Below are 113,618 nucleotides of genomic sequence, written 5' to 3'. Positions count from 1 at the left end.
ACTTGAGTTTATATACCCGTTTTGTTCTCCTTGTGTTTCTTTTCCAATTTGAAAGTTATTCTCCTCTCATTGTTTTCTTTTCCTTTTTAATTTCTTTTCATAATTGATTTTGCCAAAACAGGTGGTAAACATAAAAGTTGAGTACATAACTGGTCAATAAAACAAAGAGGAAGAACTACGTGTGGCTTGATTCATTGTTAAGGGTATGTAGGCAACCTATTACTAGGTGCAGCCGTGAGACCAAATGATTGAAAAGCTGTTCAGTTAAGTTATTTTGAAATCTATGTTAACGTATTTATGTTGCTCTAAAAGTTGGGATCAATTTAAGTTGGCGTAATGATTTATTTGATTTAAAGAGGCCTGATGCCATGTGGATTTGATGTTTGGTTGCATGAATTCTATTTTTATGCATGCTGAACAGTTGTGGATATTTAAATTGCTTTTGTACAAGTGAAAAAGTTTGGAAACGACAATTTATAGGGGAGACTCTATCGAATTTTCGGTAGAAATCAAAACCTAAGGAAGCTGTGGATTTTAGATGGGCAATTTGGTCAAGTGTGCTCGGCACCTGCCAGTGTCGGACAAAAACAGGGTTCGCGTGCATATTCCAAAATGAAATTTGGGTCGAGTTCTGTTAGGAGCCCAAATGTTTAATGTGTTCCATGACCCTAGATGGAGCCGTGGACAAGAAACACTTGGGGAGGACCCGTTGGTCACGTAACGGAACGTCTTTAATACTGACGGAATGAGTAATGTGAGATAGTTTTTAAAAGTGTAGGGGGTATTGCAGAGGTGGTAATCTGAGATAACTTTGAAAGCACATGGGGCATGTACATAAACAAGCAATTTAAAGGTGGCTATGATCCTTGTACTGAGAGTGTCCTTTTTTTTTTTTTTTTGCTTGTATGAGCAGATACATCGTTTCAGATTGCGATTCGATTGAAATTTATTACAATGCTATCCATTACACTGCAACACCAGATGATGCAACAGCCCTTGCCTTGAAAGTAGGTACTGGAATTGCAGCCAAACAGTTGTGAGAATTTTGTGAGAAATAAAAATTACCTTAACCAGGGTTTTATAATGGATCTTACATTATGTGTTACAATGTGATCATGCAGGTCTTAACCGAATTGTGGAAAATTTCTAGGACAGTACCCAGTGAATACCATTAACTCGAAAAAAATTGGATGTACCTGTGGTAGATCAATCCTTGATATACAACTACATAGCACTGATGAGGCTTGGATTCTTTGATGGTGACCCTAAATTGCTCCAGTTTGGAAAACTTGGTCCCTCTGATATGTGGAGCAACGATCACAAGAATTTGGCACTTGATGCTGCTAAGCATAGCATAGTTTTGCTAGACAAGAAAGGGAGCTCTTCCTTTGTCCTCCAAAAAAATCAAGAACTTGGCTATTGTTGGACCTAATGCAAATGCCACAGAAGTTATGATAAGCAACTATCATGGCATACCATGTAGCAATACAAGCACTTGTCCAGGGCTACAGAATTATGTCTCCACCGTGAAATATAAGCCTGGGTGTAACGGTGTGAAATGTGATGATGAGAGCCTTATTGGGGCAGCGGCTACCAGGGTTTTGAGAAAAGCTTGTAAACCAAGTTGTTAATGCAGAAAAAGGAACAGTCATTTTCGTTATTTTGTCAGATGGTCTAATTGATGTGTCTTTTGCCAAACATGTGAAAAATAGGAGGCATAGTTTGGGTAGGATATCCAGGTCAAGCTGGAGGAGATGCCATAGCTCAAGTCATATTTGGATGCTACAATCCAGGTTAATTTTTACACTCTTTAACCTCTTTATTGTTTCAATATGAGATTAGGCTTCACGAAATGGTAAAAAATTGTCTCAGGGTTATCAATTACTTCAACTGATCATAAGTGATAATTTCTTTTTTACCACCATGTGTAGCTGGAAGAACACCTTTTAGATGGTACCCTAAGGACTAGGCACAGCAAGTGCAAAAATGACAGACAATGAGAGGCAACACAAGCAGAAACTTCCCTGGAAGAACATACAGATTCTACACTGGCAAAACCATCTAAGATTTTGGTCATGGCCTAAGCTATTCAACATTCACCAAGTTCATAAGTCAGCACCTTCCACTGCGCTCATCCACTCAACTCCCATTTCCAGCCCACATGCTAACCTTCTTGTTTTCCACTCCACCGCTCAACCGGTTTCGGATCCTGCTTCTAGAGGCCTTTTTATTGACATGTCAAGAGTGCAGTGGCAGAAACTAAACTTTGATCTAGTTGTTGGGGGTGAAGAACAACGGGCCAAGGGACAGAGGCCACATGGTCTAGTGTTCTGGAAACCGACAAACTCAGGAAGGTTAGTTGGAGCACCAAACTTGCAGCTGTTGGATTTTCACATGGTGGAGGTGAAGAACAGGTAGACAAAGCTTGCAACAATGAGAGTGGATATGTGCAAGAGACTGAGCCTTGTTTGTGGATTAGAGAAGGAAACAGGAAGTTGGCCACTGGGAAGCACACAATTCTGGTTGGTTCTCCTAGTGAGGCCCAAGTAAAGCACATTCTCAATGTTAGGCTGGCAAGTACAGCAGAAGTGAGGGAGCCTTTTAACTTTATAATTAGCAACAACTAATTAGCTATTTGCTTGCAGCTAGTAAATAAGCAAATAACTATATGCACTAGGAAGAATTATATGATGGAGATTTATTATTTAAAGGGTGTAATGTTATTTTATTGTAAAAGCATCTATAATGTGAGGATAGGAAAAAAAAAAAAAAAGTAAATAAAAGGATTGGTATTTTCATCTCAGGACTTGAATTCTTCTAGAACATGTATAACAAAATTGACTGACAATCGTAGATGACCGTGGATCGCACAGTCAGTCTCGCACTCATAAACAACGTGCGTGTGTGAATGATTGATGCTGGCTAAATTCTTTACAATTGTACATGTCATGTTCGTGGCTAAGTAATCGATCAACATATTTGAAAGTCGGATATGCACTTAAAAAAATCTTGATTACTTGGTTTTAAGTTTCAACCACCCTTCAACCAGCTCACATTTTGGTCAAGCTTCTTGTTTGAGACCAATTCAAGATAATTCAATTCACATTAAGTGCTTGATAGTTGTGTATATTCAAATCAAATTAAGCTACCTTTTAGATGAGTTCATTAAATCTAAATACAACTAATGAACTAAATCCAAGTGCAACTAATGAACTAGCATGTTGTTTTTAGTAAGCTCACTGTTTGCTAGATATTATTACTGTTAAGATTATTTTAAACTAGGAGATAACAAAACACTGGAGCTAATAACAGTTTTTTTTTTTGGGTTGGGATAAGCAGCCAATAACAATTGTAAATAGTAATGGACAGGTCTGTTGTTTCGCCCTCTCGAAGGAATCTCTAATTCGTGATAAAAACTCAATTTCTTTTAATTCCATTGAGAAAACTACATGTTATTATTCTTAAGTAAATATGTTTTGAACAGTGCTTGACTAGTACGATACGCTTACTTGGAGTCATAAGTGATTTTTAAATGTTTTTTTTAAAGTCCAAGCCCGTTTGGTAAAACAGTTGAAAATAACTTTTGTCAAAGAATTACTGTGAGCCAAAACTATTAGAAAGCCCAATTGGTTTTGGACCATGCCAACCATGTGGAGTAATATTTAAAGAATTTTTATTTGTAATGATACTTTCACTTATATCCGAATTTCATTTTGATCATTAAACTTGTTTTTGGGTCAATTAGTCTTTCAATTCTTGTACGTGTCCTAGTTTAGTTATTTTATCAATTTTTCTATCTATTTAAAAAGTAAAACCCCCAAATTAGATACAATTATTCTCTAAGTACACACGAGAATTTGAGAACTAAAGTGACTCAAAAACAAATTACATAACCAAAATATAACTTGGTTATAAATTCAAGACCAGGTTAAATCCCATTGAATACCAACACTTTATCTTATCCATTAACTTACCCAAATAACAAAAAAAGAAAAAAAAAGAAAAGGGAAAATAATATAAATATCCTGACGGGAACACAATAATCATGTCGCACCAAAGAAATATTAATTTAATTGAGAATGACTGTCGAATCCGATTAGGAAAATAAATAAAAAATTGGAAAAGGGACAAAAGATCCAGAGGCCTTGAGAAATTTCCCACAAAACCTTCCCCAACAAACAAAAATTAAAGAGAGAGGAGAGAGAGGGTACCGGGTGACGTGGTAGATCCGTGTGGCCCAGCGCTAAGGAGAAGCAGAGCAAAGCAAAGCAAAATTACAGTGGAGGTCAGTTCATTATTTGATCTCTCATCTCTCTCTTGTGTGCGTGTGGTTTTTGAGACACTGTTTCACACAACAATTACACAAACACACAACCACAGACTCTGAGATTGAGAGAGAGAGAGAGAAGAGAGAGAATGGGAGAGTGCTGTCCTCCGATGGATCTGTTCAGGTCGGAGCCTATGCAGCTCGTCCAGATCATCATCCCCATCGAGTCTGCTCACCTCACTGTCTCTTATCTCGGCGACCTCGGCCTCCTCCAGTTCAAAGACGTACGTCCTCATTTCTCTCTCTCGTTCTGATTCTCAATTTTCTGTTTCAATTATGGTGGATTTTACGTTTTGGTTTGGTTTCTGTGCGGAGAACAAGAAAAAACCCTAGCTTGACACTGTTTGTGATTGGAATTCGCAATTGGATTTGATTTGTGGAAGTGTTTTTGTTTTATGAGATTTAGGGTTTCAGTTTTAGGTAATACGACGATTGAATTGTTTGATCATTAAGTGGTTTTGGATTCTTTAGCTTCTAATGGACTCAATTTCGGATTTGTGTGCAAAATGAAGAATTTGATCAGTTGATTGGTTACCATTTATGTGCATATCGATCAAGCTTTTGCTGCTGCTGTTGCCGAGACTATCACATACTTTAGATGTCACGAAAAAAGAAAATTGATTATCAAAGTATTTAGCTTTATGAGCACCTAATACATAATTATGGCATTCTCAGCTTTTAGTTCTCTTGGAAATTTATATAAGTACCAGGACAACTCGTACAGTTGTGACAGAACTAACAAACCAAAAGCAGCGGGTTGAAACTTGTGGTATTGTTCTGCTCACCAAGTGGCTCTCAATTGAGGGCTTTGATTGGTTCAATTTTAGTGGGTTGTTGACAATAGTTTAGATCTCTTTCATCTGAGCTATAGACAAAATATATGTATAAAAGAACAAACAAGTTTTTTTGCTAATTCCTTTACCAGAATGTACAATTTTCTATAAGTTTCAAGAACTGATGGTTAAGTGTAGAAAGTCCTGGTTTGGGTGGAGGAGTAAGAAGATGATGAGATACATAGCATCCTCAAATGAGGAAAAGATTTAGGGGTAAGCGGATAAGAAATATGAGGATTGCACAAGGGTTCACCTATTTTATAATCAAGAGAGGCTTTAATACTTTTTACTTGGTTTATGCATACAATTTTGTGAAGAACTAATATCTGAAATTCATCAATGTGAATTTCTAGGTGTTGCACATCTTGCTCTTATCATGAAGCACTATGCTAGCTTCATTATTCGTCTTTCTTAATCTAATAAATTGTTATGTTTCTTTCAGGATTTGTTTTTAAAGTTTTATCTGGAAACTAATGTTTTTGATGTCTCATTCTTCCAGCTCAATGCAGAGAAGAGCCCGTTTCAGAGGACTTATGCTGCCCAGGTGTGTTTCTGTCCCTTAGCTTACTGATAAACGACATTTTTATTTGCGTTGTGTATACCTTCAATTGTGTTGTCAGGGATATGATACTTCTCATTAAAAGAAAAAAAAAGTTCTCATCAAAATCGAGTAGTAAGAATTAGCAGGAAAAGGAGGGAAAATCTAAACTTTAAATTTCTTTCCAATAGTTTATGTTGTCTTAGAGTTTTTCAAAATAATCTTTGGAGCTGTACTTTATTATTAATTTTAATGTAAAGGCCTTCTTAGATTGCCAACATAAATAAATATTTGGTCTTTTGTAGAACTGTACTATTGTTACCTCCTCCTTTGGGATGATTGATATTCAAGACATTGAACGCTCTATTGTGTCCACTATGCTGGCCATTTGGAGATTAATTTCTGACCCATAGCATATCTTTTATAATATGAGTCAGGAACATGCCACTTTAACTGAAAATATTGACTACATATTAAGAAAGGGATGCACTCGGCTCAGTCAGCTATTTTACCTAAATTTGGCTTTATAAAATCAACATAGAGTTCAGGTGCATTTTTGGCTGTTCCCTCACCCCTTGGTGCTTAGATGAGAAGAGATCCTTTTGCATGTCTGCATGCTTATGAACTTGTAAAGGTTTTTCAACTATGCTCATTCTAATTGAATGGTCTTGTTGATGATCTTCTTTTGATATACACTTAATATTGAAGTGTGGTCAAGTTAGTTGTTCAAATGGTTAACCTCTCATATTGCCTATTTCTTTATATTCTTTAACATTTTTTGGCAACTTAGCTAGTTTTGCTAGTGAACTATTTTAGATTGTTGCGAACCTAAAAAGAGTCTTGTAACCTGCACTGCATATCCTATGTATAAGGTGGCCGGAAAATTTGTAATGCACTTTCTTCATAATTGTTGAAGTACCTAAAAATTATGTCTCCAATGACTTATTGATTGGTCATTTATTCATTTCCCTTTGTAGATTAAAAGATGTGCAGAGATGGCTCGCAAATTACGTTTCTTCAAGGACCAAATGTTAAAGGCAAATTTACCTTCTTCAAAGTCTAAAAGACAAGTTGATGTCAATGTGGACGACCTAGAGGTATAATAAGGTGTTTGGTGCCTAGCTAAAGATGCTTAATATTGCCTGTTCTAACGCTAATTTTGTGCATATGCTAGGTAAAACTTGGTGAATTTGAGGCAGAGCTGATTGAAATAAATTCAAACAGTGACAAGTTGCAGCGTTCATATAATGAACTGATAGAATATAAGCTTGTTATGGAAAAGGTGACAGTCCTTTTTGCTTGTTCAGCCCAAAAAATATCATTGCAACTCTATTACCATGCATCATGCATTATTAAGATATCAGAACATACTCTATCAACTAATGATGTGCTAAGTTTGGTGTTTATCTAATTTCATTAAGCTCTCAAGTGACTAAAAAAATATCTTCCTTTCAGGCTGGTGAGTTTTTTCACTCAGCTCAAAGCAGTGCCGCGTTGCAGCAAAGAGAAAATGAATCCCGTCATATTGGTGATGAATCTCTGGACACGCCTTTATTACTGGAGCAAGTACGGACTTCAATTTTGGTTTTATAGTATTAAGGTTAACCACAGTCTTCTGCTTTTACTTAGTTCAATTCTTTTCGTTTGGCTATTGTGAAGGAAGCATCAACTGATCCATCAAAGCAAGTTAAGTTGGGGTTTCTAACTGGACTTGTTCCTAGGGGAAAGTCTTTGGCATTTGAGAGGATTCTTTTTCGAGCTACTAGGGGTAATGTCTTTCTGAGGCAGGCTGTGGTTGAAAATCCTGTCACCGATCCTGTTTCAGGAGAGAAGGTATGGACACATCGTTTCCTGCATTTTTATGTTCTTGGTACGATGAAGGGAAGTTTTTATTGTTCTTTTGGTACCCTTTATTATTTATAATATAAGGACAAGAAGCCATCAAATCTGACTGACTAGCTTAGTGTAACAAAGTATACTATACAATCAACTCAACACCCGTACCCAATCAAGTTCACTTACAGTAAATGGCATATCCTCATTATGTTTAAACAAAAGAAGTCGTTTAGAGAGCTTAGGTATCTAAAAACCTCTACCTCTTCCACTCTGTCATAAAAACTTCTTCCTTTTCTTTTCAATCAAACAGTCCAAAGGATCTTGGGCTGGAAGAGTTGTGGGAGATAGTTAGATTTTGGTCCCCATTATGGGCATCTGTTTCAAATGAGTTTAAGGGGGTGTCTTTTTACTATTTTAGTAGATAGGAAGGCTGCTGTGAATTGCCAAGCCATGAGATTATTCATGTCAAATGTGTTGTAACTGTCTTATTCTGTATCTCTGATACAACAACTTGTCTACATTATTGGATTGTTTCAAATTAATAAAAGGTTTCTTTCTCCTCCCAAATAAATTCCAAAATGAAGCAAGAATTTCACACCACCAATGAGTAGTCACTTTCTTGGAAAATAGGAAAGGGTAGTCTTTCACTATTACCATTAAAACTGAATTCATTCATCTTATGCATTTGCTGTTACCTTCTGCATCTTTGCATAAGTCCTAGAGAGAGCTGTAGGTGGTGCTGACTTCTGCCAGTTCTGAGATGGGCACTCTGATATTTGAATGGGATTACAATTTTTTTGCTCGGTAATGACAATTTATCATCCTTGTTGCATTTCAGGCCATTCTAAATTTCTTATATTCCATATAATGGTCTCATCAACAAATATATTCCTTGTAGTGGGAAGTATGTCGATGTACATATACATAGTAAAAATCATTAGTTAGCAATGAAAATTGATAAAATGCAAACATTTATATATGAATACTGGATATATGGTTAGTTTATTGTATAATATGGCACTGTTATTTGTCCATCTGGTTTTTCTTTGTTATTGCACACTTTGTCTTTGACTGTTAATTATGATCTGCAGGTTGAGAAAAATGTTTTTGTGGTATTCTACTCTGGAGAAAGAGCAAAGAACAAAATTCTTAAAATATGTGAAGCTTTTGGAGCCAATCGTTACTCTTTTCCTGAGGATCTGGGTAGACAAGCTCAAATGATTACTGAGGTATGTACTATGGGTTCTCTTTGGATTATTTGGCCATGCTGATGCTTCCTTCATTCATATTACATTTCTATTGTTTTCATGTGTGCTCTCATCTTTTTCTTTGCGCTTTTTTTTTTTTTTCCAGCATGAAGTATGCCAGCATATTATTGTTTATACTTTAACTAATTAGTGATGTAGTTAGTTCATTAACTTCTATGACACCCATGCTTAGAAATCCAAGTTAGCCTTTTTGCAGTTGTTACCTGATCGATTAACACATGAAGAAGTTGCCTCCTGGGCCTTGATCAGCATAGGCGTTTTAGCAATTTTTTTTACTTCCAATTTTTATCCTACTCCTGACAATGATAATTATTGTAGGGTTTAAAATCATCGTTTAGAGCTTAGATTTTAAGGTTTAAACTCTCCGGTTTTGAGCTACACAAAAACCTGGTAGTTAAGACCTTCATATCTTCATTTGCCAACCATACATTTCAAATTCAGGTTTCAGGAAGAATTTCAGAGCTAAAGACTACCATAGATATCGGACTGTTGCACCAGGGAAGTTTGTTACAGACTATTGGGGAGCGTTTTGAGCATTGGAACCTTTTGGTAGGTTTGAATTATTGTACTGAATGAAATTTATTCATTATTTGTGCGGAGAATGTTTGCTATATTGCAAAATGTCAAGCTATTGACAATGTTTCTTTGTACTCATGAAGGTGAGGAAGGAGAAATCCATATACCATCATCTTAACATGCTTAGCCTTGATGTAACAAAAAAGTGTCTTGTGGCTGAGGGGTGGAGTCCTATTTTTGCATCAAAACAGGTATCCTTTACTTACAAAAAAATTCTCTGCAGTATGATGAGTCCTCTTTCACCCAGTTTGAATTAAAAGGTTTGAACTATGACATACAAACCAAATATGTTATTGATTTTCTTTGTTTGAATTGATTGTGCAGATCCAGGATGCATTGCAGCGGGCAGCGTTTGACTCCAACTCACAAGTTGGCGCTATTTTCCAGGTTTTGCACACACAGGAGGCACCACCTACCTATTTCCGCACAAACAAATTCACTTCTTCTTTTCAAGAAATTGTTGAGGCATATGGGTGAGTTCCGCTGCAATATCTTGCTATTCGGTGCTTCTTTATTGATAATTGCAAAGTTAAGATTCTAATTTTTTTCCCAAGGAAGGTAAATATAAGAAATTTAATGAGTTTATTTGTTAACCACTGTCATTCTGGACTTTCCCTAGTGAGGTGTGGGGCTATATACTGAAATTTTTTATCCACTTTATGTAGTTATTGTGATTGATTTACTCTGCCATCTCTAGTACTTCCTGGCCATTATCATGTGAGCTAGATAATAGCTTGTTTTTCGAGGTAATATGTGGTAACAATCAAAGATTATAGTGTCCCTGAATCATCTCCTGCTTTAATTCTTAATGTTCCATCTAATGTAGCAATTAACGAAGATGTTTGAAGTGCAACATTAGTGACTTTAGTAAGAAAGCAACCCCTACATTGCACTGATGAAAATTTTAGAATTTGAAAGCACAAATTGCAGTGTTATTTTATTGTTTCTGACAGAAATATACACAAGATTCCAATGTTATGTTTCAATGCCATTGCAGGGTAGCTAAGTATCAAGAAGCAAATCCTGCTGTATATACTATTGTGACATTCCCATTTCTTTTTGCTGTCATGTTTGGTGATTGGGGACATGGAATATGTTTGTTACTTGCGACACTATATTTAATAGGCAGGGAAAGGAAGCTTTCTAGTCAGGTATTATTTATATATGCTTTGTAATCACTTATGTTGACATGTCCAATCTCAACATTTATATTGTTTCATTATAGACCATCTACTTTATATCAAAGTGTATGATCAAAGATTGATGCATTCCCTACTGTCTTTTATGCTAGTCGGCTGTTCCATTTTTTTAGTTTAATAAAATACCAGTGAATTTTCTCCTATATTTTTAGATATTATTTAGATAATATTCTCATATCAAGAAAGATGTGAACCATTAACCATTGTAACACTGACTGTATGTTGCTTATTGCCCCAAGTAGTAACCAATATCTGAAGGTCTTTTATGTGCATAATTTTGTATTCTTAGCCCATTAGGTGGTAGTGACTTTGTTCACTTTAACCTATCTTGTTATGCTCTTCAATGCTTTTCTGATTGTTACCGACTCAAAACCTGTTGGGTAATTATAGCTTGCATGCAATAATCTTAATGAATGAGTTAGAAAACTTCGACCTTGGAAGATCCCAGTTTGTCTTTTTCTCCCCGCCCCCTTCCCCATCCTGTCAGGGTTTTGTGATTGTTTAATAAGTTGCACTACTGTGATAGAATGTGTCTTTTACTTCTATGATGTGAGGAGCAAGGCGGTGATCTTGGTTATACAAGATTTAGTTTGTCGACATTTGAACATCTGATATTGCATACGCGTGCTTTATGAATGAGTTTAAAAACTTGTGTGCAATAAGTTTAATGAATAAGTTAAAAAACTTGGACCTTAAAAAAATTGGAAGATCCCATTTTGCCTTTTCCTTCCCCTGCCCCTTCCCCATCCCGTCAGGGTATTGTGATTGTTTAATAAGTTGCACTACTGTGATAGAATTTGTCTTTTACCTCTATGATGTGAGGAGTAAGGCAGTGTTCTTGGTTATACAAGATTTTGTTTGTCGACATTTGAACATCTGATATTGTCTAACACACGTGCTTTATAGAAAGTTTCAATTTCATTAAGCCTGCAAATTCTGTCATTTTGCTTCTTCATGAGCATGTTTGCTCCGTGTAATTATCTTTTGAATTCATTTATTGTGATTACTTTCCTCTTTTCACTTTGTTATTTGAAATCCAAAGGACATGAGGAACATCTTCTTTTGGTTTGTAGGTTCTTAACATTTTTCCTTTCACATGCTAGTTATATCTAGGAAGCAATTTTTTGTTTTTTATTTTTCATGTTTGTCTAGATGTAAGAATCTAATTACATATATTTATGGTTTTACAGAAGCTTGGAGACATCATGGAGATGGCCTTTGGTGGCCGTTATGTTATTTTGTTGATGGCAATTTTCTCAATCTACACAGGTTTAATCTATAATGAGTTCTTCTCTGTCCCATTTGAACTGTTTGGCAGCTCAGCATATGCGTGCCGTGATCTTTCTTGCAGGTATATGCTAAAACTTTGGATATGCCTCTGCTGCCTTCATGTTTTGAATTGTTTGTAATAGTCAACTGAAATTCTTTTTATGCAGAGACGCTACTACAGCTGGCTTGATTAAGGTGCGTCCCACTTACCCATTTGGCCTGGATCCTGTATGGCATGGATCCCGCAGTGAGCTTCCATTTCTAAACTCATTGAAGATGAAAATGTCAATTCTTCTTGGGGTGGTCCAAATGAACCTTGGAATTATAATAAGTTTTTTCAACGCCAGGTTCTTTCGAAGTGGAGTTAACGTTTGGTAAGCTGTGCTATTCTTTGTTTTCTAATCGTTTTAGTAGAGCTGTCATTTTGACCACTAGAGGCAGCAGGTGCATACACTGTAAATGTGAATAATTTTCATATTTACTGTGATTACTTACCTCTAGAGTCACATCATTAGTTTCTTCTATAGCCTGCTTCTGACCTTGTGTATAACTGGTATTGATTCATATGTTGCATTGCCCAGGTTCCAGTTTATACCCCAGATTATATTTTTAAACAGTCTATTTGGCTACCTGTCCGTTCTCATTGTTATGAAGTGGTGGACTGGTTCAAAAGCTGATCTATACCATGTAATGATATACATGTTCCTAAGTCCTACAGACGAGCTAGGTGAAAACCAGCTTTTCAGTGGTCAGAGAACAGTTCAGGTAGCCCCTCTATCAGTTTTTTTTAATCTTATTTTTATTTCTCTTGTAAAAGTGAAAACATGTGAGTATTTCTTATATTTCATTTGTTCTTTTACCAGCTTGTGCTATTACTATTGGCTTTTGTTTCTGTACCATGGATGCTGTTTCCAAAGCCCTTTATATTGAAGAAGCAACATCAAGATGTATGTTTGTAGACATCCTTTCACTAAGTCCCTCAGTCATTTTGATCATCACTTTTTCCCCTTATTTATTTTCATCCACTGCTTCTGATGGTTGTGTTATTTCAGCGGCACCAAGGCCAATCCTACGCCCTACTTGAGAACACAGAAGAGAGCTTGCAAGTGAATTCAAACCATGATGCCCATGGTCATGGGGAGTTTGAATTTAGTGAAGTTTTCGTACATCAAATGATACACACAATAGAATTTGTACTTGGAGCAGTCTCAAATACAGCTTCATACCTTCGTCTATGGGCTCTAAGGTAGTTTCCAGGAACTTTAACTGTCATTCTTGGCTATTTTGGTGAACATTTTGATGTTCGCCTATATTCAGCCATCAGTGCACATGCATGCAGGTGTATGCTATGTATTTGTTTTTGTGTCTGCATATGCGAGCTCATGTCTGCATTTGTTATGTAGGTATGTGTGCTTGATACTGATTGATTTCGATGTGTGTTGGCATCCTATGTTGAGAAGTGTTGAAATCAAAAACAACTTTTTGGCATCAATAAGTTTAAAATTGAAGCAATAACAAAATTTTCATTAAATTGTAAATTGTTAACTTTGCATGTTTGTCTGTACAGTTCGCTTTGATGTGCTGCCGAATTGTTGAACTCTGTATGCATGTATTTGTTTTTGTTTTTTATTTATTTAAGAAAAGTCATCAACTATGGGTGTTAACTGGGACCTTCTTTTCCCACTTGGTGACATGACATTGGCTAGATCCCTCATTATATTAATTGGCCAATTTGTTACTTGGTTTCTACAAAAAGTAGTACATTCTTCTTTTTGCTGTTACAGATTAGGACATGGTCATGCATAATTTTTTTATTATATATTTGCGCAATAAAAGCTAATATTGTGTATTTGTCTTTTCTTTGAACTTTGTTCAGTCTTGCTCATTCAGAGTTGTCCAGTGTGTTCTATGACAAGGTTCTCCTGCTGGCTTGGGGGTACGTTTAATTCATTGATGATGCTGCTTTTGTTTAATTAGTCAGTCTTACTGGATATCTACGAAGGAAATTATAATTAACATATTGTTTTGTACATTGCACAGGTTCAACAACGTGATCATACTCATAGTGGGTATTATCGTCTTCATTTGCGCAACTGTCGGTGTTTTACTGCTGATGGAAACTCTCAGTGCTTTCCTTCATGCTTTGCGACTTCACTGGGTGGAATTCCAGAACAAGTTTTACGAGGGAGATGGTTACAAGTTCTATCCATTCTCATTCGCATTGCTTGACGACGAAGATGAGTGATGCCCTAAAATGAAGTCCTAGGCACTGTTTAAGCCGTGGAGTTGAGTGTGAATAGGTAAGAGCCCAAGTTGATTCTTTCATTTGGACAAGTAGAAGAAGGCAATTGTGTTGCACCTTGTATGGGGAGGGGGGAGTTATCAGTTGGTTTTCGAATTGAGCATCGCCCCTTTTAGCATGTTTATTTATTATTTGTCATTGGGAGGAATAAGCGAGTTTTTAGGGCCAGCATCATCTTAATATGTAGTGGCAATTGTGGCCGTGTGTAATAATGACGATATCTAATCATCTTTCTATTTATATAGTATTAAGGAAAACCAAAACTTCTAAAATTTACTACTCTCTGCCACAGTACGATTGCCAACTGAGCTTAAACATGCTTTTTGGTAACCTAGTTCTTGGCTAATATTAGATGTAATGTAGCTTCATTCAGAAAAGGAAGTGTACACCTTTAAGTGGAAGATGCGCTAAAAGGGATTTGCTGGAGGTGATGAAGGTTAAATTTTTTTGTGGGTCAGCTTGTACTGAGTTCAAAACTTCAAATTCCAAGTAAGTTAACACACTCTATAAGGCTGCCCGGGAAAAGAAAAATTTGCATGTGATAGGGATGGCATTGTTTTGCAATTTTCGGTCAATAACACAATGTTTTGCAATTTCTGGTCATTAACACAATGATACGTGGAAAAGTGGAATGTGCAATTTCCGGTCAATAACACAATGATACGTGGAGAAATGGAAAAGTTATTCTACGTGTTATTGCGTTTTTGACAATTATTCTTTCTTAGTTGAAGCAGTTTCTCTTTTCTATCAATATTATTATTCTGAGTCTTGTAGTGGCAAAAAACAAGCTTGTTCCTTTTTAATTTTTTCATGAAAGAAATAATAATTCCAAGGTAAGTGACTGGTACGGCTAAAGTAATTGGGAAATATTTCACACTGATTTATTTTTTTATTTTTTGGGTTGAGAAAAGCATTGGAAGCTTGAGACAACAGTTGGAACACCAGAGACACAAACAACGAACTTGAAGACTTGTAACATCAAATGACAAAAGCTTTTTCTGGGACTGAACTCTAGAAGTTGGAGATGACGAGCTGGATGACACCTAACAAATTACGACCATCCATATTATGGAGTGAATTTGTCGGGTACCCTCCAACCCTCACATACAACTTTTAAAATGAAGAATAATTCGGAATTTTGAGTTCAAATGTCGGATTTAAGATATTGGAGGAAACTAAACAAATTAGAAATTTTCCATTAATGAGGGGTTGATTTATTTGTTTAGCTCCTCCAATTCTCACATACGGCTTTTAAAAGAGCAATGGATATCTTTGGAGAGAGAAAATGTGGTACAAAAGATTCTGAAGGAAGGGAGCCATGGAGGTGTAAGGTTTTGGCCTTTGAAAGTTGTTGAAGAGCAAGCATGTATTTTATAAGGAAGTGCTCACATCTCAATAAGAGAAGAAGAACAAAGTTTCAGTCATGCACTTGTGTCTGAAAGCAAACTCTGCGTGCCCACAAGATCGACACAATTAGAATCTCGTGACAAGAGACCAAAATAAATAAATAAATATTTTATTTGTTACATTTGATGAAAGAAAAAACATCAAATTATGACTAAGGTCTATGTAGCTTGGGCGAAGATGCATTTTCCTCCATGTAGTTTCAACTGTCATGATTTAACTCAGATAAGTTATTAGTCGTTACAATTTAAAGAAAAAAAATTAATTTCATCAATTTTTTCAACATAATTAGCGTGCGTAAATTCCAATTTTTGGAGGTGTAAAAACACGAGGCACATGCCAATTTTAGAGGTGTAACCTAAAACATGTTCTGATTGAAACTCTAAAGCATGTTATTTTGAATCAATGCAGGCTTTGTGGAAGGTGTTGAAGGGTAACCACGTATTCATAACTTGTTAATTTTGCGCCCATGCAAAAGCATTGTTGAACTTGAAGGAAGGACCCTGTGCCAAAGTAATCAAAATCAAAAGCAATCATGCCCAAGTTAAAAGTCAGTATTGTAAGGTGCAACATTTCCTACTGGAATAGCAGATTTACAATTGATTATTAGTTCAAAACCTAATACACCAAGTATCTTTAAAAAAAATCCCTGTTGTTTAAGGTTTGCATTTCAACCTTTTATTATTGTCAATCTAACAAAACTTTTTAACTTTCTACTGTAATGAACAATTATTTTCAATATAAATGGAGCATTAGTTGGATTGGCCCAGATTTTTGGTGTGCTTTCAAATGGTCATGGATAGACTTGTAAAATGAGTTGAGTCGAGTCAGCCCGACCCTATAAGATTTTTTTAAATAGAAGATTTCATTCATAAGCCAAAATGGCATGAAAATAGTAGCCTCATTAAAATCGTCCCAAGAAAACTACATTGGACAAACCCTAGGATAGAAAAGAGTACCACAGATATCAATGACTAACAGGAGAGTCCGACTCATACCACAAAAGACCATTACTAGAACAGAAAGAAAACCAACTAAACAACAACACAGTAGACCCACATAAGAGAACCGCATCGCATCCCAACTGTAAAAAAAAAACCTCCTATGAGAAAACTCGTAGTCCTTTGACCAGCACACAAATTGCAAAACCCACAAAGTACAGAAACCTAGGAGAGCACACGGAGGAAGAACACAAAGACCCATGAGAAGTACCTCATCTCAACTCACTACATGACAAAGAAAGCCTCATATGACCAAGCATAGTTCTTCGGGCAACGTAGAGCAAAGACGACTTATAAAGGAGAAATAGAACAACGGAAAAGGACAATAACACAAACGCTAAAGCTGAAGAAAACTCCTCGGAAAAACGACCACACAAGCAAAACAACACTACCCACTTAACCTAAAGAAAGAGCATTCACCAGATGGCAAACCCATGAACACTCCAGATACACACTAAGAGGGACCCCTAGGAGACTCCACTAGAGCAGTCTCCTTGGCCTTATCGAACTAGCGCCACTACAGAGCGTTTAGGGTGACGCAATCCGCATCAGCCACCAATAGATCACCACATATAACCACTTCTTCTAGTTGCTTATGCTTCACACTAGTTTTACCCAGATACACTCCGTGAACCCTCCCCGCTTTTTGGGTCTGCTACGACTCTTCTTCGGTAAACCCTCAAAGAGCTGGATGATAGGCATGAGAACAAAAGGGTCAGAGAGATCAAGACTCACACAATCCCAAGAAATGTCCCTAGAGCCAGGAGATATAACGAATCCAAAAGGCGCTGCAAAGCTGTAAAGTAGAGAAATTCTCCAACAGGTGCAAGGGCGCTTGGGAATATACCTCCCTAGGGGAATCTCCATAGGAAAAGGACCCAAGTCCCGAACCAGGGAGCAAACTTCATCATCAGTGAGGCCAGTTTGTCGACGAAGAGAATCGAAAGCCTCAAACCTTGGTGACAACATGATAAAGTGGGAGGAGATGCAAAATCAGCAAACTCATCCCCATTACGAGAGTGAGAATGCCAAGAACGATCATTAGGGCTACCCTGATTACCCGAACCATCCAGTGAAAAATTACCATTGCCTTTGAAAGAAAGGGGAAAAGTCGAGGAACGGCGATCTAGAGAGCCAAATGGTTTACCCCACAAATTAGTAATACTTTCCCAAATTAGCAAAAACAGATGTCAATTGATCAGGCAAACACGGAGTGAGATGCCCATATTTTTTAGGGTTAATTATGTACATGCCCCCTATGCTTTCCAACTTATCTCAGATTACCACCTGTGTTTGCAAACGGCTCAAAGTACCCCCCAACATTTAAAAAACCGTCTCACGTTACCCTTTCCGTCAGTTTTTTTGAAGTTCCGCATTTACGAACGTTACTATTTAGGGCATGTTGAATAACAAAGGGGATGGGTTCTGTTTTGAAATTTTGGGGGATGAACGATAACGTTAAAACGGAACTTCAAAAAACCGATGAAAGGGTAGCGTGAGAAGGTTTTTAAACGTTGGGGTACTTTGAGCCGTTTGCAAACACATGTGGTAATCTAAGATAAGTTGGAAAGCACAGGGAGCATGTACATAATTAAGTCTATTTTTTAAGACACACCTGAGTAGAGTGACCAAGCCACCCACAAGCAAAGCAATAATCAGAAAGATACTCATTTGAATGCCACAATTTACTTTCGAACTTCCGGAAAAGTGACCAGTGTTCGACGGATAAGAGGTAAGGTAAGATTAAAAACAACTCTTTTATAGATAAGAAAATTTTAAAAAAACACAACTCTTATTTCTATAAATATTATTTATTAATAAACTGAATTAAATATCGGATTGGGGGTTTAAAATCATAGCCCAGGCCTTACCCTTTGCAAATTGGGCCGAGGCAAGCCCACCTATAGCCCTATAGGCCGAGTTCAAGTCCCCATTGTATCAATGTGTGTGAGTTTTTCCCCTCCCCATTCATAACTTTTGGCATTTTTTAATAAATATTTTCAATGATTATATGGGGTCTTGGAAATTAATCTCACTTTACAAATAAATCTTTAATAAGCAGACATGGACTTAGTTAAGTTTGCTAGAGCTAATGTGCTCTCCACTTTGCACCTGAGTTTCAATCCCCCTCCTTATAGTTTATATTAGATTAAAATAGAATATTGCTTATATAAAAAATAAAAATACAAAATCGTTGATAAATTTCTATAAGAATATATACAATGGAGATATTAAATATAAACTATCAAAATGATTGATGTGTTTATTTGAATTAAAATTTCAATTCCAATGGTATTCTATTATATAGTATGAGGCATGTGTGCTGCAACACTTTAAGAAAATAATCTAAAATATCTCTTCGTTATTTTTTTTTTAATCAAATAAAGTATCTCTTCTTAATTTCATGTTAAATGTCAAATCCATATATAATTGAGCCAAAGCCTATATGGAATATACCAGTTTCGTTCTCCTAGACTTTTGTGGTCTAAAGGATTTGTGGTCAACCACCCTTAAACTTTGTGATTCAAGCGAACGGGACTATGGTATATATATAATTAAAAATTAATCGGTGCAACAAGATTAACAACAAGAAGAACGAACAACCTCTATGAATTTCATTCCATTAAGATGAGAGATTGGTGAAATGTACAAAACATATTCCTTCAGCTCTAATTAGTCAAAAGATTAAGCACCAGGCCTTATAGAGGCAGTTGTAAACCCCCCCCTTCTTGTTTATTTATTTCTTTTGGTACTGAAGAGACAATATTATAGTATAATTTTATGTACTTTTCCCCTCTATGATTTTTTTCACTTCTCCAAATAGAAGGAACCTTTCCTTCATTCAAACTCAATCTTTCATACTACAGTCTTCATTTGACGTTCAAATAGCCTCTACATTATGTATTGATGTGTGCCACCCACACGTATATCAGCTCTTTGCTTTATTATATCTCATTTTTCAGTTTGCTCAGTTTTCAGCTCTTTGCTTTATTTAATCTGTTTTAAAAACAAAATGGAGTTGAACAAGTGTTTGATCATATAAGCACACCCCACCAAATCTTGGTGTCCAACCAACAAGAATTCTAGTTTAAAATAAACTTAGAATATTGCAAGTTTGAATCAAATAAAGAGAAAGTAATCTTAAAAAAGGTTTAGAGTAATTGTTCATTCAGGAAAGGTTTTGGGTTCGAGTCCTAACACTGAAGGTTTTGGGTTCGAGTCCTAACATCCGTATAGTATGTGTGAATTTAGTATATTATTGTCCATCTCGATAGAAAAGAGAAAAAGAAAAAGAGTTCTAGGCACAAAGTGGAAACTGCAATATGAGGGATGTGCAATGGGTTAATCAATTGCTTTTTTTTTTTTTTTTCTGTCATTAGAGACGTAGTTAATAGACATGTTTTCCTGTAAGTCGGACGAATAAAAAGCAAAGAAATCAGCAACAATTGGAGAAGAAGACGGCAAGCAGAAAAATATTAACACATCATTGAATTATTGTGATTGTTGAGATTAAACTAAATGCGAGTAAATGCACAAAACCTTTTAATATTTATAACTTAACTTAAAAACATTAGGGCCCGTCTGGTAACGTTTTCGGAGAATGTTTTCTGAGAGTATTTTCAGAGAATGAAAACAAGAAAATAAATTTGCATTTTCAGGAAATGAAAATGCGTCTGGTAAATTAATTAGAAAACATCTTTAGAAAACAAAAACAATGAAAACGTGTCTGGTAGTACAATTGTTTTTCAGGTTTATTTTTGCTAATTTTAGTTCTAATTTTTTTTTAATTATGATATTTTTATAGGCTAAAATTATTATAAACAATGAAAAAAAATTAAAGCACAAAAACTATCTTATCTCCTTTCTTTTTTCTTTCTTTTTTTCTTCTTTTTCTCCTTTTCTCTCTTTCCTCCTCTTTTCTTCTTTTGCTTCGCAAGTCCGGTTTTTTTTTTTTTTTTTTTCTTCATGTTTCCTTCTTTCTTCCCATTTTCTTCTTCTTTTCCTTCCCAGGCTGCACCCATTCTTCCTGCCTTCCGTGACATGAATCCCATACACCCACCCATCTCTCTCTCTCTCTCTCGTTCCACTAATTAATGGTTGTGGTGGTTTGATTGGGTGATTATGGTGGTTGAGCTGGGTATGCGGTGGTTCTTCTTCCTGTCTATGTTTTTCTTTTCTTTTCTTCTTCCTCTGTATTTTTTTTTCTTAGTTCTCATATTTGTGTTATTTTGGGTCGGAGAAGATGGGTGTTGTTCCCGTTGGTGGGTTTATCAGTTGTCAAGAGAAAGAGCTAGAGTTGTTTATGAGATACATTCTTGTGTTTTCAGAAAACACTGAAAACGAAATCACTGAAAACAACTTTTTTTCGTTTTCAACTTTTGTTCACAAAGTCAGATTTGTTTTCAGAAAACGTTTTGTGAGGGAAAACGGAAACGATGCACTGAACGTGTATTTGTGAAAAACAGGAAACAAAAACAGAAAACAGGCTCTAAAAACATTACCAAACGGGCCCTTAGTGTTTCAATGTTTCATTCATTCAATGACTGCTTTTTCAGAAGCAAAATATGCGTGGCACACTGAGCAGTTACGAAAGTGCAGGCAAAATCAACATGTAGCCAAGTCATGCCCAACGTACCAAAATGCATGACGCAAAAGACCCAGTAACAGAAAGAAATAAAACTAGAATCAATCTTGCTTTCAAGGTGCATCATTTCCTTGTGGTATTTTCCAACAAAATACAAAGAAACAAAAAAAGAAGAAAACATTTCCTTTTGGAATAGCAGCTTTACAATTTAAAAAGCATAACACACAAAATATCTTACAAGAAAACCCCAATTGACTGGTCATATAATTCATTCAGGTATATATATTTGCTATTTTTTTTTTCGAAAAATATAAAGAAAAGTAAAACTACCTGGGTTGGATTGATCCTTGAATAAATCCATCTTTCATTTAGCTGCCCTATAGTTATAATTTGGCAAGCAAATTAAATACCCATATATAAAGTCGGAAGAACTAGCATTAACAACACATAAAATAGGACATTTAAGATGTTCCGGCAAACCCCAAGAATTATCAAATACATGGGTGCTGCTATGTTTAGTTTTATGTTTTGTGCGGCTGACAGCTGACACTGTCAACAACAATTGGAGTTGCCCAAATAAATGTCTCCGAACTTGTATATACATTACACAGATATTCCAACTGCAATTATAAGTTGGGGTTGAAGCCTACTGTGGGTTGGTCTCAACGGATGCTGCAGCAACGGTTGAGACCATGGAGTCTACACCGCAGATATTCCGGCCCTTGCAGATTTTGTAGAATCCCTTCTCTCCCCAGTTCTCTCCCCATGAATTCTTTATGATCCAGTATGGCTTCTCCTTCATTCTGATGGGAGAATAGCCAGCCGCACCATAACCCACGAGCAACACCCCATGATCCAATCTCTTTGAGCAAATGTAGGGGCATGACACTCCACCGACATATGTTTGCATGAACACTGCGTTGATAGCCACTGCATTCGAACAATGTACTAGTTAATAACAGGCATTAACCACTACTGGAACTCATACCAGTACCCTATAATGCTCTTAAACCATAAAGCGAAGATGAGCAGAAAAATTAACATATCTTTACAAACAGAACAAGGCAAAGAACATAAATCACAAAATTAAATGCAAGTTACCTGCAAGAGGACCATTTTTCACAAGGTTTGCAGCAATTTGTTCTTCATCAAGGGAGACAACACTGAAATTGGCAACCTTTGCTGCAATTTTGCTTTTGTCAAATTTGCAGGTTCCACGATCAGTACCAGTGTATGGATATTCTTCTTCCTTCATTAGTCCACCAGCTTTGAGTGTGTACTCAAAGGCACTGTTCATGAGCCCGCCATTGCATCCAGCATCGCATGAACCGGCCTCCTCTGGATCACACTGCAAGTTTTTCAGAAGGAACGCATAAGAAATAGAAATTTAAGGAACTAACCTTATTCTAGGACATCACTGAATGAATGAAACAGTCAAACAAAACAATGGCAATCTGTTAATGGTGCTACTGTTAAAACACAAGCACCATTCATTATGTATTTCTATTAAGGATAAAGACACAAGCACCAATCAGACTGAACTGCTTCTGCATTATCAAGATAAACAATGGCAATAAAAACATTTCAGCAGCAAGAACACATTCTATTAAAAATCCTTCAACGCAACAAGCAGATAAATGACCATTTAACTTTTTACATCCAAATATAACTTCTTGCTACATCTCGTAATCATAGCTAAAACAAAACCAACTTTATTTGTCATTCACTAAATAAAACCAAAATAAAAAAACACACAGTTAATGTATTATCATGTCACCCCTGAACACTAATAAGGCAATAAGGCAAACAAAGCTAAAACAAAATCCAACTTTATTTTTCATTTACTAATTAAAACAAAAAAAACTAGTAGTTAAAGTATTATCATGTCACCCTGAACACCAATAAGGTAATAACCAAAACATATATAACATACAGCAGACACAACAATTACAATATACAGACATATTTCCTGCAAATTAGAAAACCCAACTCCGTGAACAATTATTACATCTCTACAATTTCTAACCTTTTCCATTCTCTTTGTGACATGTGTTGAGACTTAGGAACATGTAAAGACACCTTGACCCAAAAAAATGAACTTGAAAACACAGACACCGTCTCAGGTTTTGGTTTTTTTGGGGTGAAAATCTCAGGTTTTGGCTTAAATGCAATAAAAAAGTTGCAGTTCGTGACTTTCAGTACTGACAGAGACAAAGACAAGCAGAAAGAAGAAGCCAACTATTCATCATCCAGATTCCATGTGGGTCTCACATGGAGACCACAATCACAGATAATTTGAACAAGACAATTGTAAGAAATATTCTGACAAAAAAAATACCCTAGTGTATTCGCCAATTAAAATCAAACAATCAACCAATAGAAATCCGAATTTTCTTCATAAACAGAAGCACCAAATAATAATTCTTAAATTTTTTTAAAAAAAGTCAAACCTCGTGATCACAATCCACAAGCTGCTGCTCGCTGAGGCTCACAAGCTCTCCAGTCGCCAGAAAGTGGGCACCTTCCAAAGCTCCTGTAGTACTGAAACTCCAGCACGACCCGCACGAGCCCTAATTTCACAAAAACCCAAATAACCCAATAAATAAACAAATAAATTAAAAATGAATAAAATAAAATTTTACAATAAAAACGAAAAAAGACCTGATTTTTAACGGCGGTGACAGCTCCACGATCCCTCCAATCAAAATCCTCAGGCAGATTCTCGGTCGGGAGAATCGGAGCCTTGGTGGCGTCGGCAGGAAGCCTCAGCCCTCTGAGTCCGAGTTGACTCTTTCGGAACTCGGCCGGGGTCATATCGGAGAACCGAGTCACGCCGTGTTGAGCCGACGGGTCGAGCCTCTGGTGTCGCGCGGCTCGGCGCAGGTTGGCCTTGAACACTTCGAACCTGTAGTCGTGCTCCTCCTGGCTCGCGTACGACTTGCCGAATTGGTGCTTGAAGAGCGAGAAGTGGTGTTCGGCTCCGAGCCGATGGTCGTGCTGGTGATCATCGCCGCCGTCGACCACTTGCCTGATCAGCGGATCTGCGCTGTCCGATTGAGCACGCGAGACGATCAAGAGAGAGAATGCGAGAAGAAGAGAGAGATAGCGATCCATGTTTACAGAGACCGATTGGTAGCTTTGGTTCTGCACAGTCCGGTTTGCTTTATAAAGTCGACGAGGACCTTGGAGGTGTAAAATCCTCTGCGGTCGGGTTTATATACGTCGTATATCTGCACGGTTCACAGAGTGTCCCACCAATGATGGAGTGTGATGGACGGTTTAGATTTTCTGAGATGAGATATATTTTAAGGGTGTCGTGTAGGCGATAGTTTTGGGGGGTGTTTGCTTACGGGGGTGGGTAATGGGCGGGCGAATGGAAACGGGACACGTGGCGGTGTTGGAGTGTTGGTGTTGAATGGTAGTTGGATAGTGCCTTGCATTGCTTGTTGGTTTTGAATTGTAATTGGGTTGGATATTGTTTTGTTTCTGTTTTTTTCGGGTTTTATTTATTTCTTGGCTTGAAGATGATTGTTTTGTTGTTTTGTTGGAGAAAATAATAAGAAACAGAGGGGAAATAGGGTGGTGAATGAAATATTGCGGAGAAATTTGTGATGGAAGAGGTTTGTTTTCGATATCAACCGAGTGATGGATGATGAAAGAGGTTAATCTCGAGATTCGTTCACTTGTAGGATTAATGAGGTTAATGTATATGAGAATTACAATAAAATTTATAGATATCAACGATTGATAAATTACATTTTCTATCCTCATAGTTTGGCCTGATTTCTTATAGTTTACAAAGTTGCTATCTCATATAATTTGGTCTAGTTTATAATTTAGTGCTTACATGGAACTTAAAGTGGAAACTTCAATTTCAAACCAAACCACTTTAGAGGGGTACGATAGCAATTTTTTTTAACTCTATATACTTAAGAGAAAATTAGGCCAAGCTACAGAAACCAAAATTGTAATTTGGTCATAATATTTGACACGCGCGTACATAAACGATTGATGAAAATATAATTTAGAATGATAGTTGGATTGGGTTTTCTCCATTTGTCATGCTGTGTTTTAACTGGACTTGTTAAATTATGAGGTCATAAACAGTTAGGCTGATGTGTTTGTTTGAGTTGTGGTGGGCTATCAAGAATGACAAAACAATCTGTGTCAATTGCTTGCAGACTAACAGGTTTTTAGCTTGGAAGTTATCAATTTATCATACAACAAACATTGCTAGTTTGTTATGCTACATTTCAGGATTTAGTTTTAAGTTTGGAAGGCTTCAAGGGATGTTTGGGTGGTTGAGATAATGATTTGATGACACTAATTTGCTATCCCAGAAAATAACAAATTGCTAGATAGGGGGTGGACTTGTATAAGAAAACTAGATTTTTTTGGAATCTTTGCTTTGTTTTAACCCTTTTTGTGGTCATCATAAGTCATAATGATTTGTTACTTTCATTCTATCTTGAATTGGACAAAAACTTAACAAATCTAATCACACATGGTCATGCATTTTAACTCTCACATAACAATATCTGATTGGTTTGTGATGATACTGCTAGAGTGGCAAATACCTATTACCACCGTGCATATACCTGTAAAAATTGGTTACATACTACAAATCTTGGGGCGTTGGATTGCATTCGTTAAATGTGTTAGTAATCTCTTAGATGCAATTCAATGTCCGAGATTAAAAGTATATAACCAATCCTTAACTTAAATACTTACTGAATAATCTCCCCTCAAGTTACAACTTTTTTCTATAAAATATAAAAGGATTTTTTTTTTTTTTTTTGGTTTAATCAAATCTCAACCCAAACACCTCTTATGTCCACCAATACTTCTAATTTCTTCTTCTTCTTCCCTTTAATTAGGCAATTTAATACTTCTTTATTTATGAAATCTGACAATGCATTTTTTTTATATTTTACATATTAATATATATATATTACAGCCATTGTTATATTTTGATTGCTCCAATCCAAGAATAGATACGTTTCATTCACTCAGAAATCCCAAGGCCAACTGTATACAATCACTATTTCCGATCCCAAAAGAAACACAACTCAACTAAAATTCCCAGAAGAATAAGTACACATGTTAAAAATAAATAGAAAACCATGCAAATCCAAATCCCTTTAGCCTTAGGAACGTGCATATTCCTATACAGCTCTGAATAATATTCCCCATATTTCCTGATAAACTTTAGATTTTCTTTATTTAAATTAAATTAATTTTTATGTGTCTATAAAGGAGCATGATTTTGCTGAGCGCAATGGAATTTGTGTAGGGTTTGAGGGTGCCTTGAGTAATAATATGACCAAGATGGGTGTGGTGAGCTTAGCGTCTGTTTCCACTTCTTCAAGGGTAGCAAGGTTTGTAGTTTTGGGTTTGGCTTTGAACTTGGCTGTGGTTTGCAATGGAGGTATAACAAGCCCTTTTGTGAGGAAAGCTGAGAAGACGATTGATATGCCTTATGAAAGTGATGCCTTTCAAGTCCCTCATGGCTATAATGCACCTCAACAAGTATATATCTCCCCCATCTCCATCTCATCTCTAGTCAGTTGTAGCTCAATGATGTGACTTATTTGTACCACATTATTTGATGACATCATCGAGTCTCACCTCCTATACGAGTACGAGACATGTGATCAATAATTGTCATATAGAGATATATTTTTCTTTTTTGTGGGCAACCCTTTTTACTGTGGAAACACACAAGACCTTTTATTTACTTGAACCTTCATATTTTTATGTGGTCTTGTTTTTCAAGATTTATGGCTTGCTTCACACTTTTGCTTTTCTTCTTGATGATTTTGTTAGCTTAACTTTGTTTAATTGTATGATGTGTGTGTTCTTGATCTAAGGTTCATATAACACAAGGAGACCACAAGGGAAAGGCCATAATTGTGTCATGGGTCACTGTGGATGAAAAAGGCTCCAGCAAAGTGCTTTTCTGGAGTGAAGGTCAAAAGAAAAGGATGGCTGAAGGCAAAGCTAAAACCTATACATACCATGATTACACTTCTGGTTACATTCCCCACTGTACGATCAGAAACTTAGAGGTAAATTTCAATCTGCCTTTCTGTTTTTCCTCTTTTTCTTTGTTCTTTTTGTTCTATAAATAATTTGCTGACTGAAATTATGAACTAATAATATATAATTTTGGGCAGTACAATGCCAAATATTACTATGTGGTTGGAATTGGGCACACTGTGAGGCTGTTCTGGTTTGTAAGAGCATTGGCAGCAAGGGGCCCAAGGAGAGAGGGGGCAAACCCAAAATGTGGTTTCCAGCAACAAGAAGCTGCCAGGCAAGCAGTGGGGCCCTAAACTGGGCAAGCCGGGGAGGCTCGAGCCCACCGGCCGTGATGACGTGCACTTAAATTTTTTAAAGTGCAATACACGCGCCGGTTTAAAAATTTGACGCTACATGAGCCGCCAAAGATGATTCCACGTGTCGCATCTTTGGGCCATCCGACCGCTTTTAAACTTATCCAACGGCAGCCATTTTTTCGCGAATAAAAAAATCAAAAAGCAACCCCAACGACTCTATGCCACGTGGAAGCTCCCGGCTCTCCGATTAGTTTTTCCAAAGAATCCAACGGCAGTAATTTTTTGCCCAATAAAAAAATGAAAAAAAATCGGAAAATTTTTAAAAAAATACAAAAAAAATACTGAATTTTTTTTCTATAAATACCAACCAATACTCTTCACTTTTAACACCAACTCTTCATACATTTTCTTCTCATTCTACTATTTTTCACTTTCTAGTCAAATTTTTTTCACTTTCAAGTTGTTTTTTTCTCTATCATATTATGGGTTCTTGTAGTGAAACCGGAGGAGGGGCATGGAGCATGACGGAAGATATTAGCTTGTGTGAGGCTTGGCTCCAAGTTAGTTATTGTTCCGTAACGGGCAATGAGATCAAATTCTGTCATATGTGGAAAAAAATTCATCAGGAATTTTGTGAAAGGGTAATTGGTTCGACCCGTACGGATCAAGCATTATCTAGTAGGTAGAAAATTCTTCATAAAGAGCTGGGAAAATGGAGAGATGCCTTGACAAAAGCGATGAACAACCATAGAAGCGGGGAAAACCTTAGCAGTGAGGTAAATTATTTGTAATTTTTTATTTATTAATTTATCTGAAATTTGAATTTTGAAATGTATCTGAAATTTGAAATTTATCTGGAATTTATCTGAAATTTGAAACCGAAAATCTGATCCGATATGAATAGTATTGACACATAGGAACCCAAAAATCTTATCCGAAAATATTATCCAAATTAATTGTTTAAGTAAACAAAATTGTGAAAAAAACAAAAAAATGAATAGTATTTGCCATGGCAAGCCTTGCATTGCTGGAAACACAATTTTTTTTTTTTGTGCTAAGGCATCCACTATTCACGTGAATAGTACCACTTAGGCTCCCTTGCCATGGCAAGGGGCTAACTAGTGGAAGCTCCTCCTGAAGTTGGGCCAGATGTCCCTTATACATTTGGTCTCATGGGTAAGTATTTAAGTATTTTTTTTTTTTATAACCAAAACAGAATAGTAACTTTTAGCATTGTGATCCAAAAGTAATTTCATGCTTTTGATTCATTTACAAGGAAAATTTGGCTATTTGATTACTTGTAAATTAGACTTGCCATTTGGCTCTCATTTGCAAGGGATTTAGGCCAAACCTTTGATTCAAACTTGACACTTACTCACTATGAAGAAAACCCACTTAAAGGACAAACAGTTTTGAACCTTGGAGACCTCTCTTATGCTGATGATCATCCCAATCATGACAATGTTAAGTGGGATACATTTGGAAGATTCATTGAGAAAAGTTTTGCTTATCAACCTTGGATTTGGACTGCAGGGAACCATGAGATTGATTATGCTCCAGAAATTGTAAGCATTTCATAGCTAATCTTAAGCTCTCATTTTCCATATTTAGAGAGGTGAATTCTAGTTCCAAAATGTCATTGGAAAAGTGTTTTCTAAGAGAAGATTGATACTTTTTGTTGTAGGGTGAATACAAACCTTTCAAGCCGTACACTCACCGGTATAATGTCCCACACAAAGCATCAGGGAGCCTTGCCCCTTTTTTTTACTCAATCAAGAGAGCTTCAGCATACATCATAGTCTTGTCTTCATATACAGCTTATGGTACGTTTTTTCCCCTACTGACAAGGTCCGAACCAAACTCAACAAAGTACTTAACTAAATCTAATCCATGGCTGCACCTAGTAACTTCAGGCTGCCTATGTACCTTTACTGAGGGATTAAGCCACACGTAGTTCTTTCACTAAAACCCTTTTTCCTCTAAATCACAGCTCAACAATACTCACAAAATCTCCCCATACGCCAAACCATCCAAAGTCAGGTATGGGGCTATCCGCACGCCGGATAAACCTACGACACGTGCGAACTCATCATCATATCACATATATCCTCATACGCCGGGACGCACCCGGTCACGTATGGGGTCTGTCAACACGTCGGCTACTCCTACGACACATGCGACCTCAAAAGAATATCACATAATCCTCATACGCCGGACGCACCGCCACGATAGGTCCACAACATTCGGGAGGTACATAGGGTAGTGCGTATAGCACTCCAAACTGACATTCTATACTCTTTTATACCTTTAAATAAACACATAAATATATATAAATTTATAATATTGTATACACCTCAACCCCAATATAGCATTCGATAATCCCTGAATTTAAATCAATGAATTAATATTCTAATCCCACATAACCAACATACAATCAAGACCCATCACTACGGTCATTTTAATCTTCCTAGGAAGGTAACACTACCTAGGAAGTCTCACGGTCAATCTCGAGGACAAAATTCCCCTTTTCTAAAGTGCCCATGCGCCGGCAGCGCGTGGGTGTCCAAAGCGATACCCATCACGGAAAACTTCCAAATCGAGAGCCACCCTTCCGGCTACATCTACTACTCGACGAATGGAGCAACTTATTCAACTACGGAAACGTCCAATTCGGACGGCAAGTGGCTGGAATTTCAACTCGAAATCCGGCCAAAACCTAGGTTTCAAAATCGAGATCCTAGGCGAAAAATTAATCTAATCCTACACAACAGGCAACTAGATCTCAGAAAATGGGTGAGAAACCATACCTGTTTCACCGGATGTGGGCGGTTGAGGCTGCGGCGCAAGGACGGAAAACCCGATTCAAAGCAAATGAAATCGCCGCGGATTTGAGGTTTTCGGGGATTTCGTGCGACGTGATCGTCTCACGCCCCGCCATGGTGGGACGACCGTGAATCGAAGAGAGAGAGAATCGGAGTCGGGGGGAGAGAGAGAAGAGAGAGAAACGCGAGGGAGGAGAGAGAGAGAGAGAGAGCTGAGGGCATTTTTGACTTTTTATCAAAAATCCCTTTTTGAAATAATTACAATTATGCCACTGAGTTTCATTCGATCGTAACTCTCTCGTTACAACACCGATTCGAGTCCACTTTGTGTCTACGGACTCATCTCACCGTGCTCTACGCAACGGTACAGCCGAAATTCCCAAATTCCTTTCGGATAAGAAATAACCAAATTACCCCTATCCCAAGGGTAAATTCGTAATTTCACTTAAATAAATTAAAATAGGCAATAAATTTGGAGTCGAGGTGTTACAATGAACGATCTGTAAGTGCTCAAAATAAAATTTTTGAAACAGATCAATTCCTTTTATGGAACGCTTTAATGTTTGACAAATTAGTACATGAAACCCTTTTGAGGAGAAGTGTTTGACTGAAATGCTGATATCAAGAAAACTATATTCATCTTCCTTTTTCTGATAAGCAATTTGTGTGTATCACAGGAACGTGTATCGAATATTGCCTATAACATTGAAAATGGAAAGTGCTCTCCAGTGGTGAAAGATCAATCTGCGCCGGTGTACATTACCATTGGAGATGGAGGAAATATTGACGGCTTGGTAACCAAGTAAGTACATGATCTTTAGGGTTCAATGCTTTCCTATTTGTTAGCATTGCATACTTTAATCTATGAATGTTTTTTGTTTCTGGTGCAGTATGATGGAGCCACAGCCAGCTTACTCATTATAGAGAGGCGATTTTGGTCATGCCATTTTCGACATCAAGAACCGAACTCATGCCTTCTACAGTTGGCACCGGAACGACGATGGAGTTGCAGTGAAAGCCGATTCTATGTGGTTTTTCAATACATACCATCATCCTGTTGATGATTCTACAAGTTCCCAATCATGATCATGGGAAAAAAAAATTTTGTTGCTCTTGTTTTCTAGAATAAATTCAGATGTATATCTTATTAAGTTAGTCAATATTTTTTGTGGATGTTGGTAGGCTAAAGGTTGATTCATATATATAAATGCTTATGTTTTTTTTGTCTCCCTATATTTCTATCATTTGGTCACCTAGCAAACTAATATGGGAGCATCATATAATACGTCTATGCAACATCTCTCTCACAATAATCGTCTGTCACCAATACATTAGAAGTTTATCGAAACCTTTGTATGTGAAATCTGTTTTATATATATTTCTCCATCAAATTTCCATTAGAAAAATAGGAAAAATTTGGAGAGAATTTAGAGGAAGGAAACAATGATTATCAGGAGCTCCACCGTGAGCTTCATCTTTTCTATTCTTGTTCTTCATTCATAGTTGATGCCTTGTATTTATAGGCATATGGATTACACTATTTACTAATATTGTGTAATTACAATGATGACTCATTGGGGTGAGTCATGGTGGTAGGTAATTCTTGGTATGGTATAATATGCTATGGTAGGCTTCCATTACATCTAGGTTCATAACACTCCCCTTTGGATGCCACCATGTATGGAATATGCCTCGTTAAAAGCCTTGCCAGTAAAATCTAGTGGGACAAAAACTGGTTGAAGGGGAAAAGAGTACATAATCATGTGTAACATAAAATTTTGTGTGAAGAACACTGACACGCGTGCGACACTGCCTCCTTAAAACTTTGCTAGGAAAAACCCAGTGGGACAAAAACCGAGATGAAGGAAAAAGAGTACAGTGTGTGAAGATCTTTATTGATAGCATGCTCCCCTTGATGCTTGAAAAATATCTTTAAATCATACTATTGACCATTTTTCTGAATGTCTTAGTTGACACTGCTCCTGTGAATCAATCTTGCAATATTGTTGAATGCTCACCCTGATAACTCCATACATGGATTATTTGGTGGTTGTTGAGGCCTAAAAAAGTCCATGGTTGGGCCCAAATAAGTTTTCGGTCCAATACGCTACTGTATTAAGAAAAATCACATATCTGAGTACACGAAGGCTCGTCATATACGAGTCACACCACACGCGCCATGCCAAATAAATAATTCGTCATGTTCGGAATCGAGATTAAGATTATAAAATGCATTATCTTCGCAAATCCATGCTAATTATCCCGTCAAGCATAATAATTGAAAGCATGCCAAGCGATATGCCATGCCAAGCGACATGTCATGCCAAGTAGGAAATCATTATTACACACCCAACCACGCTACAAGCCTAAGTGGGCCCAATCCACTCGAATGCCCGAGGCTTGCTTGAGTGGGTTGTGGTATGAATGATAATAAATCAACATGAGGCCCATTGATGGGCCGAGAAATGGAAAGTTTTGGGTTGCTTGGGAGCCTCGAGACTCAAGCCCATTTCTTAGGCCCAAACATGTGGGTGAGCACAAGAGAGAAAAGTAGCCCAATAGCCCAAGCAAAATAACCTAACCAAAAATAACCCAACCAAAAATAAGCCCAATCAAAATAGCCTATTGACTCAACTAAAAAGCCCAAAAGTTTTAAATAACCCACTTGCTTGATAAACCATCTTGGACAACTACCATAATAAGCTACAAAGGCACCAGCACCTAGCTATAGGAATAAAAGCCACGAAGGGGAGGTCTGGAGGTTCCAGCACATGGAGGGAGCAAGTTCCAAGCAAGAAACATTCAAAGTACTAAAGAATATTAGTCTGCGAGCTGCCAGAAGCACCCTTTGAACCAGCATGTATATTCAATTCCTTCCCTCATCAGACCTAGCCTTGGAAGAGGAGAGAAAAGAAGGAAGAAAGATGGCTGAAAATAGGAGTCCGAAACAGCCGCGGAAAAAAGGGCCTTGAGCTCCAAAAAATCCCTGATTTTGTGCAAATGGGCAGAGAAGACTTCACCAAAAAAGGATGATTGAAGGGATGAATGGAGAAAGGAAGGGAAAGACTTGACAAAATGGGATGGAAGCCATTAGGGTTTCTTGGGAAGTGATGGTTTCCAACTGCTATAAATTGAGGCCTCTTCAACCCAACGAAATCAACACACATCTAGAGAGTAAGCTTCATCTCTCACCATGAAATCTCTGCAATTTCGTGCCTTATTCCTCCATCTCCTCCCACTTTCCATTCTGCCATGCCATTCTAGAGTCTGACATAGCTTTTGTCAGGCAGCTGGAAACTTGCCCAAACCACCAAATATTTCACCATTAGCCACAACTCAGACCTAGAGAGCAAGCTTTCTCTAACTTACAAAACCCAAAGCAATCTCGCAATGCACTGCTTCATCTTCTTCTCCATTTTGCTCTTCTGGCAGCTGCCGGAAGAACTCTGCTCTTCATTTTCCCTTTCATAGCCAAATCTCTTACAAAACTTCTCATTCCTTACCCTAACACTTCCTTTTCCCTCAAAACAAGCCTAAATTTTCTCTTAGTGCTAAACTCATGTTGATTTTGCTCTCATACCACATGCCACTCATGCTGAGCTTGAGAGTTTATCTGTAAGCATGAAGAAATTACCTGTAAGCTACCATTATTTTGATTGGTGAAGGTAACCAAAGTACTTCCTAAGGCTCTACTGCCCTTTCGAGGTATTTTGGGGCTTAATTTTCGAACTCAGGCAAAAGAGACAATTTCATCAGTCTGCCCTTTTACAAGACCCCACCCATTCGTAGTCTGCTGGAGGAAAAAGTCCCCTACATAAATTGGCGACTTCACTGGGGATTAGGCCATTATCTTCATCGATGCCTCCAAAGAAGAAGACCAGAAGCGACAACATGACTTCCCAAGACGAGCTGGACCACGGTGACTAGGAGTCAAGGAAAAATGTCTCACATAGAAAAGAAGAACATGCAAGTGAGGGAGCTTTCACCCTCATAGACCTTGTTGCAGCCATCCATGCCATGGGAAACCCAGAGGGGGATGGTGGACACAATCAAGGAGCTGAAAAGTTCAGCTGCTAAGCGAAGCAAAGAAAACGAGAGACTTCCACCAGAGTCTGTTGTTGCCGGAAAAGGGTTTAAACAAAAGAGACCATCGTTTGTCACCCAAGAAGATGTCATTGCCATGCTAGAGAGGGAACTGAGTTGAAGCCAAGAGGATTGAAAGTACCTTCCTCAGCCACCGTACCCATCAAGCTTGCTCCAGCAGCCATATCCTAAAGGCTATGAAGCACCGACCTTTGTACTCTTCGATGGAAGGAAGAGGAGCCTGAATGAGCATGTCAACCGCTTCATTGATGCCTTGGGACCACATGTTGGTGATTATAATCTCTGACTTAGAGAATTTTCAAAGAGTCTCACCGATCGTGCTTACACATGGTATATGACGTTGGCACCAGGCTCTATTCACTCTTGGGAAAGCTTGGCAAGTAGGTTTTGTAAGAAGTATTTCCAGCATGAAGAACGAGTCACCACCACTCAACTCAACAACACTAGTCAAAGACATGACGAGAATCCCGTGGACTTCGTGTGCAGGTTCCGAGACCTGGCGTTGGATTGCTACGATGTGAAAGACGAAGAGGCGCTTGTCGAAACTTGCATCAGCAATATCATGGCAGATTACAAAGTTTATTTGGAGAATATTGTCATCAGCCAATTTTCTCGGCTGCTAGAAGCAGTGAGGAAAACAAGCATTTCAGTCAAACTAAATGGATAGGAAGCTTGGAAGGGTGAAGAGGAAGAACGCCACTCGGGGGCTTCATTTGATCAGCAAGATTATCGAGAGACTGCTGCCGAAACCTCTCATAAGAGCCGCAAATCACTCTTTGATTAGTGGGGTCATGAGTCGCATGCAAGTAGATCAAAGAATCTGTGGCTCTGTTAAATAATTCTACAGAGCATGGCAGCCTAGTACAACACATGCCAAATACATGCCAACATAAGCCACAAGCTTTCATGTTATTGCAAGTCATACACGCTCCTTGGCCCTTTCATACTTAGGGGCTTAATTTGATGGGGGTATTTATCAATGCAAAATGGCTCAAAGCCTTACTACTGAGTTGCTTTTGCACCTATCCTTTTGTTTTTGGCTTTTCAAATTTATTTCAAAGATGAACTCCTTTTGTGTTTTTACCATATGTTTTCACAACTTTGGTAGAATGCACCACCATTATTGCATGCCAAGGTGTAAAATGATATTTGCAATGAGAATGGAGTATTTTGGAAAAAGAAAAAAACCTCTAGAATTCTTTCCTTACTTTTATCTTATTCTGTTTTGCAAAACATGTTCTTTGAAAAGAGAAAAGAAAATAGACAAGCAAACTTCCCTTTAAAAAGCTAAGCCTCTCAGCAGTAACCATGCCAAGCAAAGTCACTTGAATGAGGTCCCGAACCATCAATAAGCATCACGCTTAAGCAAAAATAGCATAAGGCACGAGAAACCGATCTATTCCAAAGAAGCATGCAATCTTGAGGTGCTGGAACAACATCTGGGAGTTTTATAAAACCTTGGTAAGAATCATGCACATGCTAGTCTGACCCTTTTTAAGGAAGGCAAGAAGCTGCTTTTCTAACCCAGAGGCTAGATAAACCATGCAAAAGAAACTTTAGAAATTCCGCTCATGTTGAAATTTTGGCAGCATATACCTTGTTTTTAAGGATATCCAACATGTCAGAAAATCTCAAACAGTTCACAAAGACGAATTTTGCAAATCAAGCTATATATATGAGACATGCGAATTGCAACCTGCCTTCAGCATTCAAAAAATTAATACAAGCTTCAGTGGTTCAATGCCAAATTACAAAGTCATAACAACGTAGTCGTTAGAATGTCAAAAGAAAAAAAAAACTACAGTCAAAGCACGATAAAACTATAAATGCTAAAGATCCATGCATCCTATAGTCTCAAAAGAAACAGAACCATGCGATGATTTCATGCTATGAGTAACACCGCCATCAAAGAAGGCTTTGAACGCCATGAAGGAATTGTCCCAATCTTGCCGAGACATGCTTTTCTTCGATAAATGCCCTACGGAGGTGGAAACATCACCGTCCTTATGGCTGTCATCAATAATCTCACCACGAGGGCCTGCGGAAGTCGTGGAGAGGTGCCGCCAGATTTGTGATGTGCTTAGGAAATGAGGAGTAGGAGGCAGACCGCTGGAAGCTATGGAGAGGTGCCGCAGTTGTGTCGGATGTGCTTAGGAAAGGAGGAGTAGGATGCAGATCTTGCTGAAAACTGTGGAGAGGTGTCGGCAACTATGCCGGGTGTGCCGGGCAAGGAGAAGTTGGAGGCAGACTGCTGAAATCAGGAGAGGTGCCGACAGCTATGTCGGGTGTGCCGAGCAAGGAGATGTTGGAGGTGCGGGAAGCTGCAAGAGGTACCGGCATTTGTATCAGTGTCCCAAGGGGAGGGGAAGGAAGCGTATCCTCTGCCCCTTGTGAGATGCTCTTGATCTAAAAGAAAAGAAGGAGTTCAAACAAATATGCAATTTCTGACCCAAGTTCGTGACAAGCAAAGTTCTCATCCTGTGAGTCAATAAGCATGACAAGCAAATTCTCTTTCGGAACAAAAATCAAGCATTGCAAGACATGCATTCTTACTTCTCGCAACCGAGAACAAAGTCTACAATTAATCAAGCATATGTTCACAAGGGGAGTAAGCCTAGGCCATGCACCAGTCTATGCTTATTCCTGGAACATTCAAATTGGCGGAGTTACTTACCAAAAGATTAAAGCAGAAGCCCCAAATATCCAAGTTAGAAGGCTGGAGGATTTGAAGGTTCCAGTAGCAGAAATGTCAAGGTTTCCAGCACCTACCCCACCTATGCCTGAGACATGTGCACCTGCACACACCAAAAAAAAAAAAATAGAGGTGCCAGAAGCATATTTTCTTCCATTCTTCCAACTCCTACTCTATAAGCAAAGAATTTCTGGCACTTGCCTTATTTCAAATCTTCTTAGCCCCTGTCCTATTTCAAACATCATGCTAGTGTATATGCTCATTAACCCCCAAAGCTCAATTTATCCTTGCAACAATTCAACAAACTCATTACATCCGTGAAAGTAACCAAAAACTCACCTTTATTCTGTCAAGTTCTCAACAAATCAGTAAGAAAATGACATTCCTCATGCTTTGGAACCTCTCAATCAAGCCTGAAAAAGAAACAAGGGAGTACGTTGACCAGATTAAGCGCTGGAAGGAACTCGTAAACGAAAATGGGGTGCCGGAAGCCTAATCACTATTGAAGCATAGTTTTTTCCAAAGACAAGTTGCAAGTAGCCAAGACTCACTTTCATGTTATCAAAATCCTAGAAAATTAGACTTCTCATGCTTTATCATGCTTTGGAGCTTCTAAACAAGAGACTACGTTAGCCAAAATCATACGCCGGAAAGGTACTTATACGCAAAGGAAGGCGTTGGAAGCATAAATTTCTCAAAGTGCAATCAAACTGATCTATCAAGCATTAGACAAAATTCACAGGGCGTGATACCAATCCGCATACCAAGAAAGTTCATTTCATTCAAGCATTCCAAGCAATTCGGGCATTTCAAGCAAATTGAAGAACTCATGCTCTTACGACAATACCATTCCACTTCATGCTCTCACGACAATATTGCTCAAGAACATGCTCTAGCAATACTCAGATCAGCACTCAATGCCAACATAAAGGACATACTAAATTCCCAAGCAAAAGCAACATGCCAAGCAAAACTTATACACAAGCTTTCCAACCATCCTAGCTAGAATATCCCACCTTTACTATAAATCAAGCTTACAACCAACAAATCCCAGACTTTCTAGATTAGAACTAGACATATCAAGCTTCATTTTCCCAAAATTTCGTTCCATTTCGAGCTAGGGAAGCATGTCAAACAGATTTCTAAGATAGCCCATGCAGCAGAAACTGTACAGCTCCAGCACCTTAACCCTTACTTTGAAATTCCACAGAAAATTCATTTTTTGTTCAAGCGATGCAAGACCAATTCCAACATAACCATTGAGAAGTTCATTTATGTCTCAAAAGCTCCAACTCAGATTCGAAAAGAAATATTTCAAAAGTTCAAAAAGCAGCCAGCAAGCTACTTTGAGATATTTTGACAAACACTTGGCATGCATACCCAAGTGAGCTTGTATAACTCTTGTTTATCACCAAGCTAGAATCCTAGATCAAAAGCTCAACCTTAGAATTCGATTTCTAGTTCACAAATTCTGGGAAATACAGAGGAACTCAAGCATTCAAGCATAGAAGACAAGCATGCAACAAAGGCATCAACATCAACTCATGTACATGCTTTAGAAAAATGGAGGCAGAGAGCACTAGAATGGGTGGATGATCCTCAATTTTGGATATGTTATAGACAACATAATTTCAAACAAATTTTGTGAAGCAAGCGCAATCATTCGAGCATAATAAGTTAAAGACACATGCAGAAGAAAAATCTGCAAAAACTCACCAGCCATGGATGAATGCAGAAGTTGCAAACCAGCTTTGAGGTATCAGAAAAATTCAAAAAATTCTGCAAATTTTACTGGATATAGTACTCGAGCAGATGAACAACTTTGATCAAGGAAGTTTTTCTGATCCGAGCTTCCGAAATATGACTTATATACTGATGCACAATACCCACGGGTTTGGGTCTTGAAGAAGAAGAAGAAAGAAGAGAATAAGAGAAAATCAGAAAATAAAGCATATCATGCCAAGTTCAGCCTTTTCATATACAAAAAAGAGGTCAGAGCAAAATTAAAGTAAGAAGAGGAATAGGGAGAAACCCATACCAACAGTTTTGTTCTCACGGAAATTGGCACCCTTCCAGCAACTCGAGCAAATCAAAGAAAAGGGAATCCCAGAAGATTAGTGCGAGCCCTTCCTTGCTAGCACCCATGTTGTAAGCACTCACGTTGCTGCAATAACAAAATAGGTCAAAAGAGGGTTTGGTGCTTGACTACCAAAACAAAGGGCAATATTCATGGATGAAGGGAACCCAGCAAATTCCTCAATAAATCCAAAAGAAAGCTAGAGAAGGGACATACCTTGCTAAAATCCCAACGGGTGACTTTGAATATACCAATATGGGAGCGAAATTGAGAATCATAGAGGAAAACCCACACAAAAAGGTCCCTTCTAGCAACGGCGAAGGGCTTCTTGAAGGAGAAGGGTGAAGGGTCGAAATCGACTTGGGCTCTTTTCTCAGTGGATGGAGGCGGATGTTTTCCACTTGATCTTACTCCCTCACTCGCTTTGTACAGCTGGGGAACAAGGAAAACAAAGAAAAGAAAAGTAGGAAGAAGTTGGGTCTGGTGCAAGAAAATGGAAGAGAAAGAAAGAAATAGGTCAAAAGAAGGTTTGGTGCTTGACTACCAAAACAAAGGGCAATATTCATGGATGAAGGGAACCCAGCAAATTCCTCAATAAATCCAAGAGAAAGCTAGAGAAGGGACATACCTTACTAAAATCCCAACGGGTGACTTTGAATATACCAAGATGGGAGCGAAATTGAGAATCATAGAGGAAAACCCTCACAAAAAGGTCCTTTCCAGCAACGGCAGAAGGGCTTCTTGAAGGGAGAAGTGAAGGAGTCAAAATCGACTGGGCTCTTTTCCCAGCGGATGGAGGCAGATGTTTTCCACTTGATCTTACTCCCTCACTCAGTTTTGAGCTAGGGGAACAAGGGAAAACAAAGAAAAGAAAAGTAGGAAGGTGTTTGGCGTTGGGACACTGCAAATAACCGCTGGGGCCAATTATGACACGCCATTATTTTGCACGCGGGAAGAAGAGAAGTTCTCTACAAATACAAATCTAATTTTTTGGGTCGGGTTTAATTATTTGGCCCATTCCAGCACCTGTCCTGTTTCAAATATCCTTCTAACACCTACCATGTTTTCAAACATCCTTCTAGCACATGCCCTATTTCAAACACCTTGCCAGCACCTGCTCTATTTCAAATATCCTTCCAGTACATGCCAATGCCAAACATCCAAGCATACAAGCCAAAATCAAGCATACACGCCAATGCCAAGTATCAAGCAAAAAATCAAGCATACATACCAATTCTAAGCATCAAACCAAATACCAAATATACAAGTCAAAGCCAATCATGCAAGCCAAAATCAAGCATACATAACTAATATTAGATACACAAGTCAATGCAACTCTTGCAAACCACAATCATGCAAAATCAAGCCTCTCTAGTCACTCAAGCAAATAAATCACGCAAGCTAAGTAGCTATCTTGGGCTAATCCATCAAGCATTTTCTTCTATATCATGCCACAAAATAGGTCAACTCTTGGTAACTCTAGTAAGTGACCTCCAAAATTACAGTGTCGAGGAAAATTCTTCAAGGCAACACCCTCGGTGTTTAAGAAGGATTGGGTTTTAAGCGGGACCATTGTTACCCCTCCAACCTTCCTGAAAAGATCTGGCTGTAATTTCAGAGACCCTTAACTGGTCATCCTTGAGCTGCTCCTAAACTTATGCCATGCCATGCCACTGTAATTTATTTTGGGCTGAAAATTGATTATTCGGACCATTTCAATACACATTCATGGCCCCAATAATTAAGGGGGCTAATGTTGAGGCCCAAAAAAGTCCACGGTTGGGCCCAAATAAGTTTTCGGTCCAATACGATCAGTATTAAGAAAAATCACATATCTGAGTACACGAAGGCTCGTCATATACCAGTCACACCACATACACCATGCCAAATAAATAATTCGTCATGTTAGGAATCGAGATTAAGATTATAAAATGCATTATCTTCGCAAATCCATGCTAATTATCCCGTCAAGCATAATAATTGAAAGCATGTCAAGCGATATGCCATGCCAAGCTACATGCCATGCCAAGTAGGAAATCATTATTACACACCCAACCATGCTACAAGCCTAAGTGGGCCCAATCCACTCGAATGCCTGAGGCTTGCTTGAGTGAGTTGTGGTATGGATGGTAATAAATCAACATGAGGCCCATTGATGGGCCGAGAAATGAAAAGTTTTGGGTTGCTTGGGAGCCTCGAGACTCAAGCCCATTTCTTAGGCCCAAACATGTGGGTGAGCACAAGAGAGAAAAATAGCCCAATAGCCCAAGCAAAATAACCTAACCAAAAATAACCCAACCAAAAATAAGCCCAATCAAAATAGCCTATTGACTCAACTAAAAAGCCCAAAAGTTTTAAATAGCCCACTTGCTTGATAAACCATCTTGGCCCATACAACTACCATAATAAGCTACAAAGGCACCAGTACCTAGCTATAGGAACAAAAGCCACGAAGGGGAGGTCTGGAGGTTCCAGCACATGGAGGGAGCAGGTTCCAAGCAAGAAACATTCAAAGTACTAAAGAATATTAGCCTGCGAGCTGCTAGAAGCACCCTTTGAACCAGCATGTATATTCAATTCCTTCCCTCTTCAGACCTAGCCTTGGAAGAGGAGAGAAAAGAAGGAAGAAAGATGGCTGAAAATAGGAGTCTAAAACAGCCGCGGGAAAAAGGGCCTTGAGCTCTAAAAAATCCTTGATTTTGTGCAAATAAGCACAGAAGATTTCACCAAAAAAGGATGATTGAAGGGATGAAGAGAGAAAGGAAGGGAAAGACTTGACAAAATGGGATGGAAGCCATTAGGGTTTCTTGGGAAGTGATGGTTTCCAACTGCTATAAATTGAGGCCTCTTCAACCCAACGAAATCAACACACATCTAGAGACTAAGCTTCATCTCTTACCATGAAATCTCTGCAATTTTGTGCCCTCTTCCTCCATCTCCTCCCACTTTCCATTCTGCCATGCCATTCTAGAGTCTGACATAGCTTTTGTCAGGCTGCTGGAAACTTGCCCAAACCACCAAATACTTCACCATTAGCCACAACTTAGACCTAGAGAGCAAGCTTTCTCTCTAACTTACAAAAACCCAGCGATCTCATGCACTGTTTATCTTCTTCTCCATTTTGCTCTTCTGGCAGTTGCCAGAAGAACTCTGCTATTCATTTTTCCTTTCCTAGCCAAATCTCTTACAAAACTTCTCATTCCTTACCCTGACACTTCCTTTTCCCTCGAAGCAAGCCTAAATTTTCTCTTAGTGCTAAACTCATGTTGATTTTGCTCCCATGTCACATGCCACTCACGCTGAGCTTGAGAGTTTATCTGTAAGCATGAAGAAATTACCTGTAAGCTGCCATTATTTTGATTGGTGAAGGTAACCAAAATACTTCCTAAGGCTCTACTGCCCTTTCGAGGTATTTTGGGGCTTAATTTTCGAACTCAGGCAAAGGGGACAATTTCATCACTCTGCCCTTTTACGAGTGGCCCAGCCCATTCGCAGCTGCTGGAGGAAAAAGTCCCCTACAATGGTCTAATATTGGTATCACATTTGTCCTTCACATATTGAGCTTTAGTAATGCATGTATAAAACTTGCTCTTGTAGCATATCATTGGAGGATGTATGTGTGTCTTCATTTATTTAATCTTTATGTTGAGGTTAGAATAATACAACAATATCTAGACTATTTTCATAAATATTTTACTACATACAATGGCTTGAATAATAACTCTCAAATATTTAAAAACAATGAGCTCATACTTATAAAGATAGGAGTATTAAATATTTGTTTGGTATAATCAGTCATTCATACATATTCTTGTATGTTTTGAGAACAATTGCATATACTATTCTTTATAGGCTCTTCAGGAGTCTAAATATTTCTAATAACTTCACACATTTGAATACGTTGCAATGTTTTTGAATTTAAATTCAATCAAAGTACTCTCTAAGGCAATTTATTCATTTCAAGTCGATTGAGTACTTACACTGAGCTTCAAGCTCTACATTGAGTGTCAGGCTTTATACTGAGCTTCAAGCTCTTTCTCTTCTTCTAGATTTCTTTGTGCAATTTATATATTGCATGGCACATTATATCTCTTAGGATTTGTTCTTTTGTATCCTTCAGGAAAATTGCTTTTGGCGATATGTTTCGGACACTTCATAATCTTTATAGGTTTTTCATCTCAAATTCATTTATTAAATCAGGAGAAGCATTTGTAAACTCTTCAAGAGTTCTAACAAAATTTTTCATATATATACTGCAATGATGGTAAACTCATTTCCAAATTTTGGATTATTTATATATCCCTTTTGTAATAGATATTCATTAAGACAATTATACCATATTCTTCCATAATACTTTAATCCAAACAAGGATCGTTACAAGCCATCATATTTTAAATAACTTGCTTCAAGCATTTTGAATTCTTCAGGAATTTTTATATACATGATTTTTTCATAAATATGCATAACATAGCTGCATACGTTTACCATCATAATCCCATGTCTTTACTGGGAAACATTGTGCCATATCATCAAGTGATTTATTTCACTTCATTATAAACACCAATTTGTAACATATACATTTTCATATCCTTTTGATATTTGAACTATAGGTTCAATCATTCCACTTTTTTCCGGAAATTTTCAACTTTATTGGACTGCCTTTTCTAGTTGGCCAATCTTTATTTACATTTGTCAATAATTATAACAAGTGGTGCAATATCATCATGTATAGCCCTTGATAACTTTAGTACGTACTATAAACCAATATATCATCCATTTGTGATCCCACAATTCTTATATGCATGCGCAGTGGCGGATCCATCGTTGGGACAACATGAGCGACCCTTGGAAGGTTCGAAAAATGGCCTGGGACTCCATTGAAGCCCCTTGACAGCTGCTGAAGCCCCTTGATGCACGCCATCCGCCGATGAAAGTCCTGGAGAAGAGGAAGATACCTGCGCTGCGCGTAATTTTTTAAAACTGCCTTGCCAAGCGGACGTCGCTTGGCAAAGGCTCATCAAATTTTTAATGATTCGGCCTCAAAACGACGCGCGTTTGAGCCGCTTAAAAAAAACAGAACAACAGCCTTGCGAATCTGCACAGAGCCCCAAACCCTTCATTTCCAATTTCACACTTCCTTTCCCCACCCTCTCAAACCCTAACCTCTCCCCCAACCTCCCAACCTCCAACAACCTCCATCATCAACTCTTCGTTGGGCCACCAATCACCGCCGTTCGCCGCCGTCCTCCTCCCTCCTCCATTGTTTTCAACTACAAGTAAGCTTAGCTATGAAATTTATGGAAATTTTTTAATATATATTGATGTTGTTGTTGATATTAAAATTTATTGTTGTTGTTGATATGAAATTTATGGAAAATGTTTAATATATATTGTTGTTGTTGTTGATATGAAATTTATGGAAAATGTTTAATTTATTGCTATATGATTATTGAATTTATGCTTTATTGAGTTAATGCTTGAAATTTATGGATATGAATAATATTGATATTTTTTGTATGTAATGAAATTTATGGATATGATATGAATCATAGTGATAATCATATTAATGTAGATTGATTGAGTTTATGCTTGATTGAAAATGTGAATTGATTGAGTATATTGAATATTAATTGATATTTGATATGATAATTTAGTATATTGAATATTGATTGATATGGGTTTATGGAGTATATTGAATTTTGAGAGTGGGTTATTGACATTTTCATATTCATATGATAATTTGGGTAAAAATTAATGATTGATTGAATTAATTGATTTGTAGATTTATGGAACGATTCTTTAAAAGAAAATTATCTACGGATAGTCCTTCTCCGTCTAATCCGGGTAGTTCAAATGCAAGACCAATTGAAGTAGATGAGATCTTAGCTAATCTTCAGGCAGACCCTGGACTAAGAACTCGAATGGTGGATTATAGTCCTAATATTCGAGATGAGATTCGAAGAGCATATCTACAAAAGGGACCTTGTCAACCTAGAAGTTATAAATTCCCACAAACTAATCAATCAGGAATTAATAGACGCTTCATTGCTAATTGGTTTGATGATCATGATTGGTTGGAATATAGTATTGCTAAAGATGCTGCATTTTGTCTTCATTGTTATCTCTTCAAATCAAATTTTGATCAAGTGGGTGGTGATGCATTCACTGGGGTAGGCTTCAATAATTGGAAGAAGGCGAAAGAAAGATTTAATCTTCATGTTGGACCGGTTGGTAGTGTTCACAACCAAGTTAGAGAAGTTGCTTACAATTTGATGCATCAAACTACACACATTGAAACAATTGTCATCAAGCAAACAAGCCAAGCTCGCACGGCTTATCGCACTTGCTTGAATGCATCACTTAAGTGCACTAGGTATTTGTTGCGACAAGGTCTTTCTTTTCGTGGTCATGATGAAAGTGCCAATCAAGTAATAGAGGGAATTATTTAGAGCTCTTGCAATTTCTTGCGGATTATGATGAAAAAGTTAAGGCCGTTGTGTTGGAAAATGCTCCAGGAAATTTGAAGTTAATAGCTCCTTCAATTCAAAAAGATCTTGTCAATTCTTGTGCTAAAGAAACCATTGGTCTTATCTTGAGTGATGTAAAAGATAGATATTTTTCCATAATGGTGGATGAAGCACGTGATGTTTCAATAAAGGAGCAAATGGCGATGGTGCTTCGTTATGTGAATGACAAAGGACAAATAATTGAAAGGTTTGTGGGGGTTCAACATGTGACCGATACTACTTCAAGTGCACTAAAGGAAGCCATTGATGAATTCTTTTCTTCTGCGAATTTGAGCTTTTCCAAGCTACGAGGACAAGGTTATGATGGAGCTAGTAATATGAGAGGTGAGTTCAATGGCCTTAAGACAAAGATTTTGAGAGAACAACCTTGTGCATTTTATGTTCATTGTTTTGCTCATCAACTTCAACTAGCTCTTGTTGCGGTAGCAAAGAAAAACATTGATGTCAACTCTTTTTTCACAACGGCTAATAGTTTGGTCAATGTTGTTGGAGCATCTTGTAAGCGTCGGGATGCACTTAGAGCACAATACCAAGAAGAGCTTGTGAGAGCTTTTGAAGAAGATTGTCTTATAACGGGCCGGGGCTTAAATCAAGAAACTACTCTCAAACGTGCTGGCGATACACGATGGAACTCACATTATGGTACGTTGATTAGTATCATTTCTATGTTCCCATCTGTGGTGAATGTGCTTCAAATGATTGTTGATGATAATCCTAATGATAGTTCGGGTGAAGCCTATAAGTTATGGAGAGAAATACAATCTTTTGAGTTTGTGTTTCACTTATTTTTAATGAAAGCTATATTGGGAATAACAAACACTTTGTCTCTAGCATTGCAAAAGAAAGATCAAGACATTGTGAGTGCAATGAGTTTAGTGACAACATGCAAGGAAAACCTGCAGTTCATGAGGGATAATGAGTTTGAAGAATTGGTTGAGCAAGCATCTTTGTTTTGTTACAAACATGATATTATAGTTCCTACCATGGATGAGGAATATGTAATTCCAGGGAGGTCACGGCGTAATGCTCCAATGAAGACAAATTATCATCGTTATCGTGTGGAGATGTTTATTCATGTAATTGATGGACAACTTGTGGAACTAAATGATCGCTTCAACGAGGTAAGTACTGAGTTACTTACTTGTTTGGCATGCTTGAGTCCGAAAAATAACTTTGTAGCTTTTGACAAACGAAAGCTAGTTCGTCTTGCTCAATTTTATCCTTATGATTTTTCGGATAGAGACTTATTGATGCTTGAAGATCAACTTGGTGTTTATATTCATCATATGCGTTCGAGTATTGATTTTTCTCAATTGGAAGGGATTAGTAGTCTTGCGGAAAAAATGGTGGAGAAAGGAATGCATGAAATATTTCCTTATGTGCATTTGCTTCTTACATTGACTTTGGTTTTACCGGTTGCAACTGCTTCAGATGGAGAGGGCATTTTCCGCCATGAATATTATTAAAAATCCACTTCGCAACAGAATGGGAGATCAATGGTTGAATGATAGCTTGATTGTTTATATTGAGAGAGATGTTTTTGCTTGTATTGATAACGAAACTATAATGCAACGTTTTCAGAATATGAAAACTCGTCGTGGACAATTGTAACTTGTATTATTGGTTTTGTTATGAATTATGAATGGAAGTACTATCTTTTTATCTTTTTAGCATTATTTTCTTTATAGAAAAATTTCAGAACTTTTACACTAAGCCCCCTTGGCCACATAATCCTGGATCCGCCACTGTGCATGCGCATGCATAATATATAAGCATCTCATTGCTTTCATTATTTTCTGGTTCCAGTGCCACTTCAGAGGCTTTCATTGTCACTTCATAGACAATATCTCTTCTAAGATGTATAATTTATAGAATGTGGATCATAACCTCTTCTAGAGCGTTATGTTGAATAGGGCTTAAACTTTGCAATTAATCTCCATTTTTGAGGAGTTTGGAACCTATAGATATGTCATGCTTCAGGCATCCAACATCTTTATCTATCATGCTTCAGGCATCAACATATTACTTATTAGTAGTCAATTACTGTGTGTATGTATATGCTTATGGCATTTGATATGCTTACGATATTTGACTTACAATCTTTTTTTGTCTAAATATGCTTCTGGCATTTATCTTTTATACAAATTTGTTTGATGAGACAATAATAAGCATAATCATTCACGTCGTTCTTTGTTCTTTTAGGAACAACCAAACTACCTTAAAACTGTAAGGCCAACAAGATTTCTCTTGAGGAATAGTTTTCTTCAAAATAAATGTAACTCTTGATAAGTGAAGAGATGAAGAGAATTAATATGTTTAGATCAGAACATACCATGTTCCATATTCTGATCCATGAAGTATATGGATCTCTAATACCTCTCTTCTACCATAAACTGACCCAGAAGCTCAGTGAACGAGGCTGATCCATGATCAAACGACTACCCTAACAAAGTAGTGGATCATGATCAAAGATAATCTTGGTTCTAAAGGTCTTGATCAAAGATAATCTTCCTTCCATGAAAATCTTCAGGATTTCTAAGCACGCCAAGTGCCGTCGAGAGAATTCAAGTAGGTTTCTCATCCTTTGTTTGGAAAGCAACAACAAGAGTATTATAAAACTGTCCAAGAGTAGGGAATATATATAGCAAAAATAAGAATGTACAAAACAAATGGCTTCAATATAAACCACATGTTAGTCTCAAATCCATTAGATTACTTTTGACAAAATTCTCAATAAGACAATCCGTAAATTCAGTAAAGAGTAAAACGATAAGAAGTGAATCTTTTCATAAACAAAAATATCTCAAAGGTCAGATCGAATACCTGAACGAGGTCAACAAGCTTGAGTGGAAAGAACAGATTTTGTGGAACAAGAATTCGAATAATAAGGATGGTTGTTATGTGTTTACCTCTTAATATATATGATGCTTACAATGCACGGTTCATTTATCTCAGTAGAGAAAATTCCTTACTTTCTGCCATTACGCATACTTAAGGGGTTCGTTTCCACCCTTTTGTGCAAAAATGTCTTCCCATCCCTTTTGCCTTTAGTGCGTTTGGATTTGAATATTGCTCCCATGAGCAAATATTGTTAGCAGTGAGATCAGTGCAGTGGTGCTGTCAATGACTCTCTGGTTGCTAGCTTGTAGTATGCTGCATCAATTACCAATTTGGGACAACGGCTGCTGGCCAGATCCCAAGAAGTTCAAGCACTTAGATCGCAAGTCATAACACTGTGGAGGATGCTCAGTGATGCTGATAAAAAATCAGAAGACTTGACAAGAGAAACAAAGATTTGGAGGAACTTGTTTCTGTGTTGCAGGTTCCTGAAGAAAATACACGTGAGGAACACAAAAATTCTCATGTAGATGCCTAAATTCTGAGGCACTAAACATTTGCTGCAATCTTGGTTATGTAATTTTTATCCTTTGTAATATAGAATTGCAAGTTCCAATTCTCCATAATAATATGAACATAGCATCCACTAAATCTTTAAATCATAAGAACTTCTGGTTCATTTTTGAAATAATATGAGTGACCAAGAAACTTCAGGTTCTTTGTAAACTTGATCTTATAATTTCTTAATCGTGATATAAAAAATATAAAACTTCAAATTCTATGTAAACACTTTGTATGTTTGTCTACAGAACTTCAGGTTCTTGCAAATTTATCTCATAGATATAGAACTTCATGTTCCATGAATTAAATTCCAAATAATCACTCATAACCAATGAACTTCAGGTTCATGATATTTATGAAAATTTATTAGTTTCATATATTCGAAGCTTCAGGTTCAAACATGTGAATTCAATAATGAATTAATAGTTGTGCTTTGAACTCCAGAGATTTACATTTATGTAAATGTACTCAAAACTTCTGGTTTTGGATTGCACATAATTAAACATCATACCTGAGATGTTTGAACTTCATGTCATATTTTGAATTTCTGATCCATACATATAAATAAAATACAATAATAAAAGTAGGACAATAATTAAACTGATGTAAAATAAATAGTTGAAACTTCTAGTTTTTCATTTAATTGTTCTTTTGTGAGTTTAAGGAACTACATGTCCCCTTTTGTATATAGTAACGGTTCATCCAAAATGGTTACTATTCATGTATTTGCAAGTATATTTACTATTCATGTGTAGGACACTGTTATATTATCAAAGAGCTTCAGGTCTTGGTTTACATGTGAAGGATCTGTCAAACAAAGTAGGGCAAATATTCAGTTATGCTAAGATATGCTCATATTATTATTCTTCTCTAATATGGAGGTATTTATACAAGTACAAAGATGTGTTAACCCTAAATAAAATAGAAAATATATCTAAATTACAATAGGAAGTAAATCTTTATTACAATAGGACTAAATAATAATTGGTAAGTAACCAAAATTCTAATGAAATAAGGAACCAAAATCCTAACTAAGTAAGGACTCGCCAACACTCCTCCTCAAGTTGGGCAAAGATATTTCGCACGCCCAACTTGACAAGCGAGTCACAAAACACCATACTTGAGAAGCACCAATTGTAGAGAAGGTCTTTTCGTCAACCACGAGTGAAACAAGTGACAAACTAAAGCAAAGTTCGCAACGGAAACACAAGAGCAAACCCTAAAAAATAGGGCACATAGTAGAACACAGAAACCCTGTGAGCATGGCAATAGGTAAGGCGTAACACAGAAACCACAGTGAGCACGATAGGTAAGGCAAAACACAGAAATCCTGTGAGCATGGCAATAGATAAGGCGAACACGAAACCTGTGAGCATTGCGTGAGGTAAGCGAACACAAACACTGTGAGCACGACAGTAGATAAAGGCGAATACGAAGCCCTGTGAGCACGATAGTAGATAAAGGCAGAACACGTAAGCCCTGTGAGCACGACGGTAGATAGGCAGAAACCAAACCCTAAAAAATAGGGTGAGGCAAGGTCAATGGTCATGATTGCAGAGGAAAAACACACCAGCAAAGGCACGAACATGGTAGAAGCAACAACAACAATGTCCCAAAGAAGAGACAACAAAGCGATAGCAGCAAGAGCAACACAAGGCATCGCACCAAGAAGAGAAATATAAGGCATCGCACCAGTAAGACAAGGCAGGGCAAACAAGCTGTGGAAGCAGCAACAAGACACAACTTCTCTTCACTCCCCTAGGCAAACAATGCGGGTGACCGGGTAGTGGTAAGTATTCTACGCACGCGGGTGACCCGGTTCGATCCCGACAACGGCGCCAAAAACTTGTTGCGTCTACCCAAGTGCAAGTAGTCACACGTAGTAATAATCTTGGAAGTCCAAGTATCGTATCCTCAAGGAGCAGTAGGCAAATATCTGCACACAAAGAAATAATTAAACGTACCACAATAAAAGTGACAAGCAAAATGGAAAAGTAATTTGATTTGATTGTTGTGGAAAATTGAGTTTAAAAATGTAATATCAATAATGGAAATGCTGAGGCATCAAGGTTCAATTCTTTAAACAAAATATGTTTCATGCTCTTTAATCCAAATTATAACTCGACTAAAATCATCATTGAGAACTTTAACCGGAAGATAAAGAAATTAAAACCAATTTAATTTTTCAATGTAATCTTTTATTAATGATTGTTCAGAAAATGGAGTTGCTTAATATCTACTCTTTTAATTTAAAAGCATGTCAAGTCAGTTCTTAACAATGAGAAAATATAATTGAACTCATGAAAAGATAATAGCACTTAACATCAATCAAAATAAAAGGATATGAAAATATTGAACAACAAAAATAAAAGAATTTAGCAATTCATACCGTATATTGGATTAAAGAACAATTCACAAACTTACTCAAAGAACATTCCCTTTAGCCTTAACTAGAGTTCTAGCAACTCATTACAAAAGAAAACATAAACTAAATGGATAAAGAAATCTGTCGTAGGGGTGTCCTTGCCAAATAAGTTGATGGGTGATTTATAGTAGTCAATGAGGTGAGTGGGAAGTTAATACATTCATGGTAGGTGATGAAGGGTCTAATTGAGTGATTAATTGGATTAAACATGTGTTGATGGTGAAGAGTTAGTGAAAAGAAATAACGGTGAGGTAAGTGGGCGTTAAATGGCTGACATAAAATAGGCTCTTTAGCTTCAACGGTTTTGTCTTCTCTTCTCCCTCTTTACTTCTCTTTATAATCACAATAATCCCACAATCAATTCTTCAATTAAATCTGCCAGCAATTCTCTTCACACCTAGCTTGAACTTGGACAAATGTATGTCTTCATCTTTTGGCTTTCCAACTTCCTACGGAAGATAAATTCACCTAATAAGTTCACCAAATTAATATAGAAAATTCATAAATCCAGTTGGTGAGAATAAAATGTAACAACAAGTGAAATTACATTCATTAAGCCAAAATTATATCATAAAATCTCCAAAATAATAGTAAAAAGATGTAATTTGAGACTCTCATCACGGCAGCAGCAACAACAAAGACAACTTCTTTTCACTCCCTCTCTCCCCCTGAAGAGAAGAGGTCGTCGGAACCATAAGAAAAGTGACACTTAAGAAATAGAAGTGGATTGATGCTCAGATGTAGAAGAATCAGCCATGGCAGATAGGTAGCTGAATTGCAGCAGACATAGGTAGAGAAAAGACAGGTAATGACTCAACATAAACACGGTAGGGACAGAGACAATGGTAAAATTGCAGAAAGGTGCAGGTATGGCTAAGGCAGAAGAAATATATATTGATTATTAAGGAAAGGAGAAACGGGGATTTACAGCAAGGTGAAGACCTGTGATGGGTTAGGAATGAGGAGTGCCAACGACTCTCAATTTGGCAAAGGTTATCACAAGGATTAGCAACGACTCTCAAGGAGACCACAAACATAGGTCACAAGAAAACCTAGGCTCTTATACCATGTCAAACAAGTACAAAGATGTGTTAACCCTAAATAAAATAGGAAATATATCTAAATTACAATAGGAAGTAAATCTCTATTACAATAGGACTAAATAATAATTGGTAAGTAACCAAAATTCTAATGAAATAAGGAACCAAAATCCTAACTAAGTAAGGACTCGCCAACATGATCTTCACGTCCGATCACTTTTTCACAAATATAGTTTTGGAGAGACTGCCAGCTCTCATATTATTTCATCATTAAGGATCTTTTGGTCCTCATATAGTTGTATGATGATGGTCACGGAACCTATTTCTTGCACGGTATACAATTCATCATAATGAACTTATAAAACAAATTCTCAAAATAAATATTGCTGGTATGAACGATAAATATGCGCCATACTTTAAATAAAGGTAAATGTGCGGTAAAATAAATTCATAAAGTAAATTGCTTGATATATAGACGTTAATTCCGCACCATAGTTTAAATAATAAAGTAAATATACGGCAAAATAAATGTGATTGTATGAGTACTAATTCTACTCCATAATTTAAATAAAAATAAATAAATGTGGGGATAAAACCGCCACTTAATATAAAAGGATCTTCTGACCTTTTTTAGATGTACATGAATTTAGGGACTTCTGGCCCTTCATTATATATATTGATGATCAAGATATTCGGGTGCTATTGATCATAAATGGGCTGCGAGTTCACAGGCATCCCTGATAATCTATTTCTTGTTTCTGCCATTTCATGATGATTGTAGCCATGACCTTTCATGATCAATTGGTGCAATGACTTTTCATGAATTATTAATAAAAGCATAAAGAAAGATATGTGCACGTATATTAATATATACAAGTATGACTTTCTGCAGCTTTAACACCCTTCGGTGGGTTCTTTCTTAGTGCTAGTCTGCTAGAGAATATCACGTTTGTCCCCCACACAATATTGTTTTTCACCTGCCATATCTCTTAAATAGTTACCAACAAATCCTTTTAGTTGTTTTGTGCAGTAGCCTTCTATAGAGCCAAATACTCATCGGACCTTGCACCACTCCATCCCCAAACAACAACTTTTTCTCCGCTCTCCAAGCTCTCTTGTTTTTTTGGTTTGGTTAGTTTATTTTCTTTTAACCCTTTCTTCTCTGGTATGTCTGTAGATATGTTTTAGAGAAGATATTTATAGTTGCAGAGGTAGCAACTAAAGCTTGAGATAGAAGGGTAATGAAGCAGAGGGGTTTGATCGAAAAACTCAGTTGGTATTGGAGAGATATTCCTTCTGATAACGGAAAAATTTGGAGAGAATTTAGAGGAAGGAAACAATGATTATCAAGAGCTCCCTCCACCGTGAGCTTCATCTTTTCTATTCTTGTTCTTCATTCATAGTTGATGCCTTGTATTTATAGGCATATGGATTACACTATTTACTAATATTGTATAATTACAATGATGAGTCATGGTGTGAGTCATGCATGGTAGGCATCCATTACATCCAGGTTCACAACAGATTCCGACTTTTTTCTTTTTGTTCAATCAAATCTCAAGCCAAACACCTCGCCTATGGTAAACCAGCTGTCGTTATATTTTGATTGCTCCAATCCAAGAATAGATACGTTTCATTCACTCAGAACTCCCAAGGCCAACTGTATACAATCACTATTTCCGATCCCAAAAGAAACACAACCCGACTAAAATTCCCAGAAGAATAAGTACACATGTTAAAAATAAATAGAAAACCATGCAAATCCAAATCCCTTTAGCCTTAGAAACGTGCATATTCCTATACAGCTCTGAATAATATTCCCCATATTTCCTGATAAACTTTAGATTTTATTTATTTAAATTAAATTAATTTTTGTGTGTCTATAAAAAGAGCATGATTTTGCTGAGCGCAATGGAATTTGTGTAGGGTTTGAGGTGCCTCGAGTAATAATATGATCAAGATGGGTGTGGTGAGCTTAGCGTCTGTTTCTACTTATTCAAGGGTATCTAGTTTTGTAGTTTTGGGTTTGGTTTTGAACTTGGCTGTGGTTTGCAATGGAGGAATAACAAGCCCTTTTGTGAGGAAAGCTGAGAAGACGGTTGATATGCCTTATGAAAGTGACGCCTTTCAAGTCCCTCATGGCTATAATGCACCTCAACAAGTATATATCTCCCCTATCTCTCTCTATCTCTAGTCAGTTGTAGCTTAATGATGTGACTTATTTGTACCACATTATCTGATGATATCATCGAATCCGGCCTATACGAGTACGAGACATGTGATCAATAAATGTTGTATAGGAGAGAGACCTCTTATTTACTTGAACCTTCATATTTTATGTGGTCTTGTTTTCCAAGATTTATGGCTTGCTTCACACTTTTGCTTTTCTTCTTGATGGAATTGATTAATTGGTATGATTTTTTAGCTTAATTTTGTTTAATTGTATGATATGTGTGTGTGTTCTTGATCCAAGGTTCATATAACACAAGGAGACCACAAGGGAAAGGCCATGATTGTGTCATGGGTCACTGTGGATGAAAAAGGCTCCAGCAAAGTGCTTTTCTGGAGTGAAGGTCAAAAGAAAAGGATGGCTGAAGGCAAAGCTAAAACCTATACATACCATGATTACACTTCTGGTTACATTCACCACTGTACGATCAGAAACTTAGAGGTAAATTTCAATCTGCCTTTCTGTTTCTCCTCTTTTTCTTTGTTCTTTTTGTTCTATAAATAATTTGCTGACTGAAATTATGAACTAATAATATATAATTTTGGGCAGTACAATACCAAATATTACTATGTGGTTGGAATTGGGCACACTGAGAGGCTGTTCTGGTTTGTAACTCCTCCTGAAGTTGGGCCAGATGTCACTTATACATTTGGTCTCATGGGTAAGTAATTTATTTATTTAATAACCAAAACAGAATGGTTAACTTTTAGCATTGTGATCCAAAACTAATTTCATGCTTTTGATTCATTTACAAGGCAAATTGGCTATTTGACTACTTGTAAATTTGACTTACCCTTTGTCTTACCATTTGTCTTTCATTTGCAGGGGATTTGGGCCAAACCTTTGATTCAAACTCGACACTTACTCACTATGAAGAAAACCCACTTAAAGGACAAACAGTTTTGAACCTTGGAGACCTCTCTTATGCAGATAATCATCCCAATCATGACAATGTTAAGTGGGATACATTTGGAAGATTCATTGAGAGAAGTGCTGCTTATCAACCTTGGATTTGGACTGCAGGGAACCATGAGATTGATTATGCACCAGAAATTGTAAGCATTTCATAGCTAATCTTAAGCTCTCATTTTCTATATCTAGAGAGGTGAATTCTAGTTCCAAAATGTCATTGGAAAATTGTTTTCTAAGAGAAGATTGGTACTTTTTGTTGCAGGGTGAATACAAACCTTTCAAGCCATACACTCACCGGTATAATGTCCCACACAAAGCATCAGGGAGCCCTGCCCCATTTTTTTACTCAATCAAGAGAGCTTCAGCATACATCATAGTCTTGTCTTCATATACAGCTTATGGTACTTTTTTTTTCCCTACTGTATTTACATGACTGGCTCTCAAGGCACCTACACATATATGCAGTATACGATATGAAAATTCTAGGAGTGTAAAACATGTTCTTTTCGGACTGTCTAATATGTTACCTTGGCATCTGCAAATTTGTTAAAATTGATGTCTGTGATGTAATTTGGCGATGACATACCTAGATACTTGCTGCATTTGTTAAATCAACTCATGTTTATGCTTTTTTCCCCCTCAATTTGAAATACTTAGTTGTTGCTTTCATGCCATGTGAGAGATTGTTATACTGTAAATCAAACTTTGTTCATCTCTGCAGATTATTACATCATATAAATTACTTTCACATTATATGGAAATGATATCCTTATCATATTTTCTAATGACTTTGTTTTAAATGATTGGAGACTTTTTGCTTCCAAGTTATCCTGAAAACTGAGTTGAAACTTCTTCTGTCCATGTAACATCCAATCAATTCTAACTTGTTAGTGAAAACTTCAGTGCATTAATGTCTTTGTTAAATTGGCTGCTGCAACAGTCTCATTTAACATATCATTTCCTTGTTCTCAAGGTAAATACACTCCTCAGTACCAATGGCTTGAGCAGGAGCTACCAAAAGTTAACAGGAGTGAGACACCATGGTTGATTGTCTTACTGCATTCCCCATGGTACAACAGCTACAACTATCATTACATGGAAGGAGAGAGCATGAGAGTCATGTTTGAGTTGTGGTTCGTGCAGCACAAGGTTGACGTAGTCTTTGCAGGTCATGTCCATGCCTACGAACGATCTGTAAGTGCTCAAAATAAACTTTTTGAAACAGATCAATCCCTTAATGGAACGCTTTAATGTTTGACAAATTAGTACATGAAACCCTTTTGAGGAGAAGTGTTTGACTGAATTGCTGATATCAAGAAAACTGTATTCATCTTCCTTTTTCTGATAAGCAATTTGTGTGTATCACAGGAACGTGTATCGAATATAGCCTATAACATTGAAAATGGAAAGTGCTCTCCAGTGGTGAAAGATCAATCTGCGCCGGTGTACATTACCATTGGAGATGGAGGAAATATTGAAGGCTTGGCAACCAAGTAAGTACATGATCTTTTAGGGTTCAATGCTTTCCTATTTGTTAGCATTGCATACTTTAATCTATGAATGTTTTTTGTTTTCTTGTGCAGTATGAGGGAGCCACAGCCAGACTACTCAGCTTATAGAGAGGCCAGTTTTGGTCATGCCATTTTCGACATCAAGAACCGAACTCATGCCTTCTACAGTTGGCACCGGAACGACGATGGAGTTGCAGTGAAAGCCGATTCTATGTGGTTTTTCAACAGATACCATCATCCTGTTGATGATTCTACAAGTTCCCAATCATGATCATGAGAAAAGATAAATTTTGTTGCTCTTGTTTTCTAGAATAAGTTTGAGCTGTATTTCTTATTAAGTTAGTCAATATTTTCTGTATGTTTGGTTCGTCTCTCTATTTCTACCATTTATAAATCACCAAGGATCTGTGTGTGATCTGTCTTGATGTTGATAAAAGAGATATCCCTAAATCGATGACTTGTTGGTTACTTGTATTGCACTTTGGATAACTATTTCTAGCAGAGTATGTATTCCTCCACCATGTTTTTAAGTTCGATTTCTCGCTCCCTAAAATTGCTTGTATCAAGAGTACATCAACAAGTCTCCTACAAAAAAAAAAAAAAAAAAAGGAAATTACGAGCCTAATTATCGGGCCATGCTGGGCTTTGGCCTATTGGACCTTAGCCTACCCACTTAAGCCTGCAGGCCACAAGAAAAATGATGATCCCTACATAAGAATGTGCTTGTAACACATCAATCAAAATTTCCTCAATTGGCTTTGGGCTCTTGGACTACCAAGCAAAACAAAGCTTTTGAAAACGCTCTGGCTGTATTTGACAAGGACACTGCCAACCGCTGGGATAATGTTGCCAAGTCGGTTGGCAAAAACCAATAGAGGAAGTCAAGAAATATTATGACCTTCTTATCATGTCATTAATGCAAATTGTGTTGCTTATACATTAGGGTTTATTCACAACTTCAAGGAAACCATTGATTCATGGTACTTTTAGGTAGGCGTAAAAAGTTTTCCTATTTGTTTCTCACTGCTTCATAGTACTTTTGAAAACGTATTGGCTATACTTTACAAGGACACTACCAACTGCTAGGATAATGTTGCCAAGGCGGTTGGCGAAAAAATGTAGAGGAAGGCAAGAAGCATTATGAGCTTCTTGTTGAAGATATCATGCTCATTGCGCTTGGAAAAGTGTCCTTCCCGGATTACAGAAAAAATTAAAGTTAGGGAGTGCATTAATTAAATCTTTGAAAAAGGGCGTAGGCAAGCGGTCTTAGGACGAGTTGGGCCTAGTCGGGCTAGACCGTTTTCGGGCCAAGAGTATAAAATTTTTTCCTAACATTTCCTATTTGTTTCTCACCACCATTTTCACTTTAGACCTTCATCCTCCTCCACATAATACCATTTTCAATTGCATAAGCCGAATGTCCTCAACTATCTCTAGCTCCTCTTGGACTTCCAAGCAAAACAAAAATTTTGAAGACGCTTTGGCTTTGTTTGACATAGACATTGCTAACCGCTGGGATAATGTTGTCAATGCGGTTGGCGGAAAAATCCAAAGAAAGTCAAGAAGCATTATAAGCTTCTTGTTGAAGATATCATGCTTATTGAGTCTTATCAAGTGCTCATCTCTGATTATAGAAAAAAATTTGGTTAGGGACTGCATCAATTAAGTTTTTTATGTTTTTTGTTTTTTTAAAAAAGGCTTGGGCAAGCAAGCTTAGGCCCGACTAAGTTGGGCCTATTCGGGCCTAATCGGGCCAAACAAGACTTTGTCGCGTTGGTCCGAGGCATGGTCTGATCAAGGGTTTCAAGTGTTATGCCCAAACCTTACGTAACCTTAGAGCGAGCTTAACCATAATGTCGTACTGGGCTTTGGCTTATCCGACCTCAGCCTACTCACTTAAACCCGCAAGCCACGTGCCAAATGATGATCCCTATATGAGAATGTGGTTATAACGCATCAATTAGAGTTTCCTCAATTGGCTTTGGCCTCTTGGACTATCAAGCAAAACAAAGATTTTGAAAACTCTCTACCTGTGTTCGATAAGAACACTGCCTACCGCTGGGATAATGTTGTCAAGGAGGTTGGCGAAAAAATGGAGAGGTTGTCAAGAAGCATTATGAGCTTCTTGTTGAAGATATCATGCTTATTGAGTCTTAACCAATGCCCACTGCATATTACAAAAAACAAAAAAACAAAAAACAAAAAAAGGTTAGGGAGTGCATCAATTTAATCTTAAAACCTTTTTATTATTATTTTTTTTTTAAAGGGCATAGGCAGGCAGTCCTAGGATAGGCCTAGTTGGGAGAGGCTGTGGGCGAGCTCAGGGGTGGAGCTAAAATTGTAAAGTTGGGGGGGGCGAAATAGAAAATATAAGTATTATAGCTATATGAGCCGAACCAAATCTTAAGCCCAAGCCTTGCCCAACCTTGGAGTGAGCCTAACCATTAGGCCGGGTTGAGCTTTGGCCCTTCAGACCTCGGGCTACCAACTTTGGCTTGCGAGCCGATTGATTTTCCCTACATGAGAATTTGCTTACAACTCAATCAGTGAAGTAAAAGGAGTTCTTTGTTCCCAGCTTCAAGGAAAACACTATTTCATGGTATTTTTTAGTAAGCATAAAATGTTTTCCAAAATTTTCCTATTTGTTTCTCACCACCATTTTCACTTTAGACCTTCATTTTCCAACTCAAAATACCATTTTCAACGGCATCAAGCAGAATGTCCTCAACTAGCTTTGGCTGCTCTTGGACTGCGAAGCAAAACAAAGATTTTGAAAATACTCGCTGTGTTTGATAAGGACAATGCCAACCGATGGGATAATGTTGCTAAGGAGGTTGGCAGAAAAACCCTAAAGGAAGTCAAGAAGCATTATGAGCTTCTTGTTGAAGATAGCATGCTTATTGAGTCTTGACAATTGCCCATCTCGGATTATAGAAAAAAAAATGAGGTTAAGGACTACATCAATTAAATATTTGTAAAAGAGGCTTAGGCAAGCGGCCTTTGGCCATAATGGGCTAGGTCTATTCTGGCCTAGTCAGGGCTAGCAAGACTTTGTCTCGTTGGGCCAGGCCATGGGCAGACCAAAGTTTCAAATCCGGTGCCCAATCCCTACCTAACCTTAGAGCGAGCCTAACCATCGAGTCGTGCTAGTTTGTTAAAATCTTCTCAACCCTAGACCAATCATGAAGAAATTTCCCACTTTCTGGTTCAGTTCAAATGTTCTAAATTAGAGTTTGTTTCTTTAGCATTATAGCTAGGTTCCTATATTTTTATAAACCAAGAGCAATATTTACTGATACATTTCTACTTAACTCAAAATCAAAAAAGCAAAGGCACTAGGTAACTATATATTTTACTTGCATAAACTATGATTCACAATATCTATTTCCTTTCCTTATTTATCATAACACTAGAAATGGGCCACGTCCATGACACTACCCCACCTCACCCCTTGACACCCTCCTTGTACAGAGCAGGCATTGACCCCACTCATCAACACAAAACACACCCCCTCTTCCCTATTGACTGATCTGCTCACTATGTGCTTTGCCTTCCAAAGTTTTCCTATTTGTTTCTCACCACCCTTTTCACTCTAGACCCCCCTTCCTCCTCAAAATACCATTTTTAATGACATCAAGCGGAATGTCCTCATCTGGCTCGTCTTGGAGTACCAAGCAAAACAAAGATTTTGAAAATGATATGTTTGTGTTTGACAAGGACACTGTCAGCTGCTAGGATAATGTTTTCAAGGAAGTTGGCAAAGAAACCCCTGAGGAAGTCAAGAAGCATTATGAGCTTCTTGTTGAAAATATCATGCTTATTGAGTCTGGACAAGTGCCTATCTCGAATTATAGAGACAAATGCGATTGGGGAGTGCATCAATTAAATATTTATAATATATATATATATATATATATATATAAAAAGGCATAGGCACGTGGGCTTAGGTCGGGCTTGGGTTGGGCTAGGCTGGGAGTAAATGGGCCTAGTCGAGCCAAGATGGGCCTAGTGGGCCCGACCTCGGGCGGACCAAGAGTTTCAAATCCTAAGCCCAAGTCCTACCTAATCTTAGAGCAAGCCTAACCATTGGGTCTGGTTGGGCTTTGGCCTATCAAACCTTGACCTACCCACTTAAGCCCACGATCCGCACATCAAATGATAATCCCTACATGGGAATGTGCTTACACCGCATTCGGTGAAGTAAAGGGAATTCTTTGTTCACATCTTCATGTCAATGAAGAAAATTGGGTGCTTATACATTAGGGCTTGTTCACAACTTCAAGGAAATCATTGTTTCATGGTACTTTTTTGTATGCATAAAACATCTAAAGAGAAAGTTGTATGTAGATGTACTTAAAAGAGGAACGAGTACATGCAATTGGTATACCATCAACACCACACACCAAAAAAAAAAAAAAACCTAACAGAATAGGAAAAGTATTGAATTCAAAGCATGTTATAGTCATAGTGATATCGGAGAATCTTTCAATCTAGGCAACATATGCTTATTGTAGGTACATGAGAATGTGCTTACAACTCATTCAGTGAAGTAAATGGAATTCTTTGTTCATAGCTTCATGTCATTTAAGCAATTTGGGTTGCTTATACATCATCTTCAAGGAAACCACTGTTTCATAATACTTTTTAGTAGGCATAAAACATCTAGACATAAAGCTATATGTATCTCCAAATAAGGTTTGGCCCGAAATTTTTGTGTTCGAGCCTGTCTCGGATCGGGCTTTACGAATTTTTTTTTAATTTTTCTAGCCATGCTGATGTTTCAAAGGGCTTGGTACTGGCCATTGGGTCCAGCCTAGACGGGCCTAACAGGCTGGGCAGCCTTAGGCCTAAACGGGTAAACAACTACAAATTTCAATTCTGATGGCCATTAGTTGATTTTCCTATTTATTGCATTGGATTTTTTCCTTCTTTTTTAGATACGTGCGTAATGTGTTGTAGTTGTACACATATTGCTTACTGCTAGCTACTACTACACAATGAAACAAACATAACCTAGTTCTAATTGCCCTAAATTACATGAGTAACAATCCTTGTTGCTTTGTCCCTTCAAAGGGAAATTATTTTTTTTTTCTAGAAATTTATGCAATTTCATGACTAGTTTGTTAAAATCTCATGAACCTTAAACCAATCACCAAGAAACTTCCCACTTTCAGGTTCAGTTCAAATGTCCTGAATGAGAGTTTATTTTAAAAAATTTCTCTCTCCTTTTGCTTTTTCCAAAGTCTCCCTTATTTCTACAGCATTATAGCTATGCTCCTATATATATATATAAACCAAGTGTAATACTTACTAGTACATTTCTACTTATCCCAAAACAAGAAAAGCAAAGGCACCGTATCTATTTCCTTTCCTTCTTGCTCATAACACTAGCAGCAGGCCACGTCCATGACACTACCCCACCCCACCCCTCCACTCCCTTCTTATAAAGTGCAGACATTGCCCGTACTGATCAGCACAAAACACGCCCCTTCCCTATTGATTGATCTCCTTACTCTCTCCTTTGCCTTCCAAAGTTTTCTTATTTGTTTCTCACCACCCTTTTCACTCTAGACCCCCATTCCTCCTCAAAATACCATTTTTAATGACATCAAGCGAAATGTCCTCAACTGGCTTTGGCTTCTGTTGGACTGCCAAGCAAAACAAAGATTATGAAAACGCTTTGGCTGTGTTTGACAAGGACATTGCCAACTATTAGGATAATGGTTCCAAGGCGGTTGGTGGAAAAACCCTAGGAGAAGTCAAGAAGCATTATGAGCTCCTTGTTGAAGATATCATGCTTATTGAGTTTGGATAAGCGCTCATCCTATATTACAAACAAAAAATGAGGTTAGGGAGTGCATCAATTAAATCTTTTTAAAAAATTAAAATTTTAAAAAAAAAACACAAGCAAGCGGGCCTTGGCTGAGCTAGGCCTAGTCGAGCAGGCCGTTGGCGGGCTAAGTGTTTCAAATCCTAAGACCAAGCCCTACCTAATCTTATAGTGAGCCTAACCATCGGGTTGGGCGAGGCTTTACTTATTGGACCTTGGGTTACCCACTTCGACCTACATGCCGCGAGCCATATAATGTTCTTGTTGAAGATATCATGCTTATTGAGTTTAGACAAGTGCCCATCCCGGATTACTGTACCATTTGAAGGAGTAGCCATGGCCATATGAATGATTAGGAAAAGAGGTATATTATATGTATAACTATTTATCGTTGCTGCTTTCGAGCAGTGTGAGGCGTACTCTCTCCCTATTGACTATCCTTACTTTCTCCTTTGCCTTCCAAGTTTTTTTAGTTATTTTCCTTTGCCTTCCAAGTTTTTTTAGTTATTTTTCTCACCATCATTTTCACTCTGTAAGTGTTTCTCAAAAGACCATTTTTAGTGGCATTAAGCGCAATGTCTTCAACTGGCTCTGGCTCTTCTTGGATTGCCAAGGAAAACAAAGACTTTGAGAACACTATGGCTATGTATAGAGGTGTCAAACGGACTAAGCCGACCTGAGCACGGCCCCCTTAAGTAAGGCTTGACATGGCACAACCCCCTTAAGTAAGGCCCAACATGGCACAACTCGTATCTTTGGGCAGGCTAGGACTAGGTAATTAGGCCCAATGGGCCGGCCTGTTTAAAGCTCATTTATTAAATTATATTTATTTTTTAGAAAAATACTACATAATATTATTATATTTATATCTTGAATTCGAATCTATTTATTTTCTCTAATAATATATATTCAAAATTAATGTTTTCTTTATATATAAAATAATAATTTTATTTTTCAAGTTTCAATTTTTATAACCAAACAATTATCAAGCCATTTTCTATTTAAATGTACTTTAAATAAAGTTATTGGCCAATTTTTTTTAAACAAATAATAAATCTAGTTAGTATATACATAAATGTAAAAATATATATATAAATAAAGCTATACAAAAAATTACAAAATAAAATGCAATACATAAGTCAAATGAGTTCTGCTAAATGAATCCTAAAACTAATTGAGTACACCATACTACCAAACTATATTGAATTACTTATTTACCCTAATATAAAATGACTAAACAGGATATATTGAATTGTGAAACTAATATAATTTTAATAAGTACACCCAACTCACCATATCCAACTCTAATCAAACCTAGAGAAGTTTTCGTATTACTTGGTGTGGAAGGCGAACAATGCAGCGAGCATTGGCAGTGGTGCAAATAGGTGTTGTTGAATGTTTGTTCCTTTGCCCCTTCCTTTGCCGACCAACAGCCCTCCATTGCTGCTCAACAACTCCTCCATTAGACATGAAGGTTAAAGAAATTATTAAGATACCAAATCTGAAAGTGGAAGACCATCTAACTATTTATATCATTGAAGTTATTAGTTGGATCTAAAGTTCAAATATAAGAAGGCATTTGGGAATTAGTTTTCATTTGAATCAAGATTGCAGTAGCTATTAGACCCAGTCGAACCAGTTTGAACAAATTCGTTATTTGAAGACTAAATCAAAACCCCATTGAGATGAGAAAAAAAAAAAAAAAAATTTGCAGAACAAATAAAAACCCAGATTTGTTCAAATTGACTTCTTTTGATGTGAAGAACAAAAACTTTAGAAGAAATTAAAATATGAGGTGGCAAATGAGATGTGATATAGTGTATATAAGGGAAGCTGTAATTTCTCCTCCACTACAGCTGTATCACAATCAAATAAAATAGCTGTCTGCTATTAGTTTACTTTCCTTTGTATGTATTGTTGACTTAGAGTATTCAATAGTAATTTATTTTCTTTCCTTCTTAGATATACAAAAATCTCTGTATATATGTTAAGGGTGTTGCCCACTTAAAGTATCAATTGAAAATATATTTTCCTACATGGTACCAGAGCCCTATGAGCTCCTTCGAGAGTTTTTTTTTCTCCCCCACCCAGCCCACGCTTGTCTTTCTCTACCTTTTCTTCCCCTTTCTTCATGGCTTCAGATAACAGCACCTCTGATGTTGTTCTTACCCCTAACTCCAACAATAGTTCTTCTCCTTCTCTCATCACTATCAACGATGCTGCCCAGCTTCCTCTCAAACTCACCCCTCTCAACTATCCCTCCTAGCGTGCCCAGTTCAAAGCCCTTCTTCTTGGGTATGACCTCCTTGGCTATGTGGATGGCACTCTCCCCTGCCTTGCCAGCAACAACACCTTTTGGAAACGTCAAGATCAACTCCTTCTCCACGCCATTCTTGCCTCTGTCTCAGAATCTATCATCTCCCTTATTGCTGCTGCCTCAACCTCTAAAGCCGCTTGGGACAAACTTACCAAGCTATATGCGAACCGTACCCGCTCCCGAGTCATGAGTCTCAAGGAACGTCTCACTCTTGCTCGCTGTGATTCCAAGCCCGTGATGGAATTTCTTTAATCCCATGCACTTGCTCTAAGCCCTTGCTTGTGATCTATATCCTCAACGGTCTCGGCTCGACAAAGAGATCGCTGCTGCCATCCGTGCTCGTGAAACACCTATCACCTTTGAAGAGTTGCATGATAAGCTCGTTGACTTTGAGAGCGCAATCAAGCGCCATGACACTTCTCCTGAACCTCTTGTTGTCACTGCCAATAATACCCAGCGCACCACCTCCAACCGTTCCTTCCACAAGGGTTCTTCCACATCTCATGGCTACATAGGCCACCTTCTCAGCAACGTGGCATTCTTAGCCCCGGCAACTCTTCCCTACACACTTCCCATCCATTCTCTGGACAACGTCGCTCTTTCAATCAACCAGGCCACGATTACAAAGGTTTTTGTCAATTGTGTGATCAGCAAGGTCACAGTGCCAAACGGTGTCCATGTGCTCAGGTTTTACCCTCCTCTGATCCCACTGTGAACATTGCTACTGCCCCTCATACCGCCACCAATTAGCTCATTGACTCTGGCACTTCTCATCATGTGACCCCTAATCTCACCAACCTTTCTCTCCACACCAATTATGAAGGTCCTGACTCAGTTGTGATTGGTAATGGTTCAGGCATGGGCATCACCCATGTTGGCTCCACCTCCCTTCCAACCTCCTCTCGTGCATTTGCCTTACATGATGTTCTTTGTGTGCCATCTATTAAAAACAATTTAATTTATGTCTCTCAATTTTGCAAATCTAATCACACTTCTGTTAAATTTTTTCCCCCTTATTTTTCACAAGGATCTGCGCACAGGGCGACTCTCCTTTAAGGCCCGAATAAAAATGATGTATACATATGGCCCGGGTCAATGCTTGACGTCTCCTAACCTTCTGCACTTGTTAGTACGGCTTCTACCCTACATGACTGGCATAGTCGCCTTGGCCACCCTTCTCAACTTGTCTTAGATCAGCTCATCCGTTCTCAATCTCTCCCTGTCATTTCAAAGTCATCTGTTCAGTCTCCCTATGTGTCATGTCAATGTAATAAGAGCCATAAGCTCCCTTTTCATTTAAATTCTCTTTCTAGTCAGCGTCCTCTAGATCTTATCTATACTGATGTCTGGGGTCCTGCTCCCCTTCTCTCAATTGATGGTTTTCGTTATTATCTCATTTTTGTCAATCATTACACCAAATATATTTAGTTTTACCCTCTTAAAAACAAGTCTGATGTCTCTACAATTTTTCCCACTTTTAAAAATCCTGTTGAAAATTACTTTCACTCCAAAATTGTTTCTCTGTGTTCTGATGGTGGTGGTGAATACACAAAACTTAAATATTTTCTCGCCTCCCATGGCATTACTCATCTCACCACACCTCCCCACACCCCTCAGCATAATGGCTCTGCCACCAAGCGCCGTCATCGTCACATTGTTGAGACTGGCCTTACCCTCCTTCACCAAGCTTCTATGCCTCCACTTTATTGGCCTTATGCCTTTCAAGCTGCTGTATATCTCATAAATTGACTTCCTACTCCTTTCCTTAAATCATCTTCCCTATACACATCTCTTTTTGGTCAAACACCGAACTACCATAAACTTCGTATTTTTGGTTGCCAATGTTTTCCGTGGTTACGACCTTACAATACCCATAAACTCCAACCTCGCTCTCGTCCTTGTGTCTTCCTTAGCTACTCAACCACTCAAAGTGCTTACAAGTGTCTTGATCTATCCTCAAATCGTCTTTACCTCTCTCGTCATGTTAATTTTAATGAGTCCATTTTTCCTTTTGCCTCTCATGTCTCACCTCTCTCCTCTGTCTCTCATCCCGATGTCCATGCGTGGTCGGTCGCAGCTGATCCAGGACCCATTGTTGACCTTCCGCCCGCCATGCCTTTACATACCATGCCACTTGCCCCGCCACCATGTCCCTCGCCCTTGCAGCACCAGTGCCAACTCTTGTTGCACCAATGCCTACCCAATGTACACATCATTCTTCTTCCGTCTTGGGTGAGTCCTCTCTCGTGGCCCCCATTTCTCTCATATCTCATCCTCCTCTCCTCCTTCTTTAGAAGCTCCCACTCTTTCATTGCCATCCCATCCACCACCTCCTCCCCCTTCTCGTGTTGTTACCCATTCTCAAAATAATATTTTTAAACCTAAACACCTTCATACCACCACTAAACAGTCCACTACCCAACATCCCCTTCCCCTCACCCTTGAACCTACCTGTGTTTCTCATGCCATCAAAGACAGCAAGTTGCGTTCTGCCATGTCCGATCAGTTTACTGCTTTGGTCCGGAATGGCACTTGGGAGCTTGTTCCCTCTCACTCTAATCAAAATTTAGTTAGGTGCAAGTGGGTGTTTCGCATCAAGCGTCATCCTGATGGGAGTATTGACAGGTACAAAGCCCGTTTGGTGGCAAAAAGGTTCCATCAGTGCCCTAGCATTGACTTCTATGAAACCTTCAGTCCGGTGGTCAAACCCACTGCTATACGGGTTGTCCTCCACCTTGCCCTTGCTCGTGGCTGGCCCATCCGACAACTTGATGTTAATAATGCTTTTCCTCATAGAACTCTTCACGAGGAAGTATTTATGTCTCAACCTCCTGGTTTTGTTGATTACGCTTATCCTTCTCATGTGTGCAAGCTCTGCAAGGCCCTTTATGGCCTTAAACAAGCACCCCGAGCGTGGTATAAGGAGTTGAGCTCCTTCTTGGTTTCTTATGGTTTTCATCACTCTCAATCTGATGCTTCTCTTTTTGTTTATCACTATGGTTCTATTGTGGCTTACTTTCTTGTCTATGTTGATGATCTAATTGTGACTGGCAGTGACAGGTTGCTCATCACCAAATTTCTTGATACTCTTGCTCATCGCTTCTCTCTCAAGGACTTAGGTTCTCTACATTTTCTCCTGGGTGTTGAAGTTATTCCTACACGATCGGGCTTGTTCTTATCACAGCACAAGTACATCCGGGATCTTCTTATCCGTGCTCACATGGAAGGTGCCAAGGATGTTTCAATGCCCTTATCTACCACCCCTGCCCTTGTGCTCAACGATGGTGCAACCCCCACTGATGCTACTCTTTTTTGCAGTCTTATTGGTGGTCTCCAATATCTAAGTCTTACCCTTCCGAACATTGCCTTTGCAAGTCAACAAACTTTCTCAATTCATGCACCGGCCTTCTGAACTCCATTGGGCTGCTCTCAAACGCCTGCTCCGCTATCTCAAAGGCACCATTTATCATGGTCTTCATCTTCATCGCAACACCACTCTCTCTCTTCATGCCTTCTTTGATACGGATTGGGCTGGCAATCCTGACGATCGCACATCCACCATTGCTTATACCATTTTTCTTGGTGGCAATTTGATCTCATGGAGTTCCCGCAAATAACGCTCTGTTGCTCGCTCCTCTACTAAAGCCGAGTATCGTGCTGTTGCTTGCACCGCTGCTGAGCTCTCCTAGTTACAAAATTTACTTCGTGAACTGGATGTTTCGCTTCCTTCACCCCCTATTATTGCCTGCGACAACATTGGTGCTACCTTTTTATGTGCAAATCTTGTTCTCCATTCCCACATGAAACATATTGCCATTGATCTTCACTTTGTTCGTGATCTTGTCGCTCAAGGCCTTCTCAAGGTCGCTCATGTTTCCACTATTGATCAATTAGCCGATGCCTTGACTAAACCTCTTTCTTGCCAGCGCTTCCATTTACTTCGTTCCAAGATTGGAGTCACCGACGGCAACGGCTCCATCTTGCGGGGGCGTATAAGGGAAGCTGTAATTTCTCTTCCACTACAGCCGTATCACAATCAAATAAAATAGTTGTCTGCTATTAGTTTACTTTCCTTGTATGTATTGTTGACTTAGAGTATTCAATTGTAATTTATTTTCTTTCCTTCTTAGATATAGAAATCTCTGTATATATGTTAAGGGTGTTGCCCACTCAAAATATCAATTGAAAATATATTTTCCTACAATGTATTAGGGTGTACCAATGGTATTTTTGGTAGTAAATAGGGTGTACTTTGTTAATTTTATATTTTTATTTAAATATTATGGTGCATTTAAATCATAGAATGTACTCAATTAATTTTAGGGTTCGTTTAGCTTCACATGATTTGCCGTAAACCATGCTAATATAATCCCATCCAAAACCCACATGTATTCCTTCCTTCCCAACAAATAAAGCATAACCCTTCCTTTTCGCACTTTTTTACTTTTCTCCATTTCAGAATTACCAAATAGAAAGGGGAAAAAAAGTGGAAAAAAAAAAAAGAAGAAAAGACAAAAACCCTTTTTCACTCCTACAACTACTAACTTTCCTCTCTAATCCTATCATGTTTGGTTCACATAATGGATTTGAGGGGAAATCACTTCCCATGTCATTTCCCAAGGGATGGGAAAAAGAGATTCATTTCACATGTTTAGTAACCCTGGGAAAGTAACCAAGAAATACCACTTTATTTCCTTTCACATGTTTGGTTTGTGTAGGAATGTAAGACAAAGTTCGTTTAATTTTCCAATTATACCCATATGAAATCAAATAAAAAAAGGGTTAATTGGTGATTTGCCCCTTGAACTTGTACTTAGCTTTCAATTCACCCCTATCCTTTTTTGTAGAAAATTAAGGATATGAACCTTCTTTTTTGGCCAATTTCCCCCTACCTTCTAAATTCTCAACATTTCATCTAATTTTCAGTTAAATCATTTAAAAAATTATTATTTTTGGATAAAATTGAAGAAAAAGAGTAAACCCAATGCCAACCCCTTCCATCTCCTCCCTTCCTCCTCCCATTCCCCCATGACCACCATCTTTTACTCCTAGACCAATCCCCACCCCTACAGACCCTTCCCCCACCTTCCCCTTGGCATTTTCATCCCCGAACCTAGCCACCCCCTCTCCTCCTAGTTTTTCTTCTCCTCCCATTCCCCATGACCATCACCCTCCACTCCCAAACCAATTCCCCATCCCACAGACCCTGCCCTCACCTCCTCCCTTTTATTTTTTACCCCGAGCCCAGCCCATCCCCATTTCTCCAAACTAAATCATCGACCTGAAGCTTTCTCACCTTCCTGTCATATGATCTCTTCACTTTCATCTGATAGTTCTTTAATCGTGCCATTGCCCGATTTCTAAATTCCTTGCAAGATCCAAATCTCGTGATAATAGCTCATCATTCTTACATGAGTCAGCAACAAATGTAAGCAGAGTAGGGATTTCCATTTATGGAGGAAGAACTGTTGCACACCCAAAAGTCAAAGAGTAAGGGATTCACCCCGCCCTTGGGTTTTCTTCTCCACCCATTCCCCATGTGACCATAACCCTCACCCTCAGACTAATCCTCTCCCCATAGAACCCAGCCTACACCTGCAGAGAGAGAGAGAGAGAGAGAGAGAGAGAGTATTATTTGAATTTTCTGGTTTTTATTTATTTTTAATGTACAAAATGACCATTTTGCCCTCATATTTAACGCAAATTGGATGAAATGTTGCATATTTAGAAGGTAGGGGGGAAATTGGTGAAAAAAAAGGTCATATCCTTAATTTTCTAAATAAATAAAAAAGGATAAGAGGTAAATCGAAAGTTAGATACAAATTCAAAGGGCAATTCACCAGTTAACCCAATGAAAAAAATAATGCATTTAATGCTATATTGTAATTCTAAAGTGTTAATAGGTACAATATGGCTATGAAAAATGTGTATATGTTGGTTCATTTTCCCAAACTTTTCTATGATGAGGAAAACAAAACCGAATGGGGGAGGAGAGCTTCACTTTTCCCCCTACTTTCCCACGTGCAAGGCAACGATTTCCCATGACTGGACTTACCAAATATGGGAAAGCAATTGATTTTCCATCTCCAAACCTCATTTTTCATGAATCAAACGGAGCAATACCAGCCAGATTCCATGTGATTTTCAATTCCTCTGCTTCCCGTTTCTTCCTCTGTATTCTATTTTACCCTTTTCATCTTTTACTCAAAAATAGCTGTCATGTCATATTATATAGGCTTCTTGAAAGTGTACTTTTAGTTGGCTATTTCCTAGCAAATGTAAAGAGTCTGTAAGTTGGTCATTCCTAGTCTTAGAATTAATTGTAACTTGCAACGGTTGGAGCTTGCGGTAAACGAGGAGCATGATTGACTAGTGTTACACGGCAAAGCTCTTTTCTGGTAAGAATAATTTGCTTTCATATTGGATTTGGTTTCCCAATTAAAGATTGAGTTGGTGTAAAGTCTATGCAAATCTTCATAGAGTCTTAAATAAGGAAGTGGTTTAAATAAGGCCAATCTCTTTGTTTATTAGGAAAAAGAGTTAACCTAGTATATAAAGGGCTGGGCTAAAAGTTTTTCTCGAACACCTCCTTTTTTGCACTCTAATCAAAATCGTGAGATTGTTTTATAAGATCAAGGGAGAGAGATAAAAGGCTGTTAAGTTCTTAGATTTATCTAGGTGATAGTCTGAGAGCATAACATATCATTCATTCATCATGGAACGTTGCGGAAGCTTTGCTTGTGAGGAAGATCAACCTGCGTGAATTGGTGTTCATCCAACAGAAAGTGAAGAGGACGTGTTTGTACAAGACAAGAGTATTTGATCAATCTTCTTTTGTGGTGTAAGAAAGTATCAATTGAGTCTTGTATATGTCCTTACGTTTTTAGTGAAATTGGCTGTGTGCCTTGAGGTTTTTCTCTCCTGTGTGGAGGGTTTTTTCCTCGTGCGAGATTTCGTACAAATACGTTGTGCTTCGTTTATATTCTCAGTTTGTTGTGTGTTTGATTTTTGCTGTGTAGTACAAGGATTAAATCACATATCATTAAATCACATATCAATCTTGCATATTGCGTTTTAATATTGATCCATCCAGGTTTACAATTACACTTCTAAAATGAACAAAACGAGCAGCCACTAGGCGACCATGCCAATTCCATTTTCAATACCATGTGCATGCCTACGAACGATCTGGTGCTCGATATAAAGATTTAGAAACAGATCAATCCCTTTTATTTTCCTTTTTTCTCATAAGCAATTTGTGCATATCACAGGAACGTGTATCGAATATTGCCTATGACCTTGAAAATGGCAAGTGCTCTCCGGTTAAAGATCAATATGTGCGGGTTTACATTACCATTGGAGATGGAGGGAATATTGAAGGCTTGGCAACCAAGTAAGCTCATGATCTATTTATGGTTCACTGTTTTCCTATTTGTTAGCATTGCATACTTTAACCTATGAATTTTTTTGGTTTTCTGGTGAAGTATGAGGGAGCCACAGCCAGTTTACTCAGCTTATAGAGAGGCCAGTTTTGGTCATGCCATTTTCAACATCAAGAACCGAACTCATGCCTTCTACGGTTGGCTCGATGATGGAGTTGCAGTAAAAGCCGATTCTATGTGGCTTTTCAACAGATAGCATCAATTGTCACTGACTCATACATTCTCGGTGGAGTCTCCCGGATTTCTCATGCAGACTCAATGTCTACAACTGAAACTAGTACCTTATCCTTGACCATCCTGTTGATGATTCTACAAGTTCCCAATCATGATTGGAAAAGAAACATTTTGTTGCTCTTGTTTTCTAGAATAAATTCAGATGTATATCTTAATAAGTAACCCAATATTTTATGTGGATGTAGTTAGGCTTAAGGTTGATTCATATGAATGCTTAAGTTTTTTTGGTCTCTCTATATTTCTACCATTTGGTCCCCTAGCAAACTAATATGGGAGCATAATATAATAGGTCTATGCAACGTCCCTCTCACACTAATCGTCCGTCACCAATACATTAGAAGTTTATTGAAACATTCGTATGTGAAATATGTTTTGATATGTGTACCTCATTTCCATCACCAGCAATCGAAATATTCGTGTGAAATCTGTTTTGATATGTGAGAAGAAAAATATCATTTAACTGATAACAAGTTGAATTTTGTTATTTAAATTTCACATAGCCATTTCTAAATAGAAAAAAACAAACAAACAGAAAACTTCAGTTCAACTCAACTAACATCATCTTGTCTTCTATAATAATGGATGAAAAATAATGGACCGCACTGTATGCAAGTAGAAGGTGAAATATTACTTCAACTCAACTAACATCAACTTATCTTCTATAATACATTTTATATTCATGTGCTGCTGCTCTGCCCTTATCCCATCATTATTATGTTCCCCGGATACAACCCAATTTGTGGTGCAAATCCCACCCAGTAACACGCAATTCTTAATGCAAATCCCACCCAGCAACACGCAATTCTTAATGCAAATCCCACCCAGCATTTAATATTCCCCTCATTTTATGAAAATCATTTTGTTTTCATTACTAGGAAACTCATTTCAAGTCTATAAAACATGGCCTAAGCTCAGTAGGCTGTCTGTGGATTTGTGGGTTTTGAGGGTCCTCTGTAAAACATGGCCAAGATGGGTTTGGTGAGCTTAGCTTCTGCATCTACTTCTTCCAGGGTAGCAGCAGCCATTGTTGTAGTGTTGGGTTTGGTTTTGAGCTTGGCAGTGGTGTGTAATGGAGGCAAGACAAGTAGTTTTGTGAGGAAAGTGGAGAAATCTGGGGTCATGCCTCTTGACAGTGATGTCTTTAAAGTCCCTCCTGGCTATAACGCTCCTCAGCAAGTATGATCTCTATTTCTCTGTCAGTATAATATGGACAACTTTTAGTCTTTTTTTTTTTAGTCAATTGTAGCATAAGGTAGTTATTTCTGTTGAAGAATATAAAGTACAAACATGACTAAATAAATTACAACATATAAGTACAGAGGTCTTTTGTAATAAAATTTCACACCTACTGGTGTTGCTAATAGTGAGCCATTAGCCTGTTCCTATGAAATTTAACATCGTAGCAAAGCAGGCCGGTTTATGGGCCCAATTTAACCCGAATCAAACAACAAACTCCAAAATTGAAACCCCGAATTGAACCCGAGTCAAACAAACCCTGAAAGTGAAGAATCCGGATCATTTGCTTGGATGTTTCTCTGTTATGATATGCTTGACTTTTCTTCCACACACACGTCACCTCCTTAAAATTTAATCTAAGGGACAATAATATTGTCACATCACACAAAACTCAATTCCCTCACAATTTTTGTTTTGAAAAAATAAAATTCCTAAACCTAACATGAGTTAACATATTGCATCCGTTAGTCTCTCTTCTTTTTTTCCCAAATCCGTTAGTCTCTCTTATCCCCTATTATTATTTATGTTTTAAATTTCTCTCTTTCTTCCAAAGACACAGATATCTTCCCCACGTCTCGATCTTAGTCCTCTTCTACTTAACTCTTCATAGAAACAAACACAAATTCAGTCACGACAATTGTTCTCAACAAACACAATTCAGAAATTGCAGACATGGGTTTAGCCAAGTTGATTAGAGTGGATGTGTAATTTAGATTTGATTAAAGTAGAATATCGCTTGTATACAAATTAAAATTAAAACCCATTATTTTAGTAAAATAATGGGTTAGTAGAGAAGTAAAGATTTCTCCAGGCTATTCATTATCTCCAAGAAAAATAGATGCAGCCAACTGTGCTCACTATTCTCTTTGTAAAGTATTGATATTTTGGTTCAGAGGTTTTTATTCATATTTCATATTGAGAGAGGGTTTGTTATATGAAATTTATACCATAGTTTCAGGATGAAATTTTGGGCATTGGCAAGTAGACTATGAGGTTGGAATAGAGAGGTTTATTGTTCACATAGACTTTGGGAGAAGGGAGAGTGTACTGAGATGCTGAAAAAAAAAGGAAAAAATAAATTGAAGGATCACGTTAACTCAAGTTAGTTCAATTAGTGAATTTTTTTTTTCTTTTCATAAAATAAAAATTGTAAGGTATGGGTTTGTATGTAATGTGTCAACATTAAAGCCCTATGATGAAATTTTAATGAGGTGGAAAAGTAATGGATTTAAACACAGAATTTAACATTTTATTTGTAAATTTCTCTTTTTTAGAATTTAAAAGTACAAAGGAATTCATAAATGATGAAATTTAAAAGTACAAAGGAATTCATAGATGATGGAATTTAAAATTACGGAAATTAATGTTTTAAAATTTATAAAGTTTATTGTTTGGTTAACGGAATTAAACACATGATTTAACATTTATTTGTAAAGTTATTTTTTTTTTTCTTTCAAGCTCAATTTCTTTGGGAATTTTAGAAATGACTATTTAGATAGAATTTAAAGTTGGGATTTATGATCTCCAATTCCATGTTTTTTTCCCATGCAGAATTTCTAAATATATCTTTGTTTTGTTATCCAAACACAGGAATTGGTATATGTCAATTTAGAAATTCTGGCTTTTATTAAAATCCCAAGTTTATTCCCTCATCCAAACGCACAGTAAAAACCCTAAATGTGGCTTTTTGTTGTTGAAAATTTGTGGCTTACTTCATAATTTGCTCTTCTTCTTTTTTTGGGATTAATAGGTGTAGTTTGAAGTGATTTAATTTAATTTTGATATGTGATCTTTGATTTAAGGTACATATAATACAAGGAGACCAGCTGGGAAAAGCAGTGATTGTGTCATGGGTCACGGTGGACGAACCAGGTTCCAATACAGTGGTTTATTGGAGCGCAAAGGGCGTGAAAGAGATGGCTGTGGGCGAAGTTACAACCTATAAATTCTACAATTACACTTCTGGTTACATTCACCACACCATCATCAGCAATTTAAATGTAAACTTGATATGCTCTTATGTTTTGCCTCATTTCTTTTTCCTTCAAATGCATAGGTCGTGGACTCTGAATGAGAAACCACTCGGTTTTGCAATTTTCGGATTGAAATGATGAATGCAGTCTAAGTATAATTTACAAATTGTATTGTGATCTAATCCTATATATTCTTGTACAGTTCGATACCAAATACCACTATGTGGTTGGAATTGACCACACTAAGCGGCAGTTCTGGTTTATTACTCCTCCTGAAGTTGGGCCGGACGTCCCTTATACATTTGGTCTCATAGGTGAGTTTTCTGTATAGAACAGGATGTGCATATTAGATCTGGTTCAACTTTTGGCATTGGGATTCAAAGGGAAATCTCATGACATTGACTAGCTTAGAGGTTGCAATGAGCCTCTTCCTTTCATGTTAAAAGATATGTGAAACCAAATTAGAGTTCTTTATCTTATGAAACTTGTTCCTTAGTGTGCAAGTCTGTCATTTGAAACAGTTTTCCTTAACTTGGGAATTACATAATCGATGATACGCAATTGTCTGTGTTTGTGAAATGTAAATTGTTCCGCTCTGATGTACTTGGGTATCATTTTCAGGTGATCTGGGTCAGACCTATGATTCGAATGCGACGCTTACTCATTATGAATTAAACCCACAGAAAGGACAAGCAGTATTGTTTGTTGGGGACCTCTCTTATGCAGATCTCTTCCCAAATCATGATAATGTCAGGTGGGATACATGGGGAAGATTCACCGAGAGAAGTGTTGCTTATCAACCTTGGATATGGACAGCAGGGAATCATGATATTGATTTTGCCCCAGAAATTGTAAGCATCTCTTGATACATTTGTTTGCTCTAGAAAGTGAGCTTATATTCTCATTTTCCATTTCTTGTCTTCGATATATAAGATCATTAAATTTGTATTTATATAATCTGTCTTCAGCATGATTTCTATACGCATGTGTGTAGTGTAATGTTCTACTTCTGTGTATCTTGTATTTTACAAAATTTAAGGCAATATTTGCTGCTCATTTCGTAAAAAAGTCATTGGATGAAGTATTTTTTCCAAAAGGAAGTTTGGAATTTTGGTTGCAGGGTGAAACCGAACCTTTTAAGCCTTACACTCACCGGTATCCTGTCCCACATAACGCATCAGGGAGTACCTCCCCCCTTTGGTACTCAATCAAGAGAGCTTCAGCATACATCATAGTCTTATCTTCTTATTCAGCATATGGTAAGGTTATATATATATGTTCTGATTAATATATTAACATCGTACAAAAGGCTTATGCACATATGCAGCAGAAGATACTGTTTCAAAATTTCCTTTTCTGAAAATCAAATGCATAACTTTTCTGGATGCTCCTTGCATTTTTTACATCAGCTCCTCTTTTGCTCCTTTTTATACTGAATTTTTGTGTGGTTTTGGAGGTTGGAATCCCCAATAACGTGAAATTGTTCTCTCCTGTTTTCATGGATTTTTACAGTAGTATATTGTTGTATTCATCTCTGCAAATGACATCATGTAAATTCTTTATTAGAACATTAGTACTGATTGCTCAAATTATACCCTAGTGATATTCTGTAATGACTGTGTTTTAAAATGATAGAATTTTTCTTCCAAGATTATCGTGTACACCGATTTGAATTTCCTTTTCTCCACGGAATGTCTAATCAATTTCTTAACTCTGTGCATAGGTCACATTTACCGTGTCTATGTTAAACCAAGTCCTTCAAGAATTTCATTTACATATCATTTCCTTTTTTAAGGTAAATACACTCCTCAGAACAGATGGATTGAGGAGGAGCTACCAAAGGTTAACAGAAGTGAGACATCATGGTTGATTGTTTTAATGCATTCACCATGGTATAATAGCTACACCAATCATTATATGGAAGGAGAAACCATGAGAGTGATGTATGAGCCATTGTTTGTGAAGTACAAGGTTGACGTGGTTTTTAATGGTCATGTCCATGCCTATGAACGATCTGTAAGTGCTTCATATACAGACCCATGTCCATAAAATGCAAATATTTTCCCAGTTATTTGGTGATCTGTATAGAACTAACATAGAAAATTTTTAAATTCAACATATTGATCCGATTTATCGAACATTTTAATCTTTCAAGAAAATCCATCTGAGGAAAAGTACATTGCAGAAATGCTTATGCCTAATACTAAAGCACACTGTATTTGTTTTCCTTTTACCATCCTCCATCTACTCTCAAGATTCAAGATGTCAGAACTTGATAAGTCACTAATTTGTGTATACCACAGCATCGTATATCCAATGTCGCATACAACATCGTAAACGGTAACTGCATTCCCGTGAAAGATCAATCCGCACCGGTCTACCTTACCATTGGTGATGGAGGAAATAGTGAGGGCTTAGCAACCAAGTAAATATATTAGCATGCATGATAGATTTGGTGTTTTCTAGTTCAATTCCGTAAGTATTTGCCAGCACTACATACTGAGTCTATGAAAAATTCCTTTTGTTGTGATGCAGTATGACAGAACCACAGCCAACTTACTCATCTGTTAGAGAGGCCAGTTTTGGCCATGCTACTTTCGGCATCAAGAACCGAACCCATGCTTACTTTGGTTGGCACCGGAATCAAGATGGATATCCAGTAACAGCTGATTCTATGTGGTTTTTAAACAGATATTATAATCCTGATAATGAGTTTGCAAGTGCCCAACACTACTAGAACGAGGCTCATAAGCCACCACATGATGGGAAAAATGAAAAGACCTTATTTGCTATCGTTCTCTTGAATAAATACCCAAATGTATCAGCTAATAAAAGAAAGATGGAAAATATTTTCCACCTTCCTCTGTAAGTAGGAGCTCCTATCTTCGTAAGTAGGAGCTCCTACATTCTTGTCAACGACAATATGATAGGAAATGTGAAAATGAAAAGATCTTATGCATTTCTCTCTCTTGCTATTATTTTTTATTGTTTGACCTTGTGATGTTATTTCATTATTGTATTATTATTTTTTAATTAATGTGCCTAGATTGTTGTAAACCAATAAATAATATATAATGTCAAATACCAAACATCAAATTTAAATTTGATGGCTAATGTAGCAATTTGACATTTACATAGTTTTACACTCCACTCGATATGTCAAATAAATAATTATTGTAACAGTCAAATTATTTAAGATAAAGAAAAAAATAATAATAATAAATGAAAGTAACAGCCAACTATCTTTTAAAAATAATAAAATATTCATTTGACATCTTGCTTTTGGGATGTCAAAAATAACATCTCAACCTTCAGCCTTCATTTCACATCAACTTTGACACATTGGATTAGAGTGATGTGAGATGTTATTTCTCGCCATTAAATGCCTATGTGACACTTTTAAAACATTGGATATTTCAAAGCTGATGTGGAATAAAAGCTGGAGGTTAAGATATTATTTTTTATAGGGTTTTTCGCAGCAATGGTACCTCAACTATACCCGTATTTGCATTTGGGTCACTAAACTCAATTATTAGTTGCAGAGGTCACTCAACTATGTGTTTCATTGTACCAGTAGTCCTTCCAGTCAAACTCTGTTAAATTTTATGTCAAAACTAAGGGTAAATTTGGAAATTCATCCACAACCCTCCATTGTCGCAAACTCAAAATCTCCGATTGCTTCTCCTCCATTGTACCAAACTCACCACCCAATCCTTCCTCCTACCCCAACCCATCACTCACTATAAACCATCGACCATAAACATCCACAAATCTGAAACAGGTTGGGATTTTTATTTTACGATTTAAGATTGAAAAATCTAAGCTCGAAAGCTCAAATTTCAAGCTTGAAATTGTTATTAAAACTGAAGAAAGCTCGGGTTTTCCATTATTAGAAGCTCAAATCAAAATCCTAATCTCACTGTTTCTGGGCCATGAAGAACTTGTGACTGTTTCAGAGGAACAACACAAAAATCTTCAACTTTTGCTGAACTATCTGTGGAGAGGTCCTTGAAGCTTGGGAGGAGGTTCAGTGCCATGGCAGGACTTAGCGGACCCCCTCGCGCAGGGCTTCACGGGTTTGATTTAGTCCCACATCAAGACACCGTCATTCGCTTGGCCTAACCCTAACACGTTGAAGCTCTTCGATCTCGAGTTCTCGAACTAGAGTTTCGGCAAGAGAGACTTTGTTGGGTTGGTGGCCGAGAACTCCGGATTAATGGGGTTTCCGTGATTCCCAATATCGGTAACAGGATCAAGCAAGTCGGGGCGGATTTCGAGGCGTGCTTGAATGGGATGGTTCAACAGTTCTTTAGGACCTTACCGGTACCATTTAGGCATGATGAAAAGTGCTGCTATAGTGGTTGTTCAAGTTCGCTCATAGAGAGAGAGGGAGGGTTGTGGAGAAGAGGGAGGGTTGTGGATGAATTTCCAAACTTACCCTCACTTTTGACAGAAAATTTAACAAAGTTTGACAGAAGGACTACTGGTGCAACGAAACACACAGTTGAGTGACCTCTGCAACTAATAATTGAGTTTAGTGACCCAAATGCAAATACGAGTATAGTTGAGGGACCATTTGCGAAAAATTATTTTATATTCCAAAAACAAGACGTCAAATAAATATTTTTTTATTTTTTATTTTATTTTATTTTTAATTAAAAATAAATCAACACTAAAATATAATAAAATAATAATTTAATCTGACATATCAGGTAGAGTGTAAAGTTGTGTAAGATGTCAAATTGCCACAGCCATTAAATTTAAATTTAATGTTTGATATTTGTTGTGGAAGAGGAACAAATCCGGGCAATCCCCTGAAGATGCTCTTCCATTCCCAAGCAACGTGCAATTGTTAAAGAAAATCCTGCAACCCACAACCAGATTTAGCATTCAAGTTTCAATGCGTTGACCTCCCTGAGCCACCCCACCAGTCACACCCTCAACCTTAGCCACCATTCCCCGCACCAATAACCACCACCCACAGACAAGACCCATGAAAGACAAGCGTCTGATTTTCTTCAAGGGGAATGCTAGAACCTTCTCTCTAACCTTCTCCTTTGACCTTCTCCATTTTCCACATGACATGTGTCATTCTCATTACACTTAAAACAATGTCATTAATGCATTACACAAGCTAACTTTTGCTTTCCAAGTTTACCCTATTCAATTAATCTATATTATTTTTTTTTGACAACTCTCTTACCATCTTAATAAAAGTTTTTTTTAATTTTAACGTAAGTTATTTTTTGAAAGAAAATGTCTGCTTTTCTTCTTCTTTCTTCTTTTAACACAAAAGAAATGTCAATTTTCTATTTTATATACATAAAAGACATCATTCACATCCGTAAGCACCTCAATGGTACAAAGTTCACAGACTAACTTTTTTTTTTATAAAGGAAATTGCTTGATTGCATTTTTTATGCTACTAAATAAACCAAAATATCCCCCAACAACATAGGCTTGAGATAAAATATATAGAAGCAAAAGAATAAAAAATCATCAAAACTGATTTCAATATGAAATAAATAAATAAATTGCAGTTTAGATTAACAAAAGAAAAAACAAAAGACTGGTCTCCATCCATATTATACAAGCGGCTATAATATGTGCTCTTCTCTATTTTTATTATTTTTTAATGGTCATGAAGAGAAACATTTATAACAACCCAAGGCAAAAGTGAGGAGAGCCAAAACCTGTACAAACAATAAGCAAAGACCAAAAAAATAATTGACGTTAAAATTTAAAAAATTTATTTATTAAGATGGTAAAGATCAACAACCTTGACATTGTTTTAAGTGTAATGAAAATGCGTCTGATTTTCTTCAATTCTTGCTACCTATGTCCAATCAGCCACTGACAATACGAACCAGTGCCTTCCACCAAAACCCTCTAGCTCTCCCTTGCCAACCACCCCCACCAAATCAAACCAGGCAAAGTAGCCATATCCAACACTCAGAATCCACAATTCCAACCCAAAATCATACACATCCAGACAAGAAACAAAACAAGCCCGAAAAATGCACAATACCCAAATCAAAGATAAACACACTGACTAAAAACTAAGCCCAAAAATTGAATCAAAATTCCAGATGTGGACCAAAAAAATACCCAAAGCCAAATTGAACTAAGTTTTAGAATAGAAACCCATGACTTACTGTTGGGATAAGCACGAAAATTTCAATAAGTTTTACAGAGATTGAATTCTGGTTTTACATTAGAGGGTGTGTGAGGTTGTTGTTGGGAGGGTGAACGAGGGGGGTTGCTGGGGAATGGTCGCTAGGGATGGGGTGAGGGTGGGGCGAGAGAGGAGTGAGATTTAATGTTATTTAATTATTTTGTTACTTATATTTTTAGTTTTAAATACTTAATCATGTTTAAAGCGTGGTGAATAAAAATGATCTCAACTCATTTCTAGTATAAAATGGAAATGTCTGTCCTAAGCTCAGTAGGCTAAGCTCAGTAGGCTGTCTGTGGATTTGTGGGTTTTGAGGGTCCTTTGCAAAACGTGGCCAAGATGGGTTTGGTGAGCTTAGCTTCTGCATCTACTTCTTCCAGGGTAGCAGCAGCCATTGTTGTAGTGTTGGGTTTGGTTTTGAGCTTGGCAGTGGTGTGTAATGGAGGCAAAACAAGTAGTTTTGTGAGGAAAGTGGAGAAAGCTGTGGACATGCCTCTTGACAGTGATGTCTTTAAAGTCCCTCCTGGCTATAATGCACCTCAACAAGTATGATCTCTCTCTCGATATAATTAAGACAACTTTTAGTCAATTGTAGCATAATGTCAAAATAAAAAAAATAAAAAATTCAGCTTTTCTTGTTCTGATATAAATTCCATTCATTAATTTATACATTCTCTTTTGTTGTGGAAGAGGAACCATAAAAGACCCTTTATTTAACTGAATATCTTTTATATAAATTTGTTCTTTTTATTGAAAATTGATGGCTTACTTCATAATTTGCTTTATTCTTGAAGGGATTGACTGATTAATAGGTGTAGTTTTGAGTGATTTAATTTAAGGTTTTTTTATCACAAATGATCCTTCAGGTTTACAAAATTATCACGAATCGTTCTTCAGGATTTTTTTGTGACACTAATAGTCCTTCAAGTTATCATTTACCCATCAAAATGGTCCTTCCAATTCATTTCCATCAAAACTAACGTTAAAATTTCACTGCCCATTCGACCAAGCCCAACCCTCAGAACTCTGTCCCTCCATTTCCTCCTGGGTCCTACCATTTTGGTGCCCCAGTATATAACCAATCTTGAAAAGTAAATTCTAAAGAAATTGAAACAATCCAAGCTCAAGCAAAAAGTTAGACAACAATTACAGCCGATGCATGAAATCCTATATGTGCATGAAAGAGACAGAGAGAGAGAGATTACAGTGGCGCTAGGGTACATAGAATACCAAAAACAGAGGCCAAGAGGAAAGCATCAGGGGCTGCCATTCTGGGGGTGAAGCTCTTTTAACTAAGGAGTGTGTGAGGATTTGAAGGCACTCCAAAGAATCAAAGAGCTTGCTCTAATTGCTGCATTGTGTGCCTTTATATAGGAAAGCAGAAGGGGAAAAGAAGACCAAAGAAAAAGAAAAAAAAGAAAGAAACAGAGTTGAGCTAGCTATGAACAAACTGTATATTTGATGTCTTAAGCTTACTCTACTGTCTCTTCTTTTTACACATGTTTTTCTTCCCCTAGGTAATCATAATGAATGAGGACAACTACAAGCAATTATCAGCAAGATTAAGACACTCTGCAAAATTAGCTTGGTACTGAAGGGTAACCATAATTAGGTGTGAATAAATTGCCAGCCACGTTGAGATTTGCAGCTATAAATGAAGTCTTAGTCATCCTCTGTTCCGTACCGGATGTTGAAAAACTATTGAATCACATCAGTACTCAAAAAACTATTGAGGACTCAGTATTATGATGTGCCATCGATAATGAATTTGCAGGACTTCTTCTATATTTCATATTGATCCATGAGCATGAATTTAGTCTTTCTCTGAAGTTCTCCATTGTTGATCTTTCTGTTGAGCTTGGATTGTTTCAATTTCTTTAGAATTTACTTTTCAAGACTGGTTATATACTGGGGCGCCAAAATGGAAGGACCCAGGATTAAGACAACATTTAGTTAATTGTTGTGGAAGAGGAACCATAAAAGACCCTTTATTTAATTGATTTGAATATCTGTTATATAAATTTGTTCTTTTTTGATTGAAAATTGATGGCTTACTTCATAATTTGCTTTCTTCTTGATGGGATTGACTGATTAATTGGTGTAGTTTTGAGTGATTTAATTTAGTTTTGATATGTGTCTGATCTTTGATTTAAGGTACATATAACACAAGGAGACCAGCTGGGAAAAGCCTTGATTGTGTCATGGGTCACGGTGGAGGAACCAGGTTCCAATACAGTGCTTTACTGGAGCGCATACAGCAAGAAACAGAAATCTGAGGGCAAAGTTACAACCTATAAATTCTACAATTACACTTCTGGTTACATTCATCACACGACCATCAGAAATTTAAAGGTAAACTTGATATGCTCATGTGCTTTTGCCTCATTTCTTTGTCCTTCAAATCCATAGGTTGATTGGAGAATTTGCTGATTGTAATGATGATTGCAGTCTAAGTGTAATTTACAAATTGTAGTGTGATCTAATCCTATACATTCTTGCACAGTTCAATACCAAATACTACTATGTGGTTGGCATTGGCCACACTGAGCGGCAGTTTTGGTTTATAACTCCTCCTGAAGTTGGGCCAGACGTCCCTTACACATTTGGTCTCATAGGTGAGTATTTCGTATCAGAGCAGGATGCATTGTAAAGTAATGTAGCTATTTACATCTGGTTCAACTTTTGGCGTTGAGATTGAAAAGGAAATTTCATGCTATTGACTAGCTTAGAGGTGTTGCAATGAGCCTCCTCCGTTCATCTTGAATGATACCAAACCAAATTAGAGTTCTTTATCTCATGAAACTTGTCCTTAGTGTGCAAGTCTGTCATTTGAAACAGTTTTCCTTAACTTGGGAACTACGTAATCAATGAGATTGCCTGTGTTTGTGAAATGTAAATTGTTCCACTCTAATGTAACTTGGGTATCATTTTCAGGTGATCTGGGTCAGACCTTTGATTCAAATGCGACACTTACTCATTATGAATTAAACCCACAGAAAGGACAAGCAGTATTGTTTGTTGGGGACCTCTCTTATGCAGATCTCTACCCAAATCATGATAATGTCAGGTGGGATGCATGGGGAAGATTCACCGAGAGAAGTGTTGCTTATCAACCTTGGATATGGACTGCAGGGAATCATGATATTGATTTTGCCCCAGAAATTGTAAACATCTCTTAAAACATTTGTTTGCTCTAGAAAATGAGCTTATACTCTAATTTTCCATTTCTCGTCTTCGATATATAAGATCATTTGTATTTATATAATCTGTCTTCAGTATGATTTATATGCGCATGCGTGTAGTGTAATGTTCTTTTTCTGTGTATCTCATATTTTACAAAATTTAACGGAATATTTATATTTGCTGCTCATTTTATAATAAAAGTCATTGGATGAAGTACTTTTCTAAAAGGAAGTTTGGAATTTTTGTTGCAGGGTGAACCCGAACCTTTTAAGCCTTACACTTACCGGTATCCTGTCCCACATAATGCATCAGGGAGTACCTCTCCCCTTTGGTACTCAATCAAGAGAGCTTCGGCATACATCATAGTCTTATCTTCTTATTCAGCATATGGTAAGGTTATACATAAATATATATATATATACATGTATATGATTATGTATATATGTGTGTGTGTGTGTGTGTGTGTGTGTGTGTGTGTGTCTTCTGATTAATATATTAACATCATACAAAAGGCTTATGCACATATGCAGCAGAAGATACTGTTTCAAAATTTCCTTTTCTAAATATCAAATGCATTACTTTTCTGGATGCTTCTTGCATTTTTTACATCAGCTCCTCTTTTGCTCCTTTTTATACTGAATTTTTGCGTGGTTTCGGAGGTTGGAATCCCCAAAAACGTGAAATTGTTATCTCTTGTTTTCATGGATTTTTACAGTAGTATATTGTTGTATTCATCTCTGCAAATGACATCATGTAAATTCTTTAGAACATTAGTACTGATTGTTCAAATTATACCCTAGTGATATTCTGTAATGACTGTGTTTTAAAATGATAGAATTTTTTTTCCAAGATTATCGTGTACACTGTACACCGATTAGAATTTCCTTTTCTCCACAAAATGTCCAGTCAATTCCTTAACTCTGTACATAGGTCACATTTGCAATGTCTGTGTTCAAGCAAGTGCTTCACAATTTCATTTCCATATCATTTCCTTTTTAAGGTAAATACACTCCTCAGAACAGATGGATTGAGGAGAAGCTACCAAAGGTTAACAGAAGTGAGACCCCATGGTTGATTGTTTTAATGCATTCACCATGGTATAATAGCTACACCACTCACTATATGGAAGGAGAAACCATGAGAGTGATGTATGAGCCATTGTTTGTGAAGTACAAGGTTGACGTGGTATTTGCTGGTCATGTCCATGCCTATGAACGATCTGTAAGTGCTTCATGTACATACCCTGGCCATGTCCATAAAATGCAAATATTTTCCCAGTTATTTGGTGATCTGCATAGAACTAACATAGAAGATTTTTAAATTCAACATATTGATCCAATTTATTGAAAATTTTAATCGTTCAAGAGAGAATACCAAACTCATCTGAGGAAAAGTACATTGCAGAAATGCCTATACCTAATACTAAAGCACACTGTATTTGTTTTAACTTACCATCCTCCATCTACTCTCAAGATTCAAGATGTCAGAACTTGATAAGTCACTGATTTGTGTATACCACAGCATCGTATATCCAATGTTGCATACAACATCGTAAATGGTATTTGCATTCCCGTGAAAAATCAATCCGCACCGGTCTACATTACCATTGGTGATGGAGGAAATATTGAGGGCTTAGCAACCAAGTAAGTTTATTAGTATGCGTGATAGATTTGGTGTTTTCTGATTCATTTCCGTAAGTATTTGTCAGCACTGCATACTGAGTCTATGAAAAATTCCTTTTGTGATGCAGTATGACAGAACCACAGCCAGCTTACTCATCTTTTAGAGAGGCCAGTTTTGGCCATGCTACTTTCGACATCAAGAACCGAACCCATGCTTACTTTGGTTGGCACCGGAATCAAGATGGATATGCAGTAACAGCTGATTCTATGTGGTTTTTTAACAGATATTATCATCCTGATGATGATTCTACAAGTGCCCAACACTACTAGAAAAATGCTCATAAGCCACGTCATGGAAAAAAAATGAGAAGACCTTATTTTGCTATCGTTCTCTTGAATAAATACCCAAATGTATCTGCTAATAAAAGGAAGATGAAAATACTTCCTTTCTTTGTAAGTTGGAACTCCTACATTCTTGCAGTTGAAATATCCAAATGCAAAAATGAAAAGATCTTATGCATTTCTCTTATTTTTGGTTGTTTGACCATGTGATATTATTTCATTATTTTATTATTATTTTTCAATTAATATGCCTAAATTGTTGTAAACTAATAAATAATATGTAATAAAATAATATTTTAATTTGACCCATCCGGTGAAATGTTAAAAAACTATAATATGTCAAATTTTTACTCGAGCCATCATCAAATTCAAATTTAATGTTCGATATTTAACATTTCAAACTCTATATAAACAAACCAAACTTGGGTTGGGTTAGCTGATTAAAAAATGTGGATTTGCAAAAAGATAAAATATTACTTCACGTTAACATCGACATGTCTTCTAAGTCAGTCAAACAATGACGAATGAACTTTCCACACTACATTTTCTCCTAAACTCCAAAGTCAACTATCTCCTAGCAAAGTAAAAAACAAACTATATCCCATCATCATTATTTTCCCCGAAGCCCAGATTGGCCCTCTCAAATTCCCAGAGCAACACGCAATTGCTAAAGAAAATCCAGGCAACCCCCACAACCAGATTTAGCATTCAAATTTCAATACGTTGACTTCCAACCTCTGTTATCCGCATAAAGCCATGAATATTCCCCTCATTTGATGGAAAATCATTTTTTTCTTTATTAGTAAACTCATTTCAAGTCTATATAAAGGAAATGCTTGTCCTAAGCTCAGTAGGCTATCTGTGGATTCGTGGGTTTTGAGGGTCCTCTGCGAAACATGGCCAAGATGGGTACTTCTTCCCGGGTAGCAGCAGCCATTGTTGTAGTGTTGGGTTTTGTTTTGAGCTTGGCAGTGGTGTGTAATGGAGGCAAAACAAGTAGTTTCGTGAGGAAAGTGGAGAAAACTGTGGACATGCCTCTTGACAGTGATGTCTTTAAAGTCCCTCCTGGCTATAATGCACCTCAACAAGTATGATCTCTCTCTCTCTCTCTCTCTCTCTCTCAGTATAATTAAGACAACTTTTAGTCAATTGTTGTGGAAGAGGAACCATAAAAGAACCTTTATTTAATTGAATATCTTTTATATAAATTTGTTCTTTTTTTGATTGAAAATTGATGGCTTACTTCATAATTTGCTTTCTTCTTGATGGGATTGACTGATTAATTGGTGTAGTTTTGAGTGATTTAATTTAGTTTTGATATGTGTCTGATCTTTGATTTAAGGTACATATAACACAAGGAGACCAGCTGGGAAAAGCCTTGATTGTGTCATGGGTCACGGTGGAGGAACCAGGTTCCAATACAGTGCTTTACTGGAGCGCATACAGCAAGAAACAGAAATCTGAGGGCAAAGTTACAACCTATAAATTCTACAATTACACTTCTGGTTACATTCATCACACGACCATCAGAAATTTAAAGGTAAACTTGATATGCTCATGTGCTTTTGCCTCATTTCTTTGTCCTTCAAATCCATAGGTTGATTGGAGAATTTGCTGATTGTAATGATGATTGCAGTCTAAGTGTAATTTACAAATTGTAGTGTGATCTAATCCTATACATTCTTGCACAGTTCAATACCAAATACTACTATGTGGTTGGCATTGGCCACACTGAGCGGCAGTTTTGGTTTATAACTCCTCCTGAAGTTGGGCCAGACGTCCCTTACACATTTGGTCTCATAGGTGAGTATTTCGTATCAGAGCAGGATGCATTGTAAAGTAATGTAGCTATTTACATCTGGTTCAACTTTTGGCATTGGATTGAAAAGGAAATTTCATGCTATTGACAAGCTTAGAGGTGTTGCAACGAGCCTCCTACGTTCATCTTGAATGATACCAAACCAAATTAGAGTTCTTTATTTTATGAAACTTGTCCCTTAGTGTGCAAGTCTGTCATTTGAAACAGTTTTCCTTAACTTGGGAACTACATAATCGATGAGATGCAATTGCCTGTGTTTGTGAAATGTAAATTGTTCTACTCTAGTGTACTTTCTTAAATCTAAATAACATTTTACCATGATGTATCATTTTCAGGGGATCTGGGTCAGAGCTTTGATTCCAATAAGACGCTTACTCATTACGAGTTAAACCCACAGAAAGGACAAGCAGTATTGTTTGTTGGGGACCTCTCTTATGCAGATAACTACCCAAATCATGATAATGTCAGGTGGGATACATGGGGAAGATTCACCGAGAGGAGTGTTGCGTATCAACCCTGGATATGGACTGCAGGGAATCATGAAATTGATTTTGCCCCAGAACTTGTAAGCATCTCATAAAACATCTGGTTGCTCTAGAAAGTGAGCTTATACTCTCATTTGCCATTTCTGGTCTTAGATGAGATCATTTGTATTTATATAATCTGTCTTTAGTATTACTTGTAGACGTGTGCTTGTCCTTCCAAATATCTTGTATTTGACAAAATTTAACCCAGTATCTACTGCTCTTTTTGTGTATGCATTTCCATGTCCCCAGAAAGTCATTGGATGAAGCATTTTTCTAAAAGAAGATTGGAACTTTTGTTGCAGGGTGAAACCAAACCTTTTAAGCCTTACACTCACCGATATCATGTCCCATATAAAGCATCAGGGAGTACTGCTCCCTTTTGGTATTCAATCAAGAGAGCTTCAGCATACATCATAGTCTTATCTTCTTATTCAGCATATGGTAAGGATATAAATTTACGTTTTGGTTAATACATTTACATCATGCAACATTTTCTTTTCTAAATATCAAATGCATAACTATGCCACCCATAAATTTATTACAAATGTCATCTTGAAATAAATAGATAAAGACATACTTTGACCCCAAAAAAAGGAAAAAAAGAGAAGATAAAGACATAACTGGATAATCCTTGCATTTGTTACATCAGCTCCTGTGGTCCCTGCTAATTTTTGGGTGGTTTGGGGGTTGGAATCCACAATAAACTTTAAATAGTTAGCTCTTTTTTTTGTGGATTTTTACAGCAGTATACCATATTCATCTCTGCAAATGACATCGTGGACTGATTGTTTAAGTTATATCATACGGATATTTTGTACCGGCTGTTTTTAAAATGATAGGATTTTGCTTCCAAATTATCAAGTACACCGATTAGAATTTCTTGTTTTCCACAGAACCTCCAGTCAATTTCCAACTCTGTAGAGAGGTCACATTTACAACGTCTGTGTTAAACTGAGTCCTTCAGCAATTTCATTTGACATATCATTTCCTTTTTCAAGGTAAATACACTCCTCAGTACAAATGGCTTGAGCAGGAGCTACCAAAGGTTAACAGAAGTGAGACACCATGGTTGATTGTTTTAATGCATTCACCATGGTATAATAGTTACAACTATCACTATATGGAAGGCGAAACCATGAGAGTGATGTATGAGCCATGGTTTGTGAAGTACAAGGTTGACGTGGTATTTGCTGGTCATGTCCATGCCTATGAACGATCTGTAAGTGCTTTATATACATGCCTTTGTCCCTGTGATTTGGTGTGCTGCTCTGCATAGAACTGGATATATTGTATAACAAAATAGTCTCTATTTGTACAACAAAGATTTTTAAATTCAACATATTGATCCGATTTATTGAACACTTTAATCTTTCGATAAAGTATAGGGAACCCATTTCAGGGAACCGTACATTGCAGAAATGCCTATACCTAATACTAAGCACACTGTTTTTTTTTTTTTTACTTTTACCATCCTCCATCTACTGTCAAGATTCAAGATGTCAGGACTTGATAAGTGATTTCACTGATTTGTGTATACAACAGGAACGTATATCCAATGTTGCATACAACATCGTAAATGGTATTTGCATTCCCGTGAAAGATCAATCCGCACCGGTCTACATTACCATTGGTGATGGAGGAAATCTTGAAGGCTTAGCAACCAAGTAAGTATATCAGTGTGCATGATAGATTTGGTGTTAAGTATGTCAGTATGCGCCATAGATTTGGTGTTAAGTGTGTCCGTATGCGCTATAGATTTGATGTTCAGTCTGTCAGTATGCGCGACAGATTTGGCGTTAAGTCAGTATGCGAGATAGAATTGGTGTTTTCTGATTCAATGCCTTTTGTTAGCACTGCATACTAAGTCTATGGAAATTTTCTTTTGTGATGCAGTATGACAGAACCCCAGCCGGCTTACTCAGCTTATAGAGAGGCCAGTTTTGGTCATGCTACTTTCGACATCAAGAACCGAACCCATGCATACTATGGTTGGCACCGGAATCAAGATGGATATGCAGTAACAGCTGATTCTATGTGGTTTTTCAACAGATACTATCATCCTGTTGATGATTCCACAAGTGCCCAATAATTAGAAGACGTTATGTTGCTATTGTTCTCTTGAATAAGCACCCAAATGTATCAGCTAATAAAAGATTCAATAGTTTATACCTTCCCCCAACTCTTACAAATTTGAATCTCATTTATTTTGTACTTTTTGAAGAAAAAGAAAAACCTAATAGAAGGAGGATCTGCTTCATATCCTTGAGTTTCTGATACTTACAAGCCATGGAGGCTTTAAAACTAGAGAACCAAATAGATATCTACATTATCTCTGTAATGCCCTAAAGTAGATGGCTCATTCAATATGCCTGAGTTTAGTGACTTGGAGATCATGAAACAAACTCTCAATATCCTGTACAATAGACACAAACGCATAAATTCGAAACTTTATTCTCACGTAACATACGGATTAAGACATGAGAATCTCCTTCGACTCATAAATCCGAAATTCCTAATCTTTGAGCCCAAGTTAACATATATTTTAAACCAATAGGGCTTCAGCTTCAAGCACATAACAAAATCCAGAAGGTAATATATGTATAGATCCAGCTATTTTCACATAACCATAAGGTATAAATGCAATTACAAAAGTGAGCATCTTCAAGGTAATATAGTTGTTACCTAGTTGTATTTTAACAACTAGGTAACATGTTGTGTACTCATTTGACTCATCAAGAAAGTTGGTCATCATTCCGCTGGGACCCAATATACTCATTGTTTTCCAGGTAGGCAGGGAATATTGTAAATTTTGCTTACTTGAATGCCTACTCCAAGAGAATGCTTTTGTGTTGTCTCTAGGGAAACAAAACTGCACCAAGACAAGACAAGAAAACGCCGAGCGGCAAAACAAAGGCAAAGGGTCAAAAAAAGGAAGACAAGCAGAAGAAATCAAAGGTCACAACACCAACCAAAGAAAGAAACAAGATTTGCAAGGCAGGTTTTAAATTACATGAAACAAAGGTTGCACTGAATGGTAGATTAGACTTAGACGCTAGTAGCTTGACCATATGCTATTTCTCTAGGAATAATCAAACAAGAATGCACTTATGTTTCTCTCTCTCTCTCTCTCTCTCTCTCTCTCTCTCTCTCTCTATATATATATATATATATATATATATATTATATGCAAAGAATGCACTTTTCATGCTCAATTTTGTCTTCCCCAGAAGACAACTAAATTACAAGAAAGATAGCAACTGAACAAAATCCAGGCAAACCCTATTTGTTTTTGGATTCGACTCTTTGACATCTAATCTGTATATTCGTATGGAGCTCTGAATAGTCCCCACATTCTGTGACAAGTTATAGAGTTTTATTCTTTTCATTTATTGTTTCATGTGTATATAAAGGAAATTAGGGTCCATAGCTCAATGGGGCCTGTCTGGGTTAGACAACATGACCAAGATGGGTGTGGTGAGATTAGCTTCTTCTACTTCTGCTTCTTCAATGGTAGCCATTGTTGCAGTATTGGGATTGGTCTTGAACTTGGCAGTGGTCTGCAATGGAGGCATAACAAGCACTTTTGTGAGGACAATTAAATACAGCGCAGATATGCCGCTTGACAGTGATGTCTTTCAAGTCCCTCCTGGCCATAATGCACCTCAACAAGTATAATCTCCATCCTCTCATTAGAATTAAGTTACTTTTAGCCAATGGTAGTTCAACTATATTACCTCCCCTGGAGAGAGCTTTGTCAATGTAGTTCTTGTCTTCGAAAATTTATGGCTTACTTCATATTTTTATTTTTCTTCATGATCGGATTGATTAGTAGGTGTAGTTTCTGATATGTGTGTGCTCTTGAGTTAAGGTTCATATAACACAAGGAGACCATCAGGGTAACGCAGTGATCGTGTCTTGGATCACTGCTGATGGACCAGGCTATAGTGGGGTGATTTACTGGAGTGCAGATAGCAAGAATCAGACGGCTGAGGGCGTTGTTACAACCTATACATTCTACAATTACACTTCTGGATACATTCACCACTGCACTATTGGAAATTTATCGGTAAATTTCATGTCCTTCATGTTTTGCATTATATTCTTTTTCTTCAAATGCATAGGTTGTGGACTCTGTACCGGAGAACAGGTTTGGAATTTTCCAATTGAAAGTATGAATGCAGCCCAAGTATTTAAGACTGTAGTGTGATCCAATTACTTCACATTCTTGTGCAGTTCAATACCACATATTACTATGTAGTTGGAATAGGCAATACCGAGAGGCAATTCTGGTTTACAACTCCTCCTGAAGTTGGTCCCGACGTACCTTACACATTTGGTCTCATAGGTCAGTATTTCGTATCGAAACAGGATGGATCATAAAATGCTGTAGCTAGTTAGACTTGGTTCAAGTTTTGGCTCTGTGATTCAAATGTAATTTCGTTGCTGTTGAGTGGGTTACAAGGTTTGTTCCAATGGCCCTCTTCCATTCCATCTTGAAAAACAAAATTGTTGCTCAAATCTTGTGAAACTTGTTCCTTAGTGTGCAAGTCTACCATTTTAAACAGTCTGCTTTATGGCCTTAACTTGGGAACTAGATAATGGATGAGACACAACTATAAATTGTTTTGCTGCAGTGTGTGGTTAAAATCTATACATCACCAACCATTTGGGGTATCATTTGTAGGTGATCTGGGTCAGACCTTCGATTCAAATAGGACGCTTACTCATTATGAATTAAATCCGCTCAAAGGACAAACAGTTTTGTATCTTGGGGACCTCTCCTATGCAAATGACTATCCATATCATGATAATGTTAGATGGGATACATGGGGGAGATTCACTGAGAGAAGTGCTGCTTATCAACCTTGGATATGGAGTGCAGGGAATCATGAGATTGATTTTGCCCCAGAACTTGTAAGCATCTCATAACAACACTAGCTTGTCTGGAACTCTTGTTTATCTTTTCTCGTCTTCGATTAGATCTTTTTTTTTCACAATTGTGTATACACTTGTTGTGAGGAATACCTGCATTATAAGAATGATCCTCGTCTTTGGCAACCAAAGAGAAAGAAGGGTCTGCATTGTGTGAAATCTAAAGAAGTATACTATTCTGTATAATAGCTAATGAACTTGAAATATAGCATCTTCCTCAACCATGATGCCTTTGTTGTTAGTTTATTTACAGTTCTACTCATCCACTAAATTTATCCCAGTATTTGCTGCTTCTTCTTCTTTTTTTATGAATTTTTCGAATCCTAAGAAAGTCATCAGATGAAGTATTTTGCTAAAAGAAGATTGGTACTTTTGTTGCAGGGTGAAACAATACCTTTTAAGCCTTACACTCACCGGTATTATGTCCCATATAATGCATCAGGGAGTACTGCCCCATTTTGGTACTCAATCAAGAGAGCTTCGGCATACATCATAGTCTTGGCTTCTTATTCGGCATATGGTGAGGATATATACAATATACATATACATAGTCCGACTCTGTGCAGGATCTCCTGGTCTTTAATTTCTAACTTGGTAGTGAGATCTTCTGTACTATGTGTTTAAATTAATTGAGTGCTTCAGCAATTTCATGTTACATATCATTTCCTTTTTCTTAAGGTCCAAGCACTCCTCAGTACCAATGGCTCGAGACAGAGCTACCAAAAGTTAACAGGAGTGAGACACCTTGGTTGATTGTTATAATGCATTGTCCATGGTATAATAGCTACTACTCGCACTACATGGAAGGAGAAGGCATGAGAGTGACGTTTGAACCGTGGTTTGTCAAGTACAAAGTCGATGTTGTATTTAATGGTCATGTTCATGCCTATGAACGATCTGTAAGTACTCAATATACGCATATGAAACCATTTGGTGGAAAAGTATTTTGCAGAATGCAGAAATGCTGATTTAATTGGTATACACCACAGGAACGTGTGTCCAATGTTGCATATAATGTTGTGAATGCAAATTGCACTCCTGTGAAAGATCAATCTGCACCAGTGTACGTTACAGTTGGTGATGGAGGAAATCTTGAAGGCTTATCGACCGTGTAAGAATTTTATCAGTATGAGGGAAGTTCCTACTTGTTAGCATCGCCTGATTCCTTAATGTGTAACTTTTATTTTTCTTTGCTTGTGGTGCAGTATGACAGAGCCACAGCCAGATTACTCGCTTTTCCGAGAGGCCAGTTTTGGTCATGGAATTTTTGACATAAAGAACAGAACTCATGCTTACTTTAGCTGGCACCGTAATCAAGACGGATATGCAGTAGAAGCTGATTCTACATGGCTTTTCAACAGACACAATTATCCTGTTGATGATTCAAAGTCCATAAGAGCCTGATCTTGATGGAAACAGTAAATTAAATGCCTGAATGTATGAGTATTATTAGAAGATTCAATGTTTTCTTCACTGGCTATATATTTTCATATGCTTTTATACATGATCCTCTTCAACATGGACATAGAATTGAGGCTGAATCACATGAATCTTTGTACCCTTTTTCTTGTCTCTCTTTTTACCATCAAAAAATTGATTCCCGAGATCGAATGCATATTAAAACTTAAATCATTGACTTCTTGTTGTGGTTGCTTTGTGATATAATTTGCATTGGTAGCAACTCATTTTCTGCATCTCTATTATACCATTCTTTTTTTTGCTCCTCTCTTTTTTGAGTTTATGATTCAAAAGAAAGCCACCATTCTGCAACTGATGGTCTCCCCTTGTCTTGGATTTTTAAAGCTGACTGTTGATGGCAGTTGCATTGGTGATGTGGGAAGTGTTAGTGCTGGGAGGGTTATCAGGAATTCTAATGGGGTGTGGTTAAAAGGTTTTGCGATTAATCTGGGCCGAGTTAAAATATTAAGAGTGATTCAAACAATGCAAATTAAAGGAAAAAAGGTTGAAGTAAATTATAGGTAGATACACACAAATGGTCACCCAGAAACCCAACAATAGAAAAACTCGGGGTCATTCATCCGACTAGGTAAAAAACTTCACTGAAAAGATAAGAAATAGCTCAAAATTTGGGGTCATCAAACCGACCAGGCAAACAACTTCACTAAGATGAGAAAGAGCTCAATGCAAGATCAGTATAGCTCGAATCACCTAACCCAACCTGTGCAGCTGTACTCACCAATCTCTTTTAACAACTACCAAGGCAAAGTTGCCTTACCAGACACATTGAGGCAAAGTTGCCTTGCATGTTACCTTATCCATTAGAGCTTACAGCATGTAGCAAACCTCACCCGTTGCCTTGTGGGAAAATAAGAAAGCTAACCATTTTTTGAACATGTTAAAAACTTTTAGATCATCTTCGATGCAAGCGAACTCAATCCCAAATTTTACGTCATAGTCTTATCTTCTTATTCAGCATATGGTAAGGTTATACATAAATATATACACGTATATGTATATATATATATGTGTGTGTGTGTGTGTGTGTGTGTGTGTGTGTGTGTGTTCTGATTAATATATTAACATCGTACAAAAGGCCTATGCACATATGCAGCAGAAGATACTGTTTCAAAATTTCCTTTTCTGAATATCAAATGCATAACTTCTCTGGATGCTCCTTGCATTTTTTACATCAGCTCCTCTTTTGCTCCTTTTTATACTGAATTTTTGCATAGTTTCGGAGGTTGGAATCCCCAATAACATGAAATTGTTATCTCTTGTTTTCATGGATTTTTACAGTAGTATATTGTTGTATTCATCTCTGCAAATGACATCATGTAAATTCTTTGGAACATTAGTACTTATTGCTCAAACTATACCTTAGTGATATTCTGTAATGACTCTGTTTTAAAATGATGGAATTTTTTTCCAAGATTATCGTGTACACTGTATACCGATTAGAATTTCCTTTTCTCCACAGAATGTCCAGTCAATTCCTTAACTCTGTACATAGGTCACATTTGCAATGTCTGTGTTGAAGCAAGTGCTTCAACAATTTCATTTCCATATCATTTCCTTTTTAAGGTAAATACACTCCTCAGAACAGATGGATTGAGGAGGAGCTACGAAAGGTTAACAGAAGTGAGACCCCATGGTTGATTGTTTTAATGCATTCACCATGGTATAATAGCTACACCACTCACTATATGGAAGGAGAAACCATGAGAGTGATGTATGAGCCATTGTTTGTGAAGTACAAGGTTGACGTAGTATTTGCTGGTCATGTCCATGCCTATGAACGATCTGTAAGTGCTTCATATACATACCCTGGCCATGTCCATAAAATGCAAATATTTTCCCAGTTATTTGGTGATCTACATAGAACTAACATAGAAGATTTTTAAATTCAACATATTGATCCGATTTATTGAAAATTTTTATCGTTCGAGAGAGAATACCAAACTCATCTGAGGAAAAGTACATTGCAGAAATGCCTATACCTAATACTAAAGCACACTGTATTTGTTTTAATTTACCATCCTCCATCTACTCTCAAGATTCAAGATGACAGAACTTGATAAGTCACTGATTTGTGTATACCACAGCATCGTATATCCAATGTTGCATACAACATCGTAAATGGTATTTGCATTCCCGTGAAAAATCAATCCGCACCGGTCTACATTACCATTGGTGATGGAGGAAATATTGAGGGCTTAGCGACCAAGTAAGTATATTAGCATGCGTGATAGATTTGGTGTTTTCTGATTCATTTCCGTAAGTATTTGTCAGCACTGCATACTGAGTCTATGAAAAATTCCTTTTGTGATGCAGTATGACAGAACCACAGCCAGCTTACTCATCTTTTAGAGAGGCCAGTTTTGGCCATGCTACTTTCGACATCAAGAACCGAACCCATGCTTACTATGGTTGGCACCGGAATCAAGATGGATATGCAGTAACAGCTGATTCTATGTGGTTTTTTAACAGATATTATCATCCTGATGATGATTCTACAAGTGCCCAACACAACTAGAAAAAATGCTCATAAGCCTCATCATGGAAAAAAAATAAGAAGACCTTATTTTGCTATCGTTCTCTTGAATAAATACCCAAATGTTTCAGCTAATAAAAGAAAGATGAAAAATACTTCCTCTCTGTAAGTAGGAACTCCTACATTCTTGTCAATGACAATATGACATGAATATCCAAATGTAAAAATGGAAAGATCTTACACATCTCTCTTACTGTTATTTTTGGCTGTTTGACCTTGTGATATTATTTTATTATTTTATTATTATTTTTCAATTAATATACCTAAATTATTGTAAACTAATTAATAATATCTAATAAAATAATATTTTAATTTAACACATCCAGTGAAACGTTAAAAAAATTATTATATGTCAAATTTTTACTTAAGCCATCATCAGATTCAAATTTTTAATGTTCGATATTTAACATTTCAAACTCTATATAAACAAAACAAACTCGGCTTGTCTTCTAAGTTGACTTGTCTTCTAAGTCGGTCAGTCATTCAAACAATGAAGTATGAACTTTCCACACTTCATTTTCTCCGAACACTCCAAAGTCAACAACTTACTCCTATCAAAGAAAAAAACAAACTATATCCCATCATCATTATTTTCCGCGAAACCCAAATTGCCCCTCTTAAATTCCCAGAGCAACACACAATTACTAAAGAAAATCCAGGCAGCACCCACAACCAGCTTTAGCATTGAAATTTCAATACTTTGACTGCAAATCTCTGTTATCCGCAAAGAGCCATGAATATTCCCCTCATTTTATGGAAAATCTTTTATTTTTTCTTTCTTAGTAAACTCATTTCAAGTCTATATAAAGGAAATGCTTGTCCTAAGCTCAGTAGGCTGTCTGTGGATTCGTGGGTTTTGAGGGTCCTCTGCAAAACATGGCCAAGATGGGTACTTCTTCCAGGGTAGCAGCAGCCATTGTTGTAGTGTTGGGTTTTGTTTTGAGCTTGGCAGTGGTGTGTAATGGAGGCAAGACAAGTAGTTTTGTGAGGCAAGTGGAGAAATCTGGGGTCATGCCTCTCGACAGTGATGTCTTTAAAGTCCCTCCTGGCTATAATGCACCTCAACAAGTATGATCTCTCTCTCTCTCAGTATAATTAAGACAACTTTTATTGGAACCATAAAAGAACCTTTATTTAATTGAATATCTTTTATATAAATTTGTTCTTGTTTTTATTGAAAATTGATGGCTTACTTCATAATTTGCTTTCTTCTTTATGGGATTGACTGATTAATAGGTGTAGTTTTTAGTGATTTAATTTAATTTTGATATCTGTCTGATCTTTGATTTAAGGTACATATAACACAAGGCGACCAGCTGGGAAAAGCCATGATTGTGTCTTGGGTCACGGTGGAGGAACCAGGTTCCAATACAGTGCTTTACTGGAGCGCATACAGCAAGAAACAGAAATCTGAGGGCAAAGTTACAACCTATAAATTCTACAATTACACTTCTGGTTACATTCATCACACGACCATCAGAAATTTAAAGGTAAACTTGATATGCTCATGTGCTTTTGCCTCATTTCTTTTTCCTTCAAATCCATAGGTTGATTGTAGAATTTGCTGATTGTAATGATGATTGCAGTCTAAGTGTAATTTACAAATTGTAGTGTGATCTAATCCTATACATTCTTGCACAGTTCAATACCAAATACTACTATGTGGTTGGCATTGGCCACACTGAGCGGCAGTTTTGGTTTATAACTCCTCCTGAAGTTGGGCCAGACGTCCCTTACACATTTGGTCTCATAGGTGAGTATTTCGTATCAGAGCAGGATGCATTGTAAAGTAATGTAGCTATTTACATCTGGTTCAACTTTTGGCATTGGATTAAAAAGGAAATTTCATGCTATTGACTAGCTTAGAGGTGTTGCAACGAGCCTCCTACGTTCATCTTGAATGATACCAAACCAAATTAGAGTTCTTTATTTTATGAAACTTGTCCCTTAGTGTGCAAGTCTGTCATTTGAAACAGTTTTCCTTAACTTGGGAACTACATAATCGATGAGACGCAATTGCCTGTGTTTGTGAAATGTAAATTGTTCTACTCTAGTGTACTTTCTTAAATCTAAATAACATTTTACCATGATGTATCATTTTCAGGGGATCTGGGTCAGAGCTTTGATTCCAATAAGACACTTACTCATTACGAGTTAAACCCACAGAAAGGACAAGCAGTATTGTTTGTTGGGGACCTCTGTTATGCAGATACCCACCCAAATCATGATAATGTCTGGTGGGATACATGGGGAAGATTCACCGAGAGAAGTGTCGCGTATCAACCCTGGATATGGACTGCAGGGAATCATGAAATTGATTTTGCCCCAGAACTTGTAAGCATCTCATAAAACAACTGGTTGCTCTAGAAAGTGAGCTTATACTCTCATTTGCCATTTCTGGTCTTAGATGAGATCATTTGTATTTATATAATCTGTCTTTAGTATTACTTGTATATGTACGTGTGCTTGTCCTTCCAAATATCTTGTATTTGACAAAATTTAACCCAGTATCTACTGATCATTTTGTTTATGCATTTCCATGTCCCAAAGAAGTCATTGGATGAAGCATTTTCTAAAAGAAGATAGGAACTTTTGTTGCAGGGTGAAACCAAACCTTTTAAGCCTTACACTCACCGATATCATGTCCCATATAAAGCATCAGGGAGTACTGCTCCCTTTTGGTACTCAATCAAGAGAGCTTCAGCATACATCATAGTCTTGTCTTCTTATTCAGCATATGGTAAGGATATACATTTATGTTTTGGTTAATATATTAACATCATTCAAAATTTTCTTTTCTGAATATCAAATGCATAACTTTGCCACCCATAAATTTATTACAAATGTCATCTTGAAATAAATAGATAAAGACATACTTCGATAAAAAAAGGAAAAATAGAAAAGATAAAGACATAACTGGATACTCCTTGCATTTGTTACATCAGCTCCTGTGGTCCCTGCTAATTTTTGGGTGGTTTGGAGGTTGGAATCCACAATAAACTTTAAATAGTAAGCTCTTTTTTTCATGGATTTTTACAGCAGTATACCGTATTCATATCTGTAAATGACATCATGGACTGATTGTTTAAGTTATATCATACAGATATTTTGTAACGGCTGTTTTTAAAATGATAGGATTTTGCTTCCAAATTATCATGTACACCAATTAGAATTTCTTGTTCTCCACAGAACCTCCAGTCAATTTCTGACTCTGTAGAGAGGTCACATTTATAACGTCTGTGTTAAGCTGAGTCCTTCAGCAATTTCATTTAACATATCGTTTCCGTTTTCAAGGTAAATACACTCCTCAGTACTTTTGGCTTGAGCAGGAGCTACAAAAGGTTAACAGAAGTGAGACACCATGGTTGATTGTTTTAATGCATGCACCATGGTATAATAGTTACAACTATCACTATATGGAAGGCGAAACCATGAGAGTGATGTATGAGCCATGGTTTGTGAAGTACAAGGTTGACGTGGTATTTGCTGGTCATGTCCATGCCTATGAACGATCTGTAAGTACTTTATATACATGCCTTTGTCCCTGTGATTTGGTGTGCTGCTCTGCATAGAACTGGATATATTGTATAACAAAATAGTCTCTATTTGTACCACAAAGATTTTTAAATTCAACATATTGATCCGATTTATCGAACACTTTAATCTTTCGATAAAGTATAGGGAACCCATTTCAGGGAACGTACATTGCAGAAATGCCTATACCTAATACTAAGCACACTGTATTTTTTTTTTTTTTTTCCTTTTACCATCCTCCATCTACTGTCAAGATTCAAGATGTCAGGACTTGATAAGTGATTTCACTGATTTGTGTATACAACAGGAACGTGTGTCCAATGTTGCATACAACATCGTAAATGGTATTTGCATTCCGTGAAAGATCAATCCGCACCAGTCTACATTACCATTGGTGATGGTGGAAATATTGAAGTCTTAGCCACCAAGTAAGTATATCAGTGTGCATGATAGATTTGGTGTTAAGTATGTCAGTATGCGCGATAGATTTGGTGTTAAGTGTGTCAGTATGCGCTATAGATTTGATGTTCAGTCTGTCAGTATGTGCGATAGATTTGGCATTAAGTCAGTATGCGAGATAGAATTGGTGTTTTCTGATTCAATGCCTTTTGTTAGCACTGCATACTGAGTCTATGAAAATTTTCTTTTGTGATGCAGTATGACAGAACCCCAGCCGGCTTACTCAGCTTATAGAGAGGCCAGTTTTGGTCATGCTACTTTCGACATCAAGAACCGAACCCATGCATACTATGGTTGGCACCGGAATCAAGATGGATATGCAGTAACAGCTGATTCTATGTGGTTTTTCAACAGATACTATCATCCTGTTGATGATTCCACAAGTGCCCAATAATTAGAAGACGTTATGTTGCTATTGTTCTCTTGAATAAGCACCCAAATGTATCAGCTAATAAAAGATTCAATAGTTTATACCTTCCCCCAACTCTTACAAATTTGAATCTCATTTATTTTGTACTTTTTGAAGAAAAAGAAAAACCTAATAGAAGGAAGATCTGCATCATATCCTTGAGTTTCTGATACTTACAAGCCATAGAGGCTTTAAAACTAGAGAACCAAATAGATATCTTCATTATCTCTGTAATGCCCTAAAGTAGATGGCTCATTCAATATGCCTGAGTTCAGTGACTTGGAGATCATGAAACAAACTCTCAATATCCTGTACAATAGCTACAACACGCATAAATTCGAAACTTTATTCTCACGTAACATACGGATTAAGACATGAGAAACTCCTTCGCATAAATCCGCTGGGACCCAATATACTCATTGTTTTCCTACTCCAAGAGAATGCTTTTATGTTGTCTCTAGGGAAATAAAACTGCACCAAGGCAAGACCAAAGAGAAAACGCCGAGCGGCAAAACATAGGCAAAGGGTCAAAAAAAGGAAGACAACCGGAAGAAATCAAAGGTCACAACACCAACCAAAGAAAGAAACAAGATTTGCAAGGCAAGTTTTAAATTACATGAAACAAAGGTTGCACTGAATAGTAGATTAGACTTGGACGCTAGTAGCTTGACCATATGCCATTTTCTCTGGGAATAATCAAACAAGAATGCACTTATGTCTTCTCTCTCTCTCTCTCTCTCTCTCTCTCTCTCTCTCTCTCTCATATATATGCAAACAATGCACTTTTCATGCTCAATTTTGTCTTCCCCAGAAGACAACTAAATTACAAGAAAGATAGCAACTGAACAAAATCCAGGCAAACCCTATTTGTTTTTGGATTCGACTCTTTGACATCTAATCTGTATATTCGTATAGAGCTCTGAATAGTCCCCACATTCTGTGACAAGTTATAGAATTTTATTCTTTTAATTTATTGTTTCATGTGTATATAATGGAAATTAGGGTCCATAGCTCAATGGGGCCTGTCTGGGACAATATGACCAAGATGGGTGTGGTGAGATTAGCTTCTTCATGTGTATATAATGGACGCTTACTCATTACCCATTAAATCCGCTCAAAGGACAAACAGTTTTGTATCTTGCGGACCTCTCCTATGCAGATGACTATCCATATCATGATAATGTTAGATGGGATACATGGGGGAGATTCACTGAGAGAAGTGCTGGAGTGCAGGGAATCATGAGATTGATTTTGCCTCAGAACTTGTAAGCATCTCATAAAACACTAGCTTGTCTGGAAAGTTATACTCTTGTTTATCTTTTCTCGTCTTCGATTAGATCATTTTTTGTACAATTGTGCATACACTTGTTGTAAGAAATACATGCATTATAAGAATGATCCTCATCTTTGGCAACCAAAGAGAAAGAAGGGTCTGCATTGTGTGAAATCTGTACACTATTCTGTATAATGGCTAATGAACTTGAAATATAGCATCTTCCTCAACCATGATGCCTTTGTTGTTAGTTTATTTACAGTTCTACTCATCCACTAAATTTATCCCAGTATTTGCTGCTCTCTCTTTTTTTTTTTTAATGAATTTTTCAAATCCTAAGAAAGTCATCAGATGAAGTACTTTGCATTATATTCTTTTTCTTCAAATGCATAGGTTGTGGAGTCTGTACCGGAGAACAGGTTTGGAATTTTCCAATTGAAAGTATGAATGCAGCCCAAGTATTTAAGACTGTAGTGTGATCCAATTACTTCACATTCTTGTGCAGTTCAATACCACATATTACTATGTAGTTGGAATAGGCAATACTGAGAGGCAATTCTGGTTTACAACTCCTCCTAAAGTTGGTCCGACGTACCTACACATTTGGTCTCATAGGTCAGTATTTCGCAACAGGATGGATCATAAAATGCTGTAGCTAGTTAGACTTGGTTCAAGTTTTGGCTCTGTGATTCAAATGTAATTTCGTTGCTGTTGAGTGGGTTACAAGGTTTGTTCCAATGGCCCTCTTCCATTCCATCTTGAAATTGTTGCTCAAATCTTGTGAAACTTGTTCCTTAGTGTGCAAGTCTACCATTTTAAACAGTCTGCTTTATGGCCTTAACTTGGGAACTAGATAATGGATGAGACACAACTATAAATTGTTTTGCTGCAGTGTGTGGTTAAAATCTATATATCACCAACCATTTGGGGTATCATTTGTAGGTGATCTGGGTCAGACCTTCGATTCAAATAGGACACTTACTCATTATGAATTAAATCCGCTCAAAGGACAAACAGTTTTGTATCTTGGGGACCTCTCCTATGCAAATGACTATCCATATCATGATAATGTTAGATGGGATACATTGGGGAGATTCACTGAGAGAAGTGCTGCTTATCAACCTTGGATATGGAGTGGAGGGAATCATGAGATTGATTTTGCCCCAGAACTTGTAAGCATCTCATAACAACACTAGCTTTTCTGGAACTCTTGTTTATCTTTTCTCGTCTTCGATTAGATCTTTTTTTTTCACAATTGTGTATACACTTGTTGTGAGGAATACCTGCATTATAAGAATGATCCTCGTCTTTGGCAACCAAAGAGAAAGAAGGGTCTGCATTGTGTGAAATCTAAAGAAGTATATTATTCTGTATAATAGCTAATGAACTTGAAATATAGCATCTTCCTCAACCATGATGCCTTTGTTGTTAGTTTATTTACAGTTCTACTCATCCACTAAATTTATCCCAGTATTTGCTGCTTCTTCTTTTTTTTTTATGAATTTTTCGAATCCTAAGAAAGTCATCAGATGAAGTATTTTGCTAAAAGAAGATTGGTACTTTTGTTGCAGGGTGAAACAATACCTTTTAAGCCTTACACTCACCGGTATTATGTCCCATATAATGCATCAGGGAGTACTGCCCCATTTTGGTACTCAATCAAGAGAGCTTCGGCATACATCATAGTCTTGGCTTCTTATTCGGCATATGGTGAGGATATATACAATATACATAGTCCGACTCTGTGCAGGATGTCCTGTCTTTAATTTCTAATTTGGTAGTGAGATCTTCTGTACTATGTGTTCAAATTAATTGAGTGCTTCAGCAATTTCATGTCAAATATCATTTCTTTTTTCTTAAGGTCCAAGCACTCCTCAGTACCAATGGCTCTAGACAGAGCTACCAAAAGTTAACAGGAGTGAGACACCTTGGTTGATTGTTATAATGCATTGTCCATGGTATAATAGCTACTACTTGCAGTACATGGAAGGAGAAGGCATAAGAGTGACGTTTGAACCGTGGTTTGTCAAGTACAAAGTTGATGTCGTATTTAACGGTCATGTTCATGCCTATGAACGATCTGTAAGTACTCAATATACGCATAAGAAACCATTTTGTGGAGAAGTATTTTGCAGAATGCAGAAATGCTGATTTAATTGGTATACACCACAGGAACGTGTGTCCAATGTTGCATATAATGTTGTGAATGCAAATTGCACTCCTGTGAAAGATCAATCTGCACCGGTGTACGTTACAGTAGGTGATGGAGGAAATCTTGAAGGCTTATCGACCGTGTAAGAATTTTATCAGTACACCGGAATTTCCTGCTTGTAGCATTGCCTGATAGCTTAATGTGTGACTTTTTTTGTTTCTTTCTTGTGGTGCAGTATGACAGAGCCACAGCCAGATTAGTCACTTTTCCGAGAGGCCAGTTTTGGTCATGGAATTTTTGACATAAAGAACAGAACTCATGCTTACTTTAGCTGGCACCGTAATCAAGACGGATATGCTGTAGAAGCTGATTCTACATGGCTTTTCAACAGACACCATTACCCTGTTGATGATTCAAAGTCCATAAGAACCTGATCTTGATGGAAACAATAAATTAAATGCCTGAATGTATGAGTATTATTAGAAGATTCAATGTTTTGTTCACTGGCTGTATATTTTCATGTGCTTTTATGCATGATCCTCTTCAACATGGACATAGGATTGAGGTTGAATCACAAAAATCTTTGTACCCTTTTTCTTGTCTCTCTTTTTACCATCGAAAAATTGATTCCCGAGATCGAATGCACATTAAAACTTAAATCATTGACTTCCTGTTGTGGTTGCTTTGTGATATAATTTGCTCCTCTTTTTTGAGTTTATGATTCAAAAGAAAGCCGCCATTCTGAAAAGTACACACCAAGACCAGTCAAACAACTTCATTAAGATAAGAAAGAGCTCAATGCAAGATCAATATAGCTCTCAAATCACCTAACCTAACCTGTGCAGCTGTACTCACCAATCTCTTTTAACAACTACCAAGGCAAAGTTGCCTTACCAGACACATTGAGGCAAAGTTGCCTTGCATGTTACCTTATCCATTAGAGCTTAGAGCATGTAGCAAACCTCACCCATTGCCTTGTGGGAAAATAGGAAATCTAACCATTTTTTGAACATGTTAAAAACCTTTAGATCATCTTCGATGCAAGCGGACTCAATCCCAAATTTTCCCCTCGTAAAATAGAACTATTCATGTACACAGTAGTTTCAAATAGTGCAAAATTAAAATTTGAGTTAGCAAATTTATTAATTTTTTTAAAAATGATTTTAACCTAGAATAAATTTGTGGTTAATTTTTCTTGAGAAAATTTGTTTATACAATCATGATTTATTTTTCCTGAACGTTTTTATCGAAAGAAAATTGAAATTTCAAAAACTTAATTTTATTTTAAATTTGTTTGTTTTAAATTATTTTCTGACTTGTTACCCATATTATTTTATCTTTTAAGCACGACATCCCCATAATACCTTACTTTTTCAGATTCTCTATCTTCCTCTATCTACCTACATCGGGTGATTAAGATTTTAAAAGTCTGAAAACTTGGGCTAAAAGTCTTGAACATGTCCAAAAAAATTTGAAGTTTCAAAGCAGAGGAGTTCGAGTCTGCTAGTAAAAGGGAAGAAGTTTTTTTTCTTTCCTTTTAACCGTTGGATGAGATCCAGTGTCATCTCATCTAACGGTTCCACAACAACGACCCACCTAAGACTCTTCTCTCAGAGTCAAACTATATACTCCTCCATAGGCAAACACGTAGCCAACGCTAAATCCAAACCCAGAACACAAAACAACCCAGATGGCGGAAGAGAAGGCCGGTAATGGCGACGGTGGTAATGATGGTGCTCCAGAAGAGGAGGAGAAGAAGATTGGTATTGCCAACGGTGATAGTTGTGCTCCACCAGAGAAGGAGAAGAAGAAGAAGAATGCAGATCCACAGCTGTTGATCTGCTTGCTTCAGCCTGCTCCCGCCGACTCCGATCCCGACTACATCGGTATTCGTCGGCTTCTTCTCTCTCGCAAGCCCCAGTCTCCATTTCAACGCCGCCTTGTAATCTTCTTCTCCTCTTCTTCTTCATCTTCTGTGTTCAACAATTTACAGAATTCAGAAATTCATTCATTTCATGCATGCTGGTATTGATTTTGATCGTTGAAGGATTGGAGATGCAATGGAAAAGGATACGTTGCGTTTCGAAATTACATCCGGAGGCCGAGGAATTGGGAAAATATGCAAACTCCGAGCCTCCAAACCACTCCCGGAAACAGGTCCGTCGACCCATCAATTCATATCAAGCTTTTGCTTTGCTACTCTCTCAAACCAAACTGTGATGAAATCATAATTAATCTTTTTTAATTAGTGAATTTTTTGTTTTGTTTTCTTAAATTCGTAATGTATGCTGACATCAGGGTAATTTACTGCTTCATGCATCAGTGGGCGATGGATTCCACCTCCAAGTCCACGGTCTCTTTTGTATGATGTCGAAAGCTGGAGCCCTGGCAGGGTATGTGTTTCTGTAATTCAAATTCCATTCCTTTCTGGGTTTTGTTAATCCTATATAATATGCATATGTTGCTCATCCCCATCCATTTCCCTTGCTTGAATGTGGAGATGTGAGTTTTAGTTTCCGAGCTATAAATGTGATGACGCTTGGGCAAAATTTGGGATTACAGTGCAAAATTAGAATTTTACTTTGTTAACTGTTTTTTTCCCTTTTTGGTTGTGATCATGGGTTCATGTTCTTCTTTTCTTTACAGGACGTCCAAAGTGGCAGTCAACCTTCGCCTCGCAGAAGTTTTGGCTCAAGTAATAGTGATAATGACCGCCCACGTAATCGTCGGGCTGAACCTGCGTACTCGTTTGTCGGAATGCATTGCATCTTTGATCAGTGCAAAGCCTCTGGTAATTTTTTCCTGCAAGTACTAGACCAATTGACCCCCCTGGTTGTGTTACTAAGTTGAGAGCGAATGTAACATTTAAAAAGGAAGAAACCTCATTTGTTTTTATGTACAGTTACGGTTTTGAAGTTTGGGCACATGAGTTCTGATCTGCTTGCATATGGAGCATCAGACGGAACCTTGACAGTATGCACTGTCTCTGATCCACCATCAGTCCTCAAACATCTGCATGGTCACTCCAAAGATGTTACAGGTTGGATTGACTGGTATTGTTACTGTTGTCTTTTTCTATCGTATTTTCAATAATAATATCTCTAGTCCTTTTTGTCTGTTCTCCATAAATAAGTAGATTTTTATGGTACAAATTTTTTTTTTTTTATTGTACGGACTGGTAGCATAAGAAGTCCTAGGCTTAAGCACCTTGCTCCAAGTAAACACTCTGGTACCACCAACATTTTTATTTATTTTTGGTTAATCCAATCAACTTGTGGCAGTAAATTAATAGGTATACTGAAAAATTTACTGTTGTTCAAAATGGTTCTGATGACTGAAAGGCGAAAGAATCATGATATGCAACATTGAGTCCGTAATTCTGTACTGGATGCAAATCTTCTAGTTTTTTTTTTCCCCCTTTCTTAGGCACTGATAAAAACAAACTTTGTTTTGTTTCTGGATCGTGTTTCTGAAATTCTAATTCATTTTCAGACTTTGATTTCTCATCAAACAATCAGTACATTGCATCCTCATCAATGGATAAAACTGTGCGAGTATGGGAGATTTCAAAAGGCCTTTGCATTCGAGTAATATATGGAGTTTCTTCACAACTGTGTATTCGTTTTCACCCTGTAAGTGTATACAAACATTAAGAAGATTTGGCTCCTCAGAATTGCTGCAATCCATTTTTATATTTGTTACCTTATTATATGTGCATGTTTAAAATGTTTTGTATTTCATCAGTGCAAGTTGTATTATTTTAGTCCAGATGTTAAATGCCTATCAGGCTTTTTCTTCCCGTCTCTACTAGATTCTCATAGAAGATTCTTTCCCACTAGACTCGAATCCCCCTCATTTGAATCAAGTTCCACAACCTTTATTGATTCAATTAATAATGGCTTTTCCCTTGACTTTCTGTGATGACGTTAGTGCAAAATTAAATTATTTGCCTTCGTTTTTTTATAATTATTCAAAACATGATATGCAACAGTGCAATTTAAGGTTTGGTTTTCTCTTCATCTCCTTGATGTAGGTAAATAACAACTTCCTTTCAGTTGGCAATGCAGACAAAGAAGTTACGGTAATGACTGAAACCTTTGCATCTTGCTTCTTCAGAAAGGAAAAGAACTTAGGTTCTGGATACCCTATGTTCATGCACAGCCGAATTTTTGGCCGTCATTTTCCAGTAATGTTTGTATTTCAAGGACATTATCATTATATTTGATTGGTGGCATTTCTACATCGATATATCAGGTTTTCAATTTCAGCACAGGGAGGATCATTCATAAAATATTTTTTGACAGTGAGGTTACTTCCATGGACTATGCTCACACTGGACAGCTCATGTTCTGTGGGGATGCGACGGTGTGTCATTGCATATACTTATTTCAAGTTCCCTTCTGATGGGCTTGCATATCCTTTTACTGATATAGTCCATTGTATAATTCGTTGCAGGGGTGTATCTATTCAGTAAGTATGAATTCTCACACAGGAGTATTATCCCGCTCTCATCGCCATCGAAGTAGCATCAGGCGCAAATCTCCAGTCACAACTGTGCAGTACCGAAGTTTTTCTCTGTTGGCTCGGGGCCCTGTGTTGCTGACATGTACTCAAGATGGAAGTTTGTCTTTCTTCAGGTTTGGTCACAGAACATGCCTTGTTACTTTTGTTGTTTATTTAAAGCACTGACAGCAAGATTGGTATGTTGTAGTGTTGCTCTGGAAATACAGGGTTATTTGACTCTCCGCTGCTCACTCAAATTAAATCCACGGATATACAGCATCCGGGCTTCTTTCTGCCCTCTGCTTTCTCTTGAAAAAGGAGAATATATAGGTATGTATGTCAACATCGATGCTACCACATACTTCGTTACTACTTTTTATGTGGGTTTACTGACATTGTCTTGCAGTTACTACTTTTTATGTGTGTGTTTACTGACATTGCCATGCTGTTAAAATACCCTAGTTGCCGGAAGTGAGGATTCAAATGTGTACTTCTATGATTTAACTCGCCCAAAGCATACATGTGTAAACAAGCTACAGGTTCATCATATTCATACACAAGGCTTTAATGGTTTCCTAGTCTCAATTTGGACCCAAATGACCAAAATATATGTGACTGCAGGGTCATCGATTTCCGGTTATCGGTGTTGCTTGGAACCATGGAGAGAACTTGTTAGCATCATCCGATTTCTATGGTACGGTTATTGTATGGAAGAGATCAAAGACAGGTTAAAACAAACATATACAGAGAGATACAAGTTTCAGTTCACACGTGCAGACTGCTTAATTCTTCCATTTTTTTCGCCCTGAAATTGTTTCTGACTAGAAAGTCTCGTATACTGTATTATAAACTGTACCAAGCAGATAAGAATAGGGGTGACATTACTTGTATAAGTGCTTGTATCCATTGCCAATTTTATATCAAGTCACCAAATTTTTTGAATCGAGACACCAATGCAAATGAGATATACGTTTCGTGCCATAAACTCTGAATAATTTGGTGTTCAAGTGGTGCTCTGTGCGTTATAGTTGATAGTGAAAAGCTTAATTCATTATTAATTTTCTTGTAAACAAGATGCAAGTTCTGATAACCTTATGAATGCCAATTTTATTGGTTTAGCCTTCAGCTTTGTCACAGGTGAGATAATTACTCCATCTTCTTGTGGTAGCTTTTAGCTTCTATATCCATAATCTCAAGTTGAAGTTTGAGTTGCCTGGGGTTCAATTTGTACTGCAGAAGAAAAAACATGTTATGCACAATAACACTTTTCCTTTAAATAAACATTCAGAATATTAAAAAGAATAATGAATTTAATTACGAAGTTGGATGCCATTGTTGAATATAAGAAAAAGAATAATGAGTTTGTGATCATATATTCCTTTATACATCATATTCTAGAAAAGCCTTTTTTTTTTTAACAATAATTATTCCTTTATACATATATTCTAGAGATCAAAATAATGAAAATAAATAACTAAAAAGACAAAATCGTGTTTAAGTTTTGTTATATATTATTTAGAAGAGATGATTGATCGTAGTTGGAATTTCAGAACTTGGCTTTTGTGTTATAATCATGATGAGTCCTTACTCTATTTATATTTTTAAGCTGCACTTGTTATCAACATCCGTTGTAGTCTAGTTGGTCAGGATACTCGGCTCTCACCCGAGAGACCCGGGTTCAAGTCCCGGCAACGGAATTCTCTTTTGCGATTTTGTTTCTTTTTTTGGCAATTTTTTCTTTTGGACACATTGGAGGGAATGAAACTTGGACCACTCTTTAATTCTATCCCTTAATAGGGTCTAAAATTTTCAATTGAACACCACTTAATAGTTGAGTCATTCCCTTTTATCTGCATATCACAGACTAGTCCTTACATGAGCACCTTCACCCTTTTGATATAACAAAATCACTCTGTTCTAATATGGGTGCAAGGGCGGAACCATGAATTTTTCAATGGGTGGGCTAACTAAAGTTATTAGCTTAAAATTTAATTATTATTTTTTTTGGTACTTCCAATTTTTATAGTCTTTCTAGAAATAAAAGTAAACATTAAATCATATATACCAAGCTAGTTCATAGCTCCATAGATTAATTTTCAATAAGTTTTAACATAAACTAAATAGGGTTTAACACCATAGTGGATTGAACATCTAAGGTTTTTTACCTAGATTGACCTTAGATTCCTTCATGCATTCATATCATACATGAAAAGTTGTTTTATGTAAAAATATTGACTAAGTATGAAAAATGAATTTTCGGAATAATCATTTTCTCAAGATAATTTTTGGCGGTTTTTATTCCTCACACATTAAATAAGAAAACTTGATTTTATGGGATTTTAGTATGAAATATATATTGACTTAATAAGCCATCATTTTTAGCTTAAATTGTATTTTTCACTAAAACCGATTTTTAATATTTTGACTTT

At 37.3% G+C, this 113,618-nt stretch overlaps 12 protein-coding genes, 2 long non-coding RNA genes, 1 other non-coding gene and 3 pseudogenes across 19 annotated transcripts; 16 read left to right on the top strand and 2 right to left on the bottom strand.

The window, feature by feature from the left end:
• The first annotated feature begins 821 nt into the window (after window positions 1-821).
• LOC103335767 (putative beta-D-xylosidase 5) lies at window positions 822-2,704 on the top strand (annotated as a pseudogene).
• A 1,484-nt stretch (window positions 2,705-4,188) lies between these two features.
• Window positions 4,189-14,420, top strand: LOC103335716 (V-type proton ATPase subunit a3). Its single transcript, XM_008238745.2, has 18 exons — window positions 4,189-4,551; window positions 5,660-5,704; window positions 6,676-6,795; window positions 6,873-6,980; window positions 7,154-7,264; window positions 7,358-7,531; window positions 8,626-8,763; window positions 9,244-9,351; window positions 9,462-9,569; window positions 9,703-9,851; window positions 10,376-10,529; window positions 11,768-11,928; window positions 12,014-12,220; window positions 12,428-12,611; window positions 12,710-12,793; window positions 12,899-13,092; window positions 13,723-13,782; window positions 13,887-14,420. The coding sequence occupies exons 1-18, from the start codon at window positions 4,417-4,419 to the stop codon at window positions 14,089-14,091; spliced, it is 2,445 nt and encodes an 814-aa protein (XP_008236967.2). The 5' UTR covers window positions 4,189-4,416; the 3' UTR covers window positions 14,092-14,420.
• A 78-nt stretch (window positions 14,421-14,498) lies between these two features.
• On the top strand, window positions 14,499-15,297 carry LOC148916319 (uncharacterized). The gene is made up of 2 exons (XR_016127953.1): window positions 14,499-14,637; window positions 15,060-15,297. It is a non-coding gene; the product is annotated as an uncharacterized LOC148916319 (long non-coding RNA).
• A 6,258-nt stretch (window positions 15,298-21,555) lies between these two features.
• LOC103335715 (cysteine protease RD19A) lies at window positions 21,556-24,324 on the bottom strand. The gene is made up of 4 exons (XM_008238743.2): window positions 23,800-24,324; window positions 23,589-23,708; window positions 22,240-22,486; window positions 21,556-22,068 (listed from the first exon to the last, which is right to left on the bottom strand). Exons 1-4 carry the CDS (start codon window positions 24,250-24,252, stop codon window positions 21,785-21,787), a joined length of 1,104 nt encoding a protein of 367 aa, XP_008236965.2. The 5' UTR covers window positions 24,253-24,324; the 3' UTR covers window positions 21,556-21,784.
• A 1,999-nt stretch (window positions 24,325-26,323) lies between these two features.
• LOC103335766 (purple acid phosphatase 2-like) lies at window positions 26,324-31,222 on the top strand. Its single transcript, XM_089055106.1, has 8 exons — window positions 26,324-26,667; window positions 27,009-27,206; window positions 27,315-27,379; window positions 28,606-28,656; window positions 28,813-29,041; window positions 29,161-29,379; window positions 30,976-31,100; window positions 31,189-31,222. The coding sequence occupies exons 1-8, from the start codon at window positions 26,458-26,460 to the stop codon at window positions 31,220-31,222; spliced, it is 1,131 nt and encodes a 376-aa protein (XP_088911232.1). The 5' UTR covers window positions 26,324-26,457.
• Window positions 31,223-36,715: 5,493 nt separating this feature from the next.
• Window positions 36,716-39,911, bottom strand: LOC148916318 (uncharacterized). Of its 2 annotated transcripts, none has more exons than XR_016127990.1 (5): window positions 39,800-39,911; window positions 39,133-39,258; window positions 38,811-38,994; window positions 37,077-37,507; window positions 36,716-36,808 (listed from the first exon to the last, which is right to left on the bottom strand). It is a non-coding gene; the product is annotated as an uncharacterized LOC148916318 (long non-coding RNA). The 2 variants fall into 2 exon arrangements; XR_016127989.1 differs by lacking the exon at window positions 39,800-39,911 and adding an exon at window positions 39,388-39,489.
• A 4,406-nt stretch (window positions 39,912-44,317) lies between these two features.
• On the top strand, window positions 44,318-47,358 carry LOC148916317 (uncharacterized). The gene is given in 4 exon segments (XM_089054919.1): window positions 44,318-44,447; window positions 44,954-45,591; window positions 45,594-47,128; window positions 47,130-47,358. Coding segments are annotated over 3 exon segments (2,349 nt in total). The 5' UTR covers window positions 44,318-44,447; window positions 44,954-44,957; the 3' UTR covers window positions 47,310-47,358.
• A 6,224-nt stretch (window positions 47,359-53,582) lies between these two features.
• Window positions 53,583-57,733, top strand: LOC103335714 (purple acid phosphatase 2-like). Of its 3 annotated transcripts, none has more exons than XM_008238741.3 (9): window positions 53,583-53,926; window positions 54,489-54,723; window positions 55,036-55,233; window positions 55,342-55,453; window positions 55,618-55,847; window positions 55,967-56,105; window positions 56,678-56,898; window positions 57,073-57,197; window positions 57,288-57,733. In XM_008238741.3, exons 2-9 carry the CDS (start codon window positions 54,514-54,516, stop codon window positions 57,484-57,486), a joined length of 1,434 nt encoding a protein of 477 aa, XP_008236963.2. In that variant the 5' UTR covers window positions 53,583-53,926; window positions 54,489-54,513; the 3' UTR covers window positions 57,487-57,733. The 3 variants fall into 3 exon arrangements, with proteins under 3 accessions (XP_008236963.2, XP_088911046.1, XP_088911047.1); XM_089054921.1 differs by lacking the exon at window positions 53,583-53,926 and having other exon boundaries at window positions 54,491-54,531; window positions 54,633-54,723; XM_089054920.1 differs by lacking the exon at window positions 53,583-53,926 and having other exon boundaries at window positions 54,380-54,723.
• A 3,109-nt stretch (window positions 57,734-60,842) lies between these two features.
• Window positions 60,843-62,164, top strand: LOC148916316 (transcription factor RADIALIS pseudogene; annotated as a pseudogene).
• Window positions 62,165-73,928: 11,764 nt separating this feature from the next.
• On the top strand, window positions 73,929-79,214 carry LOC103335713 (purple acid phosphatase-like). The gene is made up of 8 exons (XM_008238740.3): window positions 73,929-74,214; window positions 76,077-76,274; window positions 76,450-76,561; window positions 76,869-77,098; window positions 77,368-77,506; window positions 78,043-78,263; window positions 78,551-78,672; window positions 78,783-79,214. The coding sequence occupies exons 1-8, from the start codon at window positions 73,999-74,001 to the stop codon at window positions 78,982-78,984; spliced, it is 1,440 nt and encodes a 479-aa protein (XP_008236962.2). The 5' UTR covers window positions 73,929-73,998; the 3' UTR covers window positions 78,985-79,214.
• A 3,489-nt stretch (window positions 79,215-82,703) lies between these two features.
• Window positions 82,704-87,756, top strand: LOC103335712 (purple acid phosphatase-like). Its single transcript, XM_008238739.3, has 8 exons — window positions 82,704-82,968; window positions 84,577-84,774; window positions 84,926-85,037; window positions 85,357-85,586; window positions 85,857-85,995; window positions 86,606-86,826; window positions 87,127-87,248; window positions 87,356-87,756. The coding sequence occupies exons 1-8, from the start codon at window positions 82,762-82,764 to the stop codon at window positions 87,555-87,557; spliced, it is 1,431 nt and encodes a 476-aa protein (XP_008236961.2). The 5' UTR covers window positions 82,704-82,761; the 3' UTR covers window positions 87,558-87,756.
• Window positions 87,757-88,197: 441 nt separating this feature from the next.
• On the top strand, window positions 88,198-92,172 carry LOC103335709 (purple acid phosphatase-like). Its single transcript, XM_008238735.2, has 8 exons — window positions 88,198-88,657; window positions 88,912-89,109; window positions 89,261-89,372; window positions 89,724-89,953; window positions 90,218-90,356; window positions 90,914-91,134; window positions 91,458-91,579; window positions 91,809-92,172. Exons 1-8 carry the CDS (start codon window positions 88,466-88,468, stop codon window positions 92,002-92,004), a joined length of 1,410 nt encoding a protein of 469 aa, XP_008236957.2. The 5' UTR covers window positions 88,198-88,465; the 3' UTR covers window positions 92,005-92,172.
• A 1,029-nt stretch (window positions 92,173-93,201) lies between these two features.
• LOC103335762 (purple acid phosphatase 2-like) lies at window positions 93,202-96,479 on the top strand. The gene is made up of 8 exons (XM_008238792.3): window positions 93,202-93,584; window positions 93,784-93,981; window positions 94,149-94,260; window positions 94,600-94,829; window positions 95,229-95,367; window positions 95,526-95,746; window positions 95,837-95,958; window positions 96,053-96,479. Exons 1-8 carry the CDS (start codon window positions 93,372-93,374, stop codon window positions 96,249-96,251), a joined length of 1,434 nt encoding a protein of 477 aa, XP_008237014.2. The 5' UTR covers window positions 93,202-93,371; the 3' UTR covers window positions 96,252-96,479.
• Window positions 96,480-96,620: 141 nt separating this feature from the next.
• Window positions 96,621-98,841, top strand: LOC103335761 (purple acid phosphatase 2-like). Its single transcript, XM_089055105.1, has 4 exons — window positions 96,621-96,738; window positions 97,890-98,110; window positions 98,411-98,532; window positions 98,640-98,841. The coding sequence occupies exons 1-4, from the start codon at window positions 96,621-96,623 to the stop codon at window positions 98,839-98,841; spliced, it is 663 nt and encodes a 220-aa protein (XP_088911231.1).
• A 634-nt stretch (window positions 98,842-99,475) lies between these two features.
• LOC103335710 (purple acid phosphatase-like) lies at window positions 99,476-103,414 on the top strand. Its single transcript, XM_008238737.3, is given in 9 exon segments — window positions 99,476-99,927; window positions 100,152-100,349; window positions 100,501-100,612; window positions 100,964-101,193; window positions 101,461-101,599; window positions 102,154-102,374; window positions 102,701-102,749; window positions 102,752-102,821; window positions 103,051-103,414. Coding segments are annotated over 9 exon segments (1,407 nt in total). The 5' UTR covers window positions 99,476-99,735; the 3' UTR covers window positions 103,247-103,414.
• An 862-nt stretch (window positions 103,415-104,276) lies between these two features.
• LOC103335760 (purple acid phosphatase 2-like) lies at window positions 104,277-107,344 on the top strand (annotated as a pseudogene). Its single transcript, XR_016128134.1, has 7 exons — window positions 104,277-104,315; window positions 105,040-105,149; window positions 105,477-105,706; window positions 106,106-106,244; window positions 106,396-106,616; window positions 106,707-106,828; window positions 106,922-107,344. The product of XR_016128134.1 is annotated as a purple acid phosphatase 2-like (transcript).
• A 952-nt stretch (window positions 107,345-108,296) lies between these two features.
• Window positions 108,297-112,135, top strand: LOC103335708 (Transducin/WD40 repeat-like superfamily protein). Its single transcript, XM_008238734.3, has 12 exons — window positions 108,297-108,628; window positions 108,734-108,843; window positions 109,010-109,079; window positions 109,333-109,477; window positions 109,589-109,726; window positions 110,179-110,318; window positions 110,720-110,767; window positions 110,941-111,051; window positions 111,142-111,323; window positions 111,398-111,519; window positions 111,652-111,728; window positions 111,811-112,135. The coding sequence occupies exons 1-12, from the start codon at window positions 108,377-108,379 to the stop codon at window positions 111,919-111,921; spliced, it is 1,506 nt and encodes a 501-aa protein (XP_008236956.1). The 5' UTR covers window positions 108,297-108,376; the 3' UTR covers window positions 111,922-112,135.
• A 678-nt stretch (window positions 112,136-112,813) lies between these two features.
• On the top strand, window positions 112,814-112,886 carry TRNAE-CUC (transfer RNA glutamic acid (anticodon CUC)). Its single transcript has one exon. It is a non-coding gene; the product is annotated as a tRNA-Glu (tRNA).
• Window positions 112,887-113,618: the final 732 nt, after the last annotated feature.

The sequence above is a fragment of the Prunus mume genome, linkage group LG6 (assembly GCF_029339155.1).
Source record: "Prunus mume cultivar Tortuosa linkage group LG6, ASM2933915v1, whole genome shotgun sequence".
NCBI lineage: Eukaryota > Viridiplantae > Streptophyta > Magnoliopsida > Rosales > Rosaceae > Prunus > Prunus mume.
Note: the sequence above shows the minus strand (reverse complement) of the source record. Positions and strands in the feature narration are given on the sequence as shown.

Excerpts from the sequence above, each read along its gene's own strand:
- LOC103335716 (XM_008238745.2), top strand. The coding sequence starts at position 4,417 with ATGGGAGAGTGCTGTCCTCCGATGGATCTGTTCAGGTCGGAGCCTATG. Across the intron at positions 5,705-6,675 it reads AGAGGACTTATGCTGCCCAG|ATTAAAAGATGTGCAGAGAT; the intron begins GTGTGTTTCTGT and ends TTCCCTTTGTAG. Across the intron at positions 7,532-8,625 it reads ATCCTGTTTCAGGAGAGAAG|GTTGAGAAAAATGTTTTTGT; the intron begins GTATGGACACAT and ends TATGATCTGCAG.
- LOC103335712 (XM_008238739.3), top strand. The coding sequence starts at position 82,762 with ATGGGTTTGGTGAGCTTAGCTTCTGCATCTACTTCTTCCAGGGTAGCA. Across the intron at positions 84,775-84,925 it reads CGACCATCAGAAATTTAAAG|TTCAATACCAAATACTACTA; the intron begins GTAAACTTGATA and ends ATTCTTGCACAG. Across the intron at positions 86,827-87,126 it reads TCCATGCCTATGAACGATCT|CATCGTATATCCAATGTTGC; the intron begins GTAAGTGCTTCA and ends TGTATACCACAG.
- LOC103335713 (XM_008238740.3), top strand. The coding sequence starts at position 73,999 with ATGGCCAAGATGGGTTTGGTGAGCTTAGCTTCTGCATCTACTTCTTCC. Across the intron at positions 78,264-78,550 it reads TCCATGCCTATGAACGATCT|CATCGTATATCCAATGTCGC; the intron begins GTAAGTGCTTCA and ends TGTATACCACAG. Across the intron at positions 78,673-78,782 it reads AGTGAGGGCTTAGCAACCAA|TATGACAGAACCACAGCCAA; the intron begins GTAAATATATTA and ends GTTGTGATGCAG.
- LOC103335709 (XM_008238735.2), top strand. The coding sequence starts at position 88,466 with ATGGCCAAGATGGGTACTTCTTCCCGGGTAGCAGCAGCCATTGTTGTA. Across the intron at positions 89,373-89,723 it reads TTACACATTTGGTCTCATAG|GGGATCTGGGTCAGAGCTTT; the intron begins GTGAGTATTTCG and ends TATCATTTTCAG. Across the intron at positions 91,135-91,457 it reads TCCATGCCTATGAACGATCT|GAACGTATATCCAATGTTGC; the intron begins GTAAGTGCTTTA and ends TGTATACAACAG.
- LOC103335715 (XM_008238743.2), bottom strand. The coding sequence starts at position 24,252 with ATGGATCGCTATCTCTCTCTTCTTCTCGCATTCTCTCTCTTGATCGTC. Across the intron at positions 23,709-23,799 it reads TCACCGCCGTTAAAAATCAG|GGCTCGTGCGGGTCGTGCTG; the intron begins GTCTTTTTTCGT and ends TTGTGAAATTAG. Across the intron at positions 22,487-23,588 it reads TTGTGGATTGTGATCACGAG|TGTGATCCAGAGGAGGCCGG; the intron begins GTTTGACTTTTT and ends AAAAACTTGCAG.
- LOC103335766 (XM_089055106.1), top strand. The coding sequence starts at position 26,458 with ATGACCAAGATGGGTGTGGTGAGCTTAGCGTCTGTTTCCACTTCTTCA. Across the intron at positions 28,657-28,812 it reads ACATTTGGTCTCATGGGTAA|GGATTTAGGCCAAACCTTTG; the intron begins GTATTTAAGTAT and ends CTCATTTGCAAG. Across the intron at positions 29,380-30,975 it reads CTAATCCATGGCTGCACCTA|GAACGTGTATCGAATATTGC; the intron begins GTAACTTCAGGC and ends TGTGTATCACAG.
- LOC103335714 (XM_008238741.3), top strand. The coding sequence starts at position 54,514 with ATGATCAAGATGGGTGTGGTGAGCTTAGCGTCTGTTTCTACTTATTCA. Across the intron at positions 54,724-55,035 it reads GCTATAATGCACCTCAACAA|GTTCATATAACACAAGGAGA; the intron begins GTATATATCTCC and ends TCTTGATCCAAG. Across the intron at positions 55,454-55,617 it reads TTATACATTTGGTCTCATGG|GGGATTTGGGCCAAACCTTT; the intron begins GTAAGTAATTTA and ends TTTCATTTGCAG.
- LOC103335761 (XM_089055105.1), top strand. The coding sequence starts at position 96,621 with ATGGTCTCCCCTTGTCTTGGATTTTTAAAGCTGACTGTTGATGGCAGT. Across the intron at positions 96,739-97,889 it reads TAATGGGGTGTGGTTAAAAG|GTAAATACACTCCTCAGAAC; the intron begins GTTTTGCGATTA and ends TTCCTTTTTAAG. Across the intron at positions 98,111-98,410 it reads TCCATGCCTATGAACGATCT|CATCGTATATCCAATGTTGC; the intron begins GTAAGTGCTTCA and ends TGTATACCACAG.
- LOC103335708 (XM_008238734.3), top strand. The coding sequence starts at position 108,377 with ATGGCGGAAGAGAAGGCCGGTAATGGCGACGGTGGTAATGATGGTGCT. Across the intron at positions 109,478-109,588 it reads TGATCAGTGCAAAGCCTCTG|TTACGGTTTTGAAGTTTGGG; the intron begins GTAATTTTTTCC and ends TTTTATGTACAG. Across the intron at positions 111,729-111,810 it reads CATGTGTAAACAAGCTACAG|GGTCATCGATTTCCGGTTAT; the intron begins GTTCATCATATT and ends ATGTGACTGCAG.
- LOC103335762 (XM_008238792.3), top strand. The coding sequence starts at position 93,372 with ATGACCAAGATGGGTGTGGTGAGATTAGCTTCTTCTACTTCTGCTTCT. Across the intron at positions 95,368-95,525 it reads GGCTTCTTATTCGGCATATG|GTCCAAGCACTCCTCAGTAC; the intron begins GTGAGGATATAT and ends CTTTTTCTTAAG. Across the intron at positions 95,959-96,052 it reads CTTGAAGGCTTATCGACCGT|TATGACAGAGCCACAGCCAG; the intron begins GTAAGAATTTTA and ends CTTGTGGTGCAG.